This window comes from Corticium candelabrum, chromosome 3 (assembly GCF_963422355.1).
Source record: "Corticium candelabrum chromosome 3, ooCorCand1.1, whole genome shotgun sequence".
Taxonomy (NCBI): domain Eukaryota; kingdom Metazoa; phylum Porifera; class Homoscleromorpha; order Homosclerophorida; family Plakinidae; genus Corticium; species Corticium candelabrum.
The window spans coordinates 2,700,838-2,815,520 of NC_085087.1; the positions used below are offsets into that span (position 1 = coordinate 2,700,838).

General features: G+C 40.6%; 7 protein-coding genes and 1 long non-coding RNA gene across 9 annotated transcripts; 4 read left to right on the plus strand and 4 right to left on the minus strand.

Annotated features, from left to right (window-relative positions):
• The first annotated feature begins 20,463 nt into the window (after nucleotides 1–20,463).
• Nucleotides 20,464–21,882, plus strand: LOC134177192 (uncharacterized). The gene is made up of 4 exons (XR_009969449.1): nucleotides 20,464–20,616; nucleotides 20,689–20,775; nucleotides 20,843–20,869; nucleotides 21,840–21,882. It is a non-coding gene; the product is annotated as an uncharacterized LOC134177192 (long non-coding RNA).
• LOC134177190 (uncharacterized skeletal organic matrix protein 5-like) lies at nucleotides 21,877–27,624 on the plus strand. The gene is made up of 3 exons (XM_062643947.1): nucleotides 21,877–21,977; nucleotides 22,045–22,392; nucleotides 27,206–27,624. The coding sequence occupies exons 2-3, from the start codon at nucleotides 22,081–22,083 to the stop codon at nucleotides 27,431–27,433; spliced, it is 540 nt and encodes a 179-aa protein (XP_062499931.1). The 5' UTR covers nucleotides 21,877–21,977; nucleotides 22,045–22,080; the 3' UTR covers nucleotides 27,434–27,624.
• A 4,286-nt stretch (nucleotides 27,625–31,910) lies between these two features.
• LOC134177303 (uncharacterized) lies at nucleotides 31,911–35,726 on the plus strand. Its single transcript, XM_062644080.1, has 7 exons — nucleotides 31,911–32,058; nucleotides 32,149–32,179; nucleotides 32,240–32,323; nucleotides 34,207–34,308; nucleotides 34,380–34,570; nucleotides 34,635–34,982; nucleotides 35,314–35,726. Exons 1-7 carry the CDS (start codon nucleotides 31,978–31,980, stop codon nucleotides 35,539–35,541), a joined length of 1,065 nt encoding a protein of 354 aa, XP_062500064.1. The 5' UTR covers nucleotides 31,911–31,977; the 3' UTR covers nucleotides 35,542–35,726.
• A 2,229-nt stretch (nucleotides 35,727–37,955) lies between these two features.
• LOC134176948 (uncharacterized) lies at nucleotides 37,956–59,897 on the minus strand. Its single transcript, XM_062643638.1, has 11 exons — nucleotides 59,759–59,897; nucleotides 59,567–59,692; nucleotides 54,961–55,551; nucleotides 51,214–51,312; nucleotides 51,003–51,144; nucleotides 50,844–50,933; nucleotides 49,687–49,852; nucleotides 49,555–49,616; nucleotides 47,632–47,789; nucleotides 43,555–43,759; nucleotides 37,956–38,373 (listed from the first exon to the last, which is right to left on the minus strand). Exons 1-11 carry the CDS (start codon nucleotides 59,801–59,803, stop codon nucleotides 38,159–38,161), a joined length of 1,899 nt encoding a protein of 632 aa, XP_062499622.1. The 5' UTR covers nucleotides 59,804–59,897; the 3' UTR covers nucleotides 37,956–38,158.
• Nucleotides 59,898–65,749: 5,852 nt separating this feature from the next.
• LOC134177391 (actin-like) lies at nucleotides 65,750–68,901 on the minus strand. 2 transcript variants are annotated; one of them, XM_062644169.1, is made up of 4 exons: nucleotides 68,708–68,901; nucleotides 67,484–67,778; nucleotides 67,281–67,423; nucleotides 65,750–66,284 (listed from the first exon to the last, which is right to left on the minus strand). In XM_062644169.1, the coding sequence occupies exons 1-4, from the start codon at nucleotides 68,891–68,893 to the stop codon at nucleotides 65,889–65,891; spliced, it is 1,020 nt and encodes a 339-aa protein (XP_062500153.1). In that variant the 5' UTR covers nucleotides 68,894–68,901; the 3' UTR covers nucleotides 65,750–65,888. The 2 variants fall into 2 exon arrangements, with proteins under 2 accessions (XP_062500153.1, XP_062500152.1); XM_062644168.1 differs by having other exon boundaries at nucleotides 67,281–67,778.
• Nucleotides 68,902–71,536: 2,635 nt separating this feature from the next.
• LOC134177575 (actin-like) lies at nucleotides 71,537–73,893 on the minus strand. The gene is made up of 3 exons (XM_062644351.1): nucleotides 73,675–73,893; nucleotides 72,166–72,660; nucleotides 71,537–72,087 (listed from the first exon to the last, which is right to left on the minus strand). The coding sequence occupies exons 1-3, from the start codon at nucleotides 73,891–73,893 to the stop codon at nucleotides 71,662–71,664; spliced, it is 1,140 nt and encodes a 379-aa protein (XP_062500335.1). The 3' UTR covers nucleotides 71,537–71,661.
• Nucleotides 73,894–75,328: 1,435 nt separating this feature from the next.
• Nucleotides 75,329–78,126, minus strand: LOC134177576 (actin-like). Its single transcript, XM_062644352.1, has 3 exons — nucleotides 77,929–78,126; nucleotides 76,401–76,886; nucleotides 75,329–75,757 (listed from the first exon to the last, which is right to left on the minus strand). The coding sequence occupies exons 1-3, from the start codon at nucleotides 78,124–78,126 to the stop codon at nucleotides 75,329–75,331; spliced, it is 1,113 nt and encodes a 370-aa protein (XP_062500336.1).
• Nucleotides 78,127–95,121: 16,995 nt separating this feature from the next.
• Nucleotides 95,122–97,819, plus strand: LOC134177249 (actin-like). The gene is made up of 3 exons (XM_062644032.1): nucleotides 95,122–95,321; nucleotides 96,149–96,634; nucleotides 97,128–97,819. Exons 1-3 carry the CDS (start codon nucleotides 95,133–95,135, stop codon nucleotides 97,569–97,571), a joined length of 1,119 nt encoding a protein of 372 aa, XP_062500016.1. The 5' UTR covers nucleotides 95,122–95,132; the 3' UTR covers nucleotides 97,572–97,819.
• Nucleotides 97,820–114,683: the final 16,864 nt, after the last annotated feature.

Below are 114,683 nucleotides of genomic sequence, written 5' to 3' on the forward strand. Positions count from 1 at the left end.
AAGGAGCAAAATTTGAGCATCACTATTCGTGGAAATGCGGTACGTAGCATAAAATGGTACTTTAGATTCTCACATTCTAATGGTCTTAAGAGAAAGACAGACAGAAAAATTGGGGTAGACAGGCAGACAAACAAACAGGCAAATAGACTGCTGTATTTGTTAGGTTGGAGAGGAGGGACCCACTACTAACACTAGGCAAGAAATATTATATGGTCACTTGAAATTTTTTTGTAATTTTCTTTTTCTTTCTAGAAGCCGATAGTTTGACAATGACTTGTATTACTTGTGTACGGCAATCAGAGCTGCTCACATCAACTTTATCATGTTTTAACTGAACCAGTAACATATCACTGAATAACACACAAACAGACAAGGCCATTTGGCATACGCACGGACAGATAGACAGAAAGACAGAAACAGACAGACAGACGTATACACACACACACACACACACACACACACACACACACACACACACACACACACACACACACATGCAGTTGTTTATGATATAGATATTTTTTCCAATGCATAGAGTTAGGTGCACATAGAACTTGCACATCTATGGACTTCGAACATTTTTTCAGCTTCAGCTGCAATGGACAGAGCAGAAGCTACTTATATATAGAAAAAAGAAAACATGATTTGTCTAAGCGTTCCAGAGATGACTTTGGAAGACCAAACAATGCAGAGTTAATGAATTAGTCAGTTGTACGTAGGTTGTTTTAAAAAATTTTTCCTTATCATTATTGTCATGTGACAAAGTAGTTATAGCTATTGCTATTGTTATCGTAGCTCAAATTTGAAAATAGATGTATTGACAGACAGAGACAAACGTCCGTACCTTCACGATGCCTCAATTACTACTCAAATCTCCATCTGGATCTTGTGTCAATGCCCTTGTAATTCCATTTCTCCTGGCAACAGTTTGTCAGATTTTATACCGAGGCAGAAGAAAGTTCAATAACAGCTGATTTTGTCACAGACAAAATCCAAATCACAAGTCACGTACTGCTTTTTGAAAGAATTAAGCCCCCACCGGTCACGATTCAGCCTGACTTTGGTCACTACATTGTACAATTACAAGATAAGGGGCTGGGGCACGGATCACTGCAGTTCCCACCTCACAGAGTATTTGCACTCAACTCTTGCAAAGTTTACTTAACGATTTTAATGAGGCTGGTTCTACCCATTTTGCTAACTTGTACACAAAGGTACGTGATTGCAGAGTAGCAATTGACAGCAGTGGATAGCACCTAATCACATGCAAAACAGGTGGTAGTACTGTTTGGTCTCATGAGTCAATAGCTATGATCTGGGCTGAATGTCTCAGAAATCTGCATGGAGCAAAAAATATACTACTCAACACCAATAGCAGACCGTACGTTACGGTTCATGATGTGCATTCTAGATTCAGCTTTGATTTAGACATTCACTGTCTTGGCACATGCACCCATGAAGTTCAAATGTGTTCTCAAGATCTGCTCATACAGATAGTGCTGCCGTTTTGAAAAAGTCAAATACAACTGTGAAATGAGAGTTAGTGGTGCCTCTGTCAAAATGATACCTCTCATCATAAAGAATTTTGGCAGATGAGGTTCAACAGTCTCACGGCTTAATAACAGCATCTCTCTAATCAAATCTTCAGTCAATGAGTCAGGAAGACCAAACCCTAGCAAATTCTTGGACCACCAGAGAAAGAGATTCTCAGTTCAGCTCCAAATGTAGCAGCACCACCATTATAAAGAAGGTTTCCTTACTTGCTGTTAGATAAAGAACAAAGCCTTGCTAAACTGGACCAGACGTTTGTTCGATGAACGGCTGCTAACATGGATCGATGTATAAACTTTATTTTAGTTATTGAACCTATTGTAAGTTTGGTGTGCTACAGTTCTTATCAAAATATACTACCATTGACAGACAGACAAACAAACAGACTGGCAGATCGACAGGCATATTATTTTCAACTTTTTATTCTATCTTAGTCGTAATTAGAGACCTCTTGGGTCCCTGATGTCTTAGAACTTGCCGACTAGCTGTATAATGTCTTGAATGAGAAATATATTGACAGACAGACAGACAAACATGCAGCTAGACAATACATAGACACCCTGACAAACAGATAAACAGCTAGACCGACAGAGAAGCAGACAGAAACACAGACAGACAGCTAGACATACAGACTGACAGACAAAGAGACAAACATACAAATAGATATGGACATGCAAACAAATTGAAAAACAGAAAACAATCTATTAATTCAACAAACAACGTCACAGGTACAGCTAGTTACTATAACTTGCTGTAGAAACTGAAATATAGAACAGATGTTTTGATACAGGCACAAACTGCTGATGCACATGAATAGTAGACTTAATTGGCTAGACGTATACATTGACTGTACACTGTACCTACTTTGATGTGTTGTCTCCGCCCACTATCAGGGAGTAGCTCTAAAAAATAGTACGCGGGAATCGAATTTGCAAATAGTGAATTTTCTAAGGCGTACTTCTGCACAAGTCGATTTTGCCAGCGGACTTGTGTTCAGGACAGGCTTCAATCCGAAACAGGACGCCTAATTCATAGGAAACGACAGTCTGCATCATTTATCTAAACAATTGCTTTTCTTTTTACAGCTGTACAGTATACAGAATCATATCTGACTGGCATCAAATTTTGAACTTAACGATGTACACGCCGTGGCGAATCACAATGAGAAATTGGGCCCGGGGCTGCCTGGGGCACGTGCCCCTTCAGGAAACCCAATTTTTTAGGCGCATTCTTCCTATCTCGATCGATAGACAATGATTACACTCTACTTGATTCTCGGAATTACTGTAGATATGTCAAATTTGTTCCTACTGAGTGAAGTTCCGTAGGCATGATACCCGGAAAAGCGTCATAGAGTGTGGTTATCCAGCGTCATAGAGTGTGGTTATCCAACGTGATCCGGGAGCTGTGCGCTAGATTAATTCTTTTGTGCAAACAGTGTCACATTTCACAAAAGTCAGTGGACTTCGGCAGCTCTAGGTAGCACCACATGAAAAAAGATAGACAACTGACCTTTCGACGCCTGTTCACCTGCCAAGGTGGCCAGAGGCAGACATCGAGCAAACTGAGGAAGACTTAAATCTTAAATTTACAATCAGATCTAAGAGATATATGGCGATTGCTGTGCTGGCCGATGACACCAGACTAAGAGACGTAATTTACCTCCTCATAACCCGCTCTGTCGTCTGACGCTGTTTCATCATCCGCAAGTCAGCGTAGATACCAAAATGAACATCGCTGATTGTTTCCGGAAGGCGGTAAAAGAGCAACTCACACCCGAAACAAAATACAGACTGATTTGTAATCGTGTGCCGCACACAAACGCAGTGCTGCCGTCTAGGTAATATAAAGATAAGAAACGTAAGACCGGCGTTTGCGTCAGACACTGCAAACGTGAATGGTTCAAGCCGTTTGACTTCACTGCTTACTCTGAGTTCCAGCAAGAAATCTTTTGTATTACATACTGCTTCCTGTCGACACAGCACATGGTGGCGCTAAGAAGACGTCTATCTTGCTGACTAGGCCTCTGATAAACTGGAAAGATGCCATAGCAGACTTGGAGTCGCACTCCAAACTGTAGTACTCCATTGATTCTGCAGTAAAGATGGTCGCCTTTTGTGACAGAATGAAAATCCATGAAATGGGATTGAATGTACAGTGTCATGTCATCAGTTATTCAGGAACGTGTTGAGCGCAATCGAACCATCTTTTCCTCTATCATCGATTGTCTGGAGCCGCATGTGTGGACGGCAAGGCATTGCACTGCGAGGTCACCGTGGTAATGGCACATGCAATCTAGAACAGCAAGAAAAACTAAAGGCTGTGATTGATTTCCGTATCAAGTTTGGTGGTAAATTTTTCAAGATTACTTGCAATCATGTGGAAATAATGCCGCGTTTATTTAAAAAACATCCCAAAATGATTTGCTTGAATGCATGTTTGATGCCCTTAGAGAATCAATTTTGGACGTTAGAACAACCTATACTATGCAATCTTAGCAGATGAGGTGACCGATATGTCTTGGTGGGAGCAAGGTTAGTGTTGCTATTCGTATGTAAAAGATGGCTTGCCAGTGGAGAAACTGATCAAGTTTGTGGCTTGTGAGAGTATCAAACGTTAAGTCCTGGAACTCCAAGTCTACTGTGGAAGCCAATGGGCTGCCAAAGAGTATCACGTCCCAGGACTCTATTGCTGTTTTCCACAACAACCTGCATTTTCTGGCCTACACCAAACCTCTGAGCATCAAATTGCAGGCTGCATCTAAAGAAATCCTTGAAGCTTATCAAAAAGTTGTTGAGGTGAAAAAGATTCTTGCCGAAGAACGAGCTGCAGAAAATGGAGAGAATAGCAAAAATAGCTGGCATAGCTGCTGACGGTCAGCTGGCAATTCCTCGACGATGTGCATGGGAGGCAGACGCTTAGGTCAAACGTGGAGTGTAACACTCCAGGAGAATATTGGCATCGATCTGTGTTCATACCGTTTCTAGATCATCTGATTGCAGAGTTTGCTCATCGCTTTTCTGAGTTGTCTTTGGCCGCCATTCAAACATTGTTGCTCGTCCCAGCCCATCTTTAGTCTCTGACACCAGACAGGGAGTCGGCACTGAAACAGTGCTGTGCTCCTGATTTGCCGAAACTCCTTCATTCTCTCAGAAAATAAAGAGATGGAGGAAGATATGGGAGGATTATCAGAAAGCTGGCCTTCCTCTACCAGCAAGCTTAAGTGCTTCATTGCTGTAGCTGGTTTACTCTCGTTTCCTAATATTACAAGGATTCTGACAATATTTCTAGTGTATCACTACAGTAGCAGTGGAGTGCTGCAACTCAATCTTGGGCTATGTCAAGGCCAAGCTGAGTAGCACTATGAGACAGTAACGTCGTAGTTAATAACTTGCTTCTGCTGATGTTTACAAGTACATCAGCCTAGACGTTGAGTCAGTTGTCGATCGCTTTGCAAGAAGGAAACAGTGACGGATGCTTCTCTCCAACTCTCTCGCAGACACTAGCTGCTTGACGCCTTCCTTACATCTATACATATTAGTAAATTTACAGTTGTATCTGGAACGTGATATTATTTTTTGCACTATGTTTTGGTAAAATAGTAAGTTTGATTAAGGTAAATGCTGTCGTGACATGGACTCATGCACGGTGTGTATTTTTGCTGAGGACCAGGCTGACATAATTTCTATTTTTAGTCACAAGTTGTGCAGGCTGATACCAAAATGTTGAGCATTCTATGATGACAAGCGAAGATGCGTCAGTGCATGATCATGTAACCTACTCTCCCACGAAAAAGCATATTCCCCTTCAAGAAAATTTTGGATCCGCCACTGTACGCTGGTGCTGTACTGTATAGACGATATTTGGGGCGGAGCTTCTAGAGCACACGCAATCTCGAGGGTAATGCGCATCTTTTGCCGATCTCGCTGTACACAAAGTCCACGTTTCCGGGTCTGCTTCTGAACCGCAGATCATCTTGCCGTTGACTCGGCTTTGTAAGTAAGTTCACTACTTACCATTTCGTGCATCTTGTGAGAGACTTTGCCTGCGTAGAGACGCATAGGAAGCTATTTCTTGAGTACGGCTTCTCGAGGGTAAAAGACTGCTGTTCAAACTGAAACCGCCTGATGCACACTCTGAACAGATACACGTGGAGTAGAAGCAAAGACTACTCACTACCTAGGGATGGATTAGTTTTGGCGAGTGAAATCATGCCACCTGGGAACCCATTTCGGGTAACCAGACATGTAGGCGTTACGCGTTGTTTCTGGGCAGTCTAGCTTGCTTCTGTATATATGTGATCGGCCAAGTCAAAGTTCTTACTGTGATATCTTGCACTCGATAAGTACACTGACGCGGATGAGAGTACAGTACACGTACTCTGTAACCTGTTGACAATTAGTACTACCAGGCTACAAGTCCCAGCAACAGTTATGTCTAAAGTAACACAACACATACGCGCTATTCCATAGCTGTAATGTCTAAATCAGAAAGCAGAGGCTGTTCTACTTCATCTGCAGTTGATCAAGACATGTCTATAGTAGTGATCTCAAAAGCGAAGATGTTGATTGTGGAAAATATCACTGAGGCGCTGAAGCTGATGATTACGTCGAATAATTGAACAGCAAGCAAATGAAATAGTGGAACTTCAAAACAAGATTAGAGTTCTCGAGCAAGACCTTGCATCTGCAGAGTATGAGTTGCAAGGAAAGGCATTCTCACTCAAAACACGTACTGCCAAATGATAAAATCAAGTTTTACAGGCTTTATATCAAGAAATGTGCTTGATACAGTGTGGAGTTTGACTGAAAGCAGCCAAAACAATTATTTTGTATAGAAAACCAAAATCAGGCCAAGGTACATCAACTGATGTAAGCTCATGAGCTCACTGTCTTCCCATGAAGAGTTGGATAGACTAGACGAATTTTTGGTGACTCTAGTTCGACAAGGTACACAGTTTCACAGTTTCACAGTTCAAGAACGCTGGATGGGAAAAAGTAGTCTTAGTATTCAGCTTCACAGACGGTGACAGCGCGTCACGTTTGGTTACCCCGAATGGGTTCCCCTATCGCAAAATCTTCATCTGACAAAACTTCCATCGCTAAGAAATGAGTGTTCTGTCTCCACTCCACGTGTATCTGTTCAGAGTGTGAATCAGGCTACTTCAGCTTGAACAGCAGTCTCTTACCCTCGAGAAGCCGTACTCAAGAAATGGCTTCCTACGCGTCTCTACGCAGGCAAAGTGTCTCACAAGATGCACGAAATGGTAAGTAGTGAACTTACTTACAAAGCCTAGTCAACGGTAGGATGATCTACGGTTCAGAAGTAGACCCAGAAACGCGGACTTTGTGTACAGCGAGATCGGCGGATGGTGCGTGGTTATCCTCGAGATTGCGCATGCTCTAGAAGCTCCGCCCCAATTATCGTAGCAGCTACAACATCAATTAAATTCAAGAACAACAGTAAAACATACCGCAGAACAGAAATAAACTCTGGAGGAAAACAAATAGCACGCCCAAGACAGTTTTGGGAGAACCGCGGGTTTAGAGTAAATTCGTCATGTCATTTCGCAGCAGCTCTATAGCTACTATATTTCTCTCTAGATTTTGATTACATTTGCACCGAATCCAATCTGTATGTTTCTAGTATGGGACACTCGGTTATTTTTCAATTGCCTTCAACGGGATATTATTTACGTAACAATCAATAATCTAATCAGCCCGGGAGAAGAACGGGTATAATACTCAGTTAGTTCACATAATGCATTTGATCTGCATAAAGAAGGTGGAATTTAATTAATTAAGCTATCGAGTATCTAGGCAAGTATCGTACGTAGACAAGTACATTATGATCCGAAATAGTAGATCATATCGTGACACTGCCATAATGTTGTGATTTTAATTAAACACATTTCTAATTAAATATTTAATTAAAAAGCAAAAGTTACTACAAGTTTAGTGTTACACAAACTGTACATTGAATTCACTGACAATTAATAAAACCAAATACGTTTAGTATTATATATTTGAAAGTACTATCCTATGTTCTTCTTCATGTCCCTCTAGCTATCAGAATTACACGACAGATCACACCGCGGCTGTTCACAGAATAAAATCGCTATCCTTTCTGAACACTCTCAAAGATCAGCCATATTACCTATCTGTAGTGCACAAACAATCTTTAGCGCGACTTGTTTTCTAGCGCGCGCAATACGACACGCGACAATAAATGCTCACGTTACCCATCAATGCGCACGTTAAAGACCGTGGTAACGTTTACTGGGCACTAAAGACAAGATTGATATGCACGCAGTGCAATCCTATCTCAATTAGCTTCTCGAGAACTACTCGAATGCTACAGCTGCTGTTTGGTCTACAGCAATTAAACGCGGCTGCGGGAACGTTGACGTCGACAGGCTTCCATCTAGTCAAAAAGGGGAGGGGTTGGCTGCGGGAGACTAGCTTCCATCTCATACGCAATCTGCATCACATCGGAGACTGAATGCGAACGTATTGGATGGATGCGAACGTACTCGATGTAAAGCAATGCACACAAAACGTATGAGATGATTACCCAAACACAGAGAGACGACTCGATGACGTCAGCTCCAAGCCCTTCCAGGTATCGCTTACTCTGGACTGTCTGCGGTCGCTTTAGACGTCAAACAGCAAACAGCATCGCATTCAGTCTCCGTTGTAACACAAGCGCACAACGCTAGACGTACAGTGTCACTGTGTGTGTGTATGACCGGACGTCGATCAAGGCTGCATGAAATCGAATGAAATCAACGTTCTCGCGGTCACTTTTAATTGCTGCTGTAGACATGCAGATTTTACAAACAGCAACGACTCGACTCTATAGCTGTAGTCTTTGAGTCGTTCTCTACGCAACAATTGAGAGATATGAATTGCACTGCGTACATACCAATCTGGTCTCTAGTGAAGTGTTTAAAAACCAAATCCCGTCTTTATATAGCCGATTTCTGGCTGCGCGGCACACAGCGACCTCAAAGGCTGTTCACCAGACTCATTTTCGCCCAAAGTATGACGCGGCGGGGGTCTGGCTACGCGAGACTAGCAAGTCACATGCACAAAGGGCGTAGCAAACAGCGTGTCAGATTTCACAGTTAAAAACCTCGTCCCAACGTCGTCCGAATGTGCTAGCGCCAAAGGAATATATTGTCAAAGGCCATGGCTCCTGCGTAGCCACGCAAGGTGATATAAAAATTGTGGCATTTTATCTAAAGAAGCAATCAGAGCTATGTATCCCAAAGTGAAAATCGGTATTAATAGTAAATACCGGTGCCATCCCTACTTAGAGAGTGCGTGCGAACTCCCAGATAAATCTTAAAACCAAATCAATCGGTATATTTGACTTCTAATTTCATCAAACGCAGTGTCGAAATTATTCACTGTAACACGTAGTATTGTGTACAGCCATCACTCTTTCATTATCAAAGAGAAGACAACACAGCACAGCACAGCACAGCACAGTACAGCACAGCACAGCACAGCACGGCACAGCACAGCACAGCACAGCACAGCACAGCACAGTACAGAGCAGCACAACACAATACAACAATACACACGACAACACAGACCGCACGACGTGTAAGATATTAGCAAATTTCTGCTGTTGCAACGTGCTAGTTATTAATTAAACGTGGGGTTTTTACAGCAAACTTTCTCATGGGTTCACGATTCAGTTATAACATTACCGGAAAGACTACTTTCATTGTGTCATCATAATTTGCTATCAATATCACATCCTATTCTGCATTCGTGCAAACTTTATATACGCTTTCGTATTTCTTGCACGTACGGATGCAAGCTAGACGTATTTCCTATTTCTTTTGCTGTCAAATTTCTTGTCACCTAGTTCTTTGTATTCTGACTTGTTGTGTTGACTGGACAGTCGGATCCGCTTTGACATATCAAGTTCGACGTCAGTGGACAGAAGGTGCTTCCAAAGTCAACAACTGGCAGATATACAACGTTTGGGCGTGTAATGCACCATCGTTTTCAGATGAATCATATCCTCTCTTAGACTCTGTCGCCACCTATGTGAGCGAGACAGTAGTCGAGAGACCGTCAATATTGGGTACTTTGATACAAAGAACGGTAACAGAAAGAATACTCATTTTCGGGGCAGGACGAACAGAGAGCGATTTTGTGTACGGAAATGAAACTTGGATTTTTTCTCCGGACTTGAACTCGTGGTGGAAGGTTGAAAACAAAAACAGACCGATTGCGCGATCTAAATATCGGCTTGTAACATTGTGTAACACCAAAGTCTTTCTCTTGGGTGGCTTTTCTGAGATCCAGCAGAAATCACCCGTCTATTTACATGATGTGTGGATGTTCGATAGCATCAATGAAGAGTGGAACGAGATTACCGTAAAAGACCGCTACTTGTCCCCTCTGGTGCACATTCTGACAAGTGCGGCAGTTGCAGGAGAAGATCAGCAGAGCAAATGTCGTTGCAATGAGTCTATCTTCTTCTTCTCAAACAAACTCGATAGGAGACATGTTTACAAGCTTACATGCGTCAATGATGATCTCGCATATCAATGGATAAAGACAACGATTGCATCATCTTCTCCGGTTCCTACAGAATATTCGACAAATACATTTGCTTACAACCAAACTACACATCGCATCCTTGCTATGAGTGACGAAGGTTTATGGTCCTTCTCAACAATCGACAACATTTGGCAGCTGTTAGACGACTCTGTTAAAGGAACCTTCAATGCAATAGCGATACAGCTCCAGAACGATGACAACAAAGGAGCAAACAAATACATCTTATTTGATAAAGCATTTCCATTGACCTCGGAAATAGTTTGGGTGTACGATGTATTGAAGAATTACTGGTCTAATGAAACAAGGTTGGAGTATCTGCCTCGTTACTTCATATCTAATCCACCCCTAGTTTCGCTTTTTGGACGTCTGCTGACATATATGGGAACAATCAAGCCCTGTGATGCCATGCTTTGGGAAGTCTTACGCAATCCCGACAACAAGGTGTGGATTTGGAGAAAGATTGAAACTCAGCTACTTTTCCCACCAACTCAAATTCGCCCACTGACAGATATGATTGGCGACCGTCTGTATGCACTCGGTGCTCTCGTCGATCCCCACTATAATGCGTTTGGAATAAAATACGAATCAAATAAAATTGATTTCTGGCAACTCAATCTAAACGAGATGATGTGGCAAAAACTGACACCATTTGCAGACAAAAGTTCGGGCTCCATTGGAGATACAGAAAACTCTATTAGAGGTCGTTTATTACACGATGGAAAAATTTTTGTTGTTTGCGGTGAAATATTTAGTGTAACAAAGTCAGCAAGCATCTCATTCCAAACGCAAGGCTATTCATTTCAAACTCGAGTTTGGCTACCATATGAAAGCATAAATGAGCCTCTACCAAGAAACTTTTATGAAATGGTGGCCATCAACGATACATCATTGTTATTGTTTGGAGGTCAAACAACAACCAAATCTGGTAAATCGGTTTTAACAGATGAAACGTGGATAATGACACTGCGAGATCTAAACGATTCTTTTGTTTACTGGGTGCAAGTATCGCAAACCTCTATTGCTCCTCAGGCACGAATTGATCACACGATAGTGAAGGTAACTCCAGATCTGGTCGTACTGTACGGAGGGTCGAATGGTGCCGATAGAAGTTGTTTCAACGACGTTTGGCACTTTAACGTCAGCCTGCAATCTTGGAGTCCCGTTTTCCCTGTCAATCAAGGACCACGCTTGACTACACGACAGTACTCTGACTGCTATTCGACAGGAACGGTTGTTGGAAGCCAACTCTTCTTTGCCGTTCGTTGTGGAGGAAACAGTACACACTGCTTCGAGTCAAGAATATCTGTAGGACTACAGATTTGGATGTATTCTCCATACTCGAGATCTTGGAGTTTTGTCTCGGCGATGCAAACACGAGACAATCGGTGGAGCTACTCAACTTTCTATTGGCAACGAAACCTTTTCATATTGGATTCTGCAAATCAGCAGATCCTGCATACTCGTCTTGGTTGTCCTGCGGGCTACGAGTCTTTCGACATTTCGTCGACACGCTTCCCCTGCAAGAAATGTTCAATTGGATATTTCAGCGCTGCTGGTGCATCCAATTGTTCTCGATGTCCAAGTGGTCTGCTGACCATAACCACGACTTCCACATCCGTTCTAGACTGCATCAAATGTGATGTCGGACAATGCGAACACGGTGAATGTCTCGTCCTCCAAATAGAAGCGATGCCAAGACCTACCTGTCGCTGTCAGTTTGGTTATACCGGAAGTAGTTGTCAATACGCCACATATTATCTAATTGCTTTAGGAATAGTGGTTTTTCTTTCACTTCTCGTCGTATCCGTTTGCACAATCCTTTACATTCGAGCCAAGAAACGACGTCGCGAGGCATCGCTACTACAAAAAGTCGACGAGCTCAACACCGTATGGCAAATCGGAGATGAAGAAATCGAATTACGTGAACGCATTGGAGGCGGTGGCTTCGGTGACGTGTTTCGCGCGCGTTACAGAGATCTCATCGTTGCCGTCAAAATTCTCAGATGTCCAGAAGACGAAAAAGTCGACTACGAATTCGAGAGAGAAATTCAGTTTATGCAGACCATGAGACACTCAAATATCGTAATGTTTCTTGGAGCAGGAAGATTTACTGACAGTACCAACACTCCCTTCATTGTCATCGAATACATGGAGAACGGATCAGTGCGGGATCTACTAGACAGAGTCGAAACTGATATTACAGAACAACAGAAGCTTAGTTTCTGCGTCGACGTGGCCAGGGGAATGCGTTTTCTTCACACTCGAAACCCTCCTCGAATACACAGAGACTTGAAATGCAATAATTTGCTTGTCAGTGGAAACGGTACAGTTAAAGTAGCCGATTTTGGATTAGGACGGCAGATCACAGGTAGTCGTCAAGCAAAAGTAAGCAACAGAACAGACACCACTTCATCTACTTCTCTTCTGATGAGCGTTTTGGATATCGGCACAACAAGATGGAGGGCACCGGAATTGAGCGCGCGCAAAGCATATTCCACTGCAGTTGACGTCTATAGGTATATGTTGAAATACAATCATTGAATTACCATTTTGAAAAAAGGTTCATTAACGTCGTCATTCTTTTGCTTTAGTTTTGGCATTGTAATGTGGGAGATTTGGACGAGACAGTTGCCGTTTCCTGAATACCGATTCAATTACCAAGTAGCCGATGCGGTGAGTGCTGGCAAAAGACCTCGTATTCCTCGCGATACTCCAACCGATTACCGACAATTGATGATTGCCTGTTGGCAACACGATCCTTCAAATCGTCCTACCTTCCCTTGTATAGTTCAAAGGCTCGGCCATCTTTTGAGCGAACCTGTCATCATCAGCTGGGCTCGCGAACTTGAAAAATACACAAATTAGCATTTAGTCCAGCACCATTTTGTAATTGATTACGCGAGACATGGAGTTGGCATCGTACAAACTCTATTATGCGCATGACAGTAGGCGTGGTTATAAGTACACCATGCACATTAGTAGAATGTAGCTGTAATTACATGTAGCTATAGTTATAGTGTATAACTATATGATTTTGCTGTGCTGCAATGTCTGTATGATCGCCAATCACTCACGCACGTCTACATCTCTGCAGTCACTCTGCATTCAGAGCCGTACCGGTTTTCAGAAAGATCACTTACTGTTTGAAGTATACATAGATAACTAAATAAGTAATATAGTTTTGGACATTAGTGACTAAACTGTATCTGCATATAAAGATATCTTGATGCTCGCATCTAAAATAAATGGTTTCATCAAATAACTAAATATTTGGAGAAAGCGCTCTAACTTTGGACTTTCGACACACATCCGGGAATCAGAATGTAACATTATCCGGGAACCCTATTGACTCCAATAATCTAACGCACGTTTGATCAGTGCATGTTAATTAGAAACGATGCACATTAGACCATACCCATTTAATTAAGGCACGTCATGCCAGACCGTTATAATTTCGTTCCTACGGCTTTGCCGCATGCAGACGTTTCCTTGTCTAGTATCATAAAAATGAGGCCTCTATTTCACAATACTAGGATAGACCAGTCTAGATACGTACAACCACCATAATTCGACATGCAAAGTTTGATGCAGTCAACCCTAAAACCACGCATTTCGCCTAGACGTTCTAGCTACACAATCGTTTCATTGATTCGTTTTCGTTATGATTATATCGCTCGCTTTCTTTGATCATTGATGGATGAAGTATATGATAGAACAGAAATTACTCGTATTTCGTATTTCAAGTTGCACTGTGATATCGTATCTACTCATTCGTGTCACGATATCGTTTAGAGAATGGCACGTGACTTGTTTTATACAGCGCAACTCTTGTCCAACACTTGTCTATATTCTTCGCTGCACGTTTCTACAGAAACATACGTGTACGACACTCTTACGTTTTAATACAGTTAGGTTTTCTTGTTCTAGATGTTGTCGATTGCAGGCGTAGTGCGCTCAGTTCCTAATAAATACTGTACGTATCGCTGAAGTTGTCAAGCTAGTCTCGCGTAGCCAGACCTTTTCCAACGCGTCAGACTTCAGGGTCACCTGCCAGTTGACGGTCGGCTTGCATACGTTACCATACCTAGAGATCATGAAAGAACTCTCACGCCAGCACGTCTGTCTTGCAACATGCACACTGTTTGACCTCGTTCAGATTGCTCCAGCTTTATACTTGTGTACTAGTCTCGTGGATACCCACTCGGATGCAGACGTCGGTAATCTTTTGGTTAATTTCATAGTTCTCCCGTTCGATTCTGATCTCTACTCTCAGAAAGATATGGGTCAAGTTTTTCCTACACTTCCGCTCTACAGGTCGCGATCAGGAAGGAAGAGAGCTAAAGTCAAGTCTAAAACTCGTGTCATACACAGCTCACGTGACAGTCACTTGCCGTCCGTGCACGTTACGTCCCACACACTTCAACAAGATTCAGAAACAGAATTTAGAGGTGTCACCTCGATCTTCCATGTTTGTGTTTCTATTTATGCTAGCTAGCTAAAGTAAGTAGTAGTCGTAGTCGTCGTCGTCGTCGTCGTCGTAGTAGTAGTATATTACTCAGCAAAAGCGTCCACCGGTCATGCCCATACTACAAAAGCCACTACAACGGCACTCAACACAACACTATATCAATCCATTCAATTAAACAAACCCACTTAAGTCAACGTCACAATCTACTTAGTGAGGCAAGCCTCACTGTTGATTAAATCCATGTCATGACATTTTAGAGGCTTGTGCTTGGCTGATCTACTTCCGCGAATGCACAAAACAGAAGATCTTATTAGAGAAAAGCTGATCCGACATCTCAGAAGTTCCATCACTGAACTATATTTCTTTTCAGTTTTGTTGGCAATTAAAATGGCAAGATGTTTGTAGAAGGTGGAAGTCTCAGAGCCCATGCCACCGGTAGAGGAAAAAACCAACGGAGTGAAGCTGGCATGTTCCACTTCCAGTACTCGATGTGCAGATTCAGGTTTTTTCCACATTCATGGATGTTGAATGCTGATCTCAAAGAGCCTTGTCTATTGGAGCGCGCGTTCGATTAAAATACCCTTACATCAAAAAATGCACGGTCTTCTTTTGTCCAGACTCCTCTCGCTGAAAGATCAAGTCTAGCCTCGTCAGACATGTTCGCTGTTTTCTTCTGAAACTTTTCTCCAGTCGGAGGTTGTAACATCGGTTCTATCGCTACATCATGACACACTTCAGTCAAAAGATCGGCAGTTATATCCCTAATTTCATTGTGCCTTAGCGTCGGAAAGCCACCTTTAGAACATACCATTGCATGGTCAACGTTGAAAGCAGATCCACAGACACATTTTGAAGGTAGATTTGGTAACATCCAACCATAGCGCATGCATAAAGCATCACGAAAATCTCCTTTGCTCAAATGAAAACCATGTTCTTCAACCGGTAAAACGGATAGCCAATTTGATGCAGCCTTTTCATAGGCAAGTTCAACGCATCGTTTCATAGATGCTGGGCAATTAGCTTCTATTTCTACTAAAGCTTGTTTCTGAGAAGCCCGTTTTTCAAATTTTGTAGCCAATTTTTCTTTCTGAACAGCTTCGACAGCTACATTGTAGCACTGTTCTTGTTGTATTATGAGAGCTGCTAATGGTGCTGTGATACGACAGGAAGACTTGAACTCAACATCGGACGTGTGAGTTGGATTAGTCAAGTTCAAACCTCCAAGTCGACAAGGTAGAGCCAACAAATCTCTCACGTCTTGGCTAAAATGTTGCTGGCCGGTTATGACAGGAATGAAATAATCGCGAATGGCTTCCTCAAGCGGCTGCATCATGGAAGAGATGTTTTCGACAGTTCTTGATATGTATGACCATTGACATGACAAGCCATGAGTAAATGCAGAATAAGCAACATGTGGTTGTGTTAATGCAATCTCTGACAAGCGTTTTACTTGCATGACCCATTTATCTACCTTTCTGCTGACATATTCTTCAACAAAGGATGAACTACCAAGAGCAGCACCAACGTGTCTCTTCCCTGATGTTGTTATCTGAACAGAAGTGTCTCCAAAAATATCTCTTGCATGCTCCTGCTTGTTCTCTTTTACGATCAGCCATGTTTTGTTAGCATTAGCAAAATAGCCAAATTCTGGTCCATGCTCTGTAATAGCATCCCACCATTTTCTCACATTCTTAATGGATCCTGCCCCAGTAGCATCATCAGCAAACCAAACTTGCTTGCACGTACCCATAACTTTGGTGATGAGAGGACTAATGCCAATCGCATACATTGACATGGCCAGAGGGTCACCCTGTGTAGTACCTTCAGTTGACTGTATAGTCTCTCCTCCAATCACATACATCAATATGTCAACTCTGTAGGTGTTAATTAAAGCTGTTGCACTGTAGTAGCACTAGTAGTAGCAGCAGTAGTAGTAGTAGTGTCAAATCATAACTATGATTGATACGCAAATCACTGATTGGCCGAACAAAAGTGGTATCCGTATACCTGGGAGTAATGCATTTATCACAGTAGCGTATCGATGGGGGTCTTGGGGTTCTTGGGAGTTTGCGAGCGTGGTTGTTCTTCTGTTTGCCTATCAGAGTGCAGATCCGGATCCAGAGCGGGGATTCAGGGGGTTGTAACCTCCTCTTTTCTAATAGGCGTGGTTCAATAATTTCATATAATTTCATTAGAAAAGAGAAAATTAGTAATGCTATAAAAACTGCTAACGGTGAACCCCTCTTTCAAAAATTCTTGGATCCGGCGCTGGAGTGATTCATGCGCATAATAATTATACAGTAGCGAGATGATGCGTTGTTATTAGCTATAACTATATACAGTTTTTCGGTTACAATGGGGATTAATTAAAGCATTTTTCTACTAGTTGATGTGAAATATGTCCCGGCCGAAATAAATGCTGCGGTAGACCAAGGCCGCAGACTACGTCCAAAGTTAGAGTCTGGTCCTAAGTAGAGCGTATAGACGCAATGTCGTAATAGAAGTTGCAATTGGCAACATTAAGTTAATGAATAGCATACGACCAATACCATACAGACAATGGCGTGAGTTCATAGAAATTAATTTAACATTAATTTTGAACAAATTGATATTAAATTAATTTATTAATTTTGAAGCCACAAATTTTCCCTGGCTACGCCGCTGTCTGTACAAGCCTCGGAATAGATTGTATTCGAGACCGGGCCCCAGAAATGACATCGAAATGTCGGCGTCTATTTGCGAGCGCGGCTTCTATTCAAAGTCGGCTCTAATAAATGCGGGACTTTGCTGCAAGTTGTCTGTCAGGCAGAGCCAAATTTTTCAGTCAGACGACATGCGTCATAAAAACTTACGAATAGAAATATGCACGCGGTGACATGCACCGTTCACCTTGTCGACTTGAATTCGTGCATGCACGTGGCTCGGATCTGCAGTGCGGTAAATATGCCTGCATGCGGCGCGGGATAAGTGCTGAGAATGATGCCGCTGCGAGAACCGAGAGCTAAATTAGGTAAGCCTCTTCAGGTCGATAGCTAATTTGAGCAATGCGCCAGAAACATGACATTTGCCTGAGAGTGAAGAATTTCTTGGCCAACCCTTAGCGTACCGTTGACAAGAATGCTATCGATCAACACATTTATTGATTAACTTCTGCTTCGCTTATGAATTTCCCAGCATGTTGCAATTAACCACGCGAGTGCCACACATTACTGCTAACTTTAACTTAGTAAGAAGCGACATATCTAGTAAGTTATAAGGTTTGCAAAATACCAGGATTTGCGACTTACACTGTGTAGCACTTTGAAGCGAAGTCTTAGGAAGGAATGCGCAAGTTGCCAGAATTAAAGCAAAAGTTGCCAGAATTAAAGCGAAAGTTGCCAGAATTGAAACGAAATTTTCCAGACTTAAAGCGAAAGTTGCCATACTTAGAGCGAAAATTTCCAGAAATGAAACGAAACTTGCCAGAATTGAGATTGAAAATGGCAGAATTAAAATCGACGTTGCTCTTTTGGAAGTGGAAGTTGGCAGAATTGAAGCTGAAGTTGCCAGAATTAAACAGTTTCCTTCCTATGCTTTCTACTACTGAAAGAACTTACATTAAATTCATCGTCAAGTTGCTAGAAATTGCCGTTTTGTCTTTGTTTGGCAGCAAAAAAGCAAATAGTTTATGACGTAGCAAACTCGTTCTTATGATCTGTAATTGTTTAAAAAACAAACAAAAGCACTAAATCAATGCACTAATTATTACAAGACGCAAAACTGTTGGCTTCAATGTTATTTCTTACTGTATAACGTAGAAATTCCTAAATTCGTTACTTCCGGTTACATTCTGTGATTGCTCAGAATAGAGCAAGTTGAGACAATGGCGCCAAATTGTCCTGTTTTTATACTCTGTTGGAGCTCACAGAGCGGCGGACGTCGGCAACCCTACAGTTCAGTTATCATTTCGTTCCAATTTCCGTCGTAGAATCGATTCTTTGCGTTGTCCATGTGTAATCATGCCTCAAAGAAAGCAGTGCAACCACATGACTCTAAAAGAAATCGAAGTCCATCTTGAGAACGAGTTGTCAGAACGCGAAGTGGCAGGAGTTGTAGAAGTCTCTCGTGGAGTGATTCAAAATGTCATCAGACGCCTTCAAAACGGCAGCAGCGACTACAAAAGAAGACCAGGCCGAGGTAGAAAAACAACAACTCGAACTGACCGACTTAGCGAATTTGCTGTTCTTCGAGATCGCCAAGTCACTCTGCGAGAGCTTCAAGCAGACTTGACTGTCGTGACTGGCCGGCCTGTGTCACATTCCCTCATTAGTAGACGCCTGTCAGAGAAAGGTCTCAACGCTCGACGACCTCGTAAAATTCCACACTGCGTTTTCGACGAGAGAGTCGCTTCGTGCTAATGACGTCACTGTTCTTGAGTGGCCGTCTCCTTCTCTCCAGACGCCCATCCAATAGAACATCTGTGGCTCTGGCTGAAAGTGAGGGTAAATCGTCTGCACCCTCGAACTGCAGCCGATCTCTAGGCGGCAGTGCAGACAGCGTGAGCGTCAATTCCTGTTGATCTTGTACAGACTATAGTTGACGGTCTTCCGCGTCGCGTAGAAGCGATACGCAGAGCTAACGGCGGTTGGACGAAATGTTAGATAGTAGTGTGTACATATTAACGAGTTCTTGCTTATAAACCAATTACACTAAACGCCACAAATTTGTTTACTATGATAAAATATTCACTTTACAGCACATGCGCAGACAAGATTTAGGAAGATAATGATGTTTTCCCCCAATTTGGCAACTTTACATTCTCTAGTCAAGGTGTGAAGGGGTTTGAATCTAGACTCAGATAAACAGCAAATAATTTTGTAATGAAAGTATAACGTAGAAGCTTCTCTGTCACTGACTAGGCTGTCAAAAACACAATAAAATGTACAACAAGTAGGGTGGATTTATAATTATGCAAGAGGCAGTATCTATAGCACGTGTTTACATGCACCCGTTGCTATTAACCGTAAAATTAATCGATGTAAATAAATTTGCGAATTTTAGTTCGTAATATAACTTTACCAAGTTGCTTACTAATGAAATGCGGTGTCGTCGTGTCGATCGGCGTGTTACAGATATCCGTACACACTTAAACAGACGGAAGCGGAGCTAGGGTAATAATTATAGTGTAGGGTAAATTATGTAATGAAAGTACAGTAATAATAATACACGACATGCGGGCACGTGACGGGAAATCCGTGCTGTCTCATGGCAAAGCACCGCCTCTAGCTAGCATTAGCCTCACCCCAGACGCAGTGAGGATTGCAGCCCCGGATGCGCTTCCATCATCACTACGTCTGGTATGGTAACGCTCCTTGCGGTCAGCGTTAATCATGTCCCTAGGAACATGATTAGTGTCAGTTACAAGTGTACCTTGTCGGCGTAGTAGATTACAGGAAACGACTGTCGCGTGGCGTCTTCGCTAATTAGCGTGCAGTATGTAGGCAGCAGTCCAATGCATTGCAGTAGAGGAATATGACGCATTGCAGCTTCAACTGAGAACCTGTGTACGCGTTCAAGGCGTTTGATGCACTGCAAGTGCCATTTCTGATCTGCCATTTCACCGCTACGCTCTCTTCCGTAGCTGTAATCTCTTAGCAACGCTTGACAGCGGCCTAAAATCGTAATATCGACAAGTACAGAGGCTAGAACAACGTCAAAGTCCCATCAAAAGCTTAGTTCCTAGCTAGTAACATTAGTATGACACGCGCTGAAGAACTTGATTACATACTTACTCCCGCCCAGAAAGGCGGTACCATACCTGACGTTGTGGTGATGGACGCGCATCCGGGGCTGCAATCCACACTGCGTCTGGGGCGAGGCTACTACAGCATATCCTGTCGACGCGATTGCAGTGGTTCGATTCAGAGTGCCTCTAGTTGAGAATTGACCACAGTGAACAGGCTTTGTGGTTTGTGCCTGCGAGGTGACAACGAACTACTAAAGAAAATGTCCGATTGTCGTCTTTTGCTCGTAGCGGTAAGGTTGATCGATCGGTAGACACAGCCATGCGTATCACATCAACTGCAGTTGTTGATTTGTATTGTCTAGTTGCTAGCAAAAGTGTTTTTCAAACATAGTACGAAGGCTGATCAGGTCGACAGCGAAGCCTGTCTCGTGGATTCACTCTATAGAATGGTAAACGCTGTCATGCACACACCGTAGAAGTGCTTCCAAGCTTTCAAGAGTCGGTGCTGCCTTTTAGGTATCTGAATTGAACGTGACGATGCAGGTACGTGTATCTCCAGGTGATATAGGATTGAGTTGCAACATGTTTGTGTAGTAGTCTCAGCGCAGGATTCAGGAATTTTTTGAAGAGGGGGTTGAACCCCCTAAACCCCCTCTGGATTCGGCTCTGTTGTGTAGTAGTCTACTGCCGTAGGAATGGCATCCAGGTTGGGGGCAAACCTCAATGCGCAGCAAGTATAGCCTCGTGTACCCAGGACGTCTGCACGCAAGTGTAATTTTGCACTGTCGTCGATTGAAGCTCTTCGTTTTCTTCCACTTGTAGCTCGTTTTCACGATGATATATATATATATATATATATATATATATATATATATATATATAGCTGTTGACCATAGGCTGCTGATTGGAAGCCCGTGGCTCCATGACCCCCTCGGTTTCTACCAAATATGTTAACCTCGCCCCAGACGCAGTGTGGATTGCAGTCCCGGAGGCGCTGCCATCACCACTACTGGGCGAGGCTAGCTATTTGTACTCTACTATAACAGTGTAAGGTTCTGGACCACTTTCCCTATTTCTACCACTCTCTCTCATTTTTGGACTGTCTCTCCTATTTTTTAACACACTCAGTCACTGTCATGCAGGCAGTGGGTTCACCTTGGGCGTTCCCAGTGCACAAATCCATGGTTGCTTTACCATTCTATTAGTCCTTGAGCTATCCTATCGACCCCCACAGAGGTATGCATGATAGGGCAGTATCAAGAATGAGATTGGTACGAAGCCATGCACTTCCAGCTGTAGCAACCACTTACAACAGTAAGGATTGCATTCAAAGACAATTACCAGATGTACAGCAAACAGAGGTATGTTTAATAAGGCTGGCTTGCACTCATATCTGCAATCATTATTGCATGACCAGTGCCCTAGACCGCCTCCATAAATACATACCTACATACTAGTAGGCTACATACATACATACTACAGAAACGACATAATGATATTGATTTTATGACAGGAAATAAAGTCGGAAGTCACTAATTTGAAAAGTGAATTGGAGTTAATTCATCTTCTCACAATTCATCTCGTGTATAATTCATCTTCTCACAATGGACAATATTGGATTAGACCATCTTGTAACAATCCACCATTTCAAGTGGGCGTATTCCAATATTTTCAAATAGATGCTTATTGCATTGTTACTAACTCTGTGTCTACAACAGGTATTCTGTGATGCGAGTGAAGGTTGGACGTTGATCATGAAGGTAGATGGAAATCGGCAAACGTTTAAATACAACAGCAACTTGTGGTCGAACAAGGAAACATTTCAACCAAGTAACTTGGATTTGGATGACAAAGAAACGAAACTGGCTTCATATTGGACACTACCATTTACTGAACTTCGTCTGGGAATGAAAATAAAAGGAAAGACCAGATGGATCACCTTCAGCTATACCGCATCATCTCTCTACAGTCTTATTGCTGATGGACAATACAAGCCGACGAGTATTGGTGAGAGTAAGTGGAGAAGTTTACTGCCAAGGACATCTTTGCAGAGAAATTGCAAAAAGGTGAGTATGGCCTTTTGGGCTCCACGTGCACGCTTCCAACACCTATATATTTGACACTCATGTCAGGTCATGGCAGTTAACACATACTGAACAAATAAATAACAAATAATCAGTCAGATTGTCGTGCCTCATCTTGCGTATCAGTACAACCGTTTCTAACGTGTTAAAATGTTAGATGCATGCTAGTATATATATATATATATATAATATATATACATATATATATATATATATATATATATATATATATATATATATAATATAATCAAAGCCTTTCATACTGGTATGATGGCTTTTGTTGTCGAGGATGGGTCAAAGTCAGAAATGTTTGCAGTAAACAACGGAGTGAAACAGGGCTGCGTTCTAGCACCTACTCTTTTTAGCATTTTGTTTTCCGTGGTTTTAAATGATGCCTTCAAGAACATCCAAGAGGGTGTTTGAGTTGATTTTAGAACTACTGGAGGTGTATTCAATCTCAGGCGCTTACAAGCCAAAACAAAGGTTTCTAAGAGTCTACTGAGAGAACTCTTGTTTGCTGACGATTGCGCATTAGTTGGTCACACATATGAAGACATTCAACACATTGTCAACTGTTTTAGACAGATCAACTAAACGTTTTGGCTTGAGTATCAGCTTGAAAAAGACAGAAGTGCTTTTTCAACCACGTCCAAGCTCAAACTATAACCCTCCTCCAGTTATGATTGGTGATCACCCATTGTCTTATTTCAGCAATTTCAAGTATTTGGGTAGTTTCCTTTCGAATAATGCAACTGTTGATGCAGATGTCTCTCATAGGATATCAAAGGCCAGTGCTGCTTTTGGTAAATTGTACAACAGACTCTGGCAAAGGCATGAAATCAAACTGACCACGAAGGTTGCAGTTTACAAAGCAGTAGTCTTATCAGTTCTATTGTACGGATGCGAGTCATGGACCCTTCTTCGTCGTAACCTCAAACGTTTGGAGAGTTTTCATCTGCGATGTCTTTGCCGCATATGTGGAATCCAGTGGACTGACTATATACCCAACACAGAAGTGTTATCTCGTTGTAACATCATTGGCATTGAATCTTTTGTTATGAAATGCCAATTTCGCTGGGCTGGTCACATGTCTCGAATGCCTAATGATAGAATTCCCAAACACTCCTTTTTGGTCAACTGGAACAGGGCCATCGTCATCAAGGTGGTCCTAAATTACGTTATAAAGATTCTATCAAGGCTAATATGAAATCTTGTGGGATTGACTTCCTGCATTTTGAGAAACTATCCAGTGATAGAACAAACTGGAGATCTCTCTGCCATTCATCACTCCAACAGTTTGAAGAAAATCGTATTAGACGTCTTCAAGCTCAACGTCAGAAACGGAAAGAACAAATTGTTCTTACCAACAAGTCATTTGTTTGTCAATCTTATGGAAAGGAATGCCGTTCAAAAGCAGGTGTTAAATTCCACCAGAGACACAGAGGACACTAAAGAGAGTCATCACTGTTATCAGTGGACATGCCATCATATATATATATATATATATATATATATATATATATATATGTACATATATAGAGTGAATCATATATTATTTCTTCAAGTACGACTATAAATAGATGTATAGACGACTAAATGAAAGACAAGCCAGTTTTAAGTCATCATATATATATATATATATAAAGGTACGCCTACTGGGTTGGGAAGCACGTGCACCAAGTGCACCATTCCTGGATCCGCGCCTCTCAAAAATGGATATGAAGAGAGTGCAACACCATCCAATGTTATTTTTACTTTCAACCACAACCTCTAACAAAATTTCTTAGGTCATCGGTCGCTGAAACGAAGTCCCATTACATAGCGTCCAGTATTGGAGGGCGATGGCCACCTAGACGAGCGGACCTCCAACTGATGTGGGTCGCTTCGTTCGCACCTCCCAAATCCCTAGGTACGCGCCTGAACACAATCCAATGACCATGCAGCTGCTTGAAGTCAAACCGACAGCAATGGATGCCACAAAGGAACAGAAGCAACTTTGACTAAGCTGTAAGTCGATAGTGTTATTACCAATGTAAACATCGAATTCTAGACAAAGCTTCCGGGTGTACGACCCCTTTCTCACACACTATTTTCCGCTCTAGCCGCGAAGCTAGAATGAGAGACCGTATACATACCGATGGTGCAACTATCTGCTGCCCGTCGTAATTATACGAAGCACGCTTATCTAATAACGCGTAGCATGCACGAACAGCGGACCACATTGAAACAAAACGATATCATACCGTGAAAGCAAGATACACATGCAGGCCGTTGAAGATCGAGCATTCTTCGAACAGATAGAGATGGGAAAAGAGCAAACCGTCCAGTCTGGTTCTTACTAGTCTTGCACCGTATCATACGAACGCTCGACATCTTTTGGTGTATCAAAAAGCGACACTTGACATGGAGCTAAATCCGAGACAGCAAGTTATCAACACTAAACCTGCATGCCGCACACGCACCGCATGCCCAAGCACTTTGCAACAGCCAGCTCGACTTACCGACCACTGCTCCACTCAAGGTGATCACTGCAACTAGCCAAAAACACAACGCACACAAAGTTGCACTCTCATCTTCAACAACAATTGATAGGCTTTCTCGCGACGACAAATAGACGTCTAGTGCAGACGTTTACCACAAGTACCCTATTCCAACGAAACTTGATCTGTCCAATCGACGATGTATATATATATATATATATATATATATATATACATAGAGAGACACGCCTTTCGCTATTGTGTTAAATGATGATAACTGATACTGATGTAACAGAAACTCTTCGTTTGAGTTTAAGACTTTAATTGTTTAAAAAACATGCCGTTTAATTAAATCGCAGTTTCATAGCTCCGTGTGTTCTCTTGCTGGGATGGAAACTTCAAACGCAACAAGGCTGCAGATTAATTAAGTTATTATTTAGATAAAGATTGCAACCTATAGGCAAGCTCAATATATTTAGATTATTACAATGTTTAGATCTTTACCACTTTTTTGCTTAATTAAATTAATTATATAACTAGTGGAGTTATTGCTCAAGTTGCTAGACATAAAAACTATTATAAAATTTGAAGTAATGAAACTGTAATTAGATCAACATGGAAACAAATGAATGACTCTACGTGCCTGAAACTTTACTTAGCTGCATGGTTCATGATTAGCTCTTATCCTGTGTGTGTGTGTGTGTGTGTGTGTGTGTGTGTGTGTGTGTGTGTGTGTGTGTGTGTGTGTGTGTGTGTGTGTGTGTGTGTGTGTGTGTGTGTGTGTGTGTGTGTGTGTGTGTGTGTGTGTGTGTGTGTGTGGTGTGTGTGTGTGTGTGTGTGTGTGTGTGTGTGTGTGTGTGGTGTGTGTGTGGTGTGTGTGTGTGTGTGAGTGTGTGTCTGCGTGCGTGCGTGCGTGTGTTTAGTATACATGTACAATGTAGTGAGTGCGTGTAAAGCTTTCGTGTTGAGGAAAAGATTGTGTTGAATAAGTCGTTTAGAAATTATTTCGGGAGTATGCCCAAGACGAAAACACTTCACATCAAAGGCATGATTGAATTCTCGTTATTCCTAACAAACTTCTTACCTAGACCTTCCCTCTTGTTGCCTGTCCGTTCCATGACGGCCTGCCAGCCCAGGAAAGCGTTGCCATGTAGAGTGGGTGGACTCCGGCTGCGATTCCAAGCTGCGCAGGTGGTCGGTGCTCGGCCATAGTCCGGGCCACCGAGACCGAACCCCAATCCAACTCCACGTTCACGTGAAAGAGTCAAAGACCGCATGCACGGAGAGTTGACATGACGAGAAATTAGAGCACTGACAACAGGGCTGAAAGCGGGGAGCACTTCAGAAGAAACCGACACGGATACTGCTTACTCGCGCGTAAACCGAGGTAAGCTATGCACCTGCGCGTCGAAACCAGGTGCCAACCGTGTACGCCTTCTTGCACGTGCAGTGGCCGCGCCGAATAAGTGAATTCAAATACGTCTAACCGTCCCGTTAAACTCCATTTGAATTCTCGTTATTCCTAACAAACTTCTTACCTGGACCTTCTCTCTTGTTGCTTTTCCGTTCCGTGACGGCTCGCCTGCCCAGGAAACCGTTGCCATCTAGAGTGAGTAGAGTCCGGCTCGGATTCCCAAGCTGCGGGGGAAGTCGGAGCTCGGCCATGGTCCAGGCTACCGAGACCGGACCCCAACCCACATGGTCCTAACTACATTATAGTTGACCCGTATAGCACAACACAAAGAGGTGATCACACGTAATGTGATCACCACTCCTCCCAAGCCGACACCTACCTCCACGCGCGAGCTCGTTGCCTAGCCCCGTGTGGACACCTGGAGGCCAGGTGGACAGTACATGCGCACAAGTATTGGTGAAAGCAATGGAGAAGTTTGCTGCCAAGGTCGTCACTTCAAAGAAATTGCAACAGGGTGAGCTTTACCATCAGTTGAACAAGTCAAACAATATATACGGTCGGTCGGTCGGTCATCGAACGATTACTATACCCTTAGCCAGGAAATCCGAGCATTGGGTAATAAATTCCAGTTATCACACTATCTTTTTCATGATGTCATGGTATCACAGTATCTTGTGCATGACGTCATGATAAACAACACCTGTCCCTCAAGTCCGATATATAATTCCAGATACTTATTGCTGCAAAAGTCTCGAGCGTCTGCACACACAGTATCGCGGTAGTAAATGATATATTATGATACAAGTAGATTGCAACATAATGTGTTAATTAAATAAATAGAATAAAACTAAAACCATGCATGAAGTATCTACCACGTTTGACACTTGCGTCTTGTCTCTAGGAAGGATTCAATGCAAAGAGTAGTCACCGTAACAGCGTCTCGAAACATTCACTAGCTCGATTGGGATTTATTGGTAACCAAGAGAAGAACTGTCAAACACCGGACTCTTTCCTTGGTTTTGGAACAAGGTACAGATCAGTCCGAAATAGTGCTGGAAACTATGCTACACTTTTACCAGACAACGGTGATGTAAACATCAGAGCAATTGGCTACATCATGGCACGTTGAAACAATTATACACTACACACAGTTTGTGAACGTTTAGAAAGTCAGTTACCGTTATGTAGTAACTGCTAGCTGCAATAACGCACATTTCAAATTTAGTACGTTTGCTCTCATTGATACACATATATAAATGCAAGCTTTTAGCGTCAGTCAAAAAGGGAAGTGAAATATAATATCGAGTACTCATTCTGTCAGTTGATGCAATCAAGTAGTAAACTACCTATGCCGCCTCATCCCACAGAGACAGTAGTAATTAAGTAGTAATTAACGAACATTGCCAAGTGAGGAAAGTGATAGACCATTTGGGCGAACTCCGCCAACTGATCGACTGGACGAACGCGAGTTGCAACAAATTTCATCCCTAATCTGCAACATGCTAACGTATTGGACATCAGATATACAGCAATAGGGATCGAGCAGAAATAGTGCTGTCAAGGCTACACCGATCGATCCCTACTACCATTATCGTTCAGAAAGCCAAACGCAAAGCTATTGGATACACGTGCCGGTCAGAATTCAGTTATCGATACTTGTCTATAGAACAATCAGCATTAAAAGATCTTACTTTCTTTGCTACCTGCCAGGATCAACACTAGTAGACGGATACTCCAAAATCTCATTGCTCAAGAGCAAAAATAGCGTACAAAGAAAGTATCAAACTGATGAAATTCAGTAGCGACACTAGAAAGCGACCAGGAAAGTTTAAGGAAGGTTTCGTGTTGTAAGATGGACTACTTGAGCAAAACTTTGACGACTCATTAACCCCACGTTCTACCTTGGACGACGTGGTACGTCCTAGTGACAACCTGCACTCACTGTACCAATGTGTACGAACAAAGCTAAGTGTTGTATTGAGTCCATAGCTCAAATGCGAGAGGATCTCAAATACGAACTTTCCGCAACTAATCGAGGTAAATCAAACTTTCTTATATCGCAGTTTCTATAGTGTTGTTCTTACTTTTGGCTTTCTCTGCAGGCTCGTGATAATTCGGATGACGAACAATACCAAAAGTACACTTTCCTCTATCGTTACAGCAGTGTCGTTCAACGTTAGCACAACGGCTTAAATGCACTGACTAACAACACAAAAGCTCCGTTAAACTTTCCTGATCAAAGTCCGTGCCATCTCACAGAACAACAATGTGGCGCATGACCATGAAAGTTGATGATTAACTGGATAGAGTTTCTATTTGATATAGATCATGATAATACTTTGCCTGAGTGATACATGTATACAGTTATTATTTGTAAACATATTTCATCACTAACCAAACACCAGGTAATAACTAACTAACAATGATACAAACACCAATTAAAACTAACGATACGATACTTCATGATTTGGCTGACTTCTGTTAGCATAAATCACTGGATGACTTTCCGTGGTCCACATGCAGGAGTTGAATAATAAACGTAAAAGAGCGCCTTCGTCAGAGAACCTCTCCTGACCCATCGTGGATGGCAATGCTAACTTTATCTTGCCCATAAAACCAATTGAGCGCTCACACTCCCAACTAGTAACTGGCCATGTGCCAACAATTTGTATATATAGCAATGCTGCAATTGTGAGACAGGAAGATGATTCAGCCATTGGTAGAGCAGTCATGCATGGGGAGATGACAACCTGTGCTTCAACATGTGCAGGTTTACTTAAGTCAATTCAGCGACCTAGCTCAGCTTTGAAAGTGTCATCACAAATTCCTGCTGGCAAGCCATCCATTTCATTGGGGAAGAACTCCTGGACTCTTCAGCTTTGAGAATATCACAATGGAGAACGCGAGGTACCAAGCAGACAACAGTGACCCCACTCTCTCCAATAAACGAATGTGTGTCAAGCTGGGCAATTACCTCATCATGCAGCAATGGTACTGTGATGGCTAGACGATCGAAATTGGACTACTGGCGTTTCTTCGTGCATGCAGGAGTATTGTTGCGTTTGGTTTGCCAATCACATTTTCTGGAAAGAGTAGGCTCTACACATTGACCCTCAGGGATATCCACAGCTTCGTTCCAATGTACCACCATTCCTCGTGCTTCTCCTCCACAATGTCACGCATCTGCTTGAGATGCTCATCACATTGGTAATTTGCTCCTGGCATGCACAACTTCAGAAGATTGATTACTTACAAAGACGCCCAAACTACTTATGCCGCTCACCTAGGTTGGAGTGGTTTTAGTTACACCACTGCATGATCATTCCAACGAGGTCTCCTTTCCATCGAAATCACTAAGCCCCAGCCCGCGTTTACGTGCACATACTTTCTAAACCCAGCCATGCAGCATGGGTTGGCCCGCATAGAAGTTCTCATGTAAACGGGCTACTATATTCCAGTACGAGCGCCCCAGTAAGCGTGACTATTCACCGGCGTAGGAAACGGCGGCGGAGGGGATGTCGGCTGAAGCCCCCCGCTCAGTGTAGGGATTTGAAATTTTCTGTACCAGTAGCTTTTGTAAATCTGTTTACGATCGGGCAAGCGAGTTAGTTTTTGCTTACTCATGATCACATTCACGGTACAGCCCCCTCGCTAGTGGACATCTTCCTACGTCACTGTATTGCTACAACATGCACATCTATCTTACAAGCGGGAACCGCGAAGGGCACCAAAGATGACTCGGTCAAGATAATTTTCGTGAATCGATCACGCAAAGTGTGGAAATATGAATCACAATTCTGTATATTAATGCACGAGATATGCATACCAGCTTCAAACTTCCAAATCTACTTAGGATGTAGAGTGAGCCAATGTTCCGCCAACCCTCTAGTAACAGTAAAATTAACAAAAATATTTAATGACTTGAACCAATATTAAATTTTCGTCAATACCCTGTTGGGGGAAGTCCCGTGTTCAAAAGTCGAGTAGGACGTTTGAGTGGCGGATCCAGGATTCTCACCAGGAACAGGCCCTGTCTGTCAGGTTCGGTAATGACGTCACCAGTTAGTCACGTGTCCAACATTTTCGCAGCTGGCCCTCTAGGAATATCTTAGAGTCATCAGTTCAAATGAGGTCGAGTTGATGATGGTTTTCATATTACATATAACAACGGAAACTACAACAAAAGATGGTCGACCCTCTCGTGAAAAGTCCGCGCAACATCCGAACTAGCCTCGTACCCAGACCCTCTTGCGCGCCCGGAGCCGATCTAAAGTTCCAGAGCTCGAGTTCATGTATGAAACACATGCACGTGCACGTTGGTTCAAACGATACATGGGAGTCGACAAAAAGCGCACGCAAGCTCTACTAAAACTAGTAGTCCACGACTGGTGCAATGCACGATATTGCGAGGTTCAGGCGCTCGCTTCTCGCGCCTCTCGCGCCTCTCCTTAGATCCGCCATTGTCAGACAGTTTCTACTTTTACTATACGTGGGCGAAACTTGGCCACGGCATTCTACCAATAGATTGGCTCCTTGCAGAGATACTTGGCTCTTCAGCTTTAAAAGTGGTAATGATGACCACGGTTTCTCAAAATTAATGCAATTGGTCAGCACTAGCACGCGAAAACCAAGGGCTCCAAATGCATGATGCGTTCTCTTGCAGTAGCTTGATCGAACTTTCTTGCTGTTGTACAATATCTTTACTGTTTTAGTAGGTATAGTCGCAGTGACGTGCTAGAAACTGCTGGGAGTGTCGACTCTCATGTAGATAGATTGCGCAGCTTTGAGTCGATCTGACTGTCACGCAGGGTCTGCTTGACTTCGTCGATTCAGTAGGCGCTCTGTTTTCTCTACATTTGTGACTGCACACGCAAGTTGTCTCTATAGCCTGCTAGTCGCGTTGTATAGCTCCAACTAGAATTTAGCTTTCAAGGTGTAAAAGCGTCAGGGAGCACCATCACTAACACCTTGACAGTCTTGATCCACCTACTTGCACAGTCTGGCTGTTAATCTGCTTTTTCACGCCTCCGACCACTGGCAAAGGTTGATTGCACCTTTGCACTTAGTGTGCGAACACGTTGCCAGTAACAAGAAACTCCTCATTACTAAAATCTGCTGTATTGACGGATGTTCGTCGTACAGTATCCACACGATGTATGAGGCGTAACAGTCACGATCTACGATGTGTGCCAACACAACACAAACATATCTTGTCCATCACATCACTCGCGCCAGATGAGTGTGAACGTTAGCACGAGTTCGGAATAAAATATATTGCAAACCTTGGCATACGTCATATCGTCTAGCTGCATGCAGAGCGAAGAAATACAAGTGGCCTATGTCTAGAAGCGCATTTTTTGGTCATTTTAATGCATCAGGATCGAAACAGGGAGCTTAACACTACCGTCCCATTGTTTTCAGTGACGTCAAGCAGTTCCTTCTATTGTTGTCTAGCCACAAAGTTAGTAAAAAGAGCCAATTGTATTTGGTATGCAAAGCGTCTAGGGAACATTTCGTGGTATAGCGATTAGGTACTTAGACGTCGATGGGGCGGAGCTTCATATGGCAACGATCCTAGGTTCCGTTGTTTGTTTACCTATAAAAGCAGACGGCTAGAGTACGAGCAGGCACTAGCCGGTACTTGCTCACGCAGACGCTTTCCTGTTCTCTTCGATGACGATGCAGCGATTGCCACTCTTCGTGCTCCTACCACTGATGTCAACGGCTACTGCTCAAACGGACGCATACGACACGGTAATTACCAAAATTTAATTTTCAGATCAATTATAATGTAACTCGCAGTAGTAATGGTTGTCTTGATCAGTTTTGTCGTAATTATTGTAGGAAATCAATGGCTGCAAGGGCTGCTGCTCACGTACGTACTAGGTATCGCAGATCTGCGAAAGACATACGATTTCTATTTGAATTTCTGCAGTAACAATATCAGACATTCACGGTGCTCCCGGTGTTCCTGGCGGTCCTGGCGTTCCCGGAGAGGAAGGGCAGAAAGGTGACAAAGGTATAATAGTAGTTACAATGATTTATTAATCTAGTAGAATATAGCGTGTGTACACTATTTGATGATGCTCTCGCTTTAGCTGTAATGCACCAGCTCCCAGAGCTAGCCTCGTACCAGACCCTCTCTCGCCGTCGTGCCCAGTTTCCGTAAATCTGCAATGCCTTGTTATACGTGAACCCCACGACGACGCAAGAGGGTCTGGTGTACGAGGATACATCAAATTTTTGGAAGCTGTGATCATTTTTTAGATAATATTATTATGCACCAGTCCAGAGAGCCATGCAAGTTGTAATATAGGGTCATATCATTACATCTAAATTCAAAATAAATTTTAATGTGGCAATCGTTTCTATAGCTATTAATCAAGCACCAGTCTAGAGAACCATGCAAGTTTCAATTAACGTAGGACCACTTTATTCTATTTAATTAAATTTTAGAAAAATTGTATCATACAGTATAGAAATCCAAATCTATTTTCAGAGTGGAATATAAATTAAGCAAAAGTTTTGGTCGGACATCATGGTCTAGCAAGAAGGTGGACCTGACATTCTATATTTTAGGTATTCATTTTTATTTGATTTCTATATTTATTTGCTATCAGAATCAAAACATAAATTTGGCTTGTTTGCTGTTGTTTTGTTGCATTGTTGACAACGGGTGGTTGTCTTGGTGGTTACAATTCATTGTAACTAAAATTTTATTAAATTTTACTAAATTTTAGCTAACTTAAGCAAGACCTGTAAAGTAGTACCATGAATTGATCAAGAGATGAGCAAGCTAATCAAGCGCATGTTGTTGTTCAACAAACAATTTAGCTACTGGCACGTGGCCCTCTCATCGTTTTTCCTATTATCTACTATGCGCCTAGTGCAATAAATGGTGCTTATGGCAATAACTATGATACCAGTATTGCTCTAGGATGTCATTTTGCACTCACACATCTGGAGGTCATCAGCTCTTTAGATCTCAGTGTTGTGTGGATTTTGTGTTGCTCATTGATTCCCTACCATCCATGCAAAAACTATTACACCTTGACCAATCATGTAGATATATGTCCAGTCAGAGCAAAATTGTGTTTGGTCATAAAAATCAGTTGGTCAGTCAGTGACCGATGACCGACCATTAGGTTTCACTCTGATTTTGTTATTAAACACATAGCTTCGTATTGCCTCAGATAAATTATTAATTATCATATTAAACTTGCAACCACAGTTACAATTTTATACGAAACTGTCAATTATTTTGTGTGGCACACTGAATACTGACATTCTGTCAGATACTGCAATAAAATTAAGTGAGAGTGAGCTAGACACTAGATATGTATACAGCTGCTTAGCTCCGCATGCAGATATCATTGCGCTCCTCTCGATCAAATGCAAGCATACTAATAAGGTACTATTTGAATAGAGTTAGGAAACCAAGAACCATATGGCGCGCGTTCTGGAACATAAAGTTGCATGATTCAATTAGTAACGATCTATGATTGTACATATATATTGTACTAAACGGCCTCTCAAGAGAGCTGATTCAGTAAATGGCATCACGCAAACATGGAGAAGCGTTGGTAAGAAGTCCTGTCAATGGGATGCTTGCATATACAACGTTATAAACTATATGACTACGTTGCTCAAATAGACATGTAGTTCAGCATGTGTAATAAATTAGCAACAATTAATCTACACTGCTTTATGGTCTCTCTAATTTCATATCTAGACTATTATTAGTCAACCCTACAAAATTAATGATAACATGTATATGACGTGTTCACAGTAGAAATTAGATCTCTTTTCCTTTCTTAAAGTTCAATCATTGAACAACTCGCACTATTTACTACAAGTGCATTTAAAGTAATTTTTAACTAAGCACTGTTATCTATATTGTAGGTGATAATGGCGCAAAAGGCGAGCAAGGAAGAATCGGATTGGCTGGACAAAGAGGATCGCCAGGGCGTCTTAATCTAAATTTGTGCTTTAGAGACGTAACAGGTAAACCACCCTAGAAACATGGCGTAAACAATAAACAATAACATGTCAAATAATTTTTTTGTTTTGAACAGGGATGATGCGATATAACCAACAAGTGATAGAGTACTGTGACGGCACCAAATGGTTAACTCTAGTTTTAACAATTGGTACATCACATCTGCTGCCAGCAGTATCATGTCAGCAAGTAGCAAGTACGTACAAATCAATTTCCTACAATGGACAATATTGGATTAAACCAACTGCCGTCCACCCACCATTCCAGGTTAAAAATAATTCAATAATTGTAATTGCTTTAAGAGTTTACACAGACATTCTGTCTACAACAGACATTCTGTGATGCGAGAGAAGGTTGGACATTGATCATGAAAATAGATGGGAATAAGCAAACGTTTGACTACAACAACCAGTTGTGGTCAAACAAGGAGACGTTTCAATTAAATAACCTGGACTTGGATGACAAAGAAACAAAATTGGCTTCTTATTGGACTCTACCATTTACTGAACTTCGTCTGGGAATGAAAGTAGATGGGACAACCAAATGGATCACTTTCAGATATACCGCATCATCTCTCTACAGCCTTATTGCTGATGGACAGTACAGGAACACAAGTATTGGTGAAACCAAGTGGAGAAGTTTGCTGCCAAGGTCGTCACTTCAAAGAAATTGTAACAGGGTGAGCATTACCATCGGTTGATCAAGTCAAACATAACTGCCCGTTATCACACTATCTTGTTCATGACGTCATGGTATCACACTATCTTGTGCATGACGTTATGATAAACAACACCTATAGCTCTCAAGTCCGATATATAATTCTAGATACTTCTTGCTCGCAAGGGTCTCGAGTGTCTGCATACACAGTATCGCGGTAGTAAATGATATGTTATGATACAAATAGATTGCAACATAATGTGTTAATACTTATAATTTAATTAATAAATAGAATAAAACTAAAACCATGCCTGAAGTATGTACCACGTTTGACACTTGCGTCTTGTTTCTAGGAAGGATTCAATGCAAAGAGTAGTAACAGTAACAACGTCTTGAATCATTCACTAGCTCGATTGGGATTTATTGCTAACCAAGAGAACAACTGTCAGTCGCCGGACTCTTTCTTTGGTTTTGGAACAAGGTACAAATCAGCCCGAAATAGTGCTGGAAACTATGTTACAATTTCCCCGGACAACGGTGCTCTAAACATCAGAGCAATTGGCTACATCATGGCACGTTGAAACAATTATACACTACACACAGTTTGTGAACGTTTAGATAGTCAGTTACAGCTTTGTAGTAACTGCTAGCTACAATAATGTATACGTACATTTCCAATTTAGTATGCTTGCTCTCATTGACACATACCTATGCAAGCTTTTAGTGTCAGTTAAAAAGGAAAGTGAAATATAGTAACGAGTGCTCATCCTGTCAATTGATGTTATCAAGTAGTAAACTACCTATGCCACCTCATCCCGCAGAGACAGTAGTAATTAAGTTATCGGTTAGCAACACGCTCATACATTTAAGATATTAATAGTTTATTGCTCAATTTCACCAACAAAAAAAGAAACTGACCGCTGCAGCCTAAAGACAAAGATCTTATATAATTACAACTATCTGTTTTTGCTTTTTCATACTCCAACTAGAGCAATAAATAAGGTGGCACGAGTGGGTTACATGAGACGAGTTTGCAAGAGGCTATAGCTTGCACTTGCAGTGACCCTTCTCGACTGCGACAGTTTCGCTGTCTGCAGCAAGAGCTAGGCCTCAGCGGTGCAAGTTGTTGTCCACATTTTTTGAGAGATTGGTCTCAAGAATCATCACGCTTCTTACTTTAAATAGTTGTCATGACGACTTGACACTGCTTCAGTGTCTGTTGAGCTGCCCTGGCCTATCTTGTTTTCTTAGATGGTTTTGACTTACTTCCTTACTTATTATGACGTGGGAAGTCTGACTACGTGAGACTAAGTGAGAACTGCTCTGACCGGCTTTCGGGATGATTGACGAGGATGATGTACATTCTTGTATACTAAAAGCTAGAACCTGTAAGTTTAACAAAACAAACCTACACGTCAATTAATTAAGTTAACGGGAAATTTGCAAGATGTATGTTGTTATAGGCAATGTATATATACTTGCATATACTTCTAATAGATCAAAGAACGGGAAAACTACTACCGAGTTGCACATACATTCGTGTTTGGCCATTCATACACGTACATTCACGAGTCATTGACTATACGTATATGTATATAGGTATTGACAGCACCAGAATCGTGTCACATTTTGAGAACATAGCCACCCAGCCAGCCACACAATAGACATGGAATCAAGTGACTTTAACTACTTTAGAACATTCTCGTTTCCAATGACTTAGTACCATATTGATAAAATAATTAGTGTGTGTGTGCGTGCGCATGCGCGCAAATTCGTACTTTAAGATGACAATGCACCAATGCCAATAGAAGGTGGCTCTACTATAGAAACAGTTTCCCCTACCATGAAAGCATCATAGTGAATGATGGAGGAGTAACAGTGGATGTAGAAAGTCGAATTTCTAAAGTTGTAGAGCATTTGGATGTTTGAGGTAACCAATACAGTATCTTTCAGAACTCTTAACTTATCAGTGACTACTAAGAAGGCTGTCTATACCGCTCTGTGGTCTTGTGAGTTGGAGTAGAGATGTTTGAGTCTTCTAGAATTCCTTTTTCTGTTCGATTTGTTTTGATTGGAATTCTTTTATGATTTTTGACTTAATTTCTTTTATTTGCCATTGAAGTGTGGACATGCATGAATTATTAAAGCCTTATGCATGAAGCAGTTCCTTTCATAATCGATGCATAAGAACTATATTAGGGGTGACAAAATACAAAAAGGAAAGATAGAATTACTCCTAAACAATTAACTTGCATGTGAGTTTGGTATATGAAAGAGTCACAGTGCGGACTTAGTGATGGAGTATTGTCTAAAATGGCCAGAATGGAACGAGAAAGACTACCAAAGATGTTATTGTTGGTAATTTGGAGAGCTAGAAGAGCCATGCCTTGAGACAAAGAAGAAGTGGCATGATGGAAAGAAACATCTGCTCTGTGGGCCACTGGAATTGTGAATAATTGGTATAGCACAAGATAGATCTCAGTGGCACACATTCTGCAATAAAGTAACTAGAAGTTAACGTAAGAGGTCCAATGATTGTGTGGCCAACAACAGAAGCAATGACCATCTTTGTCCCTGTGGCATTTTTTCTTAGAAACGGATATCTGACCGGACACAGCCAATCCTGTGATGATTTTATGAAATGCTCTAGTCATTTGCCCAGAGCTCTATACTCAGGGACATCGCTATCACTTACAATGGGCGGATTCAAGATTCAAGGGTCAAGGTGTGTGGTGTGTGTGTGTGTGCGTGTGTGTGTGTGTGTGTGTGTGTGTGTGTGTGTGTGTGTGTGAGAGAGAGAGTTTGGTCGTGTCAACCATTCGCTCCACCGAGTGTGTGTGTGCGTATGTGCGTGTGTGTGTGTGTGTGTGTGTGTGTGTGCGCACGCGCGCCCACACACACACACACACACACACGTGCATAGGCACTTTCATGGTGTATTTACTGCACCAGAGAGTCAGAAACGTGTGGGTATTTAGGGTTGACCACAGCAAGATTAGAATATTGTGTTTCAATATATATATATATATATACCAATCATCATCACCTATACTAATTGACATCTGAAACTATGCAAATACTTACTGCAGTTTAACTTCAATCTATGAATCTTGAGCAAAAACAAAAAAATCACTAGCAAGCTCAGCTTACAAATATCTCTTGTTCACGCACTTTCAGTAAATTTCAATAACTAGTACTTTACTGCTTCTCAGCTCTCTTCTTTTCTCGAGCAGCCTTCCTAGCTGCAGCTCGAGTTTCATAAGACTCATCTTCATTGTCTAAATCTTCTGGTAATTTCTGTTCTCTGACATTAGTGTTTGTGTCAGTGGATAATGACTCTGCAGTAGATTCATTAGCCACAACACCATTAGCAGGTGTATCGACATCTTCCTTTACTTCCAACAACTGAGAGCCTATTCAAAATATTAATATAAATTAATTTAGAACTTGCCAGTTGTTGCAGAGGAAAATGGTAATCTGAAATCAAAAAGCAATTCAAGAAGTAACTTCAAATTCCACAGTGGCGTACGCAGGGTTACCATATTAACCAGCCTAGAAGGACCGAGGCTCTTATTAGGACATCTCATACTATGTGCCTTTGTACAGTGCAGTTAGGGAATAAGGTAGAAGCCCGTGCAGGATCCAGACAAAGGAAAACATCACTGATAGCAACAGTTCTGATGAAAGTTTACAGCATTTCTACCTGATGCACAAAGCAGTTGTCATTGAAAGTATTTGCGAAGGAAGCAACTAAATCAGAATCAATAATATGACTACTAGTTAATATGCAAAGCATTTCTGGGGCGAGCCTCAATGAAAACAAGCAGATCGTGAGAATATGGGATGCAATGTGCTCGAGAAGAACCACTGAAACACCCGTTAACTACCTTGTGAAACACCTAAAGACAAGCTCAAGAAGTATAGAACTGCGCTGGCTGTCAATCTATTTCAATCTTTATGAGCTTGATTTTCCAAATCAAAAATTTCCTGGAGACAATATATATGTCTCAAGACAAATGACCTAGCCTAGAAGTATTCATAATAATTGCTAGCAATAAAGAAACCCCCAATGCGTAAGCCACTGTCCTGCAGATAGTTTTCTGGCATTGAAACCATGAACTAACCCAAACTAAATTTGTAAGCGCCAATATGTATAGCCCATGAGCTGCAACAGCTTAGCCTCGACACTAGGATTTCCTTTGCTTTCAGTGGTGCTTCCTTGAAAGGATAGCAACGTGGGTTAGATCGTGTGACGTTGTCTCATTTGCTTTATGGAGACATCATGTCTCTCACCCTCCTTGCTGTCCTTGCATGGAAGGACCACCAAAAGCAAAATGAAGCCTAGTGTCGAGGCACTTAGGTGTAAAGTGCAAGGGCACTACAGAGATTTACACAATTTCATTATAACAACAAAATCATCCAAATCATCAAGTTCAGCAACAACCATACAAAATCCACCTCAATCAATGGTTACAATCGTCTGTTCAAGTACAAAAATTCCTCAGCTTAGTTTTCAGCTACAAAATAATGTGACACTGTAAAGTCATAAAAATGTATTACAGTTATCCCTTTCCAAACGTTATTGTTACAGTTGGCATAACTACGAGGGACACGACGCCTCAATAATTCTCTAATATTTGTGATCAAGTGTCTTTTTTCCATATATATTTATCATTTATGCCATTATCCATAAACTGTAAATCAGCGGTAACTTTGTTCAATGACTGAGTGTCGATTAATTAATCATGCGCTCTTATAATCATGCTCGAACAGCCTGGTCATGCACTACAACCTAGAGACCTTTTCTCGAAATCATAATGCATTTTTGCCAAGAACTACATGAAAGAACAATTAGTAATCTATACAATATCATTCCAGCTTAAAGGGGAACTCTCACCAAATACTACAACTTGTTGAGAGAAAGATACAAGGCCTAGTAACTTCCTGTACGAAGCTTACAGTCCAGCCAGCCACATAAACAGACAATGGGCCGCAAGTTGTTCAGACAATTCCCCGTATGTAGCACGAAGTCTTACTCTCTGTCTTCGGTTGGAAGTATAACTACTTTAGATTTAATCATACCAAATGCTCTTAACGCAACCAAAATGAAGCGAGACATGATCTATGAACTAATCTAAAAGGGTCTCCTCTTGAGACGCCACAGTGTATTGAGACAGTCAATACTTGCGTGATAAGTTTGGGGTTCCAGTTTGCTTTAGTCAATAGATCACAACTTGACACCATATGTCTCACAATCCTTACCTTGAAAGTGCACAGGTATCAGTCTTCCTTGCTAACCAGCAATCACTTACACTCATGACACATACGGGTACTCAACATGCCCACAGGTAATTTCAATGCTTTATTACTTCGTTACGGTAAACGTCTGCAGTAAATGGTTACAAAGGGTTGTGTCATGAAGTGACAGCTTTCATATGAGAGATTGTTGATTTTGGTGAGAGTTCTCCTTCAATTCCCTTCCTATTTTTGTATAAAGTCCTTGGGTTCTTAAAATTTCCGCAATTATACCTGATCTGTATCTCCTGACAGCAATAGCTCTGAAAGATTTTCCTTTCTGGAAAAAATCACAACAAACTTGCAGTCTCCATTGGGAGACTGAAACGAGACCAGTTTTAGCACTTCTATCAATTGAGATAACACTCTCAGAATCCCTCTATACAGTGGTACAGATATAGATGGTAGACTTAATTTTCTCAAGGACACAGACTGTAATTGAAGTAAAGCTTACAAAAAGAAATGATACCTACTTGTTGCATACTTGTAACATTGTGGTACTTTCTGCACCTCAACCCATTCTTTTAATTCATCCAATAAATTAATTGATTTGTAGTTAATACCAATAAACTTAGGCGGTGTAGGTCACAAGCATGTGAAAGCAATACACCCTTTTTCATCAAGCCGTTGTGAATGTTCTAGATGGTTTCCTGAGTGCAAAGTACCCGGTAAAGACTTTTAGTATCGATAAGAGTTGTTTTGTTGAAGTTGTAGTCTTATTGGTGATTGCAGTCAAATTTGCATACGAGACACTTTTGGTCAAGTTTCTTCCTGTTTGCAGGTAAGTATGATTTGCTGACAGTCTTGGTCATGTAGTTAAGTAACACCGAAGTCATAAAGTACTGGATACCCCTGAAAACTATTCTGCCTTGGCAAGCAATAGCCTGATAAAGTTGCCACTCCCACATCATCAAGAACACAGAACCCTCCATGTTACCTGCAATCTGAACGGGATGTTTGCAATCCATAATTTACAGTGCTATATGAAGGTAGATACAGCTAGTAATATAAAGTTTGCTGCACTACAAACAGCTGTTTGAAAATTGTGTTATGCATGTGACTTGTTAGATGCCAAGTGTATGACGCCTACTATCTACCTACTCATTAGGATGTAGGACTGCAATGTAGGCAAAGAGGGTGAAATAAGTACGGGAATCATATGTATTTTAGTAGTGTAGCTGCATCATGTCTGAACGTCCAAGCACCAACCCTGGGTAATTGAAACAACACAAATGCAAACTTTGAACCTCCACCTGGTCAACTCCAGTTTGTCCAGAGATGTCAACTACAGCACGTTGTCAACCAGTAACAAACAAAGACAGCGCTACCTGCCATATTGACTGAGCACTTGTCTCCTAATGGTTGGCCATAAACTAAGCAATGCAGTGCAATTTGGTCTGATTCAGCTAATCATCTAAACACCTGAAGTACTTCTTATACATCATCACACTGACAGTAATGTAAAACACAATCTTGTTACACAATATCTTCAACATAATATTTCCATACAATTGCCTTTATCTGCAAGAGGATCTCACTTTAAAAACCTATCTGTCACCCACTGAAGCAGCAAGTGCATTAAAATTCATAACATTAGAACTTCTGTGTCTCAAGCTTGTCAAACAGATGCAAATTGAACATCTGACAGTGTGAGATGGCAAAGTGAAGTGGCTTCTTCAGAGGGTGCTCCGCTATGTTAAGACATGTCGTGACTCCTGGTCGATGTAAAACCTGTTTGTTCTATTCTCGGTACTTTGCTGTCCAGTGTAATGTGTATGTAGAGTCACACACACACACACACACACACACACACACACACACACACACACACACACACACACACACGCACACACACACACACACACACACACGCACACACACACACACACACACACACACACACACACACACACACACACATAATAGTTTGTGTGTGTGTATGTGTGCATGTGTGTGTGTGCTTGTGCATTTGCGTGTGTGTGTGTGTGTGTGTGTGTGTGTGTGTGTGTGTGTGTGTGTGTGTAGCCGGGTACAATAGGGAAGATCAGACTATAGTCTGAATTGTCTCTGGGTAAATAATTAATTAATTAACATATCAGCGGCACCACCACATCATCATCATCATCATTGACGATCATCAATAGTTCTCAAAACAATGACCTACAGTTCAATTCAGTCGCTATTTCGAATACTCTCAATAACTGAACAGCTCAAAATCTACTAATACTACAACTATTCACAAACACAGAATTAATCATGTATTTGACAGGTTTAAACTGTTGACAATTTCTGTACTCACTTAACAGAAAAACTGGAAGGCTAATAATTATCGTTAATGAAAACCTTTTTGCTTCTATTCCTATAACAGCATCCAAGCAATGAGAAATCTCGAAACTGCTGGCAGATCAAACATGTTATACATAAATATCAAACATGCTAGATCAAACTTCCTAATGTAGTAGAAGTAACAAGACTACCTCTTGACAGAAAGCCTATATACTGGCTATATAGAGTACGCATTTCAACTCAAGTCATCAGAGTACCGTAAAACAGCACAATTACAATATGTCCAAATGAATACAAAGAATGGGCAGAAACAATGGTAACAAAATGGCTTTGCCTGCATCATGGTATATATGACAAGTTGGCAGTCCGTTTGGAGCAAACGCAGAATACTTTTCAGGGGTAACCACGACTTTAAGACTTCCATGCCACTTAACTACATGACCAAGAAACTACATAAGCAAATCATACTCATTTGCAAACAGGAAGAAACTCGACAAGAGTCTCGTACGCAAATGTGACTAAAACCACCAATAAGACTACAACTTCCACAGAACAACTCTTATCGATACTGAAAGTACTTACCAGCTACAATGCGCTCAGAAAACCATCTAAAACGTTCACAATGGCTTGATGAAAAAGAGGCATATCATTTAGCATGTGTTCGTGACCTACACCACCTGAATAAACTAATGCAATTAAATTACTATGGTCCCCAATTTACAGGCAACTCTTTATGGCGCAGCTGTTAAATACAACAATACAGAAAGAACTGAAAACTTCATGACTACAAATACATGCATATTCAGTATTAATAAAAATATTACCAAGTTGTTACTAGAAATTAAAAGAACATTATACAGTAGAACCTCGCTAATCAAAACTTCACTAATTCGAATTCTCACTAATCCGAATTACCTTCAACTTCACTAATCTGAGCTTGAAACACCCTGTTCGGATTAGCGAGGTTCTAGTGTAACCGTATATATGCACATATCATTTCCCAAAATAATCACCTTTCAAATCACTTATCTCATCAGCAGTATTGGGATCCAATTCATCAACTGATGCATCAGTCACATCGACTTGATAGTTTCCACTCAGTTGTGGCTTTGATTTTGTATCGCATACTCTCACACCGAAGATACTGAGCAACACAGCAGGGCTACTAAACACGTGTGAACCAAACTGGTCAGCACCATTAGTATGAGCAGCTCGAGCCTAAGCAAATACACCACAGTATATACAATATCCAACTTTTGTAAAATGTCCATGGGTAATTACGTCAGTTAACTGATTTACTACACACAAGTGGAACAATGCACAAATTCTATAAAAACAATTTATGAACCAGTGGCTCTTGCACAACACACATAAACTGAATTATCATTGTAAACAACAATCAGTCCAGTAACGAGGGAAGAATGGCATAATGTGAGTACAGTGGAAATAGGGAACTATTTTGGCTTGGACAGACTGAGCATAAGTAGGACATTCTTGTATGGTGTTACATGTCTAATTAAGTGCCTCCACTACTGCAGCCATTTTTGTATGTAATTTTTGATAAACAACTTCCAAGAGAGAAATGGTGTTAAAGGAAGCTGAGATTTTCCCTGAATAAAGCATGCTAGTAGGTACCTAAGTTCATGAAATTACAGTTACACCATTGGCAAGGCCTTCACGTGCTAAGAGACAAGGTTTACACTATCATATGCATAAAGGTGGATGTTTTGTCCAAACTCGTCCCAAAACTGGTGCAGCTAGTATTCGGTCGAACAAACAACACATTTGGTGGGGCATCATCCTATGCCTACCGTTATTTTCCACACTGTGAGTATCAGCTATGCAGCTACGCTACCTGCTGGCATAAATGTCTAACCAAGTTTGCATGTACGTAATGCACATCACGTAAAATACCCATTATTGTAAGATCTGCATTGAAAAGAAAAAAGATTACTGATTTTACACAATCTTTAAAAATGTAGTAGATACGACTAAACATGCAAAACTTGTTGTCGAGTCATGAACACACCTCTCCCCTGATATTACATTGATAAAGTAATGAGTAAAACTTGTTTAGTCATATTCATTTCAGCTACAGTTGTGCGTGCATGCGTGAGTGTGTGTGTGTGTGTGTGTGTGTGTGTGTGTGTGTGTGTGTGTGTGTGTGTCTGTGTGCATACAACATTAAATTAATTTACTAACAACTAATCTTATCTGCCCGTGAGGAGAACGGTATGGTGGGCTAGTACAATAGTATATGACCCAAATTCAAAATGAGAAAGCCATATAACCTAACTGATGTTGTGCAACCTGAAGAATATGGTTGAAATGTTTAGCGAACAAATCTAGAATGATGTATTACACTATATCTTGTCAACTGCTACTAAATTTCTGAGTTGACATTAATATTAAGCGCATACTCAAGTATAGTACATTCGAATACATGCCTGACTATTTCAGTGATGTATAATGCAGACACACATACTATCCTTGCAAACTTTGTTCTCGACCCACCTTTCAATTCAATCATAAACAATCTATTAATCAATCATAACTATTAAATTAAGCAAATTTTAAAACTTACTCGGTGTGTTGCAATGCAGCAATTCAAACAAAAACGACAATAACTTATGTTAAGGTACTATACATCCAGTTTTCAGCATTTTCACAGTCATTTCAACTACATAATACAGTGAAGAAAATTAAACTTGCTGTATGTTTTAGCATAATCCTTTTACTATAAATCCACAAATTTTCGACCGCGACTATTTTCGTACATTTGACCAGAAGACCTTTCATACACATCTTGTTTTCATACGGGTTCTAACAAACGGTTTAGCTCAAGCTAGTACAGTAACTGTTTTATTCTACGTGGTCAGCATACACTTCTAAGCTAAAAGCAAAGTTGTATCCATGCTTAGCTCACAACAAAAATCAAAAGAACTACCACTATGCGTACCAAGGATCAAGTAGCAGCATCCGGGATCCAAAAAGAGGACATTGCTATGTCTGTATATCACAGTTGCAAATGATGGTGTTATGCAGCGAAAGCTGTAGATCGAGATCACTTAGCAGCTAAGCACAAAAAGAGAAGATATCACGTTTATGACTCCAAGACTAGGCTGACCATTGCCCGAGTCGCTAAAAAATGTCACTGTGGACTTATGAAGGCATGTACTTGTCTGCAAATATGTCTGAATCACAGAATCACAAAGTCACAGTTTGTGTTTAGAGTTGTTAGTAGTTAACCGACAGGCTGAGGAAATGATACAACTACGAGAAAAAGTTGTGGCAGACGCTTCTTTTTCTTGAACCAGCATTAGACGAAAAAGTGATGACTTGCATGCCTTGTGAGACAGCAGTTGCGTTGTCAACAGTGTTGGGGTGTTCATTAGGACTAATTCGAAAGGACAATCCATCATTGCTGCAAGAACATCAACTATCTGGTTCATCTTCTGTTGATGCCATTCTAAATGTCTGTCAAAGTCCTTTGACAAACAGGTTTGAGTTGAATGGCATCATAATGGTGCAAACTGGACATGTTGTACATAAATCCAGTGAATTGTTCAGTTGAATCTTGTGTTGTGGTACGGTACATCATCAACATTGCCAGTGGCGATTTGTAATAACAGTTTGTTATCCAAGAAAATTTTAGTGTGCATTTACAGTATTTGCACATGTGCATCACAGGATTGCATCTTTCTCTAAGATATAAGAAATACAGTGCCAGATAAAAGGATGCCGGCTGTTGACAGCCCTGACTTTGTCTCGACTTAATTAAAGCTGCCATCTTGAGTTACAGTTCAGAATACCTTGCCTTCAAACCTACCACATCCAGGTGTTTCTGCATACATTCACTCATGTCAAATTAATTGCTTGACATGGAGATAGAAGGTGATCCATGTTCAGTCGTGTCAAACAGCCGTTTGGTATGTTGTCATGAAATCAGAATAGCCAAGTTGAGATTCTGCATCAAATCAGAGAGTGCAGAAAGGAAGGCCAGTCAGTTTGAATAAAAAAATTCCTAAAATTTGATGTGTTTTATGTTTTCTTACGATCAGTATAGTTTGCATGCCTTTACCAGCTAATTTATCCTCTGTTTTACACATACAGTAACATGAAATTATTAAATGACATATAGCCGAACTTCAACATGATAAAAAATGTGTAGTGGTAAATAGGCAATGTACAGAATATAGGTCTATACTTTAATACATCTTTGGAACTGAGTAATATTAAATTTAGGGTTTGGTTTCAAGTGTACAGCTTGTGTACTCAAGTTGTCAAAGTGTTGAAAAATGGTTGGATAACCTAGCTCTTACTGTATTACTCCACCTAGAAGGGCAGGGACTCTTATTAGAACATTTGGTACTACATTACAACATCGATTATTTGGACTTCTCCAGAGACATGTTAAAAGTCCAGATAATCGAGTGTCGGTAATCAAAAGTTGATAAATATCAACTTAATTTCCTCCACTGTGCAAGATCACACTGTTTCCACACTTACAGCATATTAATGTCACTACAAGAGTCATCAACAGCTGCCTATTTATTAGATTCTTACGTTCTCTATTATGTATTCATTTGTGAAAGGCTGTACCTACAGCATATTAGTAGTACAAAATGAAATATACTATAATGCTTTATCTGGGAACGCATTGTCCAAGAAAGCAAAAAGAAGGGGGACACAGAATTTATCCGGATAATCAAGAGTCCGGATAATCAGTGTGGTTAGGGAATAGGGTAGCAGCCATAAAATTCTCTGTAGGATTGCAGATGCAAGATGACATCACTGAATGACATATTTCTGATTCTGATTTGGTTGCTTCCTTCACAATTAAATTTAAGTGACAACTGCTCTGTGCAGTTAGAAATGCTGCAAACTTTCATCAGAACTGTAGCTATCAATGATGTTTTCTTTTGCCTGTGATCGTCCAGGTAATTCCATGGCTTCTACCCTATTCCCTAACCACACTGTACAAAGGCACATAGTACCTACTAAGAGCTCCTGCCCTTCTAGGCGGGGTAATATCGTAGTTAGCTTGACTGTAATGACAAAATCATACAGCAGCTGTCAATTACTCTAACCTTGACAAGGTCAAGCAGCAGTTGTGTGATAATGTTCTCATCTTCTGCAAGTATAGCATCATGTGTAGAATCATCAATGTGACAGCCAATAGAACGTGCAGACTCCAGAGCAAGAACAAGATTATCAGTCTTGGCCTGCCACTTGCTTTCCTTGCTACCTGAAATTTATTAACAAGCAACTAATTATCTCATTTGCTACAAATATCTTTTGAATGTGCCCTGAGTGCATGCGTGTGTGCGTGCGTGTGTGTGTGTGTGTGTGTGTGCGTGTGTGTGTGTGTGTGTGTGTGTGTGTGTGTGTGTGTGTGTGTGTGTGTGTGCGTGTGTGTGTGTGTGTGTGTGTGTGTGTGTGTGTGTGTGTGTGTGTGTGTGTGTGTGTGTGTGTGTGTGTGTGTGTTCCCGGATGTGTGATGGCAGCACCCAGAGTTCGGTGAACTTCGTGGTTGCTTGCCATCAACAAGAACAGCGTACCTAGCAAACATATCAGGAGTGAAAAGTGACAACTCAAACGCTATCAGATTAACTTGAACTCAAAAATTTTCAAATTTTCTCGGTTTCAAGTCGAGCTGTCGGGCACAAAGGGAAGGTTACCCTTCAAACCTACAACTCACTGTCTACCGGTCGTCCCAATTATGATCGATCAATCAGTACAAACACGTTTTTACATGAAAGTGTGTGTACAGCCTGGACAATTTTACATTCACTCTAATCTTGTCGTATGTCTAATTCTTTTGTTCAGAATGTCAGAAACTTTAGATCGTTAAGAAGAAGGTAGAATTGACAAAATTGAAGAAAAGAGACAATTTGCCACAACTATACATCCTAAAACTTGATTACTGGTACAAAGAATGTTTGCCATATCATCGAGTATGTCGTTCCAGAATTCGACTTTGCACATGAACGTTCTCATCAAAGACATATTGTAAATAAATGCTGAACAAAAGTCGTGAAATCGTTGTTGAGTAGCAAGAAGAAGAAAGAAGTGTGTGTGTGTGTGTGTGTGTGTGTGTGTGTGTGTGTGTGTGTATGTGTGTGTGTGTTTGTGTGTGTGTGTGTGTGTGTGTGTGTGTGTGTGTGTGTGTGTGTGTGTGTGTGTGTGTGTTGAATATTGCGTGGTGGCGCCCAGAGTACATAGTGCTCTGTTCCTGTCTACATTCGTCCGGTCTACTCTAACATTTACCAACTATTGGATGCTCAGGTACGATCAGTGAGGAGCAAGGCACACATAAATTAAGGGCAATGCACAAGGGGACCATCTTTTATCGTGAGTCCAAGATGTCAATTTGATGGCTACCACTCACAGCAAACCTCTTCTGTACAACTGAGGAGGACTTAATTGCAACCCTCTCAGTTGCTATTTCATTCAGCACATACAGTAGAACAATGGTAATAAGTCGGAGATCTAAGCACTAACTTTCGATCAACATTGCCACGATTGGTGGAATAATGTGGTATCCGGCGTGGATGACTGGCGATGGCTGATGAAGACAAGAGCATGGATGGATGGCGAAGATGAGAGTGTACATGACTGATGAAGGCGGCAGCGTGGCAAGAGAAGACGAAGGAGGCAACTGTAGTTTCCTATTAAGATTACATCTATTGCATTTGAACTCTACACACCTGTTACCACTGTTCTCCGTATACGGGGGTGGCGTGGTCGCTGATGCAACAGCTCCCTATGTGGGATGGCATGACCAGTAACCTGGCAGCTGTATACATGGCATAGTGTGTGTGTGTGTGTGTGTGTGTGTGTGTGTGTGTGTGTGTGTGTGTGTGTGTGTGTGTGTGTGTGTGTGTGTGTGTGTGTGTGTGTGTGTGTGTCTACATATATTACAAAGTCTTAAAATATATAAATTCACAAAGAAACTAATAATTTAACAAAACTGCAAAGCATATGCTAAACTAAAAGCAAATGCTTTGTACCTTCCTCTTTGCTTAGAGCACGTTCATCAACAGTACCGCGCACAGATAGATTCACCAGCTTGCTGCAAACAAACATAACACATACAGCTGTTATTGGCCCAGTCTAAACCTAGTGTCAAAACGAGATCTCACCATAATAACAAGGGATCGGAGCAACTGTGGTACAATCCTTTTCCTGTAAGTGGGACAGGCAGAAGATGTTTCAGAGATTTTTGGCTACCAAGTTCTTTGTTAATGTATGTAGCCAATCCAACTCTGAGATCTTCAGTTGAAATCTGTACTGCTTGATCAGATGCACCTAGTGACACAAAATGTGTTGCAAGGTGACTGACAGAGTACTCCAAACTACAGACAACCATAATACTAAATGCAAACATGTACAATAATAACAACAATTACACAAAAATTGTCACAAACAACAACCACTATTTCTGTAGCTTCAGCTGACTTCTCCAATACTAAATATTTAAAATAATTGATCAACATATGACAACATGGTAACACAACTGCATATCGGAGAAAGAAGCATCTACTTGGTTGACTGTACTACCTATTCAGCAACATGATTTCCTCCTGCCTAAAGCTATCCGAAATCTGCTCAGACGTTGCTGTAGATACTCATCTTCATCCCCTTTCTGGAGAAAGTCTTGCCGTACTGCAAATTCTGATCATGAAGCACGCCTAGACGTATCTGCATGTGGAGTTTGGCGACGAGGTGAATGCGCATTTTTTTGACATTAGGGTCTTCTATCGTAACGCGTCAAGTTACCGACATACCAATCTCCAACAGATATACAAGAACCACAAACAAGAAAAACAACGTGAATAAGAAAAAAGAGTTAGAGAGATTGAAGGAGGAAGCTTCAATCCATTAGTATTTTCTTCAGCTGGAGGGATAGACAAAGCAGCTACCACATTTTTCAAGCATATAGCTAACATCATTTCAAACAATCAAAATACCTCTTATGCATAAACAATGTCTATAAGTAGATGCAGACTAAGTTTTGCTCTATTGCAATCAGCACTTCTGTCTGTTCGAGGGCCAAGATCAAATCTACATTGTCTGCTCAAATTAGACATGATGGACATTGTGCAGAGTGAGGCTCGTCTCGAGCTCACTCACTAAGTCTTTTCTGTTGTTCTTTTTACTTCACAATACTTTCTTTTAATCGCACTTGTTGTAGCAGTGTGTTGCCAGTATTGTTGTAGTTAAAGCTATTGATATCAATTAAGTAGCATATAGTAACACAGTTTGTTAAGCAATCTACGTACATCAATCTACACCTTACCTGTTGGATGTATCTCGTGCTTCTTGTATTGTGTTGGTTTAGACGTGGATACTGTTGCAGATCGAGAGCGTAAGTAGCTCTGGTCACTTTCTTGAATGACAAAGTACGCACATAAAATCAAAATATTGCATAAAACCCACACAACTGCTCCACTCATACCTTCCTCAACAGTACGAATTTTCTTCTCTGTTCTAGCCCTTGGAGTCCTTTCTTGTGACATCTCTTGCTTCATAGGCTTCAGTGGTTTGCCATATTGACCAGTTACTGCTTCCTCTGGTGATGTTTCGCTACATTGAGAATGCTAACATACATACATCCAGCTTGTCAATACATTCAGAAATAAACGTAACACTTTAATTAACTTAATTACTGTTGTCTTTTTTCTGTTAGTTGGCTGCAACTGTACTTTTCCAACCCAACTTCCAACATGGCTTTTCACAGGAGTTTGTGTTTCCTTAGGAGATAGTCCCTGCCAAACACCATGTTATATAAACTATTCAACATTTTATACTCTTACAACTAAACACTAATAGTATTCAAATAGTACATAGAAACATGTCCAAACTGCAACAACACGCCTCCTTAATAGACTCCTGTATATGCGACACGTCAAAAGTATACGTACATTAAACTGCACCTTTGTGTAGCATGATGCAGTAATGATGCAGCATGTATACACCTCAATTACTTACTATGCCTGCCATAGGCTTATGCTGAGTAACCTAATTTCTTAAGAATAGTAGAAGACACACACACACACACACACACACACACACACACACACACACACACACACGCACGCATGCATGCACACATGCACGCACGCATGCACGCACGCACGCACGCATGCATGCACGCACGCACGCACGCGCGCACACACACACACACACACACACACACACACACACACACACACACTGAGACTGAACAATGTGTTACTAGTCAATATCACGTCTCTATAATCTACAAACTAATACAACACAAGAAGCTACACATTATGACAAGCAAAATTCGTTAAAATGTAAGTAGTGCAACTGTACAGTACAGTAGCTTTTTTGAGAACCAAAATGCTACTCAGTTCAACTGGCAACCCATGCATAAACCATACTGACCATTGGTATAATGAATAAACACGTGGTAAACTCACAAGAAGTCTTTATAGAAAACTACATATTGGTCTTGCTGGTCTGAGTAAAAGGCACCAATCCTGTATGTGTTAAACTAGCTGATGACACTGTCTACTTATGTACCAATGATACAGTGTTTTAAAATGTGATATACACAATCTCACAAACTGTAAACCATCAAAATAAAACAAGTCTATTACAAAGACCCTAACTATGAACGCTCACTAACGCAACCTCAACCATGTTTGCACAAGCATTGCCAAGTGCAGTGGTGTAGATACTGTAAAATGCTGCTGTGTGGATTCGTGCAAGCAAATATGTCATTTTTGTCAGATGGACAAACTTCTGAGGTGCCTAACTCAATTAGACAGAACCTTACCTAAAGGGAGCCTGTCCTGTACTCACAAAAACCGTACAGTTTAGAATGCTTCAGAGTGTCAAAAAATCGTCACTTAACAGAACTTGCCCTTCTGCACCAGAAATGATTGATAAACAAGGATTGAGTTTCCTTCTTGGGACCGCTTGGCAATCTTTCAAAGTCACCTTAGACAGTTAAATAATAAAATTTTGAAAGTGGATTCCATCTTAAACTGAGTAGTATACACATATACCTAAGGCCTGTTCTGGAATACTCTATTTGAATTTGCAGTGAATTGCTAAGAATCCACTACTATACAAATTCCTGGCTAAGAGTTCTCACAGTGTTAGGGCACATTCGATTTGCAGTTCTGGCAGCTAGAACGCTCGTTCGGTTTAGTTCTGAAACTGTTCGAACTGATTCTGACAGTTTCATTGAAGGAGCTGGAACTGCTAAAACTGGTGGCATGCTCTTTGGTCTGAAAGTTCGAGGCTACAACTAACATGCCTCTTTTCTGAAAAGTCCTGGTGCACTATTTGCAGACAGCAGTAGGGTAGGTGTACCTAATTGTGGACACTCCCCGGTAATTTGAATTACAATCGCTGTTTTCTCTGGTAGACTGCATGAAAAGACAGGGAAACATGTCCAATATACGCACCAATGTCTAAGCTTCGTAAGGGTACCTGTATGACTAGAATCGCACAACGTGAGCTACTGCACTAGCACAATATACGGGATAACGTCTGTCAACAGCCCGGACGCAGTGTGTATCCTAATTGTGGACATTTTTTCTCCGTCACAGAAAGCGACTGAGTCTGAGTAACAGCTGGACTAGATACCTGAACGGTTGCCTCACTCGCTGGTATTTTGGGCAGCAATCAAAACCAAGTTCTGTGGTCTATCACCTCTGTAAAATTGTGTCGTGCCTTTCAAAGTTTGCAGAAACTAAGTGTTCTGTGTATGATACAATGCAGGAGACAATCAATCATGTTTGGATGAACGTCTGAACTATATAAACTGTGTTCTAGCATCTTTTTGCTTTGCTGGTGAAGCCGATTATTGATATCAGACAAAGTAGTTTTGACCTTCCACCTATCCTAAATGAGTTTGTAGGTTTGCATTTTGTGTCTTCTTGTTGCCATGTCTAGTAGCAGTGAAGACAGTCAACTTCTGACTGGATTACTAATGTCGTTGATATTGACATTCCACTTACTTTGTTCGTTCTCATTTCATACCCTATTGTGGCCAGATGTAGTAGTAGCAGTGAAAACAGCTAGATTGTAAGCGGATTACTGATGTCTAGATCTAGTATACGTGAAGATATTCAGGTGTTTGCTGAACTGGAAATAATGTTCGCTCCATGCTCCATGCATGTTACAGTCAATGTAACTAGGCTCAAAACTCTACCAAGGTACTCAATAATTGCTTAACCAACGTCAGAGCACTTTTCTTGATCCAAAAAAGGTCGATTTGTATACTTCGAATTCGTGGATGCGATGGAAGGAACCTTGTAGGTGCTAGCCGTTTCGCAGGTGAATCGTGGTGATACACCACAGAACATGGTTTTGATTGCTGCCCAAAATACCAGCTTGTAAGGCAACCATTCAGGTGTCTAGTCCACCTGTTACTCAGACCCAGTTGCTTTCTGTGGCAGAGAAAAATGTCCACAATTAGGATACACCCCCGTTTGGGCTATTCACAGACGTTATCCCGTATATTTTGCTAGTGCACTATCAGACATCGCGCGATTCTAGTCGTACAGGTATTGTTCCAAAGCTTAGACACTGGTGCGTACATCGGACATGTTTCCCTCTCTCTCTCTCTCTCTCGCTCTCTCTCTCTCTCTCTCTCTCTCTCTCTCTCTCTCTCTCACTCTCTCTCTCTCTCTCTCTCTCTCTCTCTCTCTCTCTGTTGCAGGTTATTAGAGAAACAGCATTTGTAACTCAAATTACCGGGGAGTGTGCACAATTAGGTACACTTATCCTGCTGATATTTTCATGAGTTCTAATGCTCCCATTGAGGAAGATCGGAGTCCATCACAAGGTCAATTAGTAACAAGAGACGCTGTTAGGTTAAGTCGCTGTGGTAGTTGATGAATCGGCAACTGATGAAGCCCTAGTAGGCATTGACAATGTTTCTGTTAGCAGTCCCAGTTCACAGAGCAGATTTTTTGTTCGATTTAGTTCTGGTTCTGTCAGTTCCAACAGTTCCGACACGCCTTCATTTTCAGTTCTAGAACTGCAAATTGAATGCGACTTTAAATTCTTATAGTTGGATAGCCGATCTTATCGCTGTGGATACATGTTTGCAATACATTATGGTTGCTAGTACAACCTTAATTACATCCATTAGCAATGCTTATGGTAGAGAAGCACTGTAATTAGAACAGTTACAGTATCTATATTAAAAAGACTTGTAATAATTATTGTGTCCACAACAAAATCCTAATTAGTATTTCCATATTTCATCTCTTGAGAAATAAATGATTGCCGGTAAGAATAGTGCTTTTTTGATAATTATGATAATGATAATGATGAAAAATTATAAAGCTAATACAGAAACTAAACAAATACATAATAAATTAACAACAATATAGACTTAGTCACTACAATATATGCAGCAACTTAATTACCTTCAGTTCTTCCCTGCTAGTTTGTCTGAGAATGACTTTCCCATACGGATTTTCAGTCGATTTCTTAGAAGAAGGAGACTTTATTTCATCCTTCTTGCTATTCACTTGTCGTAATTTTACATGACCAAATGAGGGCTCTGTCTTAGACTCAATTGGTTTGGTTGGATTATTACTCTTTCTTTGAGATTTCTTCAACATTGACTGCCCAAACGGTGCCTTTTCCTGAGACTCTCGAGACCGGGAGGGACTCAATTTTGGTCGCTCTGAAGGCATAGTCTTTCGTCGAGTTGGTGCCCGAGGAGTATCAGGAAAGTCACTGTCCAAAATTGACTTCTCGGGTTGATCTGTCTTTGCCGGTAGATCAACGTTAGCCTTAGAAGAACTACCAGCAGCCGGACTAAGTTCCTCTTCATTAGTCCTTGCCTCAGCAATCAGTGCATTACCACTTGCCACTTTATCTCTACTTTGAAGCTCCTCATCTAAACATTCATTTTGTTTTGTAGACTCTGAACAACCAGAAATTTCAGTTTGAGAAGGCTCGAGCTTTCCAAACTCCTTCCTTCTTTGATGCTGTTCCAATGGCTCTGAATGCTGCACAATGACAAAAATCTCACTTAGCACAAGAGCCATACACAATTAACAACATATCCCAACTGAATCTACAGTACATTACAACAGTCTCATGAATCATGCATGAGATTTGACCATTTTGATAGTGGAAAAAAGCACCAAATGATTAAACACTAGGAAAGGGTGTGCAAGCCCTGCTAAAAATCCTATTACATAAAAACATGATCTGGTAACAATATAAACTTTATCTACTAGATTAATAAGCTCAGAGCGTAAAGGAAGGACACCACAGTGAGTGGTGGTTGCTTTTCGCAAAGCAGACCATAAGTCAACCTTCCTGAAGTCTACCGTATTTGTCCGCATTAATGCCCTGGGCCCAGATGCTATTTTGGTTCCAGGCATATACATGTTTGCAAAACGCTGCCATTTGACCAGTCATTATCTAAACAATCAAAGACAGAAATACCACAAATGCCTGCAATTAACAACTGCAAGATTAAAGGTACTGGCATCCGTACAGCATCGGCATACACACAGTAACTAAGCACTAAGCTAGACTAGCAAACCCTGTCAACAGCATCGTTATCAGTATATATAATTGCAATGAAGAAATGAGTCTAGCAGTAAGCACTTTTTTCACTCAATACTGACACTATTTCATCAAACGCAAACAGACGCAGACGGATGTTCTGCAGACACCATTTTGTTTATTCTGCACATGCATAATCTACTTGGGCATGGGCATATACTTGAGCATGGGTGTTTTGGGGATAGAAAGTTCTGACCAGCTGGACATGGGCGTATGTACGGGTACGGGCGTTGTTTTGGTATGGGCAACATTACGGGCAGATATGGTATATATTAAAACAAAAAAAGATTAGAACAATGATTGTCTAGTGGTACACAGTTGCAATCATCTAAATAATCAAATATAGCCTGTGTATTTACTGTACAATTTCTGCTAGCCCTGTTTATATCATGGTAATAACTATACTATTTTCTCCTATTCAAAGATTATACTGGTCAGCAAGACAATGTATACAGTTGTTAATTTTTGTAGTTGATTACAACAGAAAACTAATTTGCAAGCTAATAATTAACAAAACCCAGAAATTAGCCTATTTGTAAAGTACTCATGACACTAGCATATATAAAACACACACGAGGTACGTAACAATTACATGAAGCCGATTACACTATTGTGTATTTCCCAAGTAGAAATAAGGCTGAGCAGTGTTCTCCCCAAGATCTTTTAGCAGAGCGAGCAGCTCTGCCTTATTCTAAGCAATTAAGCTTTTAGTTTAATTAAGTAGATCATCCAGATGCCAAGACTTGAGAATCTCAAAGTAAGCTAATTAATTAAGTAAGACAGTGGGTTGCATCTAGTACCTCATTTACACTGACAAGACAAATGAGGACCAGCCACCCATTCGAGTATTCCTGCAGGGTGTAAATTGTTCACCGATCCAGCACGCTTGTAACTTACTACGAGGTTACGAACTGGCCAGATAGGCATGTTTATAATCACATGTCTGTCACGTGTCTTAATACTGTACGTATAAAACATGGACGCTAGAGGGGTTGCTTTGTGTGTGCTCTTGTTTAAAATACCGAAAGATATAGTGTGGCGGATAAACTGGTGCAAGAGACTGCAGCTATCACTGGCACGTTAGACTGGGCACAGCAGCACCAAGCTGGCACGGTCCGGCCCATTCGAATGTGCCAGTGTAAACAGGGTATTATTGTGCGGAAGACCAACACTTGTACATGCAGCCCCTAACCACGCTTTCGCAGCTAGTGTTCACGTGCAAGTAGGTACACATGTCAGCGAAGTGCACGTGTCATGTTGGCGTCGCAGAGAACTATTGAGTCTTTCTTCATGAGCAACGCTGTCAAAAATAAAAACAGCTGCATTGTTGAAAGAAAAAAGTGGCAACTGATGAAGCCACTAGCATTGTGTGAAGTGGGCGTGGCATCAGTAACGCCCACTTCAGGGAGTATCCCACTCTGCCTTTTAAGATTTCTGAGGAGAACACTGCAAGCCAATATGACAAATCGTTTACAGCCTAGTCCCAATATCCTAGGCATAAGCATACAAAATTAGCTATTAATTCATAATTATATAAGCTAACGGAAACATAGTAAATGCACTGTCTACAACATACTGTCTAGAGCACCAGGAGGCACTGGCCTCCCATTGCAGTATTCATTTGGAGGGTGTGTTTAGTCAATTTCAAAATATTGTATTCAAGATTTAAATCCTGGCAGTTGGTCTAATGTCCTGGGAATACGCACAAAAATAAGCTATCTATACATATAAAAGAGAGCTGAGTGTGTGTGTGTGTGTGTGTGTGTGTGTGTGTGTGTGTGTGTGTGTGTGTGCGCGCGCGCGCGCCTGTAACAACCTCCAAGATGGCGAGTCGCAGTGCCAACAAATTTTGTTTGTGCACGCCAAACCGAGTAAGGTAGACAATCAAGATGTTGTCTTCCAGAGTTTTCTTGGGATGCAATTTCTCGCTGATTAAACCTACCTACTCGTGCTCAAATTTTCTAAAACGACGCATCAAATCTCCACTAAATCCGAAAGGCCCATTCCTGACCTTGAACTGTATAGTGCACACAGAGTGTGCTATATATTGCCCGTGACATCAATAAAACCAAGATTTTTTGAGTATATTAGGGTTCTTAAGAAATACAGATACCTTTGTTTGCCTGTAAATGCATGTCGAATAGCTGCCACGTTCACTACACCTGTTCCGTGAAACGGCAGCAGTATCTTCAAGGTGACAACATCCCATGGTAATGTCAAAAAAGCTACAAGAGTAGTGCTACACATGATTTGGTCAAACATATCGATACGGGAATCCGGCTATCCAAGATTTTGCACTGTCTCCACCCTACAAGCAGTTTAGTGTTACTGTATAAATGAGAATGTGTTGTCTGCACCCAATTTCTAAAGTGTATGTGATGCTCATTAGCCATTCTTGGCACATTTGATAACCAATATTTATTTTGCCTGCGTGAAGAACAGGCAAGTCAGCTAGCCAACATATAATATGATCTAATTAAAACAAAATGCAAAGTAATACTGTAGTGGCCTACTGTCTAGAGTACCTAGGCACGACCCCCCTAGTCCAGTCCCCCTAAGTCGTTTGGAGAGCATGTTTAGTCCATTCAAATATGCCATTCAAGACTCAAAACCTGGCAGGTGATCGAACAACAATGAAGTGACAATGCTTCATACCACCAAAAATGCTAGCAACTGATACTCTGTTCTAGACCATGCCAAGTAGACCAAGATGTAATTGAACTGTTTCACAAATTGATGACCACTACCACTAAATTAAAAGTTGTTTTGATAATACAATATACCAGACCAAGCACCACAAATATTTTTAGCCCATGACTCCATAAAAGGAGTATCATGTGAGCATGTCAACATCAAACTACTGTTACAATACAAATAAAACTTTGGGCATCACGACAATTCTTCCTAACTTCTTTTAGACAGACTTATTATCCTTGACATAAGGCAATTAACACGGTTCTCAGTTTACAGGAGCAAGTACACACAGATTGAAAAAAATCCCTTCACTATACATATGAAATAATTATCCTCCACATGAATACTAGAAATGTCTGCACAGCTAAGCTGTAAGACATCCACTTCAAAAAGTGGATTTTATTAGTACTGTAATATACCATCTGCTGGTTCTCTCTTTGGTCTAGAGAACATTCACCAGACAAATGGGTTGCTGTGTGCATAACCACCACTCTACATATGTAGCCACAACTACACATAGCCACCACTATCCATAAAATTATCCCTCTGGTTTAGTTATTAGTAGTCCCACGACTCGCTCCTCAAATCTCCTACCTTCTCTTGTTGACAGAAACACTAATCAGTAACACATACAGACTCATAACAAACGACAAACAGTCGGGTTCCACTCTACTAACAAACAATCTACACCTCCCCCAGACTAAACGCAACCCTCCTGCCCAGTACATTGCTTTGAAGAACAAGGAATTCTACCGTCTGGTCGCTTCTCTGATGCCTTGCCACTTCAAGCGCTTCTTGAGGTTTCAAAACGCCTTTCTTCACATCTCGCAAAACTTTCCTCAGTGCAGCCCTCTCTTCGTAGCTGGACGCTTCTTCGAGCTGCTCAGAAGTAATACAAGAATTCAAACGTTCATGTTTATAGAGAGACGTCGCACTACGACTTACCAATCTTTGTAGCTCTACTAGTTCAACATGCCGGTCGGTAGACATAACTTACCGCAAACTTATCCGGGATCTCTTCAGTAAGCATACACTTGCTGTCAACACCTTGAGACATGCAAATGGCATTCGAGGCTAATAATTTTATTGCCTGTAGTTACAGCTTTGGTTTCGTTTATATAGTGTTGTGCTCATGCACGTACACGTTTGATGTGATATGATAGACTCAGCTGACAATTAACTAGACCAACTCTAGCAGATTACAGCTAGAATCGATATCATAGATCAATAAACAAACGCTAATGACAACTGAGACTCCAGTCTCTAGACACTAAAAAGTTAATCCGACCATTAATTAAATTCTGCTACAGATATATCTAATGTTGTGTGTGTGTGTGTGTGTGTGTGTGTGTGTGTGTGTGTGTGTGTGTGTGTGTGTGTGTTTGCGCGCACACATTTGGATCAGCGACTTCTGTTGTGATATATTCTGCGTGCAGGAATGTCAAGGAAATGCAAAGGTCTATAGATGGACCTTGAAACTTAATTGGTACAAAAATTCTCATCCAATCAGCAGCCCAGAATAGCCAGCTGCACCCTTGCACTTCAAAGCCATCATTTGGATTTCAATACCATCAATCTGACCCATTAGGACTGCATGAACAAGAACTGCTTGAAGGCCAGAATCTCTAGAAAGACATCAATTACAGTGCAAAGAAGAAGCTTCTGGATGTTTTTCTTGTAGTGTGTCTCTCACCATCTTACATGAGCCATGCATTCTCAGCACGTTAGTCCACCCATAAAACACCACAACTGGATTCATCAGAAAGAAGTCGTTCTGCTGCTTTTACATCATCTCTCTTCATATACAATTCGCAAACTCAATGGGAAACATCAGTTCTTGACCGAAAATGACCACGACGTCCTGGGCTACTCAAATGTGATTGAATGGTTCTGAGAATCTCCTTTTCTTGACTCCATTCGTCGATTGAGCTAAGCGGCATACTGTTGTTGAGACATGACCTCTTGTTTAGCCTTTGTATATTAGAATAGTAAATGTGGCGTCACCATTGCAGCTGTAAATACAGTGTAGAAACAGATTGTAGTTGGAGTCTTCTGCGTACACTTGGAATAATCTGGCCAACTCTGACCGTGAGACAAACTGTTTCCCATAGTGCCTTACGGCTGCCGGCTCTTTGGTGACGAGTGTAAACTCAAGCAAATCTCTCCCGCCCCGCAGTTCCCAGGATTGTCACTATGATTGATCAGGAGAATGATGAAGGCGGGAGAGACTGAGTAGAGTCTAACTTCCAATTGGAACAGCGACTGTGAGGAAGTGGGTTACAGCTGGTACGACCCCGTGACGTCTATAGCACATCTGCATCTGACACATGTCTAGCTACAACGACCCGGCCGATCCGTTACACTATGGAGCAATCTACAGCAAAGTTGGCTAGGAGACGCCATCCAACATCCGGGGTATGTGTCATTATACCCTTCATCATGACCGAGACCTGGATTTTCGGGCTAAGGGTATAGTAATCGTTCGATGACCATACGACCATATTTATACTCGATTAGCGCAGATGCAAATGAAGGTATTCCGACCAATAGACGAGAATTAATGTTATTACCAACCAATAGACGAACGTCATCTAGCGATGTCACCATGAGGGTTCACCTCTCTTTGTTTGGTAGCTGTTAGCGAGAATTCGGCCATCGGGCGTCCGTTCTGTACATGCTGTTTAGTTCTTTGCTTTGCAGGTTTAGCACCTAGAAACAACACCTATAGTTTACATTTGCACGTGTATGTTTCTCCAATATCAACCAGGCGTCTAGTTATTTATGAAGCGAAGGTGTGTAATTGTACCTGACTTGTAACATTTTGCTTGTTCCACATTGTTTCTGCATGGTGGTTTTGCAGCCTGACAGCTTGAATTTTTGGTGTGCGTGCCCGAGCGGTCGTGGTGGTGTTGCAAAATCACTAGTGTTGTCTTCAACAGAAATTTGACGCTTGACGGGAATTGCGAAGGGGATCATTTATTGTCCACTAGCATCTCGACCCGGCGTTGCCCGGGTAACATTAGACAGGTGGAGCTAGGGTTACGTATTTTTACATATGCTATGTATTCTAGACAACACTTAATCACCATACGTATGTCTAATAAAGAGAAGAGACTATAGAAATCTTTATACACAATATTCCTAGTCTTGCCTTTTGGTGCAAAGTAATGAAACGTTTTTCGTGCCTAACACGCGAGCACGCTACATAGAACTGTCTATGCGAAAAGCAAGGATTTGTCAAATTCAGTCCAACTTTCTTCAAAGACTGACCTTGAGCTTTGATAATTGATATTGCAAAACTAAGTCTAATGGGAAACTGAAGCTTTCTAAATTCAAATACAGTGTCAGTTGGAATGATTGGTATGTGGGCAAAAAGACGTCTTCACCCTTGAAACTGCCTTTTGGAATCGTCGCTTTGATGACATTGGTGAGTAATGTCTGAACAACCAACCTTGTACCATTGCATAGCCTAGGAGGGTCCCGGTTTCTCAAAAGCAGAATGGGTACACCGATTTTAAGCATCAAGTTGTGTGGTAAAACACCTGGAATTTTTGCAGAGAATTTACAAATTCTGCTGCATAGTTCAATTGTTTTTTCGGAGTCTAAAGCCGAGTCAAAAGATTTGAGGCACTTTTCACTTTTGTTCTCCTAGCAACTTTTGCAACAACTTGAAATTTATGGAATCAAAATCGTCATTTCTTAGTGGACTGACAGGTTCGTTATTTACGCGACAACAGTGTCACTGTGTGACCGCAGTATTATGGTGTCGTTGCAATTGGCACGCGCTAGTTAATTGGAAACCACGCACTCGTCAAGCAGACGTCAGCGTGACTGTAATAACAACAGATATCCCATGACAGACTTGGCTACACTCGATATCAATAGAGCGAAACCCAGGCATGAAACGGATATTCTCGTGGCATGTGCATAAAGATCGGAAATTCGAAGTCGCACCGCGGTCACATCCTGGCGAGATTTCACTCGGGGATGGACTCCTCGACAAGGGACAGTCTAGATACCGAAGCGTGCGTTTGCATTGTGGTGTGGAAAACAGTCTTCATGTACGGTTTCGTGGCGATCGGCCTAGCACTTTTGGCGTGATTGATGTTACAGACAGACAGACAGATCAAACTTTTATAGATATCTAGATGAGAGCGTCTGTTTGTCGAACAAGACGGCTCGGCTGATCTGTAAGTACGCTAGTGCGACTATGTTTGTTACGGTATCCAAAGTCAGAGCGAACAGACACATAATCTACATGTGCACGTTCATGTTTCCAACATTAATGTTTTGTTTTGTCTCTGGAGTCACCTCATTACAGAAACCGAAATAGTGGTTAGAGTTTAGACGGATAGCTGTGTAAATATAATGTATAGTAGGCGTAATAAACACCACGTGAGGGGATTTTCCATGGTGTCAAATGCATGAGCGTTTGTGCCTCTTGCCTTACATTGTGTACACATGTCTTAGTGCCATGTGGTGTGCACGTACACTAGCCGAAGGTTTAGCACTCTATAGTGCGTCTCTCTTCTTATTATGTGTCGTTACTCCCCTCCGTTATTATGTGTTGGTTTGCCCTGCATAGACAGGTGGGGTCTTCACCCCCATCTGGGCGCAAACCAACCCTGCAAATGAGCCCAGCTGGATACATGTTTCGGTGTAGTCCACACGGCGATTATTAATGACTTTTAGCCAATTCGATATAGATCTAGGGCGAGTTCGATTAGGCTTTTCCAGCCTCTTCCAGAAGAGGCTCCGTGTGCACGCCTCTTTTCCAACTTCTACAGTTCTGCCGCTGTAGTCGAGAGATCCAATCGACTCTGCTGCGACTCCTCGGGAAGAGGCCAGACACAGCCGATCGAACACACCTCTAGATTGCAGGCATTACAGTGACCGTGAACTCGCTACAACACGTCTAGTCGATATCAATGACTGCCAGGAAAGTACTGAACGTCATCGTCAACGGACCGTTCGCCAGACCACAGAAACTCCCCAACACTGAAAGGAGTCACAGTCTTATGGACATACTTGGAGAAACATGAGAAAGAAAGAGAGACAAGTTTCATAATTTACTGTCGTCACTGGGGTTTGAACCCTTGAACTATGAAGTGGTAGCCATTGTCGCTGACCATTAAGCCACAGCGGTGACTAATATTATGTCGTGCTCAACCAGATCATTCTGGTTTGTAAAGTCTATTACAAGTACCGGAATCAAACCCTGCTTCAGAAGTACTTAGACCATCACGGCTGTCTAGAAAGAAGACATGACTTTACGAAGGATCCGAGTAGATCCTAGAAGCACTGTTTTCTGTAAGTGCTGCAGGTTGTGATGACCTGGAATAATGTCCAGCCACCGTGCAATACCTGCGTGCGCTGTGCCCAAGGCTCCCAAGACTACCGGAACCACCAGTGTTCGACAATGCCACATGCGGCTTATCTCCACTCGCAAGTCGCTGTACTTCGCCAACTTCTCAGCATGTTTCTTGCCAATGTTGCCATCAGCAGGACAGCTGATATCAATAAGAAGACAAGTGCTTGTCTTTCTATTTCTGAGACAGATGTCTGGACGATTGGCTTTGATCTTCCTGGCAGTGGGGATGGTGGTATCCCACATCATAGTAATGTCATCCGTCTCTACAAGCCTATCAGGATGATGCCGGTACCATCTGCTCTCCACTGAAACCCCAAAATGGCGACAAACATCCCAGTGAATGATGGAGGCCACCTGATTGTGTTGATCAGTGTAGTTCGTCCTTGCCAAAGCACTACAGCCTGCCACAATGTGGTCAACTGTTTCCAGGCCTACACTGCACATGCGGCAAGTAGGACTGACATCACGATGTAGAATCTTGCGTTCATAATGCCGAGTCCGAAGAGCTTGGTCTTGAGCAGCAACAACCAGTCCCTCAGTTGCAGCAGGAAGATTCGCTGCCTTTAGCCATCCGTAGGTCTCTTTCATGTCCACAGGCGGTTGCTCAGTGAGACGACGATACTGCCCGTGCATAGGCTTCCCGTTCCAGGATCGCACACGAAGAGAACTGCAACACGTACAGTAATGTCTCGCATCTGTTTCAAGCGCTTGCTCGAAGCCACCTTCAACCGAGATGGATGCATTCCTGTGTAAGTTCTGCGACTTGCCGTCCGAAGCAAGACTCTTCCGCAGCTGTGCAGTAAACCGACAAGCCATGAGCTTGATCGAGTGTAAAGATTTTCCAGAGTCACACTCCCGTATCATCTGCATGAAAGAATCAGAACTGTCAGCAAGGTAACAGTTCAGCCTCACAATACAAGATTGATATGTCGACTCAATCTGTTGTAACCCCCTACCCCCATCACTGCAAGGAGCGTACAGTCGGTCAACGTCTGCAGCAGGATGTTGGACACCGTGCATAGAGAGGAGGTTTCTGGTCCGTCGATCGAGCCGCTTATTATTATGTGTCGCTATACCCCTCCATAATGGGCAAGTGGGGTCTTTACCCCCATCTGGGCGCCCACCAACCCGGCAGGTGAGCCCAGCGGGGTACATGTTTCCGTGTAGTCCATACGGCGATCAATGACTAGCCAATTTGATATAGATTGCAGGCATTACGGTGACCGCGTACTCGATGCAGCTCGCCTAGTGGATATCAACGACCACCAGGAAAGCACTGGACGTCATCGTCAACGGACCGTTCGCCAGACCACAGAAACTCCCCATATTATTATTATTATTATTATTACTATTATTATTATTATTTGGCGTCGCCGTTGCTAATTAATTAAAGAGTAGTTTTTCGGACCCCATTCAGCTTTGCACATAAATGTAGCAGAAAACCTTCTCCACTGAGAGAAGGACTTCAGTCAACAGACCCCTCACTTCCTACTGTAACTCTACATATTAATTTTGCTAATAATCTTGTCAAAATTCCAATATCTTGTAAAGGCAGTGTGCGCGTGCGTATTCATGCGCACTAACTGTATTTTGAGTTGTATGAATATCAATAAATCATATCACATATAGCTAAAGCAACTCAATATCATGCCAGCTTACAACTGTGGATAAACTATACCACATGGTTGTAGTTTTCGAACTAAATTACTTCAACCACAACTTTGCTAGATTTGGTGTCCTGTGTAGCACACGTAGACCTTCTTCACAATACTGGAATCGTCTAATCATTAGCCTATCGACCCATTCCCGTTTGGTGAAAACCTTATTCGCCCCAAGCCAGACGCTGTACCGGCGATTGTCCCTAGCAATGACGTTGACGGGCTTCTTGAACTCTCGTCGCAATCTTATCGGAAACTTATCGTACATTGTAGTCCCACCACACAAGAGCACGGAGCCGTAGAGCTGAGCTTGTATCTCTTTGACTTGAGACTCGACGGTTCGGATTACCGCGTGCTGAATTCCCATTCCGGGATTGTCAAAATGACTCGGCTGAAACAGGCCATCTGTGCATGTAACATGTTGAAGACGTAGACAGATTTGCTAACACGACAAAGTTTTATAATCAAACAAAAATCCGTTTACTTCGTCAAAGGTCAGTGGGTAGTTGGGACACTCAATTTTTTGCATTGTAATACTCATGTTTCTAATTTTTTTATTTAACTTTTTATTTATTCTATATTTTTTATTATAAAAATAAACAATTAATAAAAAATTAATTTTAAAATTGAAATTTAAAATACGAATTTTTAAAGTTACATTTAAATATCAATTTTACGCTTTAAAATTGAAATTTTAAATTTAAATTGAAGATTCTTATTTTCGATTTCTAAGTTTACATTTATATGATTTGATTTTAAAGCTTAACTTTAATTAATGCTGTACAATTTTAAAAATTAAAAATTACAGTTAATAGTTTAATATTTATGCTTTACAATTTTAAAAATTAAGAATAAAATTGAAACTTGAATTTTGAAAAGCGTAAAAATTAACAGTTAAATAAACAATTTGTAATTGAAAATATAAAGCATCGTTGTCTGTTTTATAATTAAAATCAACAACAAGAATTGGAATGGTTGTCTATATATGGAGTCTGGGAGGGTCGATATGCATATCTAAGTTTGCATCGAGCGGGAGGGGTCAATCTATTTTTAGAAGTAGTCATTTGAACGGACAGTTGCCGGTTAGTGGAAATGTAAGAAAGACGGGAAGAGTGCTATTAGAGGAGAGGGAGCGAGAGAGAAGAGTGTATTAGAGAGGAGGGGAGAGGAGGACAGCCAGAGTATAGTCTCGCGTAGCCAGATTCGAACACCTCGTCAGGGCGGAGTGATACATTTGCTTGCGTTTAGTTAGTAAACCAAAAGAGTAATCTATTGTCTTTCTGCGTGTCTGACTGCGCCGTGTAGTCCGCATATTGGAGGCTTGAAATTCCTGCACGCGTCCATGACAAAGTCAGATACGTGAATATCTAGTGCAATGCAACAATTTGAATGGCTTGATCAACTACCCACTGACCGTCTAGCCAAGGATATAACTTACGTGACTACGAAATACGTCAGAAGAAACGTCAATGACCTCAGCAGATCTTCTCAAACTTGTTGAATCGATAGCTCTAACGTCTACGCGTCCATACTTCTCTTTTATTTTTCTGATTTCAGCAACATGATGAAGGTTTGTAGGGTCTAGAAAATAGTGTCCTGTATTTTGTAATTCTGACATAAGTTTCATTGTAACATCCCGACCGCCGTAGTTAAGTATGACGTCGTTTGGAAGACGTTCACAGTTGTGAAACGGTACAATGGAGGTAATCAGGTCGCCGCAGTCTACAATGACGCCCGTCGGTGTGCCGTGCCAAATCAGTGAGAACGAAGATTCATTGTCGAAGTACACTCCACTCGTTTTACTTTGCTCAAACAGAATTTCTATCATTTCTTTTCGCTCTGATTCGACATTCAGTTCGCTTTCAGCGACCACGAAGTACGGGACGATGGTATCTTCTAGATTAATTTTCAATTTATCCATTGATTGTCTCCACAGCTATAAAGAGATAAAGAATAAACCCGTACTCAGTTTTTGAAGCGTTATTTAATAGAATAAAAGTTTAACTCTTTATCGTAGTCACATTGCACTCACACACGAAAAGAGATGCAGTAACATTCAGACTCGTTGAACTAATAAGTTGAACGCATAAACCGATAGGTAGCCGAAACTGCAGATCCTGCCAATTCTGAATGAAATATTATTGTACGTCTTGATGTATTTTCAACACACGGAACCATAGGAAATCACTCCGAATCAGAGAATCACATGCATGGAATCACACGCAAGGAATCACAGGAGTCCGCGTGCAGGAAATATTACACGAGAAAACAAGAAATCACAAATTTATAAAGATTCATTTTATTAGACAAAATGCACAGACTTTGATTAGGCAAGCTAAGAGTTTACCCTCTAGAGAATTTGATATGGATCAATGGCCATTAGGAATCAAGCGAAATATAAAAGCCACGTTTATCAACATTTCTTGCTTCAATAATTACTAAATTATCCTTGAGCTGCCTGTATGTAATTGGTTTAACTAAAATCTAAATTATAGAGCTGTTTAGCCTGATGTATAAATTTTGCGATAGTGTATGTTATAATAATGTAGATGTTATGCATGTAGTAGCATGCACATGTGCAGGGCTCTGTGGAAGATAAGTCTTCGGGCTGAACAGTGTTACCTGCATCATCACATCACATCACACCGTTAAAATCACCGTCACTCATTAATTGTGCCACGTATACAGTCTAGATTAAATTGTATACACCAAAATATGTATACAGCGTAGGAATAAAAGTAAAAGTTGAGTAAAGTAAAAATTCTAACTTTTAGGCAATTGAGTCTAAACTGCTTGTCGTATCTCTTCAACACTACTCACTTACTATATTGTATCTCGACATTCAGGTGTAATATTTTGACTTACGTCCATCCAACAATGTCGTTTCATAAGAGGTCTAGTCTGCTTTGCAGGCCCGCTCTCTATCCGTTCTTTTTCGTAAAGAAAATGGTGTGGTAGGACGGAATTCGTTTCAGTACATGGCAATGTCACCGTAGGAAGCACTCTATTGCCGCTAAACCCAGCTTTGAAAAAGTCTGTTCCGTTGTCCATAATAACAATTAGAGGCCACTCCATAACGCAACTTAATGTGAATTAAGACAAATGCCGGTATGCAAGAATGACTCGGCGAATGACTGAGTACAACCCACCCATTTTGACCATATTTGGAATTTTTCTTGACCACGTTTGTTCTAGAACCATCGCTTGCATGTGCTGCATGCAGATGCGAGAACCAGTTAGGCCAGACCGACCATTATTTATGCTTGAATATATGGACATGAAAATCAGACTGACCGACCGAATAAGCTTCCAGGCAATTTCACGAACAGTTATCTGTTTGTTTATGGCAGTATAATTCAAGACTGATTAGTGACTATCTACCTAATTATTATGACTTAGACTCTTTGTGCTTCCGTTCTTAGGGCGGATATGTGTTATCTGTGTTATCTGTATTATATACAAATATATATATATATATATATATATATATATATATATATATATACAACTATTTAATTATGTATTTTTTATTTACAGACATAAAATTTCCCCATCCCGACATTCTCAACAACTCAAATAAGCATGCCCCAACTACGTACAGCATCTATCTCTAATTCAACGTTATGTAACCAATCTAGCATTATATGACCATAATTTCACAGATAATTTTTGTAATGAATTGTTTAATTCAAGACTTTGAAAACATCATGTGAATCATTGCAGAAATTCTCGAAGCTATAGAGTGTATGGTGTCCAGAGACCGAGAGTTTCCACAGCAAGTGAATAAATCATAAAATATACCACCAGCTGCCGTAACTCTGTCAGCGTGACGAAAGTCTTTGCAAGCTTCCGCAGCTTCTGCAGCAGCTCCTGCATTGCTGGCAGCTCTAATAATGAATGAAGGTTGCAGGCTGTTGGCTGCTGTTACATCGAAGAAGCTTGAGCGACCCAGAAGAAATTAGGATGAAAATATATCATCAGGACGACTGTTGTCATAGCCAGAACAACGTTGTTCCTTTCTCGCATGCTTGTTGTAAATCACTTCGTAAAGAGCGTCGTGGCGTTTGATCTGGACAGGACCGTGACCGCAGCTAACCAAATGATCGTCAAAAGGTCAAGAACTTGACCACAGACACATTTCAATGACGATGGTGGAAACCGGAATAGAGGGATTCCTAGCCAAAAAAAGTATTGCAATCACGAACTCATGTGGCGACATAGCGAGGCTTAGGTTTGGGTTGGTAATGCTCGCAACCAGGCACCAGCATGAGTAGTAGCAATAGTGTTTAATCTTGCTCTATCCATAAGACTAGTAATCTCTTTCAAGGATGAGGCTATAATGGAGTTAATAATAGATCTAATGTTGCGTTGTGATGATGGTCTGAGATTACATAACGGAGGGCGATCACCGAGTTGTTTGAATAGACGAGATTGTGCTTCATCTTTTCCAAAAATCTTGGACTCTGATTGCAACTTGACCTGATTTATTTTGGCATATAAATACACTAGCTCACTGGCCCGTTTTACACAAGGAATATTAGATTAAAAATAAAAGTAATGATTACGTGACATTTAGAGCATGTGATGTTCTTGTGGCACAGCTCAGAAAATTGAGATAACAAAATGGACACTATAATATAACAAACGACTGAAGAAAAACGTGGAAACAGTCGCTGAACAACATCCACTGCTAGCACGTGCAGACTCAGCGATACTTACTCGTAGGATGTATACACTAGTGTCTTACAGCAAGCATAGCATTGCTCATGCTCACGGCGAATTTGCATCAAAAACTTTAATTGGACTGGCTCTAATACATTTAGCTACGCTATCGTAAATGCTTTTTGAAATATATTAAAACATCGATAACTTGCTTTTAATTAACTAAAAGACATTGCAAGTGTATCACACCGTTTTGCAAATTCAAAAATATCTAATTGCATATCAACAAGGTCTTCGAGGCGACCCCGACTAGCGACCACTACAAATAATGTGACAAAGTAGACTGGTTACTGTACTGGTTTTCATTCTCACATTTCTTCTACAATTGTGCACATTGCATGACTTCTTACTTATAGTCAACTTAAGTATAGTCATGCCAATCTCCACATCAAACCCAATCTCTTAGCAATGAAACTTGCTGGCAATAAAATACTACCTAAATCTAGAGAGAGTTGAAACTGTTTCAAACCGGTTTAAAGTCGGCTTATTTAGCGCTGTAGTGTAGAAAACCGATCTACGTAAACCGTCTCAGGAACCAAAGTAATTTGATACCTATTTGTGTTCGTTTAGCGTGCGTACTTGAAACTATGCAAATAGTTAATCGCACTAACGCCAAAAATATCGCACAAGTTTAATACGCGCAAATCTGGAAGCATGCACATTGAGTTTGACACTGCACCAGATCAAAATTGACTGTTGTACTAAAATGATGTTTATGTTGCTTAACCTTGTGAACTAAAATACCACACACTGCGAGTGCACACTATTATTCCTAGCTAACCTCATCTACACACCAACCGGTCTTATGCGTGGAGAAGTGTATATATCAAAACTAACTTGCTATACAAATTTGTATATGTATATATATATGCTGTATATATATATGTATGTATACATGTATGTATGTATAAAAATAGACCACGATCAATGAACGAGGGCTAGCAGTTTGTGCTATGTACAGTGTGTGCGTGAGTGTTCAACAACTCTATTTTAATTTGAATACAACATCTCTAAATGATTATGTGTACATATCAACTCATCATCATGCTCACAAATACTGTAGATACCGCTTTTTATAGTTTTCGAACTAAATTAATTCAATGGCTATTGTACCACAACTTTGCTAGATTTGGTGTCTTGTCTACCACTCGTAGACCTTCTTCACAATACTGGGATCGTCTAATCATTAACCTTTCGACCCATTCCTGTTTGGTGAAAACCTTATTCGCTCCAAGCCAGACACTGTATTTGCGATTATCTCTAGCAATGACGTCGACCGGTTTTTTGAGCTCTACCTTCTTCCAGTCTTCTATTTCTTGCGACAATCTTATCGGAAACGTATCCAACATTGTAGTGCCACCGCACAAAAGCACGGAGCCGTAGAGCTGAGCTTGTATCTCTTTGACTTGTGACTCGACGGTTCGGATTACCGCGTGCTGAATTCCCATTGTAGGATTGTCAAAATGACTCGGCTGAAAAAGACCTTCTGTGCATTGAATATGTTCAAGACGAATATGAATTTTCTAACGCGACAAAGTTTGATAATCAAACAAAAATTCGTTTACTTTGTCAAAGCCTAAGAACGCTAATAGATAACTTACGTGATCACCAAATACTTCAGTAGAAACGTCAATGACCTCAGGACGTCTTCTCAAACTTCTCTCATCGTTAGCGTCTACGCGTCCATATTTCTCTTTTATTTTTCTAATTTCAGAAATATGAGAAAGGTACGTAGGGTTTAGAAAATAGTGTCCTGTATCCTGTAAGTTTGACACAAGGCTCATTGTAACATCCCGACCGCCGTAGTTAAGTACGACGTCATTTGGAAGACGTTCACCGTTGTGAAAGGGTACGATAGAGGTAATCAGGTCGCCGCAGTCTACAATGACGCCTGTGGGTGTGTCGTGCCAAATCAGTGAGAACGAAGATTCCTTGTCGATGTAGACTCGTCTCGTTTTACTTTGTTCAAACAGAATTTCTACCATTTCTTTACGCTCTGATTCGACATTCAGTTCGCTTTCAGCGACCACGAAGTCCGGGACTTTGTGAACACCTTTAATATTAATTTTCAATTTATCCATTGACTGTCTCCACAGCTAGAGAGACAAAGAAAGAAGACTTACTCGAAAGATCGGTTTTGCATAAAGCGTACATCTTAATTAAATTGATATGAAAGAAACGCGTATACTCCCTACCACAGTCACACAGTCACTCACACAGGAATTAAAACGCAAACTCGTTTAATAAATTGAACGCATGAACAGTTAGGTAACCAAAACCGCAGAAGTCGCTATTTCTGAATAGAAAATATGTTAAACTATTATTAGTCTTTTATGTATATTCTAAACACACAAAATATTATATATATAGAAAATTATACGGAGACAGAGAATCTTGTGGAATTACATGCTAGCAACCACAGGAATCCCCATGCATGCATGCAGGAAATATGCCACGAAACCACAAGGAATCACAAATGTATAAAGATTGATTTAATTAATTAAGCAAAATGCAAGGACATGGGTAAGGTTTGAGTAAGCAAGCTGTTTGACATGAATCAATAGGAATTACGCAAAATATAAAAAATGTTATCTAAATTTTTTGCGTAATAGTTTCATTAACCTTAAGCTGCATGTATGTAATTAGTCTGAGCAGAATTTACCTATATGTAATATCATTATAAAGTGGTCTAGTTTTAGTGTATAAATTTTGTGCAAATGTATGTTGTAGTAACTTAATCTAGATGTTACACATGTAGTATACTACATACGCATGTGCAATGCTCTGTGCATAAGTCTGACTGAACAGTGTTACCTGCATCATCACATCACATGACATCGTTCATTAAATCACTCTAGCTAAAACGCGTTAAAAGTTAATGCTAAAAATTCATCATTAATTGTGCCACATATGATCTAGATTAATTAAGTGTAGACAAATAAATATATATACAGCATGTGAAAGTTGAGTGAAATGAAAAATTGTTTTTGGAGAAATTCTAACTCTCAGGCAATCGAGTCTACACTGCATGGCATATTATCTACTACATGCAATACCCACTATATTGTATTTATATAATATAAACATTATGGTGTAATATTTTGACTTACGTCCATCCAATATTGCCGTTTCATAAGAGGTCTAGTTTGCTTTGCAGGCCCGCTCTCTATCCATTCTTTTTCGTAAAGAAAATGGCGTGGTACTGGTAGGACGAAATCCGTTTCAGTACATTGCAATGTCACCGTAGGAAGTACTCTATAGTCGCCCAACCCAGCTTTGAAAAAGTCGGTTCCGTTGTCAATGATAGCAACCAAGACAGGACACTCCATTACGCAACACAATCTGAAGACAAATGCCGGTATGCAAGAATGACTCGGCGAATGACTCAAAATACGGCCCACCCATTTTGACTATATTTGGAATTGTTCTTGACCACGTGTTTATGCAAATTTTGTTCTACAACCATATTTGCACTGCGATAACCAGTTAGGCCAGACCAACTAAATTTTGTCTTTGATGCTCGGATATTTGGACATGAAAACTCGGCTGACCAACCGGAAAAAATTAAAAGTAATAATCATGTGACATTGTGAGCATCCGGTGTTGTTGTGGCACAGCGAATTTAGGCATCAAATTAATAATGATTAAACAAAGTCATTTTTTATAATTTTATTTTTAATGTATATAATCTTAACTCTACGACGCAGATACATTAACTTGCAGACTAACAATAATCAAAGACAAATTGTAACATTAAATAAACATTTATTCGCCAAAGAAATTCAATTTTAATTTACTTTTTAAATTGAAAATTGAATGGACGTTTCATACACAGATAGAATACGATATCGGTTTTTATCTCACGTTTCTTCAAATATGCACATGTATAACACCTAGAGTTAGGTATAGTCATACTACATCAACTAAATCTTGCTGGCGACAAAATGCACTTGATTCCCATTTTTATTTGCTAAAATGTCTACACTGATTCTTCTTGTTGTTCGACGTCTTTAATTAAAACTACTGTATGAAGTCTTTCCGCAGTCTACTTGCGACCACAACTGCTTGTTTGCAAATATGTTTTTGAACATGTGGCCATGCAGAGATGCGTCAATTGCAGTGTATGAAAACAGGTCAATTGAAGTCTACATATGTACTACATATAGAGTGTTGAAACGGTTCAAACCGGTTTGAAAATCAGATTTTATCTAAATCGGTTCATGTGTAAAGCTAGCGCTGTAGTAAACTGATTTAGGTAAAACGTTTAAAAGTTTTTTGTATTTGCTTTAGCGCGCGTACTTGAAAACATGTAAATAATAAACTATCAAAATATCGCCCAAAATTAACACGCGCACAACTGAAAGCATGCACATTGAGTCTGACAGTGCATCAGATTAATTTTTTTATTAAAATTATGTTTATGATGCAAAACCTTGTGAACTAAAAGACCACACACTGCGAGTGTACACTATTATTAACTTCAACCATACACTTACCGGTCTAGTGCATGGAGAAGTACATACAGTGAACCTCAGATCCGATGTAGTTATCTGGAGGCTTTAGTGTATAAACCAAAATTCAAGTAGAAATGGTCTAAATAAACTACCGTGTGCGCGAGTGTTTAATACCAACCTGCATATCTGAATAATACAGCAAATCTGAATAATTAACGTAGATACTATACATGAAACATTATTCTGACAAATGAATATATCGATTCAATCTCCGACAGTATATATATATATATATAGAGTAGAATATTACTCACGGCGTGCTGCTGGAAAAGTACAAGTGCGCTGCTCTGTTTCGTTCGTCTCTACAAACCCCCACTCCGTATTCATGATACTGCGCTTTGCTAATCAAAACTTGACTAATGCATTCCTCCTTCTTTGCGAATTCGTTCGCTCCAAGCCAAACGCTGTGTTCACGATTCTTGTTAGTAATGACGTTGACAGGTCTAGGAAACTTCTCGAGAGCGTCGAATTGCATCGCAATTCTGTCTGCAAACGATGTTAACAGTGTGCCGCCACCACACAAGAGCACGGATTGGATGAGCTCTTCTTGTATCGATTCGATTTGCGTCTCAATGGCTTTGCACAGCGCGTCTTGAATTGCCATAGCACTGCTGTAAAAGCACATAGGCTGAAACAAACCATCCGAGGCATAGAAAGTCTCGAGCCTAAGGACGCAATCCTAAAATTCACAAATCAGCGATTATTTTATAATAATTAGACAGTTTATTTAGTGGCGGATCTAGACTGTAACTCACCAGGCGAGGCGCGCACCTCTCGTTCTCGAGCAGGCAGTAGTTATCTATGTAGTAGTTATGTATGTATTTGAGCATTCGCAGACTGTCTATAACTTATTGATATTGGTCATTTTCCGTACCCTTACACTGTCATGATTAGCTAATCAGGAGCAGAGACAGGGGCGTAGACTAACCTTTGAAAATGGGAGGCTAAACTTTATGATGTTACGGGACACGTCTACTTTTTATAGACACGCCTACTTTTATTAGACCGAACTAGCCCATGCCACGCTACGCCCCTAGCCTAAATTGGATTATCTTTTACGTGGTGATAGGAAATTGTAGGTCCAAGCTTATTTTTTGTGACTTCAAACCAATGACAATGATAATTAATTATTATATGGTAGTTATCAGTTTGACAAGAAGGTTGACTGTTTTGTTGAGAAATATCATGCACTTAGAGACACAGGCCGTCTATTGTCTGCGATACTAACAGAAGCTCATTGTCTGACAGACTGACTGAGACTATTTGCTTATATAGTGTGTATATAACACCTGGCATTAGACATACTTCCACAAGTAACTTACCTTTTCAGGGACTAGTTCACAAGGAACTATAAATGGCTTATTATGTTTATCTGTCCAACGTCTTCTCTCCCAAATTTGTACGTATCCAAATTTCTCTTTGATCTTTCTCAGTTCCTCAAAATGTTTAGGATTTTTAGAGTCCAACTCGTGGTAACCGTTTCTAGATAGATTTTTGAAAAGTTTTAGAGTAACATTCCGACCGCCGTAGTTAAGTAGACGGTTATTCGGAAGACGTGTACCGTCGTAAAAAGGTACAACAGACGTGATGTAGTCACCACAATCTACAATAACTCCCGTCGGTTTGCGATGCCAAATGAGTGAGAATGCGGATTCGTTGCCGATGTAGAGTGCCGGCGTTCGGAATTCTTCAAACATAATTTCTTCCATTTTTTCAACGTCTGATTCGGTGTGCATCTCGCTTTCAGCGAGGACGACGTTGTGTTCGAATGGATGAATCTTCAGTTTACTTATCGCGTTTTTCCACATCTAAACAATAAAGAAATATTATTATTTATTATTCAAGGATTGTGTTTTGAAGTTGAGCTTTAATGTAAAATTAGATTTAAACTGTAATGGTCAGCCCCGGATCCAGAAATTTTTGAAAGAGTAAATTGACCTGCTAGCAGTTATTTATAGCATTGCTAATTTTCTCTTTTCTAATAAAATTATATAAAATTATGAAACCATGCCTATTGGAAAATAGGGATTGCAACCCCCTGAACCCCCATCTGCATCCACGCCTGAATGTACTTACAGACAACAGTACAATAGATATGATATTATTGCAAATGTGTCACAGTGCATAAATGCAACAAAATTTTAATGGGCTGCAAATAGATAAGAATCAGACCCAGAAAATGTGTTGTCTTTTACAAGATTAATGTGCATTTTCACAAAATATTTAGAAATGGTTAATTCTAGGAACATATCCAATATTCACTGCTTTAAAATCATTTTTTGTTGTTGCAAAGAATAAATAGTTGCTATTTACTTGACTATTAACGTTTCGTGTTATGAGTAAGCAAAAAGGATTTGTTTGTCAAATAACGAAAGTAATTATAATCTGGATTACAAAATGTGGATGTTTTGATGGTCGTGTCAAGACTATTAGCATCACTCATTGCACATAAATTGCATCCTTGTTCACCATCATTTTCCGTACTGTGCTGCAGTGTGCACGAAACCTCGAAAGACAACTCAATGTCAAATATGCGACATCTGCTCGACCAATGATATCTATGCGGACCTTTCCCCGTAGCGAAGCTATACATCTTTTGTCAAATCAATTCGTGTTATTACCGTAATACGGGCTTCGTGCAAGGCGATAGAAGAAAATGGCGCCAATGTTAATTAAGCTTCGCGAAATGTTGGCAAGTGCAATGATGACAGTTCGTGTCGTCAACCGCGGCCAGTCTTTGCATCGACCGTGTTCTCTCTAGAGGTTCATATCGGTTGTTTGACTATCGTTCCTTATAAATTTACAAGATATAGCTGATTTTGCTAAGGCATGCATACTCTTTCGACTCACCTCTCTCAGAGAATCAACGTTTTGGTAAGATTTACGTCGTGCCAGGTCTTCGGTGGCAAGAAAAAGACGTACCGTATCGTACATGATAGCACTAGAGTGCGTAACCACGCTAGGAAGCTTTTCGTCTCCGCTCATTCCAGCTTTCAAAACTCCTGTTCCGTTGTCAATAATTAGTGTCGAAGAACGTCGACTTGCCATAGCTGTATCGCAACGCAATCTGAAGACAAATGGCACCAGGCGATATGATCCGACGAATGACTTAGTCTACGCACGAGTCGAACGTGTTTGCAGATTTGCGCGCGAATCAAGCGTGTTTGCAGCTTCATGTAAGATTGCTTAAACGCTTTTGCAGCTTCGTGCACGTTTGCGCGAACGCGCGTGTGCAGCTTCGTGCATGTTTGCCAGAACGTGTTTACGGTATGGGCTAAAGGTTTGTTCGAACGTGTTTGCAGCTTCATGCAAGTGCCTTGAAAGTGACAAAATCGATTTTAGAGCTTCGTGTTTACAGCTCTGTCGTCCCCTGTCATCATCTGAAGAAAGGCAACATTTTATTAATGAGAATTCGTAGAATATTGATCTTGCGTTTCGTTTGAATGTGCATATGAGCTTAAAATAGATTCTGTTCGTCGTCAAACATGTAGTTACTTTGCGGCATTTCCCAACGACGATGGTGGTAATGGAGAAGCGCTATATTGGTGGTATAGCTCTAGGGAATAAAATTTCGATAGATATACAGAGTCATGCAATTACAGCAAACGGATACAAACAGGTAAAGTTGGTAATATTTGATCAATATAATTTTGTTCTTTACTTTATAATAGCCACTAATGGCATAAAATTTCTACTGTTATAGGCCGTTTGGTAACAAGAGCCATGCATGCAGATCACTAGCTAATATAGCATAACATTTGACCAACTAAGAATACTTATTGATTATCTTAGGGTGTACAGTACCAGATATGCACAGAGTCTTGTGTACTCTGAAAGGACCGACGTCTCCGTAACGCGGGATTGTCTTTGCGTCAAGCTTACATGCAGTGACATTGCTAACGCTAAACCATAGACGTCGGCGTTTCTGAAATCAACCGTCACTACGCTAGGCATGCATGGGTATTATTGGTTCATGGTCATCTTCATCAGCAAGGAATTCGAGTTTCTAGAATAAAGGTAAGAGAAAGTTTGGCACTTGACAATTCCTTGTTGACCCAGGAAGTGTTGCTCTATAAGATGGGCATACACTGCATGGTGCAAACGCGGACTTAGAATATGAGAGACCTTAGGCATTGTGTCACATTGATGTTTTTTGCATGCTCTGATTAGTTAGTTGGTGGATAATCATTTATTTAGGTATCACTATGCTCTCTCTATAGGAAGTTCAACTAGAAGTAGTTGATATTGTTGGTTGAGTGTGAGCACAGATATCATAAAATCTATTTATGAATGCCTTAGTTTATGTCAAGAACACTGTCGTTGTTTTGGTTCTTGCACAAATACATGCACTGCAGTGGCGTATGCAGAACTAAACAAAGCTTGAGCATCAATTTTTATGACGTCATCAATTGTTTAATAATATAACTAATAATGTTATTCAATCAAATAATGTTATTCAATTAACTTGTAATGATTTTAAAACAGTGCAACAATGTAGATTAAAACATCAACACTTAATAAACGTTTTAGGTCAGTGGATGGTCCGGCCATTTAATTTTCTACATTTCAATTTTCATGTTTTCATTTTTTAATCTTCACTTTTTAGTTAAATTTTTAATTTTTAATTTTTTGGTTGCATTCTTATTTAAAATTTTTGTGTTTATTAAATTTTAAATTTTAAATTTTCCTTATTTTTGTAAAATGCATTTCATCTTTTGATGTTTGATTCTTGTGGTCTTTAGATTTATCTTTTAAAGTTTGATTTTTAGGCACCTGTGCTCAAAACTAGAAACTTGAACGCGCAGTTCGCTTTCCTTTTTCTGACATGAATAGAAAATAGAAAATAGAAAATTGAAATGACCAAAGACGCCAGACACAGCAGGGGTCTCAGCGGGGGATCTCAGCAGGGCTTCAATTCGTACGCGTGTTTCTGAAGATCGCGTTTCCAACACACAAGCAGGTGTTTGTTTTTACTTTGCTTTTCGTCACATGCCAAACCACGTTGGCAACTCTTGACAACTTCGCTCTGACACACAACGTTGTGCCAGCGAATACCTCGGTCCCTAGCTGTGTAGGTAGACGTACTGTACGTGCATTGTACACAACACGCTACCTTTATTGTAGATAAACTGGTTGAAGGAAAATGCTATGTTCTAACTAGATGGGCTCCCCACTAGCTAGCGGATCGCCGAGTTGGCAACTGTGGTGACTAAGTATACGGAACGACGTTCGTTGCTAGGAAATATCGAGACACAATTAAAACATCGAAACCGTCAACCTACTACAATTAATTAAGTAGTAGACTACGCGCTTTCACGGGCACACTCTAGATGTAGTACCCGGTACCGGTACCGTATGCAAGGGCGTGGTACTCTATAGCAGATCACATTTCTCATTTGCACGACGTCGCACAACTCACCAATCAAACAGACATGCACGTCCATCGTCAACGCCTTCCGAACTCTCTTAGTTGAAGTCAACTCAACTGAACTCTATTTGCTCAACTCAATTAATTAACTCAACTAGCTAACGTAGAACAGCGCGGCTTACAGCTAGAGCTAATTATTAAGTAGACTATGTCAATGTGTCACTCGATGATCTCTGGGCTCTCATTGTCGGCGCGTACGTTCACATCTGCAGTCAAGCTGCGTGACGAGGAGACCCCCGCACCTTGGGTTGTGGCAGATGGTAACACGATTGGTAGTTCCGTGTCCGACGAGCTGTCGTCGTGAGCTACGTCGCTTCCAAGTTCATTTCGCATTTCTTTTTTGAGCGCTCTCATGTCGTCGAAACCGCGAAGAGACAGCGGACGTTCTTCGTCTGACCACGTAGCGTTGCAAAGTGAGTAACGCCCGCATTGAGAAGTGCAACGTTCGCAGCCGAGCCATTGTCGGCAGCAAATAGACACTGCTATCGGACTTCTGCTGAGCAGGTGGCAAATCTTGCAAGGCATCATTCTTGTTGCTATTGTCGCTGCTTTCGATTTAGTGCGTCGTTTCGATGACAACCGATGGCGAGTCACTTGCTCCATCTTGTCTTCGATGTTCTCGAGTCGCTCGTGTACTCGTTCGAAGCTGGACTCCAGGCGGCCGAGATGAGCTAGCGCGTCTTCTACTTCGCCGTCGATCTTGAAAAGGATATCCATATCCGGAGATGAGGCACGAGTGCTCGAGCTCAAAGGCTGCAGCAGGCCGTAACCGATCGCTGTTGACGAGTTGGTGGCCGATGAAGCTCGTTTTCTTTTGATCGGTGACGTCTCTGGTATAGAATCGAGGTAGCACTTCAGTGAGTCATAGTCCGACTGGAGTACCGCACAGATTCTTCGAGACGGTGTCTTCCAAAAGTCTACGTCTGCATGCATTCAAAGCAACTAGGCTAATTAGTTAAAGCGTAAGCGTATATATATATATATATATATATATATATATATATATATATATATATATATATATATATACAAACCAGCTAGAGTGCATGCATGCTTGCTAGTGCATTTCTGAATGCAAAGTGCCTTCTTCTACCATTTGTCTGATGTCTGCCTTGTCCATTACAGCGACTGCACTAACTGGTTGTGCAAATTGACGTCGTGTCTTCCCGGGGAATTCCCTCAATGATCATGTGTGAGATCTAGCAAGGGTGATGACGTCTACGGTTAGCAAATTGCTTTTGTACTTTTGGAAAGCCTATAGCTTCTAATGTTCAGAGAGTTTATTTATCGATACACTATTGTAGCTAGTGTACGGAGGTACCTGTTTGCGAGAAGAGGGAAAGGCGTAGCCGTATGTTCGCACACCCCACCTAGTGCTAAACGATTTGCTTCGAAGCCTCTAGTCTGGTTTTTTTTGAGAAGAGTTAGCTTACCCCATGCGTGGCTAACAATAAACGTCAAAACAAATTGCATTGCAGCTCTAGAAGAGTCCGAACCACCGCTCGGTAGTAATGGGACGGGTCGACAGCTCTCTCACACCGCAAGACATTCTTGGGTAGACTTTCGCAGCCTCCACTACAGTTGTTTTGTAATCGTCGTCTACGTTAGGTCACCTCAACTTGCATCTCCCCATATTGTTTTTGACTAATGTTGTGAAGCGTTCGCTAGGCGTGGTCACACCGCCTCGGCTCTACTATGGAGGTCGTATCGGTCAGTAGTCATCAATCGTTAGTAAAATCATTTCAGTGTGCGTGTGGAGACGATGGACAGACAACGACGGTTAAGTGAACCATTTGACATTGTGACCATTTTTCGAGGAACGCAAGAGCTGCCAATGAAATTGTCGGACGTGAGCAGTTTGCGACTGTCTCGAGTTTCAAGGCAAGTCAAGTTGTACACGGCGCGAACAACTTTAGATGTTAAAGCAATCATACAATGTTAAATAATTAATTAAGGTGATCGTCAAAATTTAGCGTTGCGTATCACTGTGTAGGTAGAAGTCATTTACCTGAAAAGAGAGGATGGCAACGAGGCGGCAATATTTCCCAAGACCGAAGGTCGATTTGATGGACTCTCGGCTTGTCATCGCTATCAACTCTACGGCGACCCGCTCTTGGTGGAAGAGTCGAATGTGTCCGATGCCTCGTCCTTTTTGCAACGTCGTCGCCTACAGCTGCAGCCAGTTGTAGGTGTAACCGGTGAAGCAAGTCACCATACTGCTAGGACCGCAACAGCTCCAACACTCGGAACTTCATGGACGCCGGCGTCGTCTTCCTATTGGTCTGCGTTTAGATCGGTAGCACCGAGCAGCAAGAAAGCGCGGTCGCAATCGGCAGTGAGAGTAATCAAGAAGAGTGTTGACCTGTGGTCTATGGAAGTCGTTCGAAACAAGCTGCAGCTAACCGAAGTACGTTCGCAGACGTACGTTCGCTTTGCCGAAAGTGACGTCGGCCTACTACATATTACTGACTTAGTTCAGAGTCACTTCGAAGCTCAAGGTGTTGTTTCGTGTGATGACCGAATTATCCTAGTGAACAACCGCGGCGTACCGTTCGCAGATGACGACGGAACAAGAGGTACGATATACGTTACATCTATACATGCACAGTATGCATGATGAGGTGTTTATATACGAGTCTCTGCAACAAGCAGTGCGATCTTCTTCAATTTGTCTGTGGATGAACATGTCGATTACCCTAAAGCCTTGCATGTTCAAATGCTTATCAAGCATGGATGCACTCTAGCTGGTATGTATATATACGTTTACGCTTTAACTAATTAATTTAGTTGCTTTGGATGCATGCAGACGTAGACTTTTGGAAGACACCGTCTCGAAGAATCTGTGCGGTACTCCAGTCGGACTATGACTCACTGAAGTGCTACCTCGATTCTATACCAGAGACGTCACCGATCAAAAGAAAACGAGCTTCATCGGCCACCAACTCGTCAACAGCGATTGGTTACGGCCTGCTGCAGCCTTTGAGCTCGAGCACTCGTGCCTCATCTCCGGATATGGATATCCTTTTCAAGATCGACGGCGAAGTAGAAGACGCGCTAGCTCATCTCGGCCGCCTGGAGTCCAGCTTCGAACGAGTACACGAGCGACTCGAGAACATCGAAGACAAGATGGAGCAAGTGACTCGCCATCGGTTGTCATCGAAACGACGCACTAAATCGAAAGCAGCGACAATAGCAACAAGAATGATGCCTTGCAAGATTTGCCACCTGCTCAGCAGAAGTCCGATAGCAGTGTCTATTTGCTGCCGACAATGGCTCGGCTGCGAACGTTGCACTTCTCAATGCGGGCGTTACTCACTTTGCAACGCTACGTGGTCAGACGAAGAACGTCCGCTGTCTCTTCGCGGTTTCGACGACATGAGAGCGCTCAAAATAGAAATGCGAAATGAACTTGGAAGCGACGTAGCTCACGACGACAGCACGTCGGACACGGAACCACCAATCGTGTTACCATCTGCCACAACCCAAGGTGCGGGGGTCTCCTCGTCACGCAGCTTGACTGCAGATGTGAACGTACGCGCCGACAGTGAGAGCCCAGAGATCATCGAGTGACACATTGACATAGTCTACTTAATAATTAGCTCTAGCTGTAAGCCGCGCTGTTCTACGTTAGCTAGTTGAGTTAATTAATTGAGTTGAGCAAATAGAGTTCAGTTGAGTTGACTTCAACTAAGAGAGTTCGGAAGGCGTTGACGATGGACGTGCATGTCTGTTTGATTGGTGAGTTGTGCGACGTCGTGCAAATGAGAAATGTGATCTGCTATAGAGTACCACGCCCTTGCATACGGTACCGGTACCGGGTACTACATCTAGAGTGTGCCCGTGAAAGCGCGTAGTCTACTACTTAATTAATTGTAGTAGGTTGACGGTTTCGATGTTTTAATTGTGTCTCGATATTTCCTAGCAACGAACGTCGTTCCGTATACTTAGTCACCACAGTTGCCAACTCGGCGATCCGCTAGCTAGTGGGGAGCCCATCTAGTTAGAACATAGCATTTTCCTTCAACCAGTTTATCTACAATAAAGGTAGCGTGTTGTGTACAATGCACGTACAGTACGTCTACCTACACAGCTAGGGACCGAGGTATTCGCTGGCACAACGTTGTGTGTCAGAGCGAAGTTGTCAAGAGTTGCCAACGTGGTTTGGCATGTAACGAAAAGCGAAGTAAAAACAAACACCTGCTTGTGTGTTGGAATCGTGATCTCCAGAAACACGCGTACGAATTGAAGCCCTGCTGAGACCCCCGCTGAGACCCCTGCTGTGTCTGGCGTCTTTGGTCATTTCAATTTTCTATTTTCTATTTTCTATTCATGTTAGAAATACAAAAGCGAACTGCGCGTTCAAGTTTCTAGTTTGGAGCACATAGTTACCTAAAAATCAAACTTTAAAAGGTAAATCTAAAGATCACAAGAATCAAACATCAAAAGATGAAATGCATTTTACAAAGAATATGGAAAATTAAAAATTAACAATTTAAAATTTAAAAATTAAAATTTAAAATTTAATAAACACAAAATTTTAAATAAAATGCAAATAAAAAATTAAAAATTAAAAATTAAATGTTAAAAAATTAACTTAATTGAAAATCGAGAAATGAAAATATGAAAATTGAAGGGTAGAAAATTAAATGGCTGGACGATCCACTGACCGTTTCACTATATTTGATAGGCTATATAGTTAATTAGCCATACGCTGTTAAAACTTTATGACTTTACGACAAGGATTATTTTGACAAACAAGTCAACCACACCAGCCACGATATAAGGTTACCTGCTATTGTTACCACAAATTTCTTACAGCAGGCCCACTTCTTCGTGTACACATAAATGTGAAAATAGGTCAGAAAGACGTAGTTAATTAATTGCGATGTAAAAACATCTAAAAAGTTCAAGAACTGTAGAATTTCGGCCGGCTGTCAAGTATAAATTGAAAATTTTCCATCTTTATAAGTTTGATGTCGAGATCAAACATTTCCTTTACACGTATAGTTAAGACCTCATGTTCATGTCTGGAAACAAAGGGACTTAGTTTGGGGTATCGCTAGCAATAGAGAAAAAGCCCCGCGTACGCCACTACGTGACTGCGCTTTATTGTACTAACAACGCTCCTTAATATTCATACGCAGGGTTTCTATTTTATCATCACTGCATGGCTTTTTCCGTAAGTGCTACTTATTGTACAAAATATCTGTTGTTGAAGCAGGTCACTGCTCAACTACAGCAACGCAGTGCATTTTCTCTCGCTAAACGAGAGCTGAAGAGGTAAACAGTGTTGACACATTAATTGCTAAGCTACGGGAGGCATTCTAATTGTAGAAACTTACGACTATAACCGCAAAGTAAAGCGAAAAACCATCACTCTCGTAAGCGGATGTGTTCTGATTGAATTGACATCTTGCTCCGCCCTCTGACAGCTATTGACGCCCCCTGTGCATCTCATACATCAAATCCACCAGCTTCTTGACTATGATTTGAAAGCGAAGACCGAGAGAAGTCGATGCTCTTGTTGAAAATGACGTCTGGCGGGTCCAGAACTTTTCTCACGACCACAACTCTTGTGTACGGTTGTATTTTGTGTTCTCCCTCTTCGTCACTAGCTGTTGGTATCTTCTAGGTATCTAGCTAAAATCTTTGTTGTTGCTTTGGTGTCTTAGTAAATTTGCCGTTATGAGCTTCTCTTTTTTCTTGCCAACTCTTCGTGCAGAGCAACCGACCGAAGACGACCACTTCCGTCATTGTGGTAGACCGCTCTTTCCGAGCTGCATCTGGGCAGCGAGCATGTCGAGTGAACTCTCTCTGCTTAGGTTCATTTCCGGGTCTCTACAACGTAACGTCGAATGTCTACGGGCTCGAAGGCAGAAGCGTTTCAATCTACGCTGAACGAACCGCACGAATTCCTACTCAAATACAATGGGAGGTGGAGACGTCGCTTTCGGAGATAAACTTGGCGGTCGTCCAGAGGTATACGGTCACTAGAATTAATAGTGTAATACTGAAGAACGTTTCAGTCGAGTTCAACCTTACGAAATACCGATATATACTTCCAGGCGGATTTAAAAGTGCATGGGTAACGCTCAGAATTGGAGGTAGGCAATAAACTTACGTGTTGTAGAATCATACAAATGTTTTTACAGCGTCAATGAATAGCTGTTCCCGGAATTTCTAATACGAAGAAGAATTTGACAGTCGTTGCCGGTGAGATATCTAGAGTACCCGCCGTTTGTCTTACATTGTCTGGAGTCCCCTACCCTCGAATCTCTCTACAACACACCAGTCTCCAAGGAGAAATCATTCCCATTTCATACGAGTTGATAAACTACGAACCATGCTTCGAAATCATCTCCAAAGTCGTTTCCGGAATATTGACTGCTACAGCACAAAATTGTTTTGGCAATGCCACGGTGGACTTCAAGGTCGTCGTGCAAGGTCTGGCATCTGGTGTTTGATATTTTATGTTTCTATAGGTCGTGTAGCTCTGTCTACGTTTCTTCCTATTCTCTAGAAAAACCGTCTGTCTGGTTGGACATTGACCAAAGAGAAGAAGCGGTGTGTGCAGACGAGAGTCACGATTTTGTCGTCAGTTACAGATTGAACGGATTTCCTCATCCACAAGTCGCATGGTACCGGTCTCAGAGCGGCAAAATGACTGACATTCGCACTGAATACAATTCCAGTCATTTGACAATCAAGAGTGTTAGAGGGCAGGACGCCGGTCTGTACAAAATCGAAGTAAGAAACAGTTTGGGAAGTGATGAAGCCAATTTTACGCTTGAAGTCTTGCAAGGTACACTTTATGTGACGTGTTTTGCAAGTCAGAATAATAACAAATTGTTTGCATCAGATTGTAACACTACAAATACTTCTCGAACAGCTGAAGCGTTTCTTTGGTGGTATCACGTTATTACTGTCATATTAAGTGCAGTGACTGGGTCCGTCATTACGACCGTCGTTTGTCTACTCCGACGACGGTCGCGTTCACCGAGGGAGGCTGATCATCTAGATGCAAGCAAACGCCACGTAATTAGCAGCACGTCAGCAGGACAGCAAGAATTTGGAACTCTAAGCGAAATGGGAGGAACAATTAAGCCTTACGCAACGACGCACGTCAGTGCAGTGAAAGCTGCATGCAAACAAGGTAATGTGTCCGTTGGACTAGTACTCCATGCACTGCACAGAGTCAGGCTTCTTACAGATTTTTGTATGTTGTTGATTTGCAGACGCGTACGAAGTACCTCTGCCCATTTATCACGCTCCACTCGAGGCAAATAAGCCAGTTTATGATCCAGTGTGCAGTGGATATGAACGTATGTCGACGTCCGATCACCTTCCTACATCACCAGTAAGTATATACACTCGCTGTCGCAGTCGTCGTACTGTGTATACACCGTCTTATCACCTATTTATCTCATTATAGCAAAGCGATAAGTCGATTAGATACTCAAGTATCCCTTCTGAATGCACTGGCTTCTCATGCAAACAGTCCACCAATCTCGACAGAAATGTCGGTGCTAGAAGCATGTGAAGTATATCAATATATTCATAGACGGTCAGTTTAGCTGACTCGACGTGATCGAGGTTCTAGAAAAACCAAGTCGGTCTCGTAGAAACTCTATAGCTAGACAACGGACTGGTTCCCCGATGCACAAATATATATCATGCATGAACACTTTTGCTCTACTGTCTTTGTAGATAACAAAATTGAATTGAAATTGTAATTCACCAAAGTTTTGTTTCATCTTTCTTGTATTGCACTGTACTGTACAGTACTGTACTATATTGCACTGTACTGTTACTGTACTGTACTGTACTGTACTGTTAATGTGTACTGTACTGCACAAGAGGGCTGCTACTGTCATGGACGCGTACGACCATGTATCCTGGGTATCACACCTGCTTTGTTGTCTGCATGGCCTCGCCATATGTTAGTACTTGTAAATGCTCGTGCCAACGTAAACGCGGTCGCATGCACCTAGAGCCGCAACAAACCACATCGATTCGATGCAGGAAACTACAACGTCCGTGCCAGCTCATGTGATGCCAAGTTACCGTCTAATAATTGTCAGTGCGCGACTAGAGAGCAATTGACAAGTGAATAAATATGATTTTGCGTACTAGTAGGTGACAATCGGGGCTGTCAGTAAAGCTGAAGACTAATCTGATAATATCGGCTGCTACTCGGAAGCCGCTGTAGTGTAATTGGCTAGTGTATACACGCGTGTGTACTTAGTGTAGATATCATATGATTGTGATGCAGTTGCTTACCACACAAGATGTTTGTGTTAGGTCTTCCACTATTCTGGTTCCATTAGGAACCTCAGATCGGAAACACACGGTTTACCTCTGATGAGACCTAAATACACACGGATACGGTTGGCATATCAATTAATAAATTAGGAAGGAAGCATGTAGACAGCAACGAGTGCATGTACGTACGAGTTTGTGTGGTGTTGTTGTTGTTGTTGTTGTTGTTGTTGCTGTTGTTGTGCGTGCGTACTCAGGCGCGGATCCAGATCCCCAAGACGGGGTGAACGATCAAATAAATTATTTTTATTAATTAACACAAAAATTAGCCTTAAATTAAAGAAACTCGGTAGTTACGAAACGGCATTACGCACTAAGCTGCCAATTAGTCATCTGAGTCTAGAATATAGATTGATTAATTAATTCCATCGTTAGGGGGTAATCATTGATGACTCCCTTGTGTTCTCTTCATGTCGTAGTGAAAGTGTGACAAGGCGAGAACGTTATTAATTGTCTGTCCCAATATAGAAAATGCACAGATCTAGAGTCGTAGTAGTTCACTGATACTCGAACAGCTCACAACTACAAAATTAATGGTTACTAGATGGTAGTGTGCAAATAATTCTCAAGAGTGTATTTACAAAATATTGTTTATCTGTGCCGGCTGGTAGAGTCTGCATACTACAGAGTTTAAACAAGTCTTCGATCTTTACCGCGACTTTCCAGAATGGGTCTGTATACGCCTAGCTAACTAGAGGGACAAGGCTTAGTCCAAGTACTTACTTCTAGTGCGTTTCAGAAACTTGTGCCCTGAGCAATTGCACAAAGAAAAGAATCTTCAAGGTCCCATCAACATAAATTGAGTCAAAACAATTACTGTATTTGACCAAGAAAGTGATCCAGAAACAGAATGACAATAATTTATTTATATAGTACTCTTCTACTGTCTCTGATGAAACATTTGCGAGGTTCTTTGTCTACCACAGCGACAGAGTAAGAACGGTACACAGTCAACTACAGCTTCATGAACCGTTTCAGTTGCATATTTACCATCGGTCATTGGTTCCGACACCTAGCTTGTTCCTGAAATGCTGCAGCCTTTGGCAAGTCCTATCTACGTGTTTGTATGCTTTACTTATGTTTAGAGAGGACGACTGTAGCTTTACATTAAGACCCTTTACAATAAGAATTTCTGTAAACAGAGTAGGGAGAGCATATGTGAATATTCCTCTATGCACGCCCACTGTGTGGGGGTGCACGTGCACCACACACACCATCTCTGGATTCGCGCCTGAGGCTGTAACTTACCTGTGCGTGTGCTTGTGTCCGGCAGTATAATGCTAAGGCAAGGGTCTGGCTACACGAGGCAAACAAACTACACTACACACAACCGTGTTACGGCTCTAACTACACTCACTTGCATTTAGCCTACCGTTGACGCATGCATGCATGCAATAATACGTATTGTCATGTTGGCTGCTATTCGTTTAGCTGTAAATAAATTTACCGTCGTAGGAACTAAAGCCTCCTCGTTCGTTTACAGACGTCGTTCTTCAGACTTACCTCATTGCTGTACTGATCATCGGTAGCTAGACTTGCTAAACTTGTCTAAGTTTAGTTATTGTAGACGTTTATTGCACAGTGCTGTTGGTCTCTGTGTAGCAGATTTGCAAACTTGTCTGCTGTAAAAATTGTCCCGCCACCGCACAAAAGCACAGATTCGATAAATTGTTGTTGTGCATCGAATCAATTTCGGTCTCAATCCCTTTGCACACCACTCGCTGAATTGGCAGTGCACTTCGGACTGTAAAAGCGCATAGGCTCAAAAATTCCGTCTGAAGAATAAAAAATTAACTTAAGTCTGAAGACGAATGACATGATAGTAAGTTCCACAAAATCAGCGGTTATTGCATAATATACACATTAGACAGTCTATTATTTCAGTTATATACACTGTATATACGACGAGTTGGACTATAAAAATCATCAGCATTTTAAGAAATTGAAAAAAGTAAAAGAAAAATTAGATATACTGTATATGTACAAGTTTGGGACCGAAGAGGTTATATAAGCAGATAATTATAAGCCACTGAGAGTTGCTTGCGAACTATTCCCTCAAATGGTATGTTATGTATATAGCAGGCTATGTAGCCGTTTATAAATAGATTTGCGAAACGTTTAAGAGTAACATTCCGACCGAAATAGTTAGGTAGACGGTCATTCCAGAGATGTTTGACGTCATGTAGTTACCACAATATACAATAACGTCCGGTGGCTTAACTTGCGATGCCAAATGAGTGAGAATGAGAATTCGTTGCCAATGTAGAGTCCTGGCGGTCGGAATTCTCCAAACATTTCTTCCATTGTTGCAATGTCAGATTTGATGTACATTTCACTTTCAATGAGTATGACGTTGTGTTCGGATGGATCAATCTCCAATTTACTTATCACGCCTTTCCACATCTAAACAATGAGAGAAATTTTACTATTTATTCAATGGTTGTGGTTTAAAAATTGTGCCTTAGTGTAAAATTATTTTAGACTGTAGTGTACAGACTTACACTTACACACAACAGTACAATTACAGAGGTGTCACAGCACGTAAACGTACGCAAAAATCAATGAATTGCAACTAAGAATCATGAGACCCAAGAATGTGTTGTCTGTAATGCAAGCTTAATATGCATTCTCAATAACATTTAAGAATGGTCAATTATAGAAACAATTCAACTATTCACTAGTTGCTTTGCAAATTCTGTCGTTTGACGAGGACATGCATCTTGATGACTTTCGCTTGTCTGCACTATTTGCACTAACAAAAACATTTCATAGACGTCTGTTACTCTAGCTACCTGGGTAGCAATTTACGTATTGATCAAATCGGGTAGAAAATAAGGGAGAAACAGCGTGGTGTATATGCGTCGTGGCTTGTGCCCGGTGTTATATACAATTAATTAATGAAAGCTAGAATATGACTTACTTGTCACCTGCGGATGTTCGATCGTCGTGTCAAGATAATTAGCATCAGTCTCATTGCAACTTACATGCCATGTAAGTTTAAAATTGTTTGTTTTAGCACCTGTTCCCGTACTGTGCACAAACCTCGGTAAACAGACCACTCATATTACTCAATTTCAAATAATACGACGTCAAAACGACGTGCAAATGAAAGCTATGAGCGATGCCTAGAAACGACGCTCTAATACGCCGACCATTCTATCGCCGAATACACTTGCTTGTATATACATACAACGAAATGGCATGACAAAGATAATACGCTATAGTGAAATGTTGCCGAGTGGATTGACGACTGTTCCTCCCGAAGTCCGCGCGTCCATGAATCTCGACGGCTGTCTGTTGGCGGCGCGCATATATATACGAGTACGTCTAGTATAGACTGCGGGTACCTTACACAGTCGATGCTCTCTACGCCTATATTCATTTCACTACGGATTGATGCTTTCTAAATACTGATAATAAATTGTGAGATTAACAAAATTTTATGATTTGTAAAAATACAAACAAAATTTTTTACATACATGATATTTCGATTACCTCCGTCAGAGAATCAAAATTTCGGTAAGATTTACGTTGCCGCAGGTCTTCGGTGGCAAAAAAGAATACACCGAATCGTACATGATAGTACCATGCAGAGTGCGTAATCACGGTTTTTCGCTAGGTTAATTCAGCTTTTACAACTCCTCGTCCGTTGTCGATAATTAGTGTCGAAGAACCTCGACTTGGCATAACGCAACAGAAAAACTGAAAGCACATGCTGGTGTGCGAGATGAACACAAATGCCGGTATACGAAATGACTCGAGGAATGAATCGATCTAGAGACCACCCACTTCACCATATTTGGAACTATATTTCTCCTTGTCAATCAATCAATATGCAAATTTATTCTGTACACTTATTTTCAACTAGTATGCTAGAAATTAAAAATAAATAGGCAATATTAATAACACTCGATGTTAACAACGCCAAATTGTAGCCTTGCATGGCTATACGTACAGTTGACCTTGTTAGATAAAAACAAAAATAGTCTCGATGGCCTCGATACCTCAGGATTCTGTCTGGACATGTTAGTGGAAAAGAGTGGAGAACTTCGATGTTATCTGTTTGTCCATCTGTCAATTTGCTTGTTTGTCTGTCTATGTTTATATGTCTTATATATGTCTGTAAGTCGGCCTGTCCCTATTGCCCTTCTGTGTCTTTACGTTAACTTAATTAATTTCGTATGTTGTACATCTGTTTGTCTAATTGTCTGTGTAATGGTTTAATCAATTAATAATATTTGCCTCTCTGTCTCTTTCTACATGCTTCTTTGTGTCTCTATCTCTTCGTCTTGCATGTTTGTTTGCTTGTTGTGTTTATATGTGCGACTCATTAATTAACTTAATTGTTTGTCTATTTAGTGTTATTAGGTTGTTGTGTGTTAGTCATTTTGTTTGTTTATTGAGTGCTGTTTTATTTGTTTGTTTTTGTTCTTTCAATTTTTAGTTTATTTATTTATCTCTTGTATTTTAGTACGTTTACTTTAACTCTGCTTCTGTTTGTGTGCTTCTTTGTTTCTGTTATTATAAGATTGATATTCATTATTTGTTTGTTTTACCAATGTTTATGTTTCTTACGTTATTCTTTCTTGTAAAGTAGATGGAGAGCATTACTTTGGGCTGCTGCAAACAAACTCACTCCAGATATTTTGATATCTTATTAGAGAATGGATGTGATGTCAATTTCAAAAACAAGTATGGCACAGGGGCGTGGCATGGGCTAGACCAGGCTACACATAGCCCTATCATTTTTAGGTGTGGTCATAAAAATTCAGAACTGTAAATACGTGTGAGGACCAATGCTGTATATAGTATATACACCATGGTGCATCTCTTTCAAGTCTGGATCTGCCACTGCTTCTACCGTATCGATCAATTAGGAGCCAATAAAAGCGAGCGTGTTCATAAAGTGGGCGTGTTTCGTAGCATTGCGAAATTTAGCCCCCATTTCTAGAGGTCATGCTACGTTCCTGTATAATGGCATGTTGTGAATGTCAATTATAATATATGTAATTATCGTTTTGTGAATTTGATATTTGAGTGCAACAATAAATATGATTTCTGAATTTTTGTAGACTAGCTCTCAATGCAGTTGATTATAAAAGGACTATTTTAACAATTAAATAGAACTAATTTTTTTTGTTTTTTTTTGAATTACCTTAATTACTTACTTATAATTTATTCTATTAATTTTACATATACTACGGGTGAATACAACCTTGCATGTATTGTATGTTTATCTGTTTGCATGTTGTTAACTGATTTGTTTGTTGGTTGGTTTGTGTGTTTGTGTTTCTAAGTTTCAATCTGCTTTCCTTTGTTGTTGTGTTGGTATATGTCTATCAGTCTAGATCTGTTGTCTGCCTGCAATGCATCTGTATCTTGTCTAGAGATTAGTCATTGTCTTTGCTTTTTTTGCTTGTTTGTTGGTTGGTTTGATGTTCTCTTTGTCTTTCAGTTTATATATATGTATGTTTTCTCATTGGGTCATTTTTTCTGTATTTTTCGCCTTTGACAATGTCTCCTGTTCATCACAAAAATAAGAAGATGATAGCATTATTTCATATCCACAATCATTACACCAGCAGTTGAAAAGAAACGTCTAAGTATAATTGGTGGATTGTACGTCTAATATTTTTACATGTATTTTGATATTTCTGTAATGGAACAAACACATGTATAAATGTTTTTTGTATTGACAGCGGCGATGAACTGAACTGAAAGTGCGTGGCTGTGAAGTTATGTGTGTGTGTGTGTGTGTGTGTGTGTGTGTGTGTGTGTGTGTGTGTGTGTGTGTGTGTGTGTTTGTTTGTGTGTGTGTGTGTGCGCGCGTGCGTGCGTGCGTAAAATGGCAGCCAAAGACACGTAATTCCTATACTTCTTATGCTTTCTTGATATGTTACTAAATGACCATTTAGTTAGTTTATCTGGTATTTTTATGCAATACCTAATGACAGCGTAACTTTATGCGTAGAAAAGTGTGTACTACATAGTAAGAATGTTTGTCTTTAAGTGTTGTGGTCGGCGGTGGCGGCGGCTACGCTAGTGACGAAGCCGTCTACGTCCTAAACAGTACGTGCCGTGATTGCTGCAAACCGACCATAGATGCTGTATGTTGCGTCTTTGAATGAGGGAGCCAGTTATACATTTGGCCAATTTGCGATGAAGCATGACGACAACGATTTGATTAAAGCAAATTTGCATGAAGATAAATAATTCCAAATATGGTCAAAAATGGGTGGTCTATACGTCCAGTCATCAGTCGAGGCATTCAGCCATACCGGCATTTGTCATCTACGTGTGTTGTGTTATGGCCAGCCAACGTTCTCCGACAATTATCATCGACAACGGATCAGGCTTTGTGAAAGCTGGGTTCAGTGGAGACAAACAGTTTCCTACGGTGACGTTGCCATGTGGTGATGTTCTGGTAGGCCAGTTTGTTCTAGACGTAGAACAGGAAGGAAAACTCCCTACCGTAAATGTTGATTGTCTGAAAGAGGTAAGTCGAAGCAACATACTGTATAACAACAAATTTCGCTGTCTTTGCGCTTTGACCATTTCGTTAGAATTGTATTTTCAGTTTTAGAACATACACACTGCTGCTGTTTTTGTAATTTCTGGTAAGTAGCTAGAGTTTGCATGTTGTTGTTACATGTAACGAGAAGCCAGTGCTCTCTTGAGCTCATAACGATCTCACATCTGCCTTTATTGCGCGGCTTGTCTGGGGTGAGAAATTCATACTGAAGCTACTACTATCCCATGACAACAGACAACATGCGTGTCAGACGTGTTAGTGGTCAAAAGCAACGTACAGTACAAACGACATGCTAGAGCAAAATCGCAGCTGGCTGAGAATTGAGTACAATACTGAGTGCTTTTCAGGTTTGGTAGCAATAGCGTTTCAAATGCAAATGCTGCCGTTACCAACATCATTGTAGAGGACTACAGCAAAAAAGGCACTAGAGAGAGTAGCTATTGGCTTCAGCAATAGCGCCTTCTTTTCTACGTCAACGATATAAACACTAACACACTAATTGAAATTTTTTAATTAATTTTAGATATATTTTTAATGTGTTGTTAATTTTGTTATTTTTATTTGCTATTCTGTTTTAATTTTACCATATATTAAAGTATACATAGTCAAACGTAATTAAATTTAAATTTTTGATTTAAAATGTACATAGCAAATTACTTAGTGTTTAAAAATCATTGATAATTTGTCTGTTTATTATCTATATCTATATATTTTGTGTTAAACGTTTCCATATTAAAATCCAATTTTAATAAAATATTAAACAAATAATATAATTATACCTGTTTGTTTAGATGTGGAAAGACTCAATCAATAAACTGAAGGCAGATTCAACTGAGCACAACTTTGTACTTACTGAAAATGTATTCTATGATGAAAAACAACGCAAAGCAATGGCAGAAGTAATTTTTGAAGAATTCGAAGCACCAGGACTCTACATCGACCACGAATCGTCATTGTCACTGATGTGGTATCGCAAAACGACAGGAGTCGTTGTAGACTGCGGTGAATTGATGACTTCTGTTGTCGTCTATTACAACGGTCGACGTGTTAATGACAATGTGCTCAATTTTGGTGGTCGGGATGTTACACTAAAGCTTTTGTCAAGCTTAGAGAAAAACGGATACGAACAGTTGAATTTACAAAATCATGGTCATCGTATGGAAATCAGAAAAATCAAAAATCAATACGGACGCGTAAGCACTCACTATGAAAGAGAGATGCATCTTGCAGGCAAAAGTGAGCCAATCTCAGCGCCTTGCCGACTAGTACCACAAAAGGTAATTTATACGTCGGACTAAATTTTTGATAAAGACTGTTTATTCGTTTCATTATTCAACTTTATATTCAAGTTGCTTGTTTGACTGAAGTTGTGTGCTCAACAATCCGTGCACGGACTCGTGATCTATTTATGTATTATATTATTAATATTAACTTACACGAATAGAAAACTATGTGATCAGTATACCTGTACGGTTCTGGCCTAGTACAATTATATGTGCATGCATATAGTTAATTTGCTTTGCCATATAACGTCAGGTAAGAGTTGTGTTGCCATATATGGTTATGCACGTGTAATTTGCGTTTTGCGGTACTTTAACTGAAATGGCTTTGGAGTTGACTGTAGTACAAGAAGTATTACAACAACGTACAAATGTAATTTTTTGGAAAATTTATAACTAAATTTAATTAAAAAAGCACGCCTACTAGCCAAACACTACACACTCTATACTGTCAAATAACTAAATTCTTGTTGCCTTCTGACTAATATAGGTTCTTCTCATGCGCAATGAGCCTTTTTCGTGTTCTGAGGGTTTGTTTCATCCTCATCACTTTGATAAACGTCCGAGAGGAATCCATCATGCGGTGTGCCGAGCCATCGAGTCACAACCCACAGAAAAACAAGCCGCACTCTACGAATCCATACTTTTGTGCGGCGGCACCACATTGTTGAAGTCGTTTTCGGAAAGATTGTCGACCGAAATTAAGAATGTTATGAAGGTCAATACGCCCGTCAAGGTCATTGCTACTAAGGGTCGTGAACACAGCGTATGGTTGGGAGCGAACGAATTGATGAGCAAAGAAGGATACACTAGCCAACTTATGGTTAATAAATCCAACTATCGTGAATCAGGCGAACGCATTCTAAGAAGAAAACAGGATATCGCATCTTTCTTGTACTTTTCTAATAGAATGAGTTGCCTAGATGTAGTGTAGTCTGCTATCGAGAATTGGAACGGTGTAGTCACTGTCAGTCTAGTGGTTGGTTGCAATAGGTAATTAATTATTCAGAGTCATTGTACACGTAGCTATAGATTGCCAATTACTTATCAATCTCACAGTGTTCTTACTCTAATTTGGAAGTTGTCGTGAAGTGAATAATATGCATGGGCATAATACTAGTCAAAGCTGTAAGACACTAAAATTTATCAGCAATTTACAATTGAATTAATAGAGTGTGGCCGTCTCAGAGCACAAGTTTACTACGATCCATATGTTTATGAGGATAAGCATAACCGTAACACTATAGGATGAAGAAGGAACGTAGAACCAGTGGCGAATCCAGAGTTTCGATGAAGAAGGCACAAGCGACTACAAGCCGTCATCAAATTCATGAAGTCACACATTCTCCGCGTGACTCGACATTCAGATGATCACGTAAGTGTTAATAATGAATGAATGAAGAGAATAAGATTTTAATGATGTGATGAGATTTGTGATAGTAGAACTGTTATTGCAGTACGTAGAGACAAGCAATACAACACAGTTATTGTCATTACAGGGTAGAACTGGTCTAATGTTAGCAGCATTGCGGGGTCGTGATAACATTATTGATATTCTGTTAGCAGCAAAAACCAATTTTGAATAGAAGAATACGGTGCGTAATTACATGTGTTACAGCTAACCTGTTGTATGTGTTGATGTGATGTGTGGCATAACAACTACAGTATTTCCCGCCCAATTATCCCGAGTCAGGCAACCAATTATCCGATTCAGGCATTCAGTTATCCGAGCTTCTGCATGCTTCCATTAACAATCATTCACCACTCTGCGTGCTTGCATGCACAGAGTTTAGACAACTCTATCTCATCACAGATAGTGGCTAAACACAACGAGGTGTGAAAGTCACGTGTAATGTGAATAGAAATCTCATCAGGAGCAAAAAACACGTGGAAAGCTATTAGATGACAGATCGAGGTACAGGGGAACAATTAACGCTTACGAGCAGGGCAAATGGATTTATCGTGTGAAAGAGGATACAGCGTAGACCACATTTGTATATCTGCCTCCGATACACCTACTGCAAAGAAAAGAGGGGAAGTGACTCACGAGAGCAAGCAATCCAGAAGCAGTTAACTTTCTTGTCACGGCATTCGAAGATCGACCAGACTTGACACTATAGCTAAGAAAATGAAGAATCTCCAAGAATCTCCTCGAAGTCCACCAGAATGGATCTACATAGCCGTATCAAAATCTACACTTAACCTCTTGCACACTACACGTAGAAATTAAGTCACATACAACATAGAGAATCGGGAAGCCAGGAAACGTCGATCAAGTTCAGTGGCTTCAAAAGGGCAAGCGAGGAGGGTGCGAGAATTGCTTTATTGATGAATGTGGTTTTGGTCTCTGGACGGCCTCTATGCGGCAGTGCTAAAGCTATAGCTACGTACCCGTTGTATGTATGTATCTGTACTACACACACATTATATATATATATATATATATATACATATATTCTCGATTGTGTAGTTATACATACCTAATGTAGACTCTAGATGTATCTTCATAGAATGAGGTCTTGGATAATTGGTTGCTTGACCAGAATAATTGGTTGCCTGAGTGGATAATTTGGCGGTAAATACTGTAGTAAACGAAGGTTCTGGTAAAAGTTCAAAATAGCGCCCGGTGCGCTAACAAAAATATGTAGAAAATCAGATTTCTTTTGGATCCGAATAAGGGCTCCAATGCGGTTATTTGGAAAAAGTCACTTGGTTGTAATCAGTTGGTCTTTCCTGTCAAATGCTGTTGCTATGCCTGTGCATTTGAAGGAGTATACAATAGTGTTTAAGTGGTTATAGGGAAGCTGGATGCAATTTTTACCCATTTACCTTTCTTAGTGGGATGGCATCTGTTGCTTGCAAGTGCTGAGCTAATTGATCATTTACCCCAGAACTCACAATAGTTTTCTTTGAAGGGCTTACTCTAACAAAGATTTGGGGCTTAAAATACTAGGTAATTATTGAGGCAGAGGCGCATGCAATGAATTTGGCACAGTAAGGCAAATTCTGACTGATTTAGCACCCCAGTACAGTAATTCAAATCGGCGTTAATTTGTACGTTTACGGCGTTTTTACTACCTTTAGCTACGAGCATATATATGTGCATGTAGTTGTGTGTGTGTGTGTGTGTGTGTGTGTGTGCGTGTGTGTGTGTGCGTGTGTGTGTGTGTGTGTGCGTGTGTGTGTGTGTGTGTGTGTGTGTGTGTGTGTGTGTGTGTGTGTGTGTGTGTGTGTGTGTGTGTGAGTTGCTGTACGTCACTTGGTTGGAGAATATTTTTGAAACATAAAAACATCTGGGTTCAAATTAAGTCACAGTGATGGCGAGCCATGGCATAATTTCCTTAAGCAAGAAACTTGCACACAATTGCTTCTCTCGACTCAGTAGTGTATATGAGTACCTTGTTTTGATAGAAGTGGACAAGACCGCTGGCATGGCACTAACATCATGCAGCATACGGGTACGTGCTTTTTTCTGGTGCAGTCCCAGAACTGCGCCATATTCGGTGGCCCTAATCGACTCTGGCTAAGGTTCAGGTGGTTTGTAGCGCTGGCCTTTAAGCCTGCACATAGCTCATGGAGGCTCCGTAACTGACCCTATATTCAACGTCGAACAACGTGGAGGGCTTAACGTTTGTCCATTGTTTATTGGTGCATGCTTACCTGCCTGCCTGCGTGCGCGCGCGCGCGCGTGTGTATGTATTTGTGTGTAGTTCTATAGCTCAGTTAGTTGGAGATTTATCCAATAGAATGTGTAAATCTGGGATCTTTCAGGGATGCAAGTTTAAGTCACAGTGATGGAGAGCTATGGCATAATGTCCGTGGGCAAGAAACTGACACAATTGTCTCTCTCAACTTAGGAGTATAAATGAGTACCTGGTCTTTGACAGAAGGCTAAGCGGCCATCGGCTGTGACGTGACGTCAGCCTCTGGGGTACAGGTGAGACTTTGCGTGCTCTTACCACAGTTGGCTTCACAAGCCGGTACTTCTTTGAGTACCTGGCTTGGCTCCAAGAAATTTGGCAACACTTGAAACAAAAAACATGGAATGGAATGGAACGCGGCATGGAACGTGGAATAGAATGCGCATGTGCCATGTCTGCGTATAGACGCAAGCTCACAAAGAATGTGTATGAGTCAGAACTGCGTATCTAAAAAACAGACGGTATCCATGCATACATCCATAAATCAGCACTACAAACAACAGTACAGGATCAACAACACTGCATGCATGTATAATGAACAGAGCAAAAATTATACTGTGCAAATTACTAATATCTAGAAGAACATCACAACACAACAATTACATGTTTTTCTCTAGTAAACACAACACTACAATTACTGTGGAATAGACATCACAATTGGCTAATGAGCAAATCAGCCATTTCATACCATTTTAGATATATGGTCCAAATATAACCTATGAAGGTATAGACAGTGCATGGAGAACTGGCTATAAATATTAGTTGGAATACGAAGGCTCATTGATTCAAAGTTTAATTGGTTTAGCTGGCGTCAAGCACTCAATTCGACAGTCCTAATAGCAGCTGATTCGTTTTTGGAAGTGACGAGATTTCTTGAGGCTTAAATCTCTGTCGCTAGGAACGTCTTTCAGCTCTTGATAAAATTGATTTGTTTTCGCAGGGATTGTCAACGTGCCTTAAGTTAATTGACACAATGGCTACTCAATTGAAAGCTTATGCTCTGCGAATAATGGATGTAAGCTAGAGGTATTCTCGGGAATTTCTACTTAGACTGTTCTGTTGCAGGAGTCATTGCTGAAGCTACCATAGTACATGAGCGAGGCAGAATTAATCGTCACAACTCTAATCCTAACCATCACAAATTTAGCACTAACTCTCACAACTCTAACACTAACCCTAACAAGTTTGGCTCTAACCCTCACAACTCTAACCTTAACCCTCACAAGTTAGGCACTAATTCTCACAACTCTAACCCCAAGCCTCACAACTTTAGCCCTATCTAAGGTTAGATTAACTTGTGAGATTGGAGTTTGAGTTGTGAGTTAAACTGCAGTTGTGAAGAAGGATCCTACAGCACTCGCGCTAATTTATAGTCACTCGCGTTAATAGTAAAAGTGATGGACACCTCAGGGGTTCCTGGGTAACCTGGAAACATGCCTGGGTACGCAATTGCAGACATCAAATAAAAATTGTTTTTCTAAAGTCAGGTAGATACGCACAGAGAACGATACTTTTAGGATCTTATGTGCAGAGCTATGTTTATATGTTCGTTTGTTACGTTTTACTTTACTTGGTTTACTTGTTTGTTTGGTTGTTTATTTATGCGTTTGTTTACTTATTTTTAATAGAATCAATTCCTTTTTTTGTTTACTTGTTTGTTTACTTAGTCTATTTGCGTTTTTGTTTGTTCCAGTTATTTGTTTACTTGTTTACTTAATTACTTACTTGTTTGCTTGCATTGCTTGCTTGTTTACTCAACTGTTTACCATTTTCTTTGCTTGTTTATTTTTTGTTAAAATTTTTGTAATCGATATTTTCTGGTTGTCTTCTGCTGTCTAATATATCTTAGCCAGTTGGACATGTCACGGTCTAATTGTCGTGCAGAGAGTAAACAGTACATGTATAGCTAATTAGTAGATGGACGAGAGGTGGCATGGTCAGTTAATTTTGTACTTTATGTGCATGTTTGTGTGCTATGTTTGTGTTTATATTTTTTAGAGTGCATAGATTTGACAAAATTTCAGAGAAGAGATCAATGTGTCAACCGTAGATAAGAAAACTTGACTACCAAGTATGTCGTTCTAGCATGGACGTATTCTTTGCACATGAAATTGCTCACCAAGACAAACTCAAACTACTGTTGATTGAAAGTCGTGAGCTCATCTGTTGAGTAGTGAAAAGAAGGTGTGTGTCTGGGTGCGTGCGTGGGTGCGTGCGTTCAAGTGTTTAATTGTGTGTGTGTGTGTGTGTGTGTGTGTGTGTGTGTGTGTGTGTTTGTGTGTGTGTGTGTGTGTGTGTGTGTGTGTGTGTGTGTGTGTGTGTCTGTGCGCGCGCGTGTGTGCTTGTCATTTGGGGCGCATTTGTTTTGTCTTCACCAGCTCAACCGGTTGAGACTGTGGAGGTACTCTGGTTGAGCGAAAGCAATCTCGTTGAAAGACATTAATTAATTGAGTTTGTTTCATCAAATAGAGTTTAGTTGAGTTGACTTCAAATAGAGTTTAGAAGGCTTTGCAGGAAACGATGAACCTGCATGTCTGTTGACTTGGTGAGTTGTGCGACGTCATGCAAATGAAGAAATGTGACCTGTTATAGAGTACCACGCCCATCCTTGTATATACTGTACCGGTACCGTGTACTACATTTATAGTATGGCGCATGATACGTGCCAAAATAAGAATAATCACGCTTTAGGGTTAGGGGTTTTTGCATTAGGAGTAGGATTTTTGCATTAGGGGTAGGGCTTTATGCATCAGGGGTAGGTTTTTTGTTGGATTGGCTTTGATAGTTATATCAAATTTTCCGCGTAAACAATATACGAGCACATGTAATAGAAAAAATTTGTTATTTTAGCTGAGGCGCGTTAGCTAGAGGTAGTGCTGCAGCAGCTACAGTACTGTACTTGTCGATGGATTAGCAGGAGCGTATTAGGACGGCTATTTCTTTGTTGCAACAGGCAGTAGTGCAACTGCAAGTTGAAACTGGTCAATCGAGCGGTCGGTCGCGATCGCCAAAATTGCAAGCGATCAGCAAGTCTACTAGTAGCTCGGCCCCGCAATCTACACGAATACAACCAGAACTTTCGAAACTGTTTGGGTTTTGAGCTAGTTCTAGCAGCAGTGGAAAACGTCGCCAATCTTCATCTTCATTTCCCGCCAAATTGCGCCAGAGGGGTCGACGGACGAATACCGGATGAGCGCACTGCTTTGTTTGCTTGGCTGACAAATTTAGGCAGTACGTACCTCCGGGCTTTGCCGATGGTCGTTGGAAAAAGCGGGCTTGGGAGAACGAAGGCTGACGTTTCCCTCTGAGGGGTTCAGCCAGAAAGTTCACGACTAAATAGTTTCCGCTTTTCCGGCACTTGGAGAGACAAGCTAAGAATTGCTTAAAGTGGCGAGTTCTGGAGGCAGAGAACTTTTGGTGATGGATTGTCCTGCCTGTGGATTTACTGTGGCGTACTTGAAGGCCTACCTTGGACACGCCAAATGCTACATCAGAGCGGTGTTGAAGAACATCGTTCTGAATGAATCTTCAACTAGAGAGGTAGGTCATGCTCTAGTAATTAGTTCGCTGCAGCTAGTTAATAAAAGATTGTTTGTGTGTGTGTGTGTGTGTGTGTGTGTGTGTGTGTGTGTGTGTGTGTGTGTGTGTGTGTGTGTGTGTGTGTGTGTGTGTGTGTGTGTGTGTGTGTATCTCTGTGTGTGATGTGATTGTTGCTTTAAGTGTTCTCATTATAATACAACAACGTATATGACTTAATTAATTTGTTATTGTTTGTGTACTTTTGCATTTATGCATTTACTATTACAGGTTATAATTTAATTAATAGAATGTATTATCTATTTCTGTAAATTTAGTAAATTAAGCATAGTCTAATGAAGCTAAAATAATTGCTGAAACCAATGGATAGTCTTGATATAGAAGTTGTGGTTAAGTCCTAACAACCAATTTGCTAACAGCTGAAACTATTATGTAATTTTTGCCAAACAAAATGTTAGGTTTAGAAAAAAGAGTGTTTTTATCTAGTATTCCTTAGTTTTGTATGGTGCTTTATATGCACCAGCATCTACATAAGTCTTTCATTGTTATTGATTATATTGATATGTCACCTAAGTACATAATCAGCTATGTTGCATAATACACTTTAATTTGTCTAGCTCTTTTATTCCCCTTGTACTAATTAATTGTTAAATAGACTGTCTGTTAGACTATCCTGTCATACTATGAGTGAGCAGCGCGGATATATGGATATTATGGCAATAGCTGATGTCTTTTCAGTGTATGTTGATATACACTATCTAAACTTTTCTTTGTACTACTTAGGTCAAATCCCCGCAACTCCAACCTTGTTTGATCCTATAAAACAGTTGCAGCAACAAGTTACCGCTAACTGGGCTCTCGTTTTCCCTCTCGAGGTTCGAAGGGAACACTGCTTGATGGATGCATTAGATTCAGTGAATCAAAGAAGGTTTGATCCACAAGAGACACTTTCTGTACATACGATTAGGGCATGTGTACTCTTTCCAACCTAACAATGGCTTCTATACCAGGTTGAATTTTCTTGGAGAATAGGGAGTGGACAATGACAGTCTGAGAAGAGAGTTGTGTCGTTTAGTTGCCAGGAATGCTCAAGACTTTCTGGTATGTGGTAATCATGGCAAATGCATACCCATTCATAGTGTGAGACATCTATCAGTCAGGAATCATGTTCTCCTTACTGCCATTGTTAACAGATCAATGTTGTTATAGCAAGAAAAATTTAAGAAATTTGGAGTTTTAATAGCCATGGCAATTGTTCAAGATGGCATGGGCTGTCCTGTCTTTGCACCTTGTGTTTATAGCTACTTATTTGGCAAAAACTAACTGAAATCAAAGCAAACATTAGGGACATCCCTGATCCAGACGGCTGCTCAATTGCTAAGCAGATGCTGTTGTAGTTGTTCACATTTTACTTGTTGTTTGCGATGACAGTTCTACAGATGGCAGATGCCAATGGCCCTGAATTCGACAATCTACTGACAGACAATAAAGTGCTGCAAAAGCTCATGGATACAGGTTACACGAAGCCTCTTTTTCATATCTATAATCAGTATATGCTGTCTGCATTAGCAGTTCATTCTTGCTTACTCAGTGTAAAAGCTGAGTTAGATCAATTGCGTGAGGAACTGGAAACTCTTCATGTACGGTCAGCAATGATGAAGCACCCTCATGTGTGTTAATGTCTCTTTGGTGCAGAACGCAACCCTCTGACTGCAGGTACATGCAGTACTGCATTAATATATGTACCTGTTTTTATTTCCAGATTTTGTAACAAACCCGCTCTTTGTACACATGTAGATATGCCGTTACGAAATATTGAAACGTTTACTGCCGTTTTGTTTGTATCTGCTTCTACTTCTATTAGGAGTATCGTTTATTTGCTTCTTGCACCTATTATTCCATTTGCCTTGCAACGTCTAACTTTATCGTGTAATGCAGTCAAGCACACGTCAATCTCAGCACAAAAAACTGTTCAGCTTGTAAGTCTTTCAATTCTTATTCATTTTGCGATCGTTTGTGGTAACTCTTTTAGCATTCACAAACAAATTTCTTATAGAAAATATAGTTGCACACTAAAGCATCAATTTGTAGTGTTTATAAAATATAGCGGCACTTTACTCCATGTTAACTTTCTCCTCATAAGCAACTTCTTTGACCATTACAAACGCAGACAGAAACACGTCAATATAAATTTATTGAAGTATATAAAATACTGCATGTTGCACTATCGTAATAGATTTTGCATTTAGTACAAACGACTTCGTCATTCTAAGACATTCTCAACGTGTAAAAACACAATCCGTTTATTAGCTACTGTTTGTCCTCGTACAAATACAACCACAATTAACTTACACCTAACAGACATTACTCTAAATTGAATAGAATTCGAGCTCAGACAGCACAACCTTTAGCAGAATTAATTTTTATATAAACAAGCTAAACGTTTTATTAACGTCATAAAAACACATCACATATATAATGGCAATAATACACAAATCCTAAATCACTACCGTATGTCCGCGCATTTAGCTGCAGGGCTTTTTAGAACATTTTGTTTTCTGTTTCTTTGTACAGTGTGGTTAGGGAATAGGGTAGAAGATATGGAATTCTCTGGAGGATTGAAGACAAAAGACGATGTTACTGTTATACAGTTGATGAAAGTATGCAGCATGTGTGACTGATATATGAGATCAGTTCCTACTGACAATTTTATTTGTGAAAGAAGCAACTAAATCAGATTCAGAAATATGGCCATCAGTGATGTTGTTCTTTGTCTGCAATATTCGTCAGGAAATTTTATAGCTTTTATCCTATTCCTTAGCCACACCGTACAAAGACAAATGTAGTAACAAAATGTTCTAATAAGAGCTCTGCTGCTAAATGCGTGGAAATACGGTATATTTACTGTAATTCTAGCAATAATATAACTAATGAATGAAGACGAAAGTATCGACATCTTTTTCACAATGACAAGCATGGTGAGTATAGTACAGTACGTTGCTGTGAAACCGACATAGTCTGATATCCGACGTTGTTTACATTTCGAAATTGCTTCAGAGAGTCAAGGAAACTAGCGCTACACCACGAAGCGTTCAGGATCGTAAGTCTAGGCGGTAAGTCATGCGCTTACAGATTTAAGAATATATCTATAGAGCGTACTATATTTAGCTACGAAAGATACTGATAAGGTAGTCATGAGGATACGGAGTCAGAAAGAGGTCATCATCGGAAGTCAATAAAAACATTGGACGAGTAGAAAATGCCACGTCGCTCCATGCACATGAACTTGCAAATGACTATGAGTAGATCAAAACGGTTTTGTAAAAGACCCATACGACTGGACGCTTATAGGTCGTAAAGTCAAAGCAAGGAAAGATACTCGGTCTTGTGATGCAGTGAGATGACGTGTTCAGCTATTATGCAGTTAGTTGTGGGATGGCATTTTGAAACTGCGTGATAGTAATGCGCACTATACTGATTATAGAAAAAGATACCACATAATTATAACACTAATTAACGTCACACCTTCTCTTACTGTAACCACTATGGTACATGTACAAATACAACAACTGTACAGGCACATAATAAAGATCAAAAATGACAACTAAATTATAATAACGTTCAACTGCTGCTAAAGCAAACTCAACACAACAGCAACAAGTTGTTGCTACAACAAATACAGAAATAGTTACTGGGTCTAACATTTGTCTACTGCATTAGGCTTGCTATTGTATTTCGCCAATAGCTCTTGCCCTGAAAGCACACATTCTTTGTAATTTTCATTTTTGTTATCTTTTATTGTATCTTTATTATTTGCAGACAGAGTAATAAGACTCGAGACAAAATTAGCACTTCACCGTTTAGCAGAACTTTCTCTTGCATTACTACCACTTTCTGTATAACATGCCATCTCATAAACAAAGATGATGTCATCAAATTGTAGTACTGTAACAATGAAGATGGAAAATTATAATAAACCCAAGTAACAACATTAGTAGAATAAGCTCCATAAAGACTGGTTTATGATATACTATTAGTACACTGAATTGCTAATAAATGTACACATGCAAAAGTTTCTAACAATGTATATATATTCTCAACCAGCAACAGTACTTGTACAAACACTATCTTCTAAATGTCTAAAAGAAATCAAAACACTCTAGCAAGTGTCTGTATAGTTACAGTCTCCCATTCTCATCTCTCGTATACTGAAAACACAAGAGTGGAAACGAGCATGCCCACTTACTTGTTGATCGAGATGAATAATTGTCACGAAAAACGCTATCTCCTACTATTCTTTAGAGCCACTCCTGCTGTTGCTATGTTCAGCTGGGTAAATGATTTGATGATGCTCTTATTCAAAACTACTGGGAACCTAGTTGAAGGCATTGATGCACAGACAAGAACTGATTAATATCTTGGGGCAAGAGTTGCCGTTTAGGTTAGGGTCAATCATAGTTCTGCATTTTTCGTCATTTGTCCATACGTTGCAGTAGCCGGGGTAGGAAGATGTTCACGAAGGCGGCTGTACGTGTGTGTGTGTGTGTGTGTGTGTGTGTGTGTGTGTGTGTGTGTGTGTGTGTGTGTGTGTGTGTGTGTGTGTGTGTGTGTGTGTGTGTGTGTGTGTGTGTGTGTACAGACACACTATCATGAGAAAGCAAAAACTGCCAGACTATAAACAGATTTGCAAAAGTCACTGGCACTGAAAATTTCAATTTGTACCGTATTACCTCGCATAGAATGGCATGCCGTTATAAAGGGAAGTACGGCAGTCATAGTAATACAAGTCCTATCTTTTGATATTAATATGGCGGTAATGTAGGAGACACGTGTTAATGCGGATTATGATGTTAATGACCATGTCGACAATGTTACCGTTGGTAAAGACTTTGACTCAAGTCAGCCGAAAGCCAGAAGCAGGAAATCAGGTTTTATCAGATCAAGACAGTGTCATGATGACGAGAAACACGAAGAAGTAGAAAATAATTATTGCTTACCGGTAATTTCTATGTATGGCATGTTCTTGAAGACTTAGTATTAGTTAGTAGTACCGCTTAAGAAAGACATTAGATTTTGTTGGATGTGCAACTTGAGGCGCTGGTGAAATACCCTCATTTACAAAGGCATGCCGTTGTACCTCGAGGTATAACGGCACCCTGGTAAAATCGTTCCATAACGGCATTCCGCTCTATGCGAGGTATACGGTATACACTTAGCCCCGTCACACTCTTTCTACGCCGCTACGTTGGCATGCACAATAGCCTAGCTACGTCCACCAAACTCTACGAGCTAAATCAAAATTTTACTGACAGCTAGAGCTGATTGAGCCGGTGGACCTCTACCACCTAATCCGGCGGAGATAAATGAAACGTGCGAGAACTCTATACCGTCTCAACAAGTTGAGCTGGTGAAGGTAAAAGTAACGCACCTCTAGATAGTCTAGCTTGGTAAATACACAGATTTGTATCAGTACTAGTTTAGTTATTAGTTGTTAATTTTGTGACAGAGTGTAAACGACGGTTTCGGTTCAGTATCGATCAGCGGTCATGCACAATATATATGTCCGTGATCTCTTACGATGTTTATTGGAATATAACACCGTTATTGCAATACTGACTATAGACGCAGACAACTTCATAGTTTACTTATTGAGTTTTTGAAACGAATACATTTGTTTTGTGCTTTAACGGTCACTCCCTACAGTCTAGTTTCAATCAACTTAGAAATCGTGATGGGATTCTAACCGTCTGAAGAAGAGACATTTGCTTCCACTAACTTGGTATATAGAAACCGAGTGTTGCTACATACCGACTTGTTCAATCTAAATAACTCAATACATTCAGTTTATGCTGCAAACTAGCAGCTCAATTAATATCATGTTGAATACTATTTGTCGTCTTCAAACCGATCTTTTGGCGGACGTGGCTTTCTCTTCATAGTCTCTGTCGACATCTGCTTTTCCCGAAATATAGCTTCACCCTTTTCATGGTACATAGCTCTGGTGACCATCACAGACTCGAAGAAGTCAGAGTCCAGACGGGCTATTTTGTTGGCACCGTACCAGGCGCTGTATTCACGGTCAAGATTGTGATGGATATTGATATGAGGAGCGAGGCGATTTTCTAATCTCTTTAGATCAAGGGCGAACCGCTCGACAAACCACGGTAACATCGAGCAGCCACCGCACGGAACGACGTTGTTGTAGAGCTTTACCTGCATTTCTAGAGGTTGAGATCGAACGGCTTGGCGCACACTCATAGGGATTCCATATCCGGTCTTTTCAAAAAAACGAGGATAAAAGAGACCATCCGTACAGTCACGTCTCTCTTCATGAAGATAAATATACTAAACCAAAAACTTGGATTTCAGTAATAAAATAAAGTTAATTAGTTATATTAATATTATTTTTTTAATTACATATTTATTAATAATTAATTAATAAATTAAAAGGCTATTTTAATGTTTATTCCATTTTGCATGCTTTAAATTTTGTGAGAGGTTTTTAGCCGTTTGTCAAAGTCGAAATGACAAAGACGACATGCATTCTTTGCAAACTGGGTATTTGTAAGTAGCATCCAAGAGTTAGAGAAGAACAACGTTACACATGACAAACATTTTCTTTGTAGTTTTTTGGTTCTGCAGAGTTCTCGAACCTTCTCCAATTCTACTGCTAATACATTGTGTACAATACACAAAATGTATTTTGCTGCACATTACAAAGAGTAGAAAGCTGTTTAATGTTTTTGTTGCAAAATTTGTATTATTCTCTCTCACAAACAGTTGAATTCATGGGCTGGAAAATATGGGGTAGCACCCCAGATCTTGTTATGTATACGTTAATGCATTAGTCGGTCCGTAAACTTACTGTGCTGGCGCTGGTGTGATTCAATAACCTTTTATCGTAGATCAAATATTTTACCTGTTTATGCATGTTATCTGTATTCAAAATGACGGAGTAGGTAACGAGCGTCCTCTACTTTGTGCATTTTCGCTTTGAATAACTATCAACAGCTTCTAGCACGTCAATTAATAATATAAAATTATCAAACCGTTGGCAACTTACCTCCCTCCCGAATAGAGTACATGTCACCTCTAACCACTTGGAAAAATCCGGGTCCGGATCCCTGAACATCACTTGACCATGTTTCTCTTTCCAAACTCTAGCAACATCAAGATGAGCAAAATTGGTACATTTGAAATTTCGATGTCCACTTTTGCGTAGCAATGAAACGAGGCGACTGGTCACGTCGTGACCGCCGTAGTTGAGTATGAGGGTTGAGTCTGAAAGACGTCGACGGTTGGCGAATGGTACGATAGTGGTGATAATGGAACCACAGTCGACTATGACGCCCGTTGAATGGCGACTCCATCGCAACGTCAGATCCGATTCATTGCCGATGTACAGTCCGGGCATTCTGAATTCTTCGAATATGATTTGTGCCATCGTTTCGCGGTCTTTGTCGATGTTGAGTTCACTTTCTGTCAGTATGATAGAGTGTTCGTCCGGGATAACGGACAATTTAAACATTGCATCCGACCAATACTAAATGGTAAACACATTGCCTTTATTAAATTGATAGATTATTAATATTTAATATATTGTTAAATTAATGCATGAGTTTGTTGTAAACGCTGTCAAAGCAAATAGTTAGCCTTATGAGACACAATTCACAGACATGCACATGCCTTGATTTTACCATACTCACTATACCATGCACACGCACACACACACACACACACACACACACACACACACACACACACACACACACACACACTTACACACACACACACACACACACACACACACACACACACACACACACACACACACACACACACACACACACAAACACACACAGACACGCACACGCAAACACGCACACATTCAACATTGACAACAGCCCATTTTTGTAGCAGTTAATGCTAACGGTGTTGCCAAGGAAAATCTGTGAGTAGTAAAAGTTTCCAATATTAATAAAAACAGTCAAGTGTAGTCACATTCTAATAATGTTGATATCATAAGTATTACTTGGCACATATATATAGACATTGGCTGCAGCTTACAATTAATATCAATAGTTAGAAAGCATAGTCTGGTGTTGTCACAAAATATTTATTGTCATCTCCCTATTTCACACTGCAAATGCCGTTCTAGCACCAACTTTTTACTCACCTCTTTCAGACGATCAAAATTTGTAACAGAGCGTCGTTGGTTTCGATCGAGATTTGGAAGATTATGACTCAACGTAATTTTATCAATCGTATTAGGACATTGCATTTTGACTGTCGGACGCAGGTTATGTCCACTGAGGCCAGCTTTCAAAACGCCCGTCCCGCTGTCAATGATAACCGTTGGAAGACTAGAGTAGTCCATAACGCAAAGAGAAACGTAGAAAATGCCTGACTGTCGAAATGACTGAACGAATGACCGGCAAATACGGCCCTCCCTTATAGCCTTACATGGAAGTACCACATTTTTTCTGCATATATTAAATTAAGTTATTCAATTAGCGAATCAAACACGGGCGATCATGATAGATGCCATGTTGATTACCTTCTGTTTAATTTTATTGTAGCAGCACGTGGAATACATACGAATTATCACAGGAACGTATTTCAAAGGGTTTCCAAGGTGCTCGAGAACTAAATATTATTGTTACAAATGTTACAGAAACATTGACTATTCCTTGCCAAAAGTAACTAGGCAACTGAATATGATTTTCACACGTCGTAACCGATGATGTTGTATAGGATATTAAATGTGGTTAGAATGAGGGACCGTATTTTATGTTGTCATAACTCGGATTTCCAACATCAAGCCAACCGATGGCAACAATAAATTAAAAGCAACAAAAATATTTGAACTGATACGAATTTGCATGTTTATATAATTAAAGTTGACCATTATCTATTTATTATAAATTTGGGAGCAATCAAGACTTTATTAATTATTAAAACAGTTTATGTTAATTAATACACATTTTTATTAAAATACACTAAGAACCCTTAAACTTCTAGCAAAACAATTATATAGAATTCTTGAACAAAGCCTGCAATATTATTCAGGTGGTAGGTCATCATGTTCAATTTATGCAATAAGGCGGGCACACTGTATTACTTTAATGTCTTTATAGCTAGTAGACCAAAAGTACTTACTCAAAACGCCAGCTAGAAAATGCTAGAGTACTAATATTTATTGCCCATATTATCCACTTCTTGACAACTTCTAAATTAGAGTAGAAGCACTGTGAGAGTGGTAAGTATTTGACAATCTATAGCTTTGCATATGTGGAATGACTCTGAATAATTAACTATTGAACACAACCATTGTACTGACAGTGACCACACCGTTCCAGTTTATGATAATAGACTATACTGTTATAACGCTTTGTCTTAAAAGTGCAAAGAAACTGCATCATTCTTTCTTCTACTTGTTCTTATTAAAATGCCTTCGCCGGTTTCGAAATACTGGGATTTACTAAATATATCGTGGTTAGTGGATCCTTTTTTGGTTATCCACTTATTCGCTTCCAACCATACGCTGTGTTCACGACCCTCATGAGCAATGACTTTGACAGACGTTCTGACCTTCACAAAATTGGCAATTTCGGTCGACAATCTTTCCAGAAACGACTTCAGCAATGAGGTGTCACCGCACAAAAGTATGGATTCGTAGAGTGCGGCTTGTTTATCTATGGGTTGTGACACGATGGCTCGGCACACCGCGTGGTGGATTCCACTCTGACGTTTACCAAAGTGATGAGGATGAAACAAACCCTCTGAGCAGGTAAAATGCTTATTGCGCATGAGAAGAACCTATAATAGTTAAGAACAAAATTGGTTATTTGACAAAATCGTGCAATGATTTGTTTAAAGTAGGCGTGTCTTTAAAATTGCATTAATGTTGTATTTTAAATACTTGAAGCATTTGAACTTTGTTTGCTCCTTTCTTTTGCATACTTAAAACTTTACCAAGTTTGTTCTAGCACTACTTTCAAGAATGCTCAGTATGGGGTTATTATGTACATGTCTGTACATTCAAGTTATACTAATAAATGCGTTAGCAGTGGGTTTGGCGAGCGATGGCGTTTGGTCATTACCTAGGTACGTTACAACGGTTGCGTTATGTAGCAACAACTTCTGTCAAACTACGTGTAGAACTCAGAAAACAGACTTTTTTCTTCTTCTAGCTTTTTCTTTTCATTACTTGTGTCACGCGTTAGTTTTCTTTACTTCTTAGTCACGTACGGGAGCAAAATCGAGAATATTTTTACTTTTTTTGTCACGAAATAGAAACTGCTATGACCCCTTGCAAGGGCCCTTGATTCAATTTTTAGCGCATATATCTCGGAGTAAAAATTGCATGCATCTGGCATCGTCGTGATGTCGATCCGCCTCTCTGTTTACTAATATATATATATATATATATATATATATATATATATATATCTATATATATATATATATATAATAGTGAATGCTCGTTAGTATTGTGTTAAGCGAGCAAAGGTGTTCTGTATCTCTTTACTTACACGTGGTAGTCGCTTAGAAATGGTTGCGTCACTAATTTAAACGCGGGAACTCAGAAACAAACTTTCAGTTGCTTTAAATCTTTTTCTAGCTTTCCAAGATTTATTTCTCCGTTCACATCTTAATAGTCTAACTCGTTTACGTACCTGGTCGCGTAATACCAATGGTCGCTTAGTCACATGACAATGGTTGCGTCGTAATAATGTCTGTCAAACTAATGCGTGGAAACTCAGAAAACAAAATTTTCTTTTCTTCCATCATTTCGTTTCCATTTC

Excerpts from the sequence above, each read along its gene's own strand:
- LOC134177190 (XM_062643947.1), top strand. The coding sequence starts at position 22,081 with ATGAAGGTAGATGGAAATCGGCAAACGTTTAAATACAACAGCAACTTG. Across the intron at positions 22,393-27,205 it reads TGCAGAGAAATTGCAAAAAG|GAAGGATTCAATGCAAAGAG; the intron begins GTGAGTATGGCC and ends TCTTGTCTCTAG.
- LOC134177391 (XM_062644168.1), bottom strand. The coding sequence starts at position 68,893 with ATGGACAACGGAACAGACTTTTTCAAAGCTGGGTTTAGCGGCAATAGA. Across the intron at positions 67,779-68,707 it reads AACGACATTGTTGGATGGAC|CTGTGGAGACAATCAATGGA; the intron begins GTAAGTCAAAAT and ends ATCTCTTTATAG. Across the intron at positions 66,285-67,280 it reads CTGACGTATTTCGTAGTCAC|CAAATCTGTCTACGTCTTCA; the intron begins GTAAGTTATATC and ends TTGTCGTGTTAG.
- LOC134176948 (XM_062643638.1), bottom strand. The coding sequence starts at position 59,803 with ATGTCTACCGACCGGCATGTTGAACTAGTAGAGCTACAAAGATTG. Across the intron at positions 59,693-59,758 it reads TAGTAGAGCTACAAAGATTG|CTCGAAGAAGCGTCCAGCTA; the intron begins GTAAGTCGTAGT and ends ACTTCTGAGCAG. Across the intron at positions 51,313-54,960 it reads CTAGCAGGGAAGAACTGAAG|GGACTATCTCCTAAGGAAAC; the intron begins GTAATTAAGTTG and ends GGTGTTTGGCAG.
- LOC134177576 (XM_062644352.1), bottom strand. The coding sequence starts at position 78,126 with ATGGCAAGTCGACGTTCTTCGACACTAATTATTGACAACGGAACAGGA. Across the intron at positions 76,887-77,928 it reads ACGTTGATTCTCTGAGAGAG|ATGTGGAAAAACGCGATAAG; the intron begins GTGAGTCGAAAG and ends TTTATTGTTTAG. Across the intron at positions 75,758-76,400 it reads GTGAACTAGTCCCTGAAAAG|GATTGCGTCCTTAGGCTCGA; the intron begins GTAAGTTACTTG and ends TGTGAATTTTAG.
- LOC134177575 (XM_062644351.1), bottom strand. The coding sequence starts at position 73,893 with ATGGAGTGTCCTGTCTTGGTTGCTATCATTGACAACGGAACCGACTTT. Across the intron at positions 72,661-73,674 it reads AACGGCAATATTGGATGGAC|CTGTGGAGACAGTCAATGGA; the intron begins GTAAGTCAAAAT and ends TTGTCTCTCTAG. Across the intron at positions 72,088-72,165 it reads CTGAAGTATTTGGTGATCAC|AAAATTCATATTCGTCTTGA; the intron begins GTAAGTTATCTA and ends TTGTCGCGTTAG.
- LOC134177303 (XM_062644080.1), top strand. The coding sequence starts at position 31,978 with ATGACGATGCAGCGATTGCCACTCTTCGTGCTCCTACCACTGATGTCA. Across the intron at positions 34,571-34,634 it reads CCGTCCACCCACCATTCCAG|ACATTCTGTGATGCGAGAGA; the intron begins GTTAAAAATAAT and ends TGTCTACAACAG. Across the intron at positions 34,983-35,313 it reads TTCAAAGAAATTGTAACAGG|GAAGGATTCAATGCAAAGAG; the intron begins GTGAGCATTACC and ends TCTTGTTTCTAG.
- LOC134177249 (XM_062644032.1), top strand. The coding sequence starts at position 95,133 with ATGGCCAGCCAACGTTCTCCGACAATTATCATCGACAACGGATCAGGC. Across the intron at positions 95,322-96,148 it reads ATGTTGATTGTCTGAAAGAG|ATGTGGAAAGACTCAATCAA; the intron begins GTAAGTCGAAGC and ends CTGTTTGTTTAG. Across the intron at positions 96,635-97,127 it reads GCCGACTAGTACCACAAAAG|GTTCTTCTCATGCGCAATGA; the intron begins GTAATTTATACG and ends TGACTAATATAG.